Source organism: Stylophora pistillata, chromosome 9 (assembly GCF_964205215.1).
Source record: "Stylophora pistillata chromosome 9, jaStyPist1.2, whole genome shotgun sequence".
Lineage (NCBI taxonomy): Eukaryota > Metazoa > Cnidaria > Anthozoa > Scleractinia > Pocilloporidae > Stylophora > Stylophora pistillata.
Window position 1 is genome coordinate 12,995,159 of NC_142527.1, and position 122,542 is coordinate 13,117,700.

General features: G+C 38.8%; 5 protein-coding genes across 6 annotated transcripts; 2 read left to right on the plus strand and 3 right to left on the minus strand.

Moving 5' to 3' along the window:
* Positions 1 to 1,146: 1,146 nt before the first annotated feature.
* On the minus strand, positions 1,147 to 15,889 carry LOC111343707 (inosine-5'-monophosphate dehydrogenase 1b-like). Its single transcript, XM_022950893.2, has 15 exons — positions 15,656 to 15,889; positions 12,795 to 12,843; positions 12,376 to 12,451; positions 11,799 to 11,824; positions 11,103 to 11,289; positions 9,754 to 9,848; positions 8,848 to 8,935; positions 8,570 to 8,686; positions 8,080 to 8,206; positions 7,447 to 7,733; positions 6,758 to 6,844; positions 5,655 to 5,709; positions 4,539 to 4,682; positions 3,803 to 3,886; positions 1,147 to 2,913 (listed from the first exon to the last, which is right to left on the minus strand). Exons 1-15 carry the CDS (start codon positions 15,751 to 15,753, stop codon positions 2,892 to 2,894), a joined length of 1,542 nt encoding a protein of 513 aa, XP_022806628.2. The 5' UTR covers positions 15,754 to 15,889; the 3' UTR covers positions 1,147 to 2,891.
* Positions 15,890 to 19,781: 3,892 nt separating this feature from the next.
* Positions 19,782 to 104,516, minus strand: LOC111343922 (dynein axonemal heavy chain 3-like). Of its 2 annotated transcripts, none has more exons than XM_088732513.1 (97): positions 104,296 to 104,516; positions 101,867 to 101,947; positions 98,480 to 98,571; positions 97,731 to 97,819; positions 96,225 to 97,024; positions 95,263 to 95,367; positions 95,014 to 95,144; positions 93,849 to 94,044; positions 91,926 to 92,120; positions 91,009 to 91,262; positions 90,027 to 90,231; positions 89,046 to 89,249; positions 86,963 to 87,093; positions 86,031 to 86,226; positions 84,965 to 85,159; positions 84,496 to 84,684; positions 83,918 to 84,046; positions 83,206 to 83,307; positions 82,864 to 82,962; positions 82,565 to 82,600; positions 82,216 to 82,319; positions 81,110 to 81,200; positions 80,901 to 80,968; positions 80,149 to 80,377; positions 79,848 to 80,000; positions 77,889 to 78,030; positions 76,761 to 76,959; positions 76,540 to 76,648; positions 76,289 to 76,408; positions 75,641 to 75,811; positions 74,747 to 74,884; positions 73,587 to 73,730; positions 73,196 to 73,360; positions 72,496 to 72,630; positions 71,852 to 71,939; positions 71,303 to 71,433; positions 70,610 to 70,710; positions 70,030 to 70,144; positions 69,603 to 69,736; positions 69,164 to 69,394; positions 68,734 to 68,878; positions 67,581 to 67,738; positions 67,225 to 67,305; positions 66,557 to 66,706; positions 65,721 to 65,943; positions 65,275 to 65,388; positions 64,517 to 64,654; positions 60,762 to 60,856; positions 59,576 to 59,657; positions 54,179 to 54,317; positions 53,398 to 53,588; positions 52,321 to 52,416; positions 51,636 to 51,827; positions 50,186 to 50,319; positions 49,919 to 50,081; positions 49,357 to 49,479; positions 49,114 to 49,173; positions 48,683 to 48,841; positions 47,291 to 47,359; positions 46,693 to 46,893; positions 45,724 to 45,879; positions 45,283 to 45,378; positions 44,703 to 44,807; positions 44,090 to 44,223; positions 43,556 to 43,673; positions 43,361 to 43,414; positions 43,123 to 43,209; positions 42,503 to 42,553; positions 42,138 to 42,203; positions 41,070 to 41,288; positions 40,244 to 40,348; positions 39,502 to 39,606; positions 39,264 to 39,337; positions 38,226 to 38,312; positions 37,691 to 37,862; positions 37,150 to 37,275; positions 36,459 to 36,636; positions 35,734 to 35,810; positions 35,212 to 35,298; positions 34,639 to 34,729; positions 32,797 to 32,909; positions 31,888 to 32,025; positions 31,190 to 31,287; positions 30,790 to 30,892; positions 29,593 to 29,652; positions 28,991 to 29,083; positions 27,659 to 27,757; positions 26,857 to 26,918; positions 26,432 to 26,492; positions 25,370 to 25,429; positions 24,279 to 24,371; positions 24,103 to 24,175; positions 23,202 to 23,302; positions 22,697 to 22,759; positions 21,958 to 22,005; positions 21,198 to 21,258; positions 19,782 to 20,896 (listed from the first exon to the last, which is right to left on the minus strand). In XM_088732513.1, exons 1-97 carry the CDS (start codon positions 104,320 to 104,322, stop codon positions 20,751 to 20,753), a joined length of 12,597 nt encoding a protein of 4,198 aa, XP_088588639.1. In that variant the 5' UTR covers positions 104,323 to 104,516; the 3' UTR covers positions 19,782 to 20,750. The 2 variants fall into 2 exon arrangements, with proteins under 2 accessions (XP_088588639.1, XP_088588638.1); XM_088732512.1 differs by having other exon boundaries at positions 101,867 to 101,959.
* Positions 56,250 to 60,044, plus strand: LOC148723382 (uncharacterized). Its single transcript, XM_088732514.1, has 2 exons — positions 56,250 to 56,506; positions 57,931 to 60,044. The coding sequence occupies exons 1-2, from the start codon at positions 56,467 to 56,469 to the stop codon at positions 59,220 to 59,222; spliced, it is 1,332 nt and encodes a 443-aa protein (XP_088588640.1). The 5' UTR covers positions 56,250 to 56,466; the 3' UTR covers positions 59,223 to 60,044.
* A 3,508-nt stretch (positions 104,517 to 108,024) lies between the features above and the next one.
* Positions 108,025 to 116,129, minus strand: LOC111343464 (interferon-related developmental regulator 2). The gene is made up of 12 exons (XM_088733003.1): positions 115,871 to 116,129; positions 115,514 to 115,609; positions 115,308 to 115,398; positions 113,612 to 113,692; positions 113,132 to 113,175; positions 112,241 to 112,398; positions 111,365 to 111,415; positions 110,963 to 111,117; positions 109,985 to 110,225; positions 109,052 to 109,180; positions 108,494 to 108,577; positions 108,025 to 108,157 (listed from the first exon to the last, which is right to left on the minus strand). Exons 1-12 carry the CDS (start codon positions 115,935 to 115,937, stop codon positions 108,071 to 108,073), a joined length of 1,284 nt encoding a protein of 427 aa, XP_088589129.1. The 5' UTR covers positions 115,938 to 116,129; the 3' UTR covers positions 108,025 to 108,070.
* Positions 116,130 to 116,416: 287 nt separating this feature from the next.
* Positions 116,417 to 119,831, plus strand: LOC148723383 (protein kish-B-like). Its single transcript, XM_088733005.1, has 3 exons — positions 116,417 to 116,537; positions 118,869 to 119,000; positions 119,533 to 119,831. The coding sequence occupies exons 1-3, from the start codon at positions 116,531 to 116,533 to the stop codon at positions 119,613 to 119,615; spliced, it is 222 nt and encodes a 73-aa protein (XP_088589131.1). The 5' UTR covers positions 116,417 to 116,530; the 3' UTR covers positions 119,616 to 119,831.
* Positions 119,832 to 122,542: the final 2,711 nt, after the last annotated feature.

Here is a 122,542-nt window from a genome sequence, read left to right on the forward strand (position 1 = left end):
AAACATCTTGTTTTTGCTAATGAAGATCGAAAAAGCTTTGATGGAAATGCGAGAACGTAGAATAACGGGGGATGCATGCATGGAGACGACCCTCCTTAGGATTGGTAGCGAAGGTGGGCTCGGAGGTGTTCACGAGGCAATTGGGAGGGGAGGGGTTCTAAACGGTCTTGGTTTTAAACGAGCAGTGAGACTGAGAACATACCTACTTTATTTGTCACGTAGGTCGACAAAAGGGAGCTAAAAAGCTGATGTGGACCTTCAAACTAAAGTGTATCTAAAAAACTTAATAATAATAACAAACTTGTGAATTTATGGCAAGTAAGAAAAGATGTAATACCTAGCAAAATAATGTACGGTTAATTGACTGTAGTGTTAAAAATAAATAAATAAAAGTAGTAAAATAACATTCATATATGTAATTTACAATGTCTTTATTTATTCCCCGTAAGCCATTAAACGCGAGCTGTTGAATTTTCGTGGCAATATTTCCTAGATTCCTTAGAATAGAGATGGTGGTAGGCTAGAACCAACAGAATCTTTTTAAGGGTCAGTTGTAGAGCTGTTAACAGGCTCATGCTTGAAGAATACGCCAGAACTGATAATCTGGGAGAAAATTTTCCCGGAGACTGCTCGACCTTTGGCATCTTGTAACGACCACGCAGTTCCTTATCCACGTATTTCGAGAGGGGAGACCGCCTTATGAAACCTAATGCCGAAGTGCAATAACTATGAACAATTAATGGCAAACAATTATGAACAGAGATTGCCAACTCTTTTTGTTATCTGCGACCGCCGGAGGTTTGTTTTGGAAACAGGAGAGACCAGTGTTAAATTACTACCTCTACGGCATAGTACAATAACATCAAATTCAGATTAGAATCCTGATTGTCAGTAATCGGCCGCAGAATAACAAGCCCGAGGGGGTTCTCTTTTCGAGGCCAAAGGGACATCAAATGGAAAGAGGGAAGGAGGAAGCGCGCCCAAGAAATACCACATATAGTTACGTTAACGAAAGCCGTAGCTGTTCGTGAAGCGTGTTGTTTCACGCCATTTGATGGAGTACGGAGTGCTGTTGCTTGCAAAATGGCATTGTTAAAATAACCACCAAATGAGAGAGGAAATAAGCGCAAATTGCAACAATTGTACTTCATTTGATCAATTTTCGTAGTTTTATTAATCATTTGAACGAAAATAACACCTGTTGACCATCGCAAGGAACAAGACATGTGGAATAAGAATGTTAGACAAGACAAGAAAATATTCCTCTACAGTGATTAGCAACATCAGTATACATCATTAAGAATATAGTTTGGCTCGCAAGACGTTTAAGTAGCATATTAAGGTAATCAAGTACGATAAATAAAGGTTTCAAGTTAAAAACCTTTAACTATTTGATAAATTTGGCGGCGACAGTGATCTAACAGCTTCAATAATCCAAGAAATAAATTTATAACTATTCTTTATCAACAATCTACAAGTTACCTAACCAATAACAGAGCACGAGTAAATTCAATAATGTATCAGACAAGCTGAAAATATAACGACGAGACATTTCGAGCCAGTAAAGGATAATGTCTCTCTACCGCTAATGTTGCAAAGCCCTGGGAACTAGGCGGAGGGATAAGAGAGGGAGTGGGGGTCCAGCCAATCATTTCAGATTTTGCTTTTATGAAAAATAACTCTTGTTAGGGGACAGCATTCAATGGGTAGAGACACTCTCTCTCTCTCTCTCTCTCTCTCTCTCTCTCTCTCTCTCTCTCTCTCTCTCTCTCTCTCTCTCTCTCTCTCTCTCTCTCTCTCTCTCTCTCTCTCTCTCTCTCTCTCTCTCTCTCTCTCTCTCCTTTTCTTACTTGAGCAATGATGAGATTGGTGAAAAAGTATATTTTCATTCTATTGACTCTAATTGTAGTTATATCATACAAGTAGCAAACTGAGAGGGGTGACTGCATCAGCGACTATTGCAGTTAAAAAAAATTAATCTCTCAAGGACGAAAACAAGGATTGATAAAACACCAGCCAAGACCAGCTTGTAACCCTTCAATTCCCAAGATCTGATTGCTAATTCCTCCATTTTGCAGCTACACACTCCTTCATAACTTTATGAGAGTTTGGAGTTTTGAGTTTGAGATCATAATAACTTCTACCTGTTTGAGTGTTCACAATACCTGTTTGCTAAATAAAATAGGGATACATGTTAATCACTTCTGGCAGTTAGGGGTTAAAGAATCTGCTGCAGTGGTGCAATAAGATAGTTTATGGTATGGAAAACTACTTTTTCAAACCTAAAAAGCACCATAGCCTGTCCAATAAGAGCCGATATACATGTTTCAGTATTTACAATTCCAAGCCGTCTGTGTTTACTATCAGTGAACAAAATAGGTATCTACTTTACCAAATCCAGTCTTTCTGGTCCACTATTCCTTACCTGATACACCTAGTTTGATTTTCAAAATTTAGTTTAAACAGAAGACCTTAGCACAAGTCTCCAGGGAATAAACTAGAGACACTTTGTTGTCTTGTAGAATGTCATGTTGAATTTCAAAGAATGGAATAACACTATTCGTAAAAAATATAAATATGTCTGAGTCCTGATCACATTGGTTTGTTTACTTGTATAACTTTTGATTTCTTTGAAAATTGGGCAGTATTTTACTGAGCTTTTCAAAAGCCAAAAACAAAACAAAAGAGATGGGTACATCAATGTATCAAATATTGTAAATTAATTCTCTCAAAATAAACATCAGGCACATGATAACGAACTATGATCATTTACTTTAACATAATTAAATAATTTTCTTCTTTGTGCTATTTACATATCTCTAGTTGGCATTATTTAAGGATTGTTGTACAGGTAAATGATCTTTGTGTGTTTGGCTTTCAAGTCTTGTGGTTCAAAAGAGTCTCTTCTCAAACCTAAAAAGTGAACAGTATAAAAAGGTGTTGATCTGATATGATATGATCACTGGTAGACTAACAAAATTTGATTGAACAAGTAGGTTTAACCTTAATACCCTACCAGCCACTCACAGTTTAACACTTGAATCAAATATAAAGGTCATTAGAATAAAGGAAATGCTCCCCAATTCTAGTCCAGAAGCTCTGGCTTGTCAGAAAAATTCACATGTTATTACCATAGGAAAAGTAAAGATAACAATGTGGAGAAGAATGCGCCAATCAATTAGAGGCTTCAACGCAATTTTTTTATAATTTTTTAAAGACATTCAAATTTACCACCATTTTGGTCCACCATTCACACCAGTCTTCCTCGGTTTAAAGTGAGTCATGACATAGGTTCAGGAACACGTGATTTTGGGTTGTGACTTATCTGACTTCAAAACAAATGGGAATTTGCTCCAGAGTGGTCTCCATTTAGTTTAAAATGCCCGAAAAGTGCGTTGCAGCTCTTTGTGACAACACTGGTTTTAAACTTAAGGTCAAGTGAGGTTCCTGAACCTACGTCACAGACATCAGTCACATGGTCAGTTTGAGCATGTTACTCTTGTGATCAGCAGCAGGGGTCAACCCCAAGAAAATAGAATTTTGAATTTTGTAAAAATGCGTAAAAAAATTGCATTTTATCCAAATCGAAAAATTTTTTCACCGAAGTTCATTTGGTGAAATGTAGAATTTGATGAGCAAAAAACGTTTTCTGATATTATGGGCACTTTAAGATGAGCACTGAAAAGGACGTACGGCTGTTCCTCAGACAAAAAACCCGGTAGAGCTGAACCAACAAAGAGAAAAGTTTAGGAATTTTGCCAAAAAACAATAAAAAAAGACTGTTAATAATGTATATTCTTACGAATGAAGTCCATGAACTCCTCCTTCTATCTGGGCTGATGTTGATCTCTTTTCAAATTTGAGCTCACCAGAGTACATCATAGCTCTACACCATATGGGAAAGAATTTACAGACTGTAGAATAACCAAACTGAACTGGAGACAGCATCCAAAGGTGACACCACCTCAAAGAGGCTAAAAATAAACCTTCTGATAGGACAATAGTCTACTTGTATGTACCATTAATGTCTTCCATCTGCCTGATATCAGACAAGGTAGGTAGGTAAAGTCTGTTTATGAGACTAGTGGCCCATTAGGCCGGTGCTTAACTCCGGTTTCTGTAGCATGAAGCGACTAGGAGTATTTCTACTCCCCCCTGGATGAGATTCCAGTCCATCGCAGGGTTACCCCAGCATTAAATTGCTGGTACCCATTTATACACCTGGGTGAAGGGAGGCACTGTGAGAGTAAAGTGTCTTGCTTAAGAACACAACACAATGTCCCGGCCGAGGCTCAAACCCGGACCACTCAATCCAGAGTCGAATGCACCAACCATGAGGCCACTGCACCTCCACGATATCAGACAAGACAGAAAACATATCATGAAGTGACTTCAAACTCCAAATTCTCACTCAACTACTTAATATTTTGTTACTGTTTAATGCTTTCTTGCTCAGACAATTTGAAACAGAATTTGAACTGAATTCATATCATCATCTTTCTATTTGATCATAAAAACTTTTTTTATTTCTAACCCACCTGAGTTGAGTAAGACTCTTTGCTCCCAAGTCCTGACAGCTGTGTTGAATTCCAGTATAAAGGTATGGAGCAAATCTGTGAATAGATCCTTTGTCTGCTACAGAGCCAGACACTCCTTGAGCAACTTTCACCTTGTCACGCTCACTAAAAACAATTACCACATCAATATTAGATGATACTTAACAAGTATTGTTAATCTTTTCACAACTGGTATTCCTGAATTTTCTTATGGCTGTTGCATTAAATATGCACTAATGACCATCTAAGAGCATAGTTAACTGGATATCAGTAAAGATCATTGTACCTGTATTATGGCAAAATAGTAAATTACAAAAACTCCACAATTGGCAAACACCAGAAAGAACACCACCAAGGGCCAATAATCTTCACAAATAATTTAAGATCTTAAAGAAATGCCGGGGAAAGTTTGAGTGCTTATTTTATGATATCTCTCTTATTATGGAAAAGACAACAACCTTGAACACTCAGACAGACACCATTCCACCAAAAAATTTCACTTTTTTTTTTCTTTTCTTTGCTATCCACATTTTAACGAGGTTTCACACTTTTGTCCTCTAATGCAATCTTTACTAATTTGCATCTTATAATGGCGACATGTTGCTGCTGAAATGTCACATTTCAATAGCATAGCTTTTTATCCTTAAAGGCCCATAATCATGTCAAAAAGGAATGGCCCATATACATACTTAAAAGGGACAGAGCTAATGCCCACCTTGAAATAACAAGTTTAGTCAATAAGGAATTTATGACAAAGGAAATGGTTTATTCCAAAGAACTGCCAAACAAATTTACAAATCTTGCCATGGTACCCTGTGGTCTGACTGATTGAATAAAAAATGTGTTGTTGCCAAGAAGTTGCAAAGTATGTCAACAAGAGCACTCCATTTGACTGGCAGAATCAAAAGAGGCTATTATATATTATTTAGCCAATCAGAACCAAGCATTCGCCTTAACTTGCCCGCTCAATGCATCAGTCTTATGATATACAGAGTATATTATTAAAGCAGCCTATACATGCCTTGTATAAACTAGAGTTTCCTTCTGGCTCCTAAGTTGCTATGTTATCAAAAGGTCATATAACTACAGTAAAATTACCTGAAATATCTTTGTGCTCCACCCTGATTCTCCATGGCACTTAATGAACCCATTCCTGACAAAAAATACCAATAAAAGTATTCGTTAAGGTGGACTCTACATGTATATCTGCACTGCTCTGTAAAGTATTGGGTTCTTCTAGTTTGCAAAGAATACTAAGCCACAAAAAGAAATGACAAAAAGAGGGCTGATGATGATGATAGATAGTTTAGATAGTTAATTAGAATATCGAACATAGCAGTCCATAGATTGAATTGCGTTACAATTACTTAGAACTAGGAATAAATACAATTGAAATTATAATAAAACCACAAATGCGAAAACCTCTCTATATATGAATATGTACAAACTAGTCTAAAAAAAAATTTTATGTACACATACTTGGAATAAAAGTGTTCTTAAAATGATTTGTATGTGTACAGGGCATGGCATAAGCCCTGGACTGTCTTAGATTATATCTGTGTTCTCTCTTAGGAGGTAAGACAGGCACGAGTTTGTGATCCAGGCATGACGTGATAGACTCGAAAAGCTTGCTACACAGAGCCACGCGTCTCGCGTGCAAGGTTACTAAGTCGAACCTGGCCAAACATTCGAAATATGGCGCATAAGGACAAATGATGGAGAGCACTCTCTTTCGCACTCGTTCAATGCCGTCACTAAGATACTGTGGGAAATGATGGAAAACTGGCGCACAGTACTCAAAACAGATCTTATCACGGTGCAATAAAAATTTATAGGGCTGTGTTCTTCCAGTGCTTAGATCACAAGGTGAACTGACTTCTGTCTTCAAACAACTTTTACATGACTGTTTTCTTTCTTTGATTTATCTTTTAGAACTGAGCACAATAATCCAAATGTGTGCTTGAACTTTTGCCTGTTTTTATTCATACACTTGTTTTTGCCTTGTTTGTTTCAATTTTTTCACATTGTACTCCATAACATTGACAGCACAGAGGTTCAAGACATCAAGACAAAAATGTCTTTCTCGTTATTTAATTCATACCTTGTTGGTGCATTTTGTTCTTCAATTACAAGCAAGTCTGGAACACAACAATGACCTTAAGCTGTTTGTTCTGCACACTACAGATAACACTAACTCTTACCTCTGTACTTTTTAAGCCTAACACCATCAGCAAAGAAGTATTCTCCTGGAGCTTCTGTGGTTCCAGCTAATAATGATCCCATCATAACTGTAAATCAAATTCATTTGACAAAATATCTCACTGCAAATCTAGACAAACAGAACACCTTATTTTGAAATTCTACAGAGGGAGTGCAAATGCTAGGGTGAATACTACTCCATAATCTCACTAAGGTAAAATAAATTGTAATTGAAAAGTTCAACCAGACATTACTTGGCACTGACAGCACAGCAATTGTTTTTCAGAGTAGCAGACTGAGATCCATGTGGTGTTGTTGGTTTAACAATGTGTTATTGGCCACTTTCCCTTCACACAATGGCTCTATGATTAAGTGACTGCCTTTCCTAAATCTTCATAGGAACCTAATGCCCTAGCAGCTTCCTGCCATCTTCTACAAAGATTTGTATTATCTAGGAGGAGTCTTTTCTCTTTGACCAAAGTACAAGAGCCCGTCTTATGCTGTTTTTGTTTAATTTCAACGTTTGAGTCTAGAATGTCAACTTACTGGCACATTTAAGCCACTAAATCTAACACCTACAAAGATATACCTGCCCTATGAGATAGGATATTAGATTGAAAAAAGTCCTTGGCACAAAAGGTATTCAAAGGGGATATAACTGGAAAAAAAAAACTTTAAATGGTAATCCAACCTGTTGAAGCTCCCAAACTAAGAGCCTTTGAAATATGCCCCACATCTCGGATACCACCATCTGCAATCACAGGGACTCCAAACCGGCGGGCGTACTCTGCCACCTTAAACACTGCAGTGCCTTGTGGTCTACCAACTGCCATGACCTCCTGTGTAATACATATAGAGCCACTACCCATACCAACTCTCAGTCCATCCACTCCAGCATCAATCAGGTTCTTTGCTTGGGCTGCAGTCACAACATTACCACCAACTACTTGGAGATCTGCATACTTTTCCTTTATATATCTGATGAAGGTAAAATAAAAATATATTTGAAGATATTATACACTACAGTGTTCTTCCTTATCTTAGGCAACACAGGTAAAAGAAATTTTCAAAACTGGCAGAGCAATTCTCTCTACCTGTTGAGTCTTCAAGAACTCCATGGATTTCAGGTAGTAATAAGTTAATAGAGGTTGTAAATTTTATTGGCTACTGGCCTACTGAAAAGGACATCACTCCACTACATGAAGATCTGGTGTAAAATTTCCCAGAAAAGAAAGACTGAGGGCTGTTTTGCAAAACAGTGCAGACAGAATGTTTTTGTTTTAGTAAATCTATGAGCTAATTATGTAGTTGTGATTATCTTCACTTGATCATATTCAGCTGGAAGATGGAGTTTCCTTGAGAGGAATCAATAACAACCACATCCAGCCCACTCTGAACCAAGGCTTCTAGCCTCTCCTTGTCTTCATCTCGAGTACCAATAGCTGCACCAACTGTTTAGGAAAAAAGCATTAGATATCTCTTAAGTACTGACAAACAACATAGAGGCCACAGACCCCAAAAACAAGAATCTAAAACAAGATTAATCCTTGAACTCCCAAGATGTGATTGTAAGCTCTTCACTGTATCTGCTACACATTTCCTGGTAAATTTGCTACAAGAATTTGGTGTTTGGATCAAGATTCAGAACAACTTCTACCCGATAGTTTAGAGGATTCTCATTACCTGTTTGCTAGAAAATATATGGATATTTTAGGGAGAAGTTAAATGCTGATCACTTCTGGGAGTGAAAGGATCAAAGCCAACCTAGATGGCACCGAGTTTTTTCATGCATAAAAATGTAATACCTTTCATACCTAACAGCTGTTTGTTGGCATCTTTAGAAGCAAGAGGAAAATTCCGGTTCTTCTTGAGATCTGTCCTTGCAATCAATGAGATTAACTCTCCCTTTTCATTAATGATAGGAAGTTTTCCTGAAACACAAATGATGGACGTTTGTATCTTTATTTGTAGGAGACATATTAGAGTAATAAATCTGAAATAAAAAATTGTAAGAGAATGACTTACAAAATTTATTTAGAAAATCAGAGTACACAAATTGAAATGAAAATAATAAAATTTAAAAAAAAAAAACCTTTCTTGCTCCTTTGTAAGATGCTATTGGCTTCCTGAAGTGTCACACCATCCTTAGCAACGACCAGCTCCTCCAGATGAGTCATCACCTTCAAATTTATGAGAAAGAGAAATGAAATAACAAGTTAAGCTGAACTATTCGTGTACCAGTATTTTGACTGGGTCTTGCCGATGACCTATTGGAGGACAGATGATTAGATCACTTTAGTGACATTAGTGACTCACTCAGCTGCACCTTGTGTGCCACTTACCACATTTTGACATCTTCTGTGATGCATTACTAAACAGATGCACTGCAATATGGAACCATTTGTTAACCCTTTAACTCCCACAAGTGATTAACCTGTAACTTCTCCCTATAATATCCATACATGATCCAACAAACAGGTAATGAGAATACTCAAACTTATCAGGTACAAGTTGTTACCTTGATTGAACACCAAATTCTCAAAACCAATGTACAAGGAAATGTGTAGCAACTAGAGGGGAGAATTTATAATCAGTTCTTGGGAGTTCAAGGGTTCAACCAATCCTATTTGAGAACCTAAACATGGGTTTGAAATTATGTTCTACTCTGAGCAATAGTCCTGGTCCTGGTTGTTCAGAGGTTGTATGACATTATCCACTAGATTAATCTTTATCCAGTGGATAGTACAGTATGTTTTGTCATCACTTCTCCCTGGATAACAATTTCTTTGTTGAATAGTGCTATCTGCCCCTTAATCAAAATGTAATTAACAGTCAAGAAAAAAAACATGCACCAAGCAAGTGACCATTTGTAACTGAAATTGTAGCCAACAACACCTTTGACACAAGTCACCCAGTTATTGTTGCAGTTTCCACTGCTCTTTCTACTGCTGTTACTGATCTGATGCAAAGTTCTTCATGAACTTGACATTAGACTCACCTCCTTGATGGGTCTTGACATGTCAGGTTCATGAGCAAAATCAATGTCTCTGGAGGTAACAATGCCAACCAAAACTCCACCCATCTGACCATTTTCTACAATGAATGATAATGGAAATTCATTAATGCTCTGCTTACAGTAAATTTACAATGGAATTGCAAAGGATGTGTTCTTAAAGAAATGTAGTCAAAACATACTTCCAATTACAATAACACTTTATTGTGTAAATTCTTGTCTTAGATAAGAGAGATGTAACCCTTTTACTCCCAGCAGTGACAAAAACGAAGTTCTCATTACAACATTGATGTATTTTCCAGCAAAAGGGTAATGAGAAGGGAAAAAAAAAACAACAAAAAAACAGATGGGGAGGGGGAGGGGTTATTGTCTGATTTGAATCCAAACTCTCAACGCTAAGTTTATCAGAACTGCCCAGAAAGCAGTGAAGAGAATTTACATTCAGATCTTCAGTCAGAAGAAATTCCTTTGGAGTTCCTCCTATGAGTCAAAGGGAGTGATAGAAGAACATTGTGCCCCTAGAGGCTGAATGCAAGCAATTAATTCTATACATTTGACATTGCCAAATGAAGCAAAATACATGTCAATTACATGATTGTATTTAAATACACTGTAATTGTAGTTTCAGTTTCACAGTCAACCTCTTTGGTACTAGTAAAATTCTTAAAGTTCCTATTCACCCCCGGAGGCTTATATATATTTCCATTCTTTGCGCTATTGGGATTAATCTCAAAAAAAAAAAAAATTTTTTGGATTGATTAAATATACCCCGCTGCCTTAAAGTTCATCCTTTGGCCACGCCCTTTTGATTTGGCTGGGCGAAGTTAATACTGGTAACTAAACGTCCCTCATGACGTCACAGCCAGAACGTCTTTCGATCAATGTGACTACATTCACATTATTTTATGGAGGAATATGTCTTTAGACGAATCTGGTGTATTTGAGCAACCAGCGACCACGCAACGAGTCAGCAATTTCACATCATTTTAAAGCTATAGACACATGTTCTTATACAAGAAGTCAACATTCGTTCTTGCTGTGACATCACTGAATGTTGGAGAGGTGGTAGGTTTGAGACTCAGCCCAGTAATTCTCTCCCGGCCAAGTCAAAAGGGCATGACCAAAAGAATAACTGAGGCGGCAAAGAATCGAAATATATCTAAACCTCTGGGGGTGAATAGGGACTTTAAGTAGGTGGTGTTACATGTAGATACTGTAGTGGCTCTTCCCCGATAAAACACAAAATGCTGATGTCCTTCCTACAATTAACAAATTGTAAGTCACTTGTTGAAAACTATCTTTGGATGCTTCTACAAGACTAGGGACTAAATTACCTGTTATGGGTATCCCAGAAAAGCCATGTTTGGCCTTTGCTGCCAGGACATCACCAACACAGTTTTCAGGACTAAGAACTAATGGATCCAGGATAAAACCCTGCTCAAACTTCTTGACTTTCCTGACTTCATTTGCTTGAAACTCTGCCGAACAATTATGATGGATTATCCCAATTCCACCATTCAGCTGAAAAACAGAATGATATGGTTCCTTTCAAAGATACACTACTTCCTGATCAATCATGTGGATAATTAAACTTAAGATAATTACTTATATTAAGGATGAAGTTTTACTTTACAATGACCTTTATTTATAACCCAAAATGCAGCATAATTAGCTGTAATAAAACAAAAAAGCCCCTCCCCCCAAGAAAATGAAAAAAAGGAGTTTCCAAAGACCAGAAACAAGTTTGCAAGCAACAAGTTTCTTTCCAATGAGAGGAGGTAGAAGTATCTCATATGCAGAGAAGAAACCATATATGGTCCACTTTGAAACAAAATAAAATTTAAAAAAAAGTGATTACCATAAGGAGTCAGACAGGTAAAAGAAAAAGGTTCTGGTACCAATGTTGAGATGGGTGTTTGTTTGCAAAAAGAGAAAACTATGGAAGTCAATCCATTCATAATCCCACAACTGGTTTTCTAGGAAGTTCTCCTAAATTTATCTAAACCATTCACAACACACAACATACTCACGGCCATTGCTATTGCCATGGATGATTCTGAAGAAATATGCAAAATACAAAGTGATTATACAAAGATATGACAAACTATCCAACAACCTGCCAAAAAATAACTCTGCCAGGGAGTTTATGCCTTACACAGATAGGATGATTTGATAATTTATTAACTTTTTTTTAAAGAAAATACAGCTTTCTTTAAGTAATAACTCACACAATTTTAAAGATTTAAACCTTTTTTTTTTTTTTTTTCGGAAAATGGAAGTTTCAGTTATTAACTTAAATTTGGCTGAAAATAAGTTTTTAAAAGCAAAAGTAGCCCCCGCCAAGGTTTAGAGTAACCTCTATTGCTCAAACTCTTCAATTAATACCTCTGCTCAATAAAAAAGAAGAATCTTTGGGTAAAGTTTACTTTCAAGCCAACACTAAATAGCAAAGATGTCTGAACACAGTGTTAATTGAAACATTTAGCTCTTTCAGCTCAAAAAAAAAAGTATGTAGATGCATGCAATCTACACTTAAAATACAGGTTTTTGGTGACATGTGTTACCCTGCACAAGTGAGATATCAAATGAATAATTCACAAATCAAACCTGTGACAGTATCCATTGGAGAACTGACAAGTGGTGTCTTTAAAGTAATCTTTTTACTCAAAGCAGAAGTCAAGTCCTGCAAGATGAACCAGTACCAATGAGTTGTAAACGTTTGTTTGTTGGTATTTTTAAGCTGCTAAAAACTACAGTCACCCAAGTGAAACCTCATATTGTTAAATTGTTCACAACTCAAAACAGAGGCTTCTATTGCAGTTCTTACTTCACTTCATTGCATGATAAATGATACAAAAAGAGTAAAACCTTATTTTACCCCATAATACAGACTCAATTCTTCATTGTTACAACACTGGACTTCAAGACATCTTCAACCTTTTCACTTCATTAACTACTGATGAATGTTATAAACTGAATCAAAAATTATTGCACACAAAGCACAAGCAGCTACCAGTGCTTCTTACCACTTCATCAGCACAAAAGTCAATAAAGCCTGGAAGAATTATGAAGTCACTGATGAAAAAAGGAAAAAAAAATGGGGTTACACTTCATTATTACATTTTTTACAAATAAGAAACAAATTTAAAAGCTTTGGGCTACAGTATAGAAACATTTAACACATCAATGATAATAACCTTTTATGTTTGCCATTTGACAACCAAAAATCATGGAAGTGTCTTCAGAAATAAAATTTAAGTTGCCAGAAAAAAAAATATAAACATTAACAAAATGTTTAAATTAAAGAAATTTTTTCAACACATCTTAGGAGCTTTTGATGTCAAGATTACTTGCAGATAAAATCAGCTTACAGAAATACTTCTATTACCATCCAAAATAAAAACAAGTTCTTAACTCCTTGACTGCCAAAACCCCACTGAGAGGTCCTGTGTCAATGCAAATTGACTTATTTTTTATCGATTTTTTTTTTTTCAGAACTTTAATTAACTTGTTTCGAGTTTTACATCTCCATGCAATGCCAGGGATTTACACTTGACTGCTACTTTCAATAGAAATTTCAAGGTCTTCAAATATTATTATGTTCAAGTCTGAATAGTGACCCGTTGAAATAAAGTACGTTGAACGGCTGTCACGCAAGAGGTTATGTATTTGGTACATTCCTGGCCAAGTTGAAAGATTGGCTTTGACCTCTTGCGTGACAGCCATTCAACGTACTTTACTTCAACGGGTCACTATTCAGACTTGAACGTCACAAAATAACAAGAAATTAATATTTCCTAAGAGATAAAAGGAACATCTGCTAGAACACAAAAATTAAAAGCTGGATTGCATCATGTTGTAACGTACGAAGTTGCCAAAGTTGTATCATTTTTCATTGCTTTACGGGGAGGACAATGGCCATTTAGGCAGATTTTGAACTTTTCGCTTTTTCGGAGAAAAAAAGGCGCATAGCACTTTTTGATATAATTTTTGAAAAAGGTTCATTAAAAGGGTCCTTTAGAAAAAATAAAACGAATTACAAAATTTTGCAACTGTCAGCGGATTCTCGATATTACATAGTTAATTTACGGTCAGTAAACAGACTGGTCATCAGGCAAGAATAAATTTTCTTTGAGTGGGAATCGGGAGAATAAATTATAATGTTTAACTGGCTCTTACTCATGTTCCCCTCGGTTCGTCAGAAAAACAGAATAGAAATAGAGACATCACCAATTTCTATTCTGTTTCACCAATTTCTCTTCTGTTTCACCAATTTCTATTCTGTTTCACCAATTTCTATTCTGTTTCGCCAATTTCTATTCTGTTTCGCCAATTTCTATTCTGTTTCACCAATTTCTATTCTGAAAAGAATTTGATAAAAAGCAATAGCATACAGGTTTTTTAGAACAGAATTTGAAACAGGATATTGGTGGAGATAACCCCTCATAGTTGTTTGACAAGTTGGTTATGCAACAGTCTGGAGAATTCTTGTGTTGATCCGGGTTTCTTTGATAGGGTTTCCCTTGTGCCTTCTACTAGCAAACTTTTTAACAACCTGACCAGATGTGAAATGTTTTCGAACCTCATACTGTGATGAAATAAGGGCCCTTCTTCTTTTATTATAAATGGAGGTCCCGTCTCCTGCAGGGTTAGGGGTAGGAGACGTTAATTTCCCACACACGAGATTACTGTGTGATGGATGTCCTCCCCTGGGGTGGGATGGGTGGGAGGGTGGACTAGCACGAATGGTTCCTATGTTCCTTTCTAGTCCTTCCCCACTGCAAATAATGCAGTGAAAACGGACAAAATTAAATTAAATTAAAATTAAATTAAATTAAATTAATTATTATTATTATTACTTAAATAATATTTTGAATTGCCAATTAACAGGAACAAATCTGACTTCAGCTGGCGTGAAAATGAAAACCAGAAAATTTCATGTTGTTTTCCAAAAATATTTGTTAAGCCAAGACCGAGATTTTCAGAGACCTAACTTACTTACCGTAGTCATGGCAAAAAAAGCGTTTTTGACATGCTAAACAACTTTTCCCTATCGTTTTCCTATGACTCAGCAGTTATTACACCACCAGCACAGTATAATTAAATATTTGCTTCCAAATAAAAAATATTCATAAATTTTCTCTAAAATCACGAAATTCAAAAAAGAAACTTGAGCCCTTGACACCGGAACAATATGCGAATTTTTATCCAGAATACAAAAATCAGATTTTGCGGTGATTTATCACAATGCTCTTGGAAACGAATCTTGACTGAACAATCGACCGAAACATCGACCTCAAATAGCATGAAGGATAACTTCATAGTTACTACATTTGTAACCAGGAGAGCGATATTTATTACACTAAACGTCCCAAAGTAGGGTATCAAAACATCATTTAAATATTAGCAGTTTTATAAAAACTGATAATAAAAATATATGAAATTTAAAAGAGAGAGTTAAGTTTTCATGTATGCCATTGCCTTCGATGAGCAATCGGTTTCAAATCAAAAGATTTCCCCGGGGTGAAATTGTGAAAGGATTAAGAAAATTCTGATTACGAAGCCTCGGAAAATTTTCCACTGAAGAAAATGTAATTAAGTACAGTAGCACTATCTCTGCATGAAAAATTCAGACTATGCTGACACGAAGGCTAGGCGACATAAAATACGGTTTGATCACCCTTCCGCGTGGATGTTCCTACAATTTTGTTTTGAAAGCATGGCGTAGTAAAAATTCGTTGTCACGTAACGCTAACTGCAATACTTTCCTTTACATATTGCAAAAAAGTAGAGCAGCTGAAACCTTGCATATGGCACAATAACAAGAGAAGAAGAAAAGTTTTCCCCTACAAAATACGGAATAGAAAATTTGATTTATTTTACTTACTTGTAGGTTAAACCTTCGCCACTACTAAATAATTGCATGGCAGTCATTCCGTCTTGAGGCACATAACCTGTACCGCCAGCTATCAGATAATCAGCCATAACGTTGTTGAATCGCCCTTCAATAAAAATGAACAACGGGCCGTATGTCACCACATGAAATACTGACTTTTATGTCGCATTGATCAGAAGCAGTTGCCATTCAAAATGGCAGCGTTTGAAAAGCACGTGCGTCAAAATATCCCCAGGGGAGATGCCTGAGTAATTTACTTCTCTTGTCTCCAAAAGAGTAAGGAAAGAATTAGTTTTTATCACCGTGATAGACACAGTTTCCCCCACCAATTTTTGTAATACAAAACAGAACAGAAAACTTCTGATTTGGATGATGTTTCCTTTTGTTTCGCTGTAGTTGTCCTTTATTTTTTTGACAGGGAAGAGGGTAAGATTGAACAATATCCAGATGGATTTCTTACAAAAGATATTCCGTGATCATTTTTGAACGAGGGATCATGGAATTGTGCGAGAAATTGCCTGGGATAATACAAAGATTAGCACAAAAACTCGGCCCAGGCTTATTTAAAATATATATTGAAATCACCGACTTTCCATCTGCACTGCACAGAGAGACCAGGTTGTTGGTGGTGCCGGAGGTCTGCTTGCGATTTGCTGAAGGATTAAATTAGGCTTCACCTAACCCTAAGTAAATACTGATAGGGAAATGGCACCTGATTCAAAACCACAAAACCAACTCAATTAATCACATTGCAAAGGAAAGTCCTTATATGCGGGTCGGAATTAATCTCTGAAGTCAGAGGTTTAAAATTGCTTGAGAATGGCAGGAGTCGTGCAGGCCCGTCAATTACTTCAAATTTCAACTGGACCGACGGCGACAGCAACGAGGAGGTGGCAAAACAATAGATCTAATGGGCAGAACAACGGCTCAGCACGTGTGTTTCAAAACTTTGTACATTTCTTAGCCGTCCTTTGCAAAATAACAACGTGAAATCACCAAAATTTGCGTCGCCTGCGAACGGAAACCGCGACGGCAAATTATTTTAATTTCCATTTGAAACTCAACGCTGCTGGCTTTTATACGTTCGGCTAAGGTGTGGCGCCGCAAGAGACATGCAGCCATTCTCGAAATTCTAATTAAAAGTAGCATTTTTTAACCGACATCTTCCTTGGTGTTCTGACTGCTTAAGGTCCCTGTAGGTGGTTTCCACGTTACGTCATTGCCGCCATGTTGGTGGACGTAAATTAGGCATATCTCATTAGCTTTTTTTGTTCGTCCACCAGCATTTGTTCCTTTCACCATTGTTACCTGTGTCTCTAGAGATTGGTTGCAAACCACCTATTTGCTTGTTGGGACTTGCACCTCTCGCTAAGCATGTCGATGCTTTGATGCAGCAAAAATGTCTGCAAATTGGCTATTGGTTAGACCTTTAATGCTAGGACTATCCCTTCCTGTCATTTTAAAGGTTGACGTTTTTCGTCTGCTCCGCGGCTTTAGGCCTTCCATGTCAAGGAACGCGAAAGTTAAAAAAAATGTTTCTCAGTTTGACTGCCTGGAAAAATCTGCTGTTCTTTTGACATCTAGGTCACAATTGGCTGCTTTTAATGTGGTAGATAATCCGTTTTAGATTTTTCCGACGGAACAGGTCGAATGGTTTGCTATGATTTGTACAATTAAATAAGTTTTTAAGTAAACCAAAAAGTGTACGAGTGCTTTGACAGACAAATTCCATAGAAAGTAAGCCCAATTAAGTGACTGGCTGCAGCAAAATACATATACCTTTACATCGTACTTATCCGCGGTTCAAATATATAGGGTATGATACTCATAAATAATCACACTCGTTCATTTATCACTTCACATTTTGTTGAGTCGTTTAAATCGTACAAAAAAGAAAGTAAAATGACACGATCTACGACTGAATTTTCAGGTTGCTGTAGTCAGGGGAAGATACCGGAAAAAATGATTGTCGTTCAACCATTCTTGTCATGGCGCTTCAGTAACACGGAAGAGCTTACCAGGTTATGATTTATGGCCTTTTCAGTGGATTATAATGTAATTCTTTGACAATATATTGTTATGTTAATTTGTTACTCTTCCACTAAAGGTCTGACACTTGGTTCTGGTGGAGAAAGACCTCCTTATCAACATACAAAGAAGACCGATTTAGTCAGGTAAGCGTAATGATTTTATAATTGTAATAAAACAAGCGCGTGACATTGACCTACTTGATATTACTAGTAGCATAGAACAAAAATGCTGACGTCAGCAGTCACGTGACATTTCTTATTATCACCTTGTCATACGCTTCGCATCTTCTTACTTAGTTGTGAAGTCTCCATCAAGTTTTTATCGCAATAGTTTGTCCATTGGAAACGTCACCGAATGTCTATCTCACTCGTTTCGATGCTGAAATAAAGAACGCATGGCAAAAAAAGCTTTGTACTTTGAAAAGTATGCCACAATTCAATCCAACGAACTACCTGACACTGATGAGATCTTTCTCTACCAGAATCAAGTATTATTATACCTTCTCTGAGGCGATGGTTGAACGAAACTCAATTTTTTCGGTATATACTCTCTGGTTGCTGTGAAGTCAAAAGATTTGCTCGAGGCCGTTCAAACGTATTTACTGTCACTGTTCGTTCTTGAATTTACCCACTTTTATCCGTAAATTAAGATGTTCAGTAATTAAGGTGACTTGGCAGTTGTCGGTTTTAAAGTTTACCGGAATTTAAAAAAATGGAGAATGCAAAATGACATCGGTGTTTCTCTGCTCATTTTCAATGCGCGTGAACCGGATAATAATCGGTTGTTCTTTAAACTATTATAAATTTGAAAAGGAAACAGACACTAAGAGATTAGAAAGATAAAAAGGATAAAATCCAAAACCCATACCGGTGAACATACCGTTACTTTTACCGTTGTTGTATCCGTCAGCTCGGGTTGCTTAGTATGTTTCGGTTCATGCCAATGATTTCAATGACGGAAAACAGGTAAAGTCATTTGGTTAATTAGAACTAATTAGCTCGCTAATTCATGAAACTGATGTCTTAATACGATTGATCGCGAAAATGGGAAAATTGTTTTTGTCTTGAATGACCTTAAGGGTCCCAAGGGAAACAGAGAAGATGAGTGGACGCGACTGGACAGATACTCTTCCATACAAACAAAATGGGCAGATCCCCCGCCAATCAATTTTGTTTTCCTCTATGAAGAATTTTTGAGTGCCCGTGCGATTTAAGTAGTTGTGAATATTAAATGATCTAAGAGTTATTTCAGTAATTAATGAGACGTTTGTTTGATCCATGACGACAGACGGCAAGTTAAGACAAGAGAACAACATGATTGGCTAATTTTACCGCAATAACAACAGTCGATCGCCTCGACGTCTGTCTGTGCTTAATTAGATTATTCTTGACATCCTAACATTGGTAGTCTCCCCACTGTTCTCTTCATTTTCTATGGTACAGGCAAGGAGAATCTGTTAAACAATCGGGAACTTCATCTAAAAATTGATGATCATTTTCCTTATTCACGACATTTTTATCAAATACAGAGGTGGTACCGTAGGGGGGAAATTCGGAGCCATTCTCAGGTGTTAAAGGGTTAAAGGAAAAATTCTTCAGTTTATCCAGTGTAACTTTAATTTTCTTAGAAATGAGGAAAAGCTGTGATACTGGAGAAGGTTGGAGAAAGAATGGAATTAGTAACCAAATGCTGCTCAGAAAACAAGCTCAAACAGGAACCCAGGAAAGTCAATCACATTGTCTGTTGATGTGTTTTATTCTTTCCAGCCCACCACGTGACCTAAAAATAACTGCCGACGTCACTGCCGATGAGTGATGATCTTGTCATACGCAATATCGTCTAATTCCGTCTAATTGTGTTTACTGCACATGAGTGGCTTCGCCCACGCTTGTCCGTGAAACTGGAAAATCTCTTCCATCAGCTGTCAAATGGCGACTCTCGAAACCATTAATGGACAGTAATGTCCTGTCTGAAACATCGAAACACGTTCTAAAATGAAAAATCGTCGAAACTGTTTAGGAATGAAACTTGCTTGTCTCGGTTTAGATCAGCTGTATTATACATCAAACAATTACACCACACTTCATTTGAAATGATCTTCAATATTTTAATAAAACAGGAAGAACTACTACTGACGAACATTCTAAAACACTTGACTATAATTTATTCATATACTAATCACATATTGCGTTCATCATTAAATTAATTTTGAGTCATAGATATATACATGCCTCTATGTAATAAATTATTTTTGTGAAGAAAAATCGTAAAATAATTCGCTATGTTCATTGCTCTAAATGCTATTAACTATCATCTTTAGGCGATAAAAACTCTTCAAGTGATAAATAAGTTGTCTTATTTGCTGACTTAACATGCAATAAGGAAATTTCTGGAGGTTTCTGTATTCCAAACTTAGTCATACACTAAAATCGTTAGTAAAAATTCTCATTACCTTTCAAAACTGATATATACGCGAGTTTTTAAGGTAGAATAAGTTTTTAAAATGAATGGATAGATCGACAACGCCAAAAGGGGCAAACGAAGCCAAATTATACTCAATACCCCTCTGATTCTTAGATCAACGATGAAGAAAGATTAGAAAAAATTATTTTTCGTTGCAAATTCAAATAGTGCCATTTCGGTGTACGAAGAGCTGAAAACAGACGTAAACGTCAGGCACTGAAAATCTTTCTAAGAGGCGGGAAAATGCCCGGTCGAGCGTAACGGACGCAGATTAACCCGCGTCCCGCACGAACAAATTCAATTGGTAGGTATCACAATATAAATATCAAAAGCATGTGTGGATCAATAAGTTTTGTCATATACAAGGGCGAACCTGAGGGTGAAAGGGTGTGGAAGGGGTCCTAGGGTATTTATTAGGCCCCCTTTTTTTTTCAAGAAAAAGTAATGATTCTTATGAAACAGCTTTCTTAAGAGGTCTACTACAAAAGAAAACTTAAAAGTGGTTTGATCAGTCTTTCGCATGCCTAACCCATTGGTAATCTGTTCCACCAACTTCATAACACTCAAAGACCTTTTACTCGGACTTGTTCATCTAATCGTCCAACTGACAAAGCATGGCGACTCCTCGTACAACCCAGTGATTCTCTGCTCTCTTGGAAGGTAGGTTGATCGACAGGACGTAATTTGTCGAGTGACCGGTCGTGGAAAGTACACCTCGGCGAGCACTTGTTTTGTAAACTAAAATAACAAATAAACAGCGTATTAATAGCTTGTTGTGACAACTAGTGTGTGGTAAATATTTCAATCGAGTTTTCGGCGAATCCTGCAGCATGGCTTTACAAAGCTTCAGGAGCCCTGTTTTGATTCATAAACTGCAAAAACAGAGCAATCCCAGATCACCTTCGACACTAAAATGGAAACTGCTCTAACGGGTATCACTGAGCCGAATGCAATGTTAAACGTTGCTGGCACAATATCTATTAACTACATATTTTCCACGTAACTACTGTACTTGAGAATTATCGCAGCATGGATATACCTGGACATGAATACGTTCCTTCGTCTCGAAAATCTGCTGTTTCCCCCGGCTTGAGCCATATCTATTCTCTTGTCAAGGAAGCTTACTTTTGTTGTTGTTTGAATTTTTTGCACCTCTTTCTTGGAACTTTGAGTTTCAACTGTTAAAAGAGAGTACTTGTGCAGAAGTAGAGAATATTCGTGGTCAATTATTAGTATAAAAGTAAGAAATTTTGGTAAAAGAGCATCTACCATCCACACAAAGTACGCTTATTGGGACAACCAAATTCGAGTGGCATTTTTGTGAGGATACCATGGGTATGTGTTACCTCTATTGAAGGCGACCGGAATTTGAATTTGTAAGTAACCAATTGATAAACATCGGCCAAGATGGTCCAAGAGTACTCCTTCTTCTGTTTTACTGTTTCAACATTCGATCTCACCTTTCCTGACAAAGTTGACAGTAAACAAAGGAGATTGACACGAAGAAGTCTTTTTAAGGTAGAACAATTGATCACTTGAGCCAAGCGTCCCGAACTCAAATTGACTTCGTAAGTGGTACATCACAGCTCTGTCCCCTAGCATTTTGTTAGCTTCTATGACAGCGCACGAGGGGGGAGGGGGGGGGGGATCCAATGGTCTTGCCCACGATCACAAAAAATTAAAATGGCCAGCTCTCGAACCCGTACGTGTCGGCCCGCAACTCAGCGCGCTAACCGTTTGGCTAACACTTCTACCGCAAGTAATCCTGCGTATTTTACTAATTTTTTGTCGAAGGATACAATTGGAACAGTATCGTACAGTATCTTTGGTAGAGATTCTCCAACAACCTAGGTGAAACAAGTAGAGCTTCAGTCCAACAGCAACATTAAAGTCATCATTGTAAGAAAAACTCTGTTGCAATCTCAAGGGCGGCCCTCTTTAATATTACTGTTTCTATTTCTGCATTATTTTCCTAAGATGGTGTGGTATAGTATAAATACTCGTTGTTGACTAAGCGTGAGATCAAGATGGCTGGATATTGGCGACGTCCATCAAAACGAAAAAAAAAAATTAATAGTAACCACCATCTTGACCGAACATCGTTGGTCAATAAAGGATTTTTCATTCAGCCAAAGGATTTCGCCTTATTAAGAATCAAGAATGACTGGTTTATTTCGAAAGCCAGGGAAGAAAGCCAACTGTTTAGCAGTACAATTAAATCACGAGAGGTGTTTATTTCTTTGTTTAGACTGTCTTCTCCCATTTTTTAGTGACTCCACCGCCGACTTTGTCCAAAAATCACAAACTTTGTGATTCCACTCCCACTCCACATAATGTTTTTCTAGCACGGGATCTAGGAAGGTGATCCCGTGCAGGCAAGATGGGTCCATCTTAACCGCTCGGGTGGCCAATCAGAACTCAAGATTCGCTTTATGTTGCCCACGGGGCACTGCCAGCGATATAATAACAAACTCCTCGTACTGTCTATAAATGCCACACACACCAGGAGGGAATAGATAGCACACAAAAGAATCGAACCTTATTTACTCTGTCCCATCTGGCGCCCTCCATAAACAGGCCTTTAACATACACGCCATCTTCCTGTAAACAGACAAACACAAACAGTACGTCAAAAGTTGCGTTATTTTAGCAAACTAAGAATAATGCAACGCATTAAAGAAGAACATGAGCTGAATCAAAAAAGCAAAAAAATTCACTCAACAGGAGCAAAAATGAGTTTCGCTTAATTTAGGGACTAGTCATTATTTCTCGCCTGAAAAAAGGGGGGGGGGATTCTGGTCGAGTCACGATAAAATTGCCGGATCCCCCCATATGCTTATGTTTCTCCACCCCCATCCCCCCACCCACACATTGGCAGTCAATTTTCTGTTGTCCCCCTTTATAGTCTGTCGGCGACGACTGTTCCCTCTTCCGATCCCCCTGAAAACCATATAACCCGCCCCAAAATCCTTCGCAGTAATGACTAGTCTCTTAGAAAAAAGCTGTACTTCAGGACGTGAGGCAAACAAATCCATCAACTCACCGGTTTCTTCTTCATATCCTGTTCTTCATCCATCACTTCGAATTCAAAGCCCAGGTGATCAATGGGAATTTTATAACGTCGGGCAAAATTCTGCATTGCACCTGAAAATATCCAGACATTGATATCAAACATTTCAGCGTACTTCAAGTCAAACACTCTTCGTTTACTGTATCTGCTTTTAGTCAAGACAAAAATAAGGAATCTGCAAATGGTGGACAGCGATCAAAATGTTACAGGGGTGGGTGGGGTTACCATGTGACACTTGCAAGTCCTTTACACAACGGATAGTAAGATAGCAGTGTAATGAAGATCGTTATAAGTTACAATCAAAAGAAACTGGTGTGCGGAGCCATCCATACAAAATATTAAAGATTTTACTAACATCTTGATCAGTTTGCCTTTTAACATGATCATTGTTTAACCAAATACTTTAGAGTAATTGTAGTTTTCGCGTCACATCCTAGTCTGAGTAAATAGACCGATCATTACACTATGGCTTTCCAATCGCAACTCTCTTCACTCTGAATTAGCATTCATTTATTACAATTATTTGCGGTAAGAATGTTTTGTTGAAATTTGCAGGCGGTTAGCAGTCAGTTTAAGGATGGTGTGTATTTTACCCTACTCTTGATCATATGCTTAAAATATACAAATTCAGCGGAAAAAGGTTCCGTTGTTCGATTCTTGTCATAGAAGACAAGACGTGGCCGATAAGGAACATATTCCTTGGTTTGGTCATCGAAAGCTAGCCGATTAGTGACTCGTTAAATCTGACTTCGAGTCGCGTGTAGTCCGACTCAGTCCACCGACAAGCGTCCGTTACTTTTAAAGGAGTGCCTATTTCCTTGTTTTGATTTCAGCCGTCATTCACGGGTTTGTTCCAAATCCTACGCGCACTAACCTGTAAGGAAGGACTGGGTAAAGTAAAATCCAGAGATCCAAAACACATTTGGAGAACCTTCGTCAATCCAGTCCTGGATAAACAACAACACCAAACGTTAAAGTGTGATCCACAACTCCTCCCTAACGGTACGAAACACAACACAACAAACAGTAAAACAGCACTGAGAAACTTACTTTGAAAAACCTGAGGCGCGCAACGAGATCTGCTACATAACTACCTAACGGCTTCAGAGAAGGGTAAGACTTGGCCGCCCACATGTTGGGGACCTAGAAACAAGAAGGAATCAACGGTGCTATTAGCAAATAAAACATGGAAAACTGAAAGAATCCCTCTGCTTAACCCGATAAACGTCGTGTGCGACAGGACGGACGTTATTGCGTTCGTGGAGTACGATAAGTGGGGAAGAACCTCCAGTTAAAAATCGTCAATTTGTTCGAGGCCAATCCGAACACTCCCTGGTGTTTGTGCAAACTTTTCAAAACAAACCGATTAAAGAATTTCCGCATAAATTTGTTTACTTTTCCAGCAACCCATGATGCAATACTGCAACACGGTACCAACGGGAGAGTGTTTATGTACAATGGCAATCTCAGGGAGAGTGGGTTGGGGTGAAGAGGAGTCCCAAATTTCCCCTATACAAAGCTCTCCCTGAAATTTAACTTGCAAGTCACACATTTCTCCAGTTCTAATGCCCGCTCTAAGAATTCTTTCAACGATTATCCACTTTCGGTACGTTTGCAATATTTTCAAATACTTTTCCAGGTCTCGAAAACTAGTTAGCAAATGAATACGGCTATTTTACAAGAAATTACAATACTATAAAAACCATGCTGTTCTTACTTAGGTACAATGAAAGTTCGTTGTTTAACAGCCTTAATGTGGAACGAAAGTCAGGTGGAACCTAAAGGCGCTGTCGGAAGTGTTTCATAATCTTATGAATAAAGGCTGATAGTAGTTTGGCGCTGCGTCGGTGGGGGTAACGAAATAATTTGAATATATGAACAAAGTTGAAATGGTGAATTGGCCACCGTTACGGTTATAAAAGCTGACGTTTCGAGCGTTAGCCCTTCGTCGGAGCGAATAGAGGAATTGTGGGTTGTGTGTGCTTTTAAAGGCAGAAAATAGAGCTACGTGATTGGTGAGAACATGGCAACGAGAAAAACACGAATAAATTAGTGGAATGAAAAGCGTTCGTTGATACCTGTGGGATTTAGACTGCCGGTTTGAAAGATGAGCTTTTGTTCAAGAGTTTTAATAATCTTACCTTGCCCACCATCATACTCCCAAATACGTCCTCCAGCTCTGAAGACAACACCACAAGACCCTGAGAACAAAGGTCAGAATGAACCGCACTATTAAATTTTCAAAAAATATAAATGCGACGCAGCGGACATCAATACGAAGCCAACTGTGTTTTTCTAGCGGTTTCATTTCACAAAGGAGTGCAGTACTCTTCTACTTAGTACGTTGCCTTTAGACATCACTTGGGTTATCCTGTTATTGGTTGCAGTAGGAAAATATACTTTTTCATCCATTATTAAAGAGTCAAAATTTACTGATGAATTTTCAGGACATGAATAAATAGTGCTAGATGTTTCAAAGCCTTGGACAACTGTTCAATTTAAATGAGTTGCTTTACTCCGAGAAGCTTGTGTTACAGAAATAGAAATCAAGAAATAGTAGTATTATTTGACGAATATTTGTTCAAAACATTTCTTCACATAATCCATGAAATGTTTTCGCTTGTAGCGGATGGTATGAACGCTTCCCGTGACCCAATATACCCCATCTAAAATGGGGTATATGCGATGATGTTGCTCAAGTGACATTCCGGATTTTTAGTCCTCATATCTAATACATAATACAATATAATCTTCGTTTGAATTTCAATTCGAGACGGAAGAGGGTTTTACTGTAATTACTGAAGACACATATGTTCGTATAGTCGCACAAAAGAACGCTTAAAAGTAAACATCTTCCGCAGTAACAGTTTTTGACGCCAAGCTGTTGTCCCAACACTGCAAAAATATTTGAAAGACAATGAACACTAAAGCCTCATTTCGCTTGAAATTGGCTCGCATATTTGACCGTGGGTATTAGAAACTGTTTGCTTCCCACAGCAGATATTGGGACCCTATCCGAGCTTATTTTCTCCACTTAAGGGGGCTTTCCTTTATTTCAGCAATCTTTTAGAAATATTTTAGCTGATACGTGTGCCCTCGTGCAAAATAACGTGTTTGATATCATCACAAAGAATTCCTAAATTGGAGCAAGGCGAAAGAGTAGTTTCGGCTCACTTTGTTTCAGAAGCGAAGATGTTTCTCACCTTGATTGCTTTCTGAATGTTCCCAAGACTCGATCGAACAACATCCGTAAGACGATTAAACCTACGTGGAACCAAATGACAAGCGAGATGTTGAGAAATAATTTTACTGCCAATAACATGAAACCAGCATAGAGTGTTCCAGTAGAGCCACAGTGACAAATATCGCATCTCACTGCGCATTCAACCGCAAATGTTGCACATGCCACCCTGACTGTCCAATCAAACTCTAGTCACCTTGCTATCTGTTATTTGTTAAAAAATACTATCTATCACTCTAAGAAATAACTCAACATGCCTACTCTACGATTGATGTTGATTATACCGTGAAAGGAAGGTGCGACCTTTGGAAATCTATGTCGCGTTTAAGTTTAAAGTCATATTTGTCGGTTACTGTTTAACAAAATAGAACGATTTAGTGGTTTTACCTTATCAGTTCTTGAAGCAGTACGGTGTTCATGGATTCTTCGTACAGTACTGGATACTTTTTCTGAAGCACAAGAAGGTGTGAATCATAAGGCTTTCCAATGGATAAATTAAAGGAGGTACATTTCTGAAGAAACTGTGCTACTGCGTCAGGGGTGGAGGGGAGGGGGGGCGGTATTGCAAGATAATTTGGTTTTAGTATAGAAAATATACACACTCAGTGATCTTGGCAGTTCAAGCAATCTGATTGGTTCGCTATCTCGGGCTAATCAACAATGTACACCTCCGAGCGAGTGGATAATGTGAAAAACTAAATGGAGGGCGTAAACTCACGTTTCGCTAAAGTTTCAGAAGCAGAAATTGCCTTTGAATGGCTTCCTTTTAATTTTGTCGAGATCACTTCGTGTGTATATACTAAAACAATTATTCTTTTCAATCTCGGGGAATAGTGGCTCTCGGGAAATATCTAGCCACCGCTCGATTTCAAAGAATAATTGTTAATTATCGACTAAGTTGATTACGTAAGTTGGCCACGAGGTTCCATTTATTATAATGCAGACCAAGAAAACGAGATTACTACGATATTTAATGCCTGTCTGGGTTCAAATGGAAGAAAATTTTAATTCAAACAAACTTTGAAATTTAGCGGGCCGTAGAGTGAAAACCGGCCCGCTAAACTGATGGACCAATCAGAGCGCACAGACTAACTGAGAGGTCTTATAAAACAAATTCACTGACTATGAAGATCACATAGTATCTTCTTTTTGTTTGTTTTTTTGGTTCTATGGTGAATGAATCACTCACCTGAACCATTTCTGTGTCAAAAGGCGACGGAATCTTAGACAAGATGTCGGAAGCTAAATCCTCAATCACTTCTTGAGATGACTTCCCTCCACTGGAGGTCTGATAGCACATAAAATATTGACAGTGCGATCAGAAATGATTACGGAAGATGTCCTATAACATTAGGAGTGGAGATGCCCTATAACATTAGGAGTGGAGATGCCCTATAACATTAGGAGTGGAGATGCCCTATAACATTAGGAGTGGAGATGTCCTATAACATTAGGAGTGGAGATGTCCTATAACATTAGGAGTGAAGATGCCCTATAACATTAGGAGTGGAGATGCCCTATAACGTTAGGGGTCGATATCGTATTCATCAATACTTAAAAACTTTATTTTTCCATTTTATAATCCGTTCTAGGTCTAAGGTAAATCTGGTATCGAAAGTTAAAAGTTGCAACGTGCATCCACAAAATTTCCCAGGGGCGCCAAAAATGTGGCAATATTTTTTTAACGGTCCCCACTTTCTAGTGTGACAAGTTAAATTCTTGTACCGAAAGTTGAAAGTTGTAACGCGCACCCACAAAATTTTCCAGGAGCACCTAAATTGTGGCCGTATTTTTTTAACAGTCACTAATTTCTAGAGCGATAAGTTACTTTTTTGTTGTTAACAAGCGTGGTTACCTTTTTTGTTTCCGTTTTCGTTGTTTGACTCAAGCAATCACTCTCCTGCTGAAATCGATCAACTGTGCAGTTTACGGAACGATTGCTAGCCGGGCTGCAGCCAGATTTCAGGACAAGACGAGGCAAGTTTCGAGCGCCGAAGGCGCGAGCCGCTAGAGGGGTCTGGGGGCAAGCCCCCCAGAAGACTTTGAAATCTAGAGGTTTGGGATTGCTCCTTAAAGGATTTTCCGTGGCATTTTTCGTCAGAAAAGTCAATCTTTAAGAAAAAGATTAAAAAAGGCCAAAATTAAGACGAGGCAATTGCCTCGTCTTGCCTCATGCTAGCTACGGCCCTGATTGCTAGACGTGAAACAGCAGCACTCGCGGCGGAAATAGTTTAACCACTTTTTGAAAGAAATTGTTTCGCTCACACGGGATGCTGATGATCCCTTATGAGCACGAGTCCACTCTAATGCAGTGGTGGATGGATTATATTAAAAACACTTGATAGGATCACAGTGCAGGTTTGTTTCGCTCACACGGGATGCTTATCATCCCTTATGAGCACGAGTCCTCTCTGATAAAGTGGTGGATGGATTACATTAAAAACACTTGAAAGGATCACAGTGCAGGTTTTCAAAGGAATGACGTGAAGACGAGAACATTCGGGATCCCTTCATTTCTTACCTGTCTGGGTAGCGTGAGTAGAATTCCGTCAAAAAGCTGTTGAGTTTCACGTTGGTTCTTTGTTATGTCAGCATTCTCGTGTAGACCAAACACCTATCAAACATATTGCGTACTCGATGTTTAAATTTATCATATGACAGACTCCGCGAACGGGAAAGATGAAGCAAATCTTGTAATCTGATTAGCTGCCCTAGCAGGTGAGATCGTCTTGCGCTATCTCGCCAGCTCGTGAATCAATGATGCTTTGTTTTTGCAAAAGCCAAATTGATCTACGAGAAACTTTGGCTACATAATTAATAAAAATTATTTTATCGTAATAGTGAGTTTTCTCAAGCTGGTTGATTATAAGTGTCGACCGTTTTTTTTTTGCTTTTTTTTTGTTTTTTTTTTTTTGCGTTTTGATGTACCACGACTTTTTCAACAAAGCGAAATGAGTATATTGTCCATCTTCATGCCTTCATGCTTATCAGTATTTCGTATTCTCAAATGCTAGTAAAAACAGTTCCCAGTGCATTTCCTGTAATGCGCTGTCGAGATAATTTAGCCCGGCTTACATAACAACAGCTATCTATGAGCGGCTCATACAAACCAACAGTTGTTACCTCAGGATCTGGAGTGAGAGGCAGACTGCGGATGTAATCTAGGTAGCTATCATAAGGACCCTGTGATTGTAGAGTGACAAGATAAAAACAGCCTCAGTTTAGAACAGTTTTCAATCCAGCACTACTTTGGTTTTGCTCTATTCCGCTCTCACAACCAATCAGTAAAGGTAAAGTGTTCTCTCGAGCCAAGTGGCCCACCAGACGCCGGAGCTAATCCCTGACTATAGCATACAACAATTCAGAGTGCTGTTAATGCCCCTATATGGGATCCGAATCTATTGCAGAATATTCCCATCCCCCTCCCCCCACATTCCTTAGGGCCTCCCGAACAATTCGCCAGTATCTACTAATCATCATAAGTGGAGGAGTAGTGAAAGTGTCTGTCGCAAAAACACAAAACAATGACCAATCGAGGGCCCGAACCCGGAACTCTCACTCCAAAGCTGTTTAATTCAACATTGAGCACGAGTGTAGAATGAAGACAAATCTGGGGTAAGCACCATTTACACAAAAAGACGGTAATTCTGGATGGGAAATCAAATCGTTGGCACTGTTCCATTTGGTACGTTTAGAAAATTAAGGGCCACCTATTCTAATTAGAGTTTAGGGAGGTTTTGCTCAATCATAAACCTTCTCATTCCTCTGTAAAGCTAAGTTCAGTCATCATATTTTTGTCGATGAAATTTTCAACCGGATGATCCGTGTAATGGTGTGTACATGTGTACATTCAGTATATGTTCATTTGAATACCTCATCAGCAAAATGTACTTCACAGGCTAACTTCTGCTGTCTGGTTTAGTTCTGGTATAGTTTTTAACAACGGTGTATTATACAAAAAATGATGACGTTGTCCCGTATTTAGTTCTTATTAAACGAGTGGGAGGTCTGTATGGGAGAATCTTGACCGAGGTCGCTAGTACAGACCGAACGCAGTGGGGTCTGTACCAGCGACCTAGGTCAAGATTCTCCCATACAGACCGACCTAGCTCGGTTAAAAAGATGTTTATTATATGGCTGTGTCTTATATACCAATTTTTTATATTCTTTGTACCTTTTTTTTCTAGCGCGGTCTAGATGCCGGTCTAGATGGGAAAATCTAGACCGCTTTCAATATTGATTCCACCCAATTAAATTCGTGAATTCGGTAGTTCCCAGTCCTTGCGAGACACAGCCATATAATAAGGAATTGATACTGACCTCAGGGGGTGCGAAGTATGAACCGCTACTAGAAAACTTGTAGTTTTCATCTTCTGTGACCTCCCGGCAGTAGAAAATTGACAAGAGACTCAAGATAAGACGTCTGTGGAATTAAGAAGGTAATTTGGTTAAAAAGAGAGGAGGAGGTAGGGGGGAGGCCTATTCTAGAGTTCCCGTAGTTTCTGTTTTAGTGTTTAATTACATATCCTCCTCATATGGACAAAATTCTACTCTCTGCACGCGAAAAGCGTTTATGGGCCTGTTTCAAAGAAGTTTAGTTTCTTTGAACAGGCGTTCGTCCTTAAAAAAGAAAAAACATTTCAGAGCTCCGCTTCGAGGTCTGGCTAAAGATATAGATTACGGCGAAGGATCAGCACAGAGCCACTGAGTTCTATCATACCTGTCTCTCTCATCCGTTACACGTCCTCCATAATTACACTGTCCTGTGAGATAGGTCAGAGCGTCCAGAGGAACGTCCTCATAGTCATTCAAAAACATCTGTAAAACCAACCATAACACACTTTTAATCTTAGAGTTAAAGTCGCGCATAGAAGTCTTCTGTTGCGATATCCAGTTACTTTTTCTCTCCTCATTCTTGATTGGAGCGATGAAAAATGGGGACAATTCAACGATGCGTTTATATTTTGGAACAACAACGAAATGTGGGATAGCTAGGATCATACATGGTTGCTGAGACCTGTACACTCTTAAGAGTGGAGTATGTGAAGAAACTGGTTGAAGCCTCGAATCATTTTGAGAAGCGTAAGAATTTTAGTAACAACACCAAATTGATTGTTTTTCGGCCAGGAATGATCACAAAGCTCCGTAGGAGGCATATTCCACAGCGATGGCAGTAACAGCTTCAAGATATGCTGTCCATTGACCATACGAGAATGATGTTTGTAAGGTAACTTAGATGGATTATCGAGTACTCAGTGCTCCATTTCAAAACACAACAACTCTTTGAAGAAGTTGAACTCACAAAAAAGCTGAAATTTCACTAATTCCAAGTCAATCAAATAGTTTATTTACAGGAGTCAACGACTGTCCCTTAGAGATCGACAAGTTTACTCAGATGTCTTCAAGATAAATCCTTACCTGTTGTTGACGAACGCTAATTCTAAGGTCGGACTCGTTAAACTCGTACGGAATGTTCCAACCCAGAGGACCGAACTCGCGTCTCTCTTGAACCAGCGCGTGAAAAAAACATAAACTGAAAAGTAGTTTCTTCCAGACCTGAAAGATCGCGTCAACATAAAACATTTCGAAATGTGCAACTTGTTTTTGTTCCAGCCTGAGTGTCGAAAGTAATCTCAGAGTGCATTACTTTCGCTTTACTTCGCTCTGTGATTGGTCCGCAAAATTTGCACCACCCTCTCGACGAATTAGAAGCAAAAACTAAACCAATCACGACTTGGTTGCCCCCGTTTTCCCGCGCTTTAGACAATTTGGTGGGTTTCCTTTGAGTTCTCACTGGCTCTTTAAGGTAATTTTCTCTCCTCTGATTGGCTGTTGTGTTTACCTTGGTTCTGGTTTTACGACACTCAATTGAAAGCGCTCTGAGAGGCTTCGGCTCTTTAACGTACCATTATTTGTCTCCCAATAAGGAGTCACTATCAACGGCTGATCGCGGCGTTTCGACCGCTGTGTTGCACATTCTCATTAAGCTGGGAGGGTGAATTCTTTCGCGCCCGTATGTAGTTAAATGGTTCAGTGTTCCTTGAGCGTTAGACTCAGGCTTTACGAAAACTTACAGGAAAGCAATAGAAACGTTAGAAACAAGAATTGCTATTAACTCTCTATCCTAAGATATTCCCTACAACGTTCATTCGTTACGGAACCACGATGAAAAACAAACATCTCTTTTATAACTTAAGGCACTTATACTTTCAAGTTGAGCTCCCGGAGCACTCGGCCAACATGAGCAATTCATTAGATCCACCAATAAGGAACAATACCAAAGACAGTCAATCAATAATTTTAGTTCATCATTCCACTTCATGTTACCTTTGGTTTGTTGCAGCCATTGAAAAAGGCAGGGTCTGATATGGGATCGCTATGGTACGACCGCAATAAATTGGCCCGGAGCCCCATCGGCGGCTCATTGGTCATTTTCACTCCTGTGAATAGGTTTGAAGACAACGAGACAGTCATGAGTATTGAATTCCCTTCAGTATGAAAGCCAGAAGGGCGGAGAAGTAAGAGAAAAATCCTCAGTCAATGTGTTTAGCAAGAATGGAGTAAATCATGAGCCACAATCGAGGATGGAGACGGTGACGAGGTAAGCTTTATTCTTGTGCGTGCTAACCATCGAAAAAAAGTTTAGGTGATCTAAGGCAGTAAACTGCGCCATCCTCCATAAATATATAAATAAATAAACATATAAATAAATAAGCGCATTAAACAAGGACCTGCTTTTGGATTTGGATGAAATCGCAAGTTCACAGGATTTTCAAATGTCAACCTTCTTTATGACAAACAGATCGAAATAATTTTTGAAATATTTTGTACTGCTTTCCCCTAGATGAAGAGTGGAACGTTAATCATAGTAATCTTGGGAAAATAACTAGCTAAAAACTTTCAAATCATGGATAGTTAAACTCTTTCACCGTCTCTTTTGTACGAATTCACTTGAATATTTATGCCTTGCAGTAAATGGTTTGAACCCGGGGGTAACATGTGAAGGTGTAGTCTGATCGTCCGGGTGAGTGTAGTCCTGAGAAGGACTGTTGTCGGTGGTAGTGACTGACGTTTCGACAACCTGTGCGGAAGTCATCATCAGAGTCAAGTGAATGATTGTTGTCAGTAGAATGTTCTTATTCCAGTTCGTGTGAAATGATCGGTTGGTTTTGCCGTGATGTTATTGGCTGTAAGACTCAAGTGACGTAAGTCGGTCGTGATTGGTCTGTTTCGATCTGTCGGTAAAGTTAGGTCGTTCTTTTTCGGTCGTTTGTGATGTTTATGTCGTGAATGAGTCGTTTGTATGGAGCGGGTAGTTGTTGACTACCCGTAGTTGTTAACACCATCGACTTACCAACCACAACATTGACTAGGACTCTGCGCAATGCCTAACCTACAGCACTGACTATTTTCAACGACTGACTCTGGAAAGCTGGTTTACTAACTTAGAACAGACTCCCCTAAACAGATGTCAACAACTACCCGCTCCATACAAACGACTCATTCACGACATAAACATCACAAACGACCGAAAAAGAACGACCTAACTTTACCGACAGATCGAAACAAGACCAATCACGACCGACTCACGTCACTTGAGTCTTACAGCCAATAACATCACGGCAAAACCAACCGATCATTTCACACGAACTGGAATAAGAACATTCTACTGACAACAATCATTCACTTGACTCTGATGATGACTTCCGCACAGGTTGTCGAAACGTCAGTCACTACCACCGACAACAGTCCTTCTCAGGACTACACTCACCCAGACGATCAGACTACACCTTCACATATTTATGTCTGTTTTGATATTTTCTTCAACAAGACTCTTATTCTAAAGGCTGTGTTTGTCCATGTGTGTGAAACATGTGGTTGGCTTTAGTCGTACGTTTGGCGCAATCTCTGCTAAAATTAGCTCGAAATGATGGGTTGACAAGCGTTTTAACATGGCCTTTACTCGCACTAGTCTTCACACCAGATCATAGCTCCTGACTAAATCCAAAGCTGGAGAAGTTCATTCTTCCTTTCGAAATGGTGAATTTTCGTACATTCGACTAGACTTCAGGAAAATAAAGGCCAGGATAAAACCCAACTAAATATTTCAAATCCGTTATATAAGTAAACAAACAGAAGTCACTGAGAAAAAAGGAAACTACCTCTTACCATTTTGTAAAATGGACACGGGGAATCTTTCCGTGGGGTAACTTGTGAGCCAAAGTCTAAAATTCTTGTGCGTCTTTTCTGGGACAATAACCTAAACCAAATTTAGATGTGTTTATCAATCAATGCATGGGGGAGCTTTAACTAGTTCCACTGATTTTCTTATCGACATCTCGTAAAGGTGACATATTTAGCCCCGTATACGCCGTACACATTATTCATGACGCTCTACCGCTGCTCAACGAATTCCCTAATTCACAGGCCGTTGACTTGACTCTAAAGCCGCGAGGGGTGATCAGCACTAAATTTTTTTCATACAATTTTGAATACTCTGTCAAAAAGACGGTTAGTGCGAAGTCGGAAAACTCATAAACTAGGCGAAATCAATGCGACGTATTACAAAAAGTTCGCATTAGCCAGTTAATGCAACAAGAAACTGTGATTAACATCATGTTCAAGATGGTCAGCGCTCAGATTTCGTGGCTGTGGCAAGACAGTCCACGGATGACAACCAGCCGTTTATGACATTTTTGGAATTATCGCATTGACATTAAGTAAGTGTTGAAACTTACTCACCTCCTCACATATTTTCTCCAAAATGGGCATCCACGATGTTGCAAGATGGCAATTCTGTAATACAACCCAGTCCCCTACAGCGATAGCCTACAAAAAAAAATTGTTGAAGTTACATGTGTGAGATTTAAAATGTCTTGCTAACGAACACAGCACGGATACCCGGCCCGGAGTTGAACCCACACTATCGATCCAGCGCACAAGCCACGGGATCATTGCGTCTCCATTACGCCTTTGATAATTTGCTCGACAGTTGCCCTTCAAGTCAAATCATCGACAAAGCAGGTTTTTCCTAAACAACCCAACTGTCAATTTCCAGACAACAGAATCGGCCACAGAAAGACCTGGCAAATTTCGTCAACTCTACCAAACGGAAAACTTGCTTGTATAAATGTAGCTTTGCGCAAGTGTGTGCAAATATTATTGGCGATTGGTTCAGAGTGAAGGGTCATGATCTATCAAGAACACATGTCAACTCGCTACCTCGTTTTTTAGGTTCTAAGTATTTTAAAACAGTCGTCTTACTTCATTGATCATCTTTGAAGCAATGGGTCCTTGTCCCTGACCAAGTGAAATCGTCTGAAAATGAGACCTGGTCACACCTAATAAAAAATACAAAACAGTACTGGGGGAAATAGATAATGTACTTGATAGAAAACAAAGTATTGAAAGACCTGCGGTCTAAAACGAGTCACTTCCGAGCCTCAACAGGTTACAAGACAGGAGGTTAAGCAGGTTTTAAAATCATTTCAGGAAAACGTTTCAGAGTTTTTTCCGAATGAATATCCGTATGAATACTGAAAGAAACCAGCCATAACAGCTCAAATGCTCCTCCAAAGGATAACAATTCTGCCCCCGGAAGTCAAAATCCCTTAATTTTAGCTGTAGATCTTTATAGGCTGGAGACGCTCACTCGGAGTCGTAAGAACGCTTATAACCTTGTGAAAATCAAAAATCGACGTCGAAAGAGGAATCCTACGTTAGACGGAATAAGGTCAGAATCACAATGCCAGTTCTCAGGCCCTTCCAGTGCTTACGACACGACTCCAAAAGTCCAGTTCTACTGGATCATAAGCAACGCATTCATAAGCGACATCTGTATTCTGCCTTTGATTTTACCAGTTTAATTTTTTCACTTCATCGTATTGCTCTATGCGTCTTATTACGACTCTGACTCCGTCGTAGATGACAACCAGTTTTCCAGCAGGATAGTGGCTTATTCACTTGATGGTTTCTTCTACGAATCATACCTATATCCTCGGCAAACTTTACTAGGCTGGCCATGGGATCTGCTCCAGGTGACAACACAAAAATCAGGGGCACACAGCAGTCTGAGTCCTCATAACACTTGGACAGGTCAAAAGTGGGCGGCTCTATATAGGCTGGACTCATGTAGAAAGTTATGAAGTCACGCACGCCTAAGGTGACCTGTGAAAAAAAGAACTTGTGTGTGATCTGGAGGGCTGAACGGTGTAAATATACTGTTCACAGATACTGAGAATAGTGGCAAGAAAATCACCCAGCTGGCATTATACTACGTCTTATTGAATGAAAGATACAGGGCAATGTTAAACGTATCCAAAAGCAAATTCTGGTCAGTGGCGACCCTTGAAATACACTTTTCCAAGCTATGTGAGCTAGTGGACTCAAGCACAGATTTATGAGAGAAGCCTAGAATGTCTGACCACTTACAGATGATATGGGCAGAGAACCACGTTCTCCTCACTCATTTCAAGACCTGGGACTCAACCTCCCGCAGTGCTTTCTAGGGCCCTCCCAATGGAGTTAATAAAGTGGTAGTGCGCTCCTTTGTGAGCAGTTATCTTTTTCATCCTTTTTTAACAAGTTCCTCACTCAGTAAAACGCCTTCACTTTCACTCAGTCTGGGTAGTTATCAAAAACATCAAAAAAGACGAAAATAAACTATTTTGCAAACCTCACCTTGTCCGGCCTCAAACATCTCAAGATAATCAAATGCTGCAGTTTGTTGAGTTCATCTTCCCAAGGCTCGGGGAGCGGTTCAGTTTGTGGACTGGCAGAGTCATAAAATACTTTCCATTCCGAAATCTGAGGGATCAAATTAACAAAGTTGGTTACTTTAAAATTTCCTATCGCCATGAACGTGAAGCAACGCTAGTACTGACGAAGAAAATGGAGACGCGTTGTTTACTTCTCTTTGTTTGAACAAAATTTGATTTTTTTCCAAATTTTCTCAGCAGCTCTTAAAACATTAATAAACAGTTTTGTCAGTTCAGATACTCCAAAGATTTTCGCTAATTGGATCAACTGGTCTGGGTTCCAAATTCACAATTATTTTCTTTACGCTAGCATATTTCTCTTCCTCCTCCTTAAAAAAGAAAACCTTCTCAAAAGACCCAATCACGTGTGTCCTGAGAACAACAAAAATGGGTGATCACAAAGTTCTTTGTGGTTATAATGCTAGTAACATATAAAACAATCAAGTACAGCTTTGGAAACTTACTCTTGCTGTGAAGTGTTTCAAAATTCCTTGGAATGAAGGTAGCGCTGAACATCGAACCATTTCTGCCCAGGACTTGTCGGTTAACCAGTCCGAGGCGGGGTTCGGGAATTTGTTTTCCAGGGCCACTCCACCCGTCAATAAAAATCGCCATTCCTGCTCATCAATTTTACCGCTGAAAAATACAACAGAGAAATAAATTCACCACCTTTACACAAAAACGTCCATACAATGATCCAAATAGCAAAGGGACAGTCACGAACTAGCAACTTTTGTCCCATTTGGTGTATCTAATCCTCCAGCTTTGGCTAAGTTATAAATAATGTCGCTTATCGCTAATCACCGATGCTTTTGAAGACTTTTGAAGTTTTTTCGTGATATTTCACTCCATTTTTCACCTTTTTGAACTAGTGAAAGAGTGAAATGTTCTAAACCTTTTACAAATATGTTGTGTAAGATCTAAAATAATAACGAACATAATTATTAAACGATTTGTAACCCACTCGTCCAAAAAACTCGTAGAAAAAAAAAGTCATACCTTCCTTTCAGAATACCAATGCACAACAAAAACGAGAACAACAGCTTGTCCTTCTCAAACAATGATCGGCACACGTTTCTGTAGATACTGTGAAAAAACGCAAGCAACATAAAATAGTTAGCGGTATGAACTGAGAAAAAAAAATTGCAATTAAGCGCTCTTCAATTGAGTTTCCAAAACCAAACCCAAAGCAATCACAACAGACAATCAGAGCAAGGAAAATATCACAAGGGGGGTATGAGAACTCGAAGCAAAAGCAAGCAAACTACCCGAAGCACGGTCGCAATTGATTTTAGTTTCGAATCTCATTTGTTGACTAAGTAGCGCGAGTTTTCTGGACCAATCACATAGCGAAAAAAGGACAAAACCAAAGCAATCCCAGATTACTTTTGACAATCCATTGAAAATCGCTCTGATATCTTAGAACGATAACCTTTGATATTGTCAGCCTGAATAACACTTTGCTCATGAAATGCAGAAATATTCTCTAGAAACAATGTAATTGCATCTCCGCCATTGAAATTATATATTTGTTACAGTTTTAACACTGAGCGAGTTTTCAGCTTCAAAAGACCCTCCTTCGATAGTGAAATTAACCTTCAGAAGAGGCAGCAACTGGTTACGTGAGTCGCCATTTTGAATCTAGCTCAGCTACCTGGCCACGTAGCTGTGAAGTAAAAGAGTGTCGCTACCCATTTGCTCATCTCTTGTCAAGTGTTTTAAAATTGGGAGCCGTAAAAAACCATTAAAACTTAAATTATGCGTTTTTTACGATGACCGTACGGCAGCCAGTTGAACTCTGTGACGTCATGCGTGTGCTACCAGATTACTGAGTTGTTTTTCAAAATGGCAGAGTCCGAAATTTAAATATCAGCTCATGTAACGAAAATATTGAAAGTTCTGTAACACTTTAAAATCTCACATGACGGTTAAAAAAACTTTTGACCATTAGTTGTTGATGGTGTGTAAAAAAATTTTACGGTTTCTCCAATATTCTTCTTTAAATAGGCCGTCGTCCGTGCAATTCTGGAAACTTACCTGTAAGTAAAATGATCATTGAGGTTCAAAATCCTTCTGCTAAGGTCTGAGGACGGTTCACTATTTAGGATCGACTGCAAAAGACAGAACTTGTCAATCAACGTTCAACATGAAACCGTTTAGCCCTCGAAGGACGTCATAAAATAACAGATGTTTCTGATCCATCACAGTCCTTACGTAAAGTATAAGAGTTCGAACCGAATCTGGGTTTAAAAACAGAAACAAACAGAGTACTTACCTGCAGGTAAAGATTAATAAACCATGTTAATGAGTATTGGTACATAGGCTCAATGTTGGCCAGGTCAGATATAGTAAAGAACAAGATACTGGAGTGTTTAGCCACCTGATAAAAAGTAATATTTAAGCGATATCAGACCAACAGAGCAATGTGATAAGTCACGGTAAGGCATGATTCTTGCATTTGACTTTTAAAACTGTCTCTAAAACTGGAATGGTTTCTAAGCGTCCGTGCTTAAATCAGCAATGTCTGCTAATAAATGCCAATGCGAAAAGGTAGTCAGCAATTGCTTGAAAAACTGGATTATCGCGGGAAAAAACTGAACGATACAAATAACGATGAGCTACCAACTTGAGTCTCCGAATGACTAAGGTCATTCTGTGCATTGGAGCAGTTTTCAACTGAGGATCGAAAAACCAAAACCAAAGTAATCAAAACAAACGTTTACATTATCATTAGCCAATGAGAACTCAAAGGGAAAACGAGTACACAGCTTGAAGCGCGGGAAAACGAGTACACAGCTTGAAGCGCGGGAAAACGTGAGTGACCGAATCACGATTGTTTTTAGTGCTGCATCTGATTTGCATTCTGAAAGGATTACGCAGGTTTTCTAGACCAATCACGGTCAAAACAAAGTTAAGTATAACCAAAACAATCCCTGGTTAATTTCAACACTCAATTGAAAATTGCTCTGCAACAAAAGAAATGCACTGCGAGATACGATGTTAGGCTTCGTACTTACTGGTTTGTAACCTCCACGAGTTCTATCAATTTCTTCTTCAGTTTTAGAGGCGATTTCTTGTTTGACTGAGATTTCCTCTGACAGCTTTTTGCTGGATGATAACACCTAATTAAGAGTGAGAATGGAAGAGGGGTTATGCCAGTTGGAAACAATCAAAGTTAGCCTTGCTGACCTGTGTCGTGCGAGCCTCCGGTTTCGGCAATCTATCCACAGCTTTTTCTTTTTTCATACCCTGACAAATTTTCTTATTTCTAAATATCCATTTTTAACTGTGAATGACTATATTTATGGATTATTAATGTTAAACAAAATTGTTGTTGTTGTTGTTAAAAGAGAAACAAAGGTGCTACCGTTTAGGGTGGCAGCTCCCGAAAGCGCGCGATATATTTTTTCTTTTTTTCAGTCATTCATGGCGAAACAAGGGTACATATTGAAGAATGTGAACTGTCAGGTCCAAACTTGAAGTTAAAAACTCCACAAAGATACAAGTCGAGCTTCATGACCATCACAATTAATTAAATACTATAGACCATGCCGAGAAACTCTGATGCACATTTTCCTCAACTTGTGCAATGAGTTAAAATAACTACATACGGAAAACGTTGAATACTGAACTGGAACATCTCACTTTGATGGCGAGAGTTCGGTAATTGGTGGATATTTCAGCGTGATTCAATGGTAACCCAGCAACAGCCTATCAAAATCATCACATTACGTCAGCATTATTTGCACGAAGATTCACCGTTCCTTCGATGGCTAGATTTTAACCAATTGAGCACAGCGGTGTTTACTTGTAGCATTAGAAAACCACAACAGGAATATGCACCTCGATCGCCGTTTCGTCCTCCAAAATGTTTCCTTCACTGGTAGACAGCACCTCTAAAATCTTATCCTCAATCTCCTTCAATTGCTTCTTGTTCTTAGCGCTCTCTATGATCAACTCATTCTTTTTCTCTTCCAACTCGGGTTTTTCCTTCGCTGCCACTATTCCCAGTAATTGATCCTCCAGACCAAGAGGCGTAATCATGAAGTTCAATAGAGTCACCTATGGAGTAAACGAAAATAAAAACTATAAAACCCGACAGAAATCAAGGTAGATCCGAGAACAGTTTTCTCAAGGAACAGTCGCGCCGTGCCAGCATACAAGCTTCACGCTTACGCATGTACTTTGTTTCTAGTTTAAAAAATAGTCCACTGTGATTGGTCGACGAAGTTCGCTTTGGAAATTGCCGAGAATCTCGAGAGTCAGTCACTGTCAATCAAACGGTTGTGGGTGCAAAAAAACCCATAGCCTAAGGTGCTACAACATCAACCAAAAGTGTTTCATATAGGTGGGTCATAGTTTTTATAAGGGATTTTGTGCGCTGAGAGAGACGTTTTTTGTGAATCGTTGTCTCTGTTGAACAAAACGCTACCTGAATTTATAGGACATGTGGTTTTAAAAGTGGCACTCGACTTACAATCAGACGAAGTTTTCTAATTCCTTAGTTTGTAGAAATCACGATTAGCGAGTATTTCGCAGTTTGGTAACGTATCAAACAAGTGCACACCTTCATCACTCTGCAAACAGATTCTGTGAGTCACTGACTAACACTTGAATAAAGGCTGATAGTTTCTAAAGAAATTTTTTGGGGCTGCGTCGGTGGGAGTAATGAAATAATTTGAATATATCAACAAAGTTGAAATGGTAAATTGGCCACCGTTACGATTATAAAAGCTGACGTTTCGAGCGTTAGCCCTTCGTCGGAGCGAATAGAGGAATTGTGGGTTGTTTGTGCTTTTAAGGGCAGAAAATGGAGCTACGTTATTGGTGGGAACATGGCAACGAGAGAAAAACTGACTAACACTGTCTCGTTCCGAAACACGTCTACAAGTTTGATCTTTCGCAGCTTACCTTGACGGAGACCTCAGGAAGATAGTGTGGGTTCCTTAACTTTGTAGTGATGTAGAATCTGAAATCCTGTCCACAGAACAAGAGACAAGAACACTTTGCGTCTTAGGGGAGGGTTAAAAGGGTCGTTTGAAATGGAACGCACCTCATGCAAAGAGAGATTCATACATGGTAGCATTTAAGCAAAAACCTCGTCAGGCTGGAGTCTACTTCTAACTTATCTGTGTAACAACCAAACGATACACGACATGAACCTCAGGGCAAACGTGTCAGTATTCTTTGGGTATCCCTGATGCGGAACGTGAAACCTCTTCCCCAGAGAGCAAACCTCCAATTTAACCAATAATTAAGAAGTAAGTTGAACTTACCCTACTAAATTCAACCACATGATCACCCATGCGCAAGTACTCGACTCCACCCTACATGAAAACAACCATGGTTTACTTGTTAATTATCGTAAAGCACTCTGGATTCCAGATAGAGAGGTAGGGATTCGAGTCATGAATAAGACACTTTACTCTTACACTGCCTCTCTTAACTCAGGGCTATAAATGAAAGGGTGCCTCCCCAGGACCCCTGACGAAATGCTGAACTGGAGGGGATGGGGGGTGGGGGGGTTAAACTGCAATCAAACAGCATCCCAACCAGGAAGAGTAACTACCTGCCCTACAAAATTTCACACATAAAATGAACAGCATTTCGAATATGACCAACTACAGTATCGATGGACATGATATACCGCGTCAAAACTCTTTACACCTTAACATCAGTATGTATATTATCCATACTGTTCACTTAACATTTCCTAAGTTGCTGACAATCGTTTACAACTATCAAGAGAATCTTTAGTTGACGATCATTTCCTTTATTCTCGTGACTTTTATGTGTAATTCGGGGGGGGGGGGGATATTATAAGGAGAAATAAGAAGCTAATCACTCTTGAGGGTCAAAATGTTAAAAACCCAGTCCTTTTCGGCGAATAACCGACCTGTTTGAACGTCTGTTTCAACAGAATAGGCTCCAGTAAGGGATCCAGCTCCTCCCCGACGTTCTCTAAGAGAACTGGCGTTCCAAACTATCACAAAAGAGAAAACAGATAAAACTTTACAACAAATTTCAACTGACTTTCGGATGTAATCCAGTATGTCCTTGTTTTCCCCTCACTTTACTGTTATGAAAACGATCCTAACCCAATGCTCACTGATTCAGGAAAAAACAACGTTTACCTGAATGGAGTTTTCCAAAGTCCTCACGTAATTCTGGTCTGACAATTTTATCACCTAGAACAAAACGTTCAAAGAATATCATAATCATTTTTCATGCAGATCAGTCTTGTGGAAGTTAAGCTAATGTCCGCTCAAAACCGAGTGTCAGCTCAATAATAGGGGCTCGCCTACTGTCCTAAACTAAAAAGTCTTAACCTGTAAGTTGTTTGGTTTCTCCATATTCTTGATCCACTTGTTTGCCTGACCTTGAGGGTCGATCATCAATGGCCAGCGGTGAGAGTTCGTCACAATAATAGCGTTATCCAGTGAGAAACTGAAAAAGCAGCAGTAAAGTAAAACTCATGCGCAAACATTCATAACGTCCAGAAATAGCCTCCTATGATATTGACAAGGAGAATTTAGTTAAAAATCGAGAGCTTTGCAATTTTTACGATCATTTCCTGGAGCCTACTGTTTGATTCAGCTGTGATACCTGCTGATAACTTAGATGCTGATCACCCCCAGGGGTTAAAGGGTTAAAAACATTATATACTCTCCTTAGTAGCCCCCATCTAATTCCCGTATGTGAACGATGTTTAACTTTTCCTAACAATTTCAACGCATTATCCAGCAATCAGGAGAGTAGGCAAACATACCAGCTGGACCACGGTGTCGTTGTGATATAACATCAATTCTCTCAAGTTTTTCACAAGGAAAAGCATTGAACAACTTGAAGGGAGAATTACTTACTTGTCAACTGGCAGTCCAGCGATATGCCAAGCGCGTGTTGATAGAGGATCTCCCAGAGTCGCAGACAACGAAAAGTTGTCTGACACAGGAACGCTCTGCTGTCGGCACAAACCCCACCACTCCTTGATACATTCCTAAAACAAGCCATGATATTGGTTAAAGGGGGTAAGTTTCTAAAGAAACTGTGGTGCTACGTTGGAAGGGGGCACTACAAAATAATTTGTTTTACCAATTTAGTTAATAATTTTAATTGACCACTAAAGCTAGCGTTTCGAGCGTTCGCCTTTCGTCAAAGGAATGTTGATATTGGTTACAATAACCATTCACGAACTTAACTTTAAAGCTCTAAACATTTCCATAAGGGAGGGCTCAATGTGAATTTGAAGTTCTAGACGGAGAAATCATGTTTCAATGCAAGTATCTGAGAACCAGCGCACTTACCCCTCCCCTGACCCAACATAGTCACAGTAATAACAAGTTATGGTTAACTCTGGTTTAAGGGAGGGGTAGGTGCTCAGTTGCTAAGATACCGACATTGATCCCAACTTTCAAAGAGGTAAGCTTATAGGAGGAGGGGAGGGGGGGGTACGTTTTATTAAAATCTAAGGTTTACCTGTCGAAATTCCACAGTGAATGGGCCGAGATAAGCCACAATACCCGCGGACAACAGGACGTCGCCAACGATGTTGTTGTACGTTTCACCCAGCTCATGAGCAACCTGAAAAAAAAAAAAAACATCGTCTTAAAAGGTCAAGTATGATACAGAAACCATTACCTTAAACATTGCGATCAGAACGTATAACGAAAATTTACAACTTCCCGGGTTTTGCTAAAATTCGACTAAAGGACGTCGCCATTTTGAATTTCGCTTTGCAACGAGGCTACCTCTCTGCGGCGACATTAGAGAGAGACATTAGATCACAACATGGCTCTCGAATAAAATCAAATTGGACAAGAGAGCGAGCTAAATAATTTTTGATATGATAAATTTAAATAATAGATCGAATTTCAGCAAAATTTTGAAAAAGATTCGATTCAGTTTTACTTGGAGTGCATCCCCGACAATTTTCTCACAGCCAAGTCACTTATTGTTCAGATTAACAGAGAAAGTCGTATGTCATCTTCTTAAAATCGCCATTTTAATCAAACTGAATTAATTTCGACTCGAAACCACCCATCGCACTACAACTGACCTGAGTCCATCGCGTCCTTTCTCCGCCCAGTCCACTAATAAGTTTTTCGGCTCGCAGAAGCTTCTGGGAACACAATGCAATGTTTCGTTCCAGTTCCTGAGGAGATAAAAAAGGTTTAATTACGTTTTTACTATTTTCTCATGAGGCAAAGATACCTGTAGCCTCACTCTTCAGTGTGAAAGATGATGTTCTCAGTCGTTGACACAAGTAACCTCGGAAAAAAATCAGTTGAGGCACTCCGCAAAGAAGTTGAACCAACAAGCTTCAAATAACTCAACCACAAACGCAAAGAAATGCCTCTCATATTTCCATAGTGATAACATTTTCAATTCCCCGCACCTGTGTCCTTAACACTGTTGGTACTATGAAGAGAAATTTACTGCTAGATGCTAAATCTTCAGATTTCACGTCCAATTTTTAATTTAATTCGCTCCATCTTACCTGTTTCTTGTTCACTTTTGATCGGTAGTCATCGTTCAAGTTCTGTAATTTATCCATGACTTCTTTCAACTCGCCTCGTTTCTCATTTAAGTGAGACATCTGCTGAGCCAGGAGGGATTCCGCTTCCTTCAGACGTTTACGTTTGGGTGCAACAAGCTTGATCCACAAAAAAAAAACAAGTTAATTTATTGCCTTGATGAGCAGACTGCGAGCAGTCCCTGCTTTCGGCAAAGTCCCTCGCGCGAGTAAAAAAAAAAATAGTGAAATAAAAATTGATGATAGCACGCCGAACAGAACTCTGGGAGTAAGACGCACGAAAAATAGGCCTCACCCCGAGAGTTGCGCGCGGCGCGTGAACATAATTTTTTTTTTTTTTCACCAATTTATTTGAACATGCGCGACGAACTTCGCCGAAAAGGTAGGAATGCTCGTAGTCTACTTGACGAAGATTTGGCAATTTTCAAAGCTTCATACCATTCAAGATTTGAATTTTTTAGACGTTACGTTGACGAAAAAAAGTCGAATTGCATTCGCTGCATAGATGACATGCGCAGAGGATGAAAGTACAAACTGAAAATTTTTGATGAATACAAAACGCAAAAATTTGTTGCGCATGGGCGACCAAGACAAAAGTCAGAATTTAGAGTTTTGGGCCTTGCCAGGTCTTCTTTAACCCTTTACACTCCAGCATCACTATGTATATTCTCCATACTGTTCTCTATACATTTCTTAAGGTGCTGACAAGGAGAATTTGCATAACAATCAAGAGCTTCTCTAATGAGTGATCATTTCCTTTATTCTCGTGACCTCAATATGTGATTCAGCGATGATATTGTAAGGAGAAATAAGATGTTTATCAATCTTCGGGGTCAAAGGATTAAGAGAACAGTAGGTCAGATATAAGTGCATTACAAACTCACTCCTTACGAAAAATTAGACGTGAGATAAAATAAACGTGCTACTTGTTACCTTGGCAACTCTGTCGTACACCTCAATAGCCCGCACCCAGGAGCAGAGTCCTTCACAGGCGGACGACACGTTTTTGATGAGCGATGGGTGGAAGTCTGGATTGGTTACGTATTTATCTCGAATCTTACGGATTGTGGCGGCGGGAATGTTCTCTTTATCAAATAGCTTGAGACTCTCCAGGAATTTTAAGTCACCAAGAACCTGTGGATGAGTAAAGCAAGAAAAAGTGAGAGCAGTTTCGGGAGACACGCTAACTGCTAAAATGGAATGAGTTAGCAACAAGACACGTGGGTTTGGGACGCGGTATTTTGAACGTGGGTGAGGATGGGGGTACTGGGGCTGAATACGCGCAGAGGGAGTGATTAGCAAATTCACTGAAACTTGATGAAGTGAAATGTGGCAAAATGTTGTCCAAAAGAGGGAGAAGGGACGGGAGGGGAGGAGAGGAGGTAGAGCAACTAAAATCACATCCTCTACCCCAGCCCCCTCGCCCAATCGTCCACTTTAACTCCAAATTAAACACGGTCAGCCGGATAAACGCTAACTCGTGCTTATAAGACACCTGCACTGCAGGCTGATTGTAAAACGCCCATCAAACCTTTTTGGAAGCTGCCCAATAGTCATCCACCTGTTTGCCGTCCACCATCTTCTTCTCCGCCTTTACTCCCTATAAAAAAGTTGACGGACGGGTAATCAGGAATACCAACTTAACAACGAGACAAACCGTTATATCTACCTCAAAAGTACGAAGAAAGACTGCCTCGGCAAATCCTAAGCCCAGTTATCAACTAATTGCCATACATAAGTAACCTTCCAATTGACGACATCTACCGATGGAATTTTAATTATACTACCTCAAAATATTCTATCAAAGCTAAAAGGGTATCAAAAGGAATCTTAAAGCCACGAGATTTTGACGCCTGTTTCAAACCTGTGATCTACAACGCAGCTACATAAACAGACAACAAATTTGTACTTTGGTGAGTGTTATCCTTTCTGGGACAAAACTCTGTGTGATTTAAATTTCTGCTACTTTGACTAGCTTCCATGATCGCGTATTCTACGGTTTAATAGACTAGTCTGCCTCTACATCATCTTTAAGTTAAGTGCTTTGCACTATCTGCAACTCGAACTAAATAAATAACTCATTGTTAACTCAATATGCCTCTTACAAAAACCTGCTTCACTACCTAATCTTCCTGAATCTTCCACACGCCTTCGTGGCACTGCATATCCTGGAGAATCTATTATAAATCGAAATGGTTTTAAATGTAACGAAACTTTAAACAACCAGTAAGGGTTTTTTTAAAATCGAATGTCTCATTGTTTGAAAGCTTCCGTGACAATTAAAAAAATTAAAAGTCTCTGACTGCCAAAGGTGGTTGACTTAAAACCTACTACAATTTCGATTTAATTTTCAAGACATGGGTAATGAGAAAAGAAAAACATATCCGCTCAGTGGTGTTAATTTGATAAAATATCAACTTTTCTCGGCCACTCAACAATGAAATATCAACAGGCTGAAAGGAGAATATCAAATTACGTGTTGGGAGTAAAACAGTTCAGCAACGACAATATAACAGCAAACTTCAATCACTGATAGAGCGCTTCTCGATTGAGTGTCGTAAAACTAAAATCAAAGTAATCACAACGACCATTCAGAAGAAAGTGCGATATCTTTAAGAGCCAGTGAGAACTCCAAGGAAAAACAACAAAACTTTCCAAAGTGCGGAAAAACGCGGGCGACCAAGTCGTGCTTGGTTTAAGCTCTGCATCTGATTGATTGAGACAGTGGCACGAGTTTTTTTGGACCAATCACAAAGCGAAATCAAGCAAACCCAATGTAATCCCGGACTACTTTCGACACTCAATTAAAAAACTGCTCTTACATTGTTTTTCAAAAAAATTTGGCTGGTTAACGTATTCTAATGAGGTTACGAACTTATAGCTTTGAATCTTTAACTTTCTCCGGATTTAATGGCTCACTTACTTTCAATATACACACAGCCTCCATCACCATTCGCACACCAGCAGGTGGGTTTGTCATGGCTTTGACCAAAGAAATATCTTGCTGTTTAAGGGTGTCCAGTGCGGATACAGCGGCATTTAATGCTGGCATGGCAACCGCCAACTGATCCTCGCACTCATCCTAAATTGTACATACGCAACTTTAAGCAAATATCCCTTTCAAAAATTGTAACTTGATCACTGCAGTCTGCCCAAAGTGTTGTAAAGCGCATTGGAGTATATTTATATGAAGAATGCGCATAGTAAATGAATCATTATTCTTATCATTAGCGTCAGTTTACTGAGAATTGGATGAAATACTCTCAATGTTACTCTATCGTGACAAAAATTACGAAATTTCTGTTGTAGTTGCAACTGCTTCCTTCACTATTTAGCGAGTGTCTTGTGAAGTACCTTAATAGCTTGGGCGTCCTGTGCTGCTGCATCAGCCGTGGCCTCATCAGCCTGTACCACCTGTTGTAAAAAGAACTCAGCTCAGTTTTCAATAACAGCACGATCATTCACAAATCATTACATAACGTCTTGTTTAGAACACAGTTATGTAACTGGCAAAATCTATTGTAGTTTGACACTATTTATCATCGAAAGCTCGAGTTGCTCCTTTTCCTCTACTGTTCAGAAATAATCGATTTTCACCTGTTTCTTATCCTCCACTTCTAAAGTCTCGTCAGCAATGATTTTGATCAACTGTTCTGTCTCTTTACTGGTTTCAATCAACTCTGGCTGTAGTTCCTTTAGCTCTTGCTGCATAATTGACACCTGCCAATTTGAAAAAGACAGCCAATACAGCCAAAGAAGGAAAAAAAAATGACACAGAGACACAAAATCATGCGCCCCAAAGTCACATGCTCAAACTCAACTATGACAGGTTAGACAGTGTGACATGTTGACACATGATAAGATTGTAATCAATACGCATGTATGAAATAAAATGATAAAAAAATAATCATTTGTTTCTTTAGCCAAATAACGCCGTAGGACCCGCGTTTTTCCGCCCGCCGGAAGATTTGAGACAAGTCGGGGAGGAGTTTGCTGGAGGTCCAGCACTAATTATCAGAGCTAGACCCCATGCAGTTCTCTAGCCGCTCGCCTGGCTCCAGGCCTTATACTATCCCGCGGGCGAAGAAATACTCGTGCCGAGGCGCTATAACAAGGACGTGCTCGCAATCTATTGTTTCTACCAATGGTATACTTTCACCTGCGATGAAGCGAAGTCTAGTTTCTCCAGACCTTTGAGATATCTTGTTTTCAGAGTCAGTATCTGGAATCGCTTTTTCCCGAGAAGTGACTTGAACGTCTTGATCAATTCCAGATATGAAGTTGGAGTAACGTAATTTCGCCGAAGAAGAACAGCATAAAACCTAAGAAAAAAAAGAAAAGAAACTAGTGATGTCAGACATGGTTGTTGTCTTTTATTGTTCCTTGATGTGGCTAACTAATCAAGGTGATGATAATCATGACTTACCTGTCCGATATTCCTCGCACACTCTGATGAAAGTGTTTGCACATGGAAACACATTCTCCTCTAATCTCACGAGACATTTCAACTTCGTCTAAGAACTTGTTCGCTACCATTTCGAGAGCGTCTTCGGGCCAAGCCTGAGGGACAAAAATCACAGCATTACAAACCACATTTCAACAAAGTACATCATGTATTTACCTTTCTCTAAAGCGTGGTTTTCATATGTCGGGAAAATCCCCGACGATCGGCAGTTTCACTGTTTCTCGACTGTGCTTAATTTTTTCCGATATATCGGGAGATCAACAGAAAACTATCCCAGATACTTCTGCATTCCACTTTTATTTGTGACTCGGTGTACAGTACTGTAGCTAAGCAACTAGAGAACTGGTAGCAAGGTAACATGGACAGCTTTGTTTTAACCTTGAGAAGAGGAACTCAGAACGAAATGTGATCTCGGTTTCCCATTGGTTCCGCTAACCGGCAATTTTGGAATATTTTCTAGAAGAACAATAAGGTACGCGTAATTGAAGTGAATCAAACGATGAGCACAAAAAATAAGAATTACCGTTACCCAACAGGTGTACAAAGTAAAGTCGAATTAGGTAAAATGATCGTAAACGGGGCAATTCCAGCACAAGGCTATTTTTTCCTTGAAAAATCAATCAGGCTTTCCAAGATACGTTTGGAAAGTTCCCGTCATAGTAATTTTACACAAATAACAATTAATCACCTCCTACATCTACATCGTAGATGTAGATGTCTACATTGTAGATGCAGATGTAGATTATACTGTATATACGTATTTAATTTATATATACATATATGTATATATATATATATATATATATATATAATAACAAGTTAAAAGGCTTCGAGCCAACAGTGACGCCGCGCCAGAAGGATCCAAAAGGATTCACAGTCCAAACCTCGATAAATGGTAGGAGAAGTAGTGTGGCACACGATGGCGGACAACTTCGAGCGAAGGAAGACATATACTCAATAAAAAGTCTAAAAAGTTTAATAAAAAACGTTTCGGTCCGAGACCTTCATCAGTTCTGACCGAAACGTTTTTTATTAAACTTTTTAGACTTTTTATTGAGTATATGTCTTCCTTCGCTCGAAGTTGTCCGTCCTCGTGTGTCACACTACTTCTCCTACCATTTATCGAGGTTTGGACTGTGAATCCTTTTGGATCCTTCTGGCGCGGCGTCACTGTTGGGTCGATGCCTTATAACTTGTTACATATATAAATATATATACATATATACATATATATATATATATATATACATATATATATATACATATATATATATATACATATATACATATATATATATACATACATACATACGTATATATGAAGAGTTAACGCCCTTACTCCAAGAGTGCTCTCATCCACTGGATCCAGAATATTTCAGTAGATTAAATATTTCACTGCTGGACGTTTTACCTGAAACCAGTCGATAGTGCAGCAGTTGATCAGTGAGGGGAACATTCTGAGTCTGTTTCTAAACGCGTCTCCAATGGGACTCATACATAGAACCACGTGCAAGTTACGGCGAACCCGCTCGATAAAGAAGTTATACATGGCCAGAGGACTGGAATCCACCTTAAGGTTTCTTTCTTGAACAATGTTTTGCATCTGAATAGAGAATAAAAAAACACAAGTCGCTAGTCTGCATAGCAGGCGCTTGGCGAAAACGTAAGTGCTAGGTGTGTGGAAGAGAGCAAACACTAATGACCTTTGCCTGGGTGTATTCTCGCGTGTATATGCCGGTATCGCGCCTGTAGCAATGAAGATGGACTTATGTTCTGTATAGTATCCCTGTAACTTACTCTGTGCGGCTCAAACCTCTCCCCCCGCTTCTCTCTCTCTGCTCCTTCCCCAGCATCTCAGCATATCAACCCATCTTTAAAAATTTCCAGGGAGGCTCGTCCAAAAGGACCTTAACCCATTAACCCCAAGTAGAGATTAACATTTAATTTCTCTTTACAATATCACTCTTAAATAAAACTTAAAAGTTTAGGAGAATGAAGGAAATGGTCGCCGACTAAAGAGGTTCTTTATAATACAGGTCCTTTATAATACAGTGCAGAAAACCAAACATGCAAACATCACAAGTGTCATGAGTTACCTGTTCTGTGATTTCAGCTTTTTCGTCAGACTCATAGATGTTGGGTACATCACCCGTGTTTAAGATCATATTGATATCCTCCAGGAATGCCTCATCCTATCGAGTCAAAGAAAACAGACTCATTAAAGGTTAAGTCAGTCTGTAGCTGGATAGACATTATCAGTATATCTATTCGTAGGTATAGGAATTATCTTATTGAAATGTGATCAGATTCATTTACAGAAACATGGGATAAATGAGGTTACAAACATTTTTCTTGCTCTCGACCTAAAGCTCCATAGCTCAGTTAAAAATGGCGCCCAACTAGTATCTATGATGGACGGATCTACTTCGTATCGAAGCCTGAATTTTTCCGGGCTTTTTCATAAGCAGTTTCTTTAATTGCAGTTCACCGCCGCAAGGATCATTTCCTTTCTTCCATAATTATCATACGTAGGTATGAATGCGATTAACTTTATTTGATTATGAGCAATAACTTGTCTTCGAAAATAAAAACGACTAAAAATGAGGTATTCTCTTCAATTTATTTATTTCCTTTTCTTTGATCATCAACTGTTAGCTTCTGTGCAACTGATATGTCATGACTGTGGTACTATTCCTACGAGGCCTGGTGTTTGATTCGTCGCTCGTTATCCCCCAATGCCTTTTGGTGAGTTCCATACTGTCAAGATGAATTCTAAATTAAACTTGGACTGGGACTATTTCACTCATTGGATGGCGCTCATTTTAGTTGAAGTGGGAGATGTGGTGTCCTAATAGTTAGAGCGCTGGACTCCGGGCAAGTCACTTTACAAGGCAAGTTCTTGGGCAAGTCACTTCACTCCCACATTGCCTCTCTCCACCCAAGAATGTGAATGAGTACTGCCGAATTGCCAGGGGAGCCTGATAAAATACTGGTGGGTAACTTTAGGATGGTCTAGCATCCCATACAGGGGGGAGCAGTGGTACTCCTTGTCGCTTCATGGTATGGAAACCGTGTTAAGCACTAGCTGCATCTGCATGAGCCACTTGACTCCAATACACACTTCACCTTTTCTTTAACCTTACATTATAACTTGGCAGTACTCAAAAACTGACCTTGAGCTGGTGATCACCGAACAGGAACACTGTAGAAGCTCCATCGAAGCCAGCCTTCCTCAGCATCTTTTTCAAATCTTCTCTCCAGTCCGTGAATGTGTATGTCTTGGTGATTTCGATTTGAAAGAGTTCATAATCTGACATGAAGGCGGCTAGTTTGGTAACACTAGCACGACCAGAACCACCAATACCTAGGGGTATATTTACAAAAATAAATATATTCTGTTCGCAAAAGTTGAACTCATCATCTTGAAAAAAAGACTTCCCCTAAATAACTATGTTTAATAACAAAAATTTTTGGGAAAAAAACGTTGAACACTTTGCGCCCATTTGCAAACACACTCTCAGCAGAGTGAGTACACTGGACCACCTTATGTAAAAATCGTTTGCTCATAAGCCATGAACAAGAGCTAAGCAATCATAACCAAAAAGTTGTATAATGAAACAAAAATTTAATTTAAAACAATAAACAATTTTCCGTCAGAAGAAAACTGCGAAAAAACTTCTGATGCAGACGCCAGAAACCCACACATTAAGAAAGGTCGTGATTTTCTTGTACAGCTTTCTGTCAATAATTCTTGGGAAAACTGTCGTCACTCTTAAGGGCCTCTCTCTATCCATGGAACCTAATGGCGAGTAGAATGTCATGAAAAATTGTCGAACTGCTTTGATGTAACCTGCCATGGACTTGTAAAACATACGGGAGGTAAGTGAGGGGGGAGGGGGGCGGAGAAGTCTTAGTCTTACTCTTAGTCACTTCAAGAAATAGAAACCAGCTTACCTACTAACAGCGCATGTCCATTGGGCTGGCGGAGGACTCGACAAATTCTGGACACGTGTTCGATGGCAAATCTGAACATCACCAGGTCCATGGGTGCTTTGCTTGACACGTTGTAATCTTCGAGAAATCCATCCATTATCTTCAAAAAGGAAACAAACACGAAAAGTTACTCTAATGGTCTGCATAGCAACTCTTACTGTGGGCACTGATAAGCATGCGCAGATACCTGCGTACATCCAACAGATCAACCTTGATTAGAAGATTCGCTCAAATGATAAATGAATTCAGTGAGGTTGCCAGAGTAAAAAGGACTCTTCCTTGTCTACTGTGCGAGTTCCTTCCAAAAACTGGACAGTACAGGTACACTATAATATTTTTGTTACTGATGGAAATGATTCCAGCTTTATTCACTAATATATACAAGAATAACGGTTTCAAATCCACAAAAAAATGTGTATTAAATTTCATTCAACGCTGAACTTCATACTCTGAACAACAGTACCTTAATGGGTGACACAATTTAGTATCTAATGCAATTTCCTTTCCCTTTTTTCGACAAAGCCGCGTATAGCTCACTTGCCTGTTAGCCAGAAAATCTCCCTAAGTTTGGGATGACGCAATAAAAATGTAAGGGGTGTTTCTGCAAGATGGAGGGCATGATAGAAAAAATCGACATCAGCCGACCTTTTGACTCACTTACACACGTTATGGTGTCATAACGTGTGTAAGTTATGACACCAAACCGAACCGAAAATTTACATGTTCGCCAAACCGAACCGAAAATTTACATGTTTCGCGCCGAACAAAGCTTCGAAATAATCTTCGGTAAGGTCTGATCACAAACAGTGTAAGGGACTGCTAGAGGATTCGGAAAGGTTTTTTTTCTAGGAGGGCATTAACAACTGTTCTTCGGTACAGAACTTTGAGCCATTTACGTATAATTTGTTGTGTTGACGGTAGAGTGCAGCTTTATTAAACTAGCAAAATCGAACCTATTTCGTGATCAAGAGAAACTAAAGCTTGCACAACAAAAGACGGGTATTAAAACTTGTCGATCAGATACGAGGCAAAGTGTGTAACGCCTGTATGCAAATAAAATAGTGGTTTTTTAGTTAAACAATGAATATTTAATAATCATCTTCCAAGACTTTTTATTCATTTACAAACAGTACGGTGTCGTAAAACGAAACTTCACAAAATTCGAAAAAATGTACCGAAATTTAAATGGTTCAAGTCGAACAAAGTACATAAACTTCAGTGATATAATAAGTGATAATTCACATTTTATCCATGTTCTTTCAGGGACTGTTTTAAAATTTTATAGTTCCAGTTTACACCCGAATATCTGTCTAATCAAACAACAATTAATAACCATGTCTTCTTGTGTACGGAAACCATTCAAAATTCTATTCATCAACAAGCAGTTACCATGGTAACAATGGCAAGGCCTCAGTTTGACATTTTCCCGTAAAGACTTATCTCTTGATTGAGTAGTTACTACACGCGGATATTGTGCGAGTAGCATAATACGTTCGCCACGATCAAAAATACAATTCATAGGCAGGTCACCGATCTTTCACATGAAATCTGATTGAATAATCTTACACCGGCAATTTTAATAGCATGTACTGGTACAAATTAAGCGTCTTATTCCGGCTTAGGCGTTTACGGTAGCTGCAAACAAGGGTTTTTGAGAGTAAAACTTGAGGGAAAATAAAAGCGCTCGATGGGTAGTAAGTTTCGAGCGTGTCGAACAGTTAAAAATATTGCTTTCAAAACAAATTGAGCAATTTTCGATCAGTGAACTCAAAAGGTCCTCAAATCACTAATCTCAAAATCGTAATTTACCTAACGGCTTCGTGCACCCTTATTTTTGCCTTCCGATCAATTTGCTTTCAGTTTTCGTACCTTAAGTGGGATAATTTCGATTCAAAACAAAGCAACAAAAACATAGGTCAACGTGTTTGTTTAACACCAAAAGATCATTGCACCTGTTAGCCTCGTCTATTGATTGAGTAAAAGACAAATATCCGCCACGTTCTTGGAAAGCACGTGCGCTAATTGGCAAGGAGTTAGGGAAGACGTTCTGCGCAGTACAAGATGTGCAGCGCACCACTGAATAACCACTTTCAAATTTGTATCAGCAGAATGACATTTTCAAGATGGGAGAGGATGCCTAGCATGTTGATCCAAACATCATCATTTCATGCAAAACGAAATGCGCAAAATTAGTGTTATTGTTACAAATGTCAAATCAGCACTAAAAACTGCCTCTAAAATGCAAGACCATGACTGCCTGCGATCAACTAGGGAAACTCCACCGATATGGTAAGTACTAATGCTTATATGCCCATATTCAATTCGTGGTCGTCCTGGTACTGTTTTCAAAGTTGACAGTTACAATTTATCTCCGAATATTTCAGCTGGGATGTTAAAGAGTTAGACTTGGGTCTATTTTGCCAACAAATGTCATTCCCTTGTAAGATTCGCTGTTTAGAATCATTCTAAAGTTAGGATTTTTTACAATTTTTCAGACAAAGATGTTCAATAATTCGAAAAGAAGTGGGTAAAAAGTAAGAAATTCAGCATAAGCCTGCGTAAAGCATTTGACGAAAAAGCGCGATGCTCTCAGCTAGAAATTCTCCGTTTCCCTGACAACATGTGTATTGTCGGTTAACTTCTCTGGTAAGTAGATCGAAAACTACCTTCAGTTTGGGGCTAGAATACGTAAATGCGCCCTAAAGGAACTGATATTACAGGATCATTTAGATAACTAAACATATCTTGCTTTATTTCAATTTCTCACGCGATATTTTACAATAGAGCACAATGCCAGCAAAAAATGTTATTGAAAGGAACTTCCGGTAACAAGTCATGTTTCGTCTAAGCCAAAGGTAATCTTCCTTTACTTTTCTACGATTGACTTGGTTAAAATCCCACACGAATAGACGCAAAACAAAGACATCGTGCTTTTAATGCACGAGTACCTATATCTTATTATTGTCGGCAGGTAGTGCAGTGAAGCATTTCAAAGATTGGAATAACCCTTGGCCCTGAAAGTAAACTCGCTAATTAACTGTATTAATATTAAGATGGTCCACATCCGACAGGCAAATACTGAGCGAGAACTGGCTCGAGTACAGAAGATCGAGGCTAATGGCCAAACTCTACAAGAAAACTATTCTGAAAAAACCATCTCCTCTTCTCTGAACTGCTTTATTTCGTAGGAACTTATCAAAAGAAAACAAAAAGAACCGAGCAGAATAAGTCAAAACCCACGCAAAAAATGTTTGCTTATTTCTATTTACATTACGCGGAAAAAATTACCAGCAAGCGTTGCTCGCATCTGACAATATTGAATATGGGCCATTATGAGATGGCTAGGCAGTGTTTAAGTAAAACCGAGTGTTCTGATTGGTTCTTACTAGGTCCGGATTTTGCCATACGGACTGTTTCAACGGAAACGGTAATGAGCCGTGTATTATTGTTCACGAAAGCCAGAAAATTGAACACGACATCAGGCCAATATTCCCCAATGCGGCCCTCACGCTAGGTTAATAAGAAGTTATTAGCACAAAATCCTATGAAGACGGGTAGAACCAGTTCAATCTCTGGTGGAACCATGGCACCTGTTACTAGCATTCTAAACCCGGCCGGCATCAGTTAAATAGATTAACATAAAACAACGGGAAAGCCGGGTAGATTAATGACAGACATTCTACCACAACAGAATTCGTGTTTCTTATTTGCAGTGGCTGCATTTCAGCTGAGAAATCATCCATTCAATCTTATAAACTGGAGAGTTTGCAAAGCGCTGTTCTTTATTTTGCTCATTGTTATTGTACTCCAAACGATTTCACCTCGACGATTTGAGTTTACTGCCTCGTTAGTCAAAAGACCAAACACGTACAACCATAAAAGGTGTGTTGATATTACAAGACAAATGAGAAATGGAAGATGGCAGAAACGTTCGGATCTACAGCCCGCAGATGAGCTTCACAGACGAGAGCAGGACACCAGGATCAGAAAACTTAGAGGGTTGCCAGCAAATTTACACAGAGAGGATAAGAAGTGTGGAAAGACTTTTCCACTGAAAGCACCTGAATTCGGCCTCCCAATTCCTTCTCTGTGTGACCCTGGAGGCACGCATCCGTGTTGTAATCATAATCTTGCGAAGTGTGGACCAGCAAAAGAAGATTGTCAATGCAAATCATGCACGGATTTTAGAAGTATAGTGTCTGCGGAGCTACACGAGTTCATTCCTTCTTCTGGCTGCAAGTTTCAAAACTTCACCAGTGCTCAAACATGTCAGTTGTTATCCGAAAGAGTCTCCAGTTTGCTGCTAATTGGTGATTCGCTAGTGAGGCATTTACATAATGCACTGCTGATTTTATTCACAAACGACAAGGTATTTGGAAGTCTTGCAAAAGACATCGACGAACACCTCAGAGATTTGTGTTCAGGCGACATGCAATTCGTAGACTCTGGTAAAACGGGGTGTCACGGAAAAACGGCCCTCAACGCTTCCCAACTTCCTGAAGCGAAAATTTGCCAAGGGCAATTTACCTTCGAGTATTCTTTACATCAATTTTACAGCATGGGATATGCCAACTTGGCACTGCAAAAGGTTCGGGAAAAACTTAACGAAACAAACTCAGTTATCGCTATTGGAGTAGGACTCCATATGGATCTGGATGCTGATACAGTGTTTAACGGCTACCTTAAACCAATCCTTCAACTTAAGGAACAAGCAGCAAGCAAATGGCCGCTTATTGTCTGGCTCACAACGCACGCACATGGCAGCCTTAAACCAATTCCGTATATTAAATCCCAAGGTAATGATAAAATCATTCGTTACAACCAAGATATGAGGCGGCTTCTAGAACCTTTTGATGTTCAAGTGTTTGACACATTTAATCTAACTCTTGGGGTGCATAGCTATGACGGAACACATTACGGTTTTGGAGTAAACATGATGAAAGCACAATTATTTATGAATTTTGTGGACGAAACCTTTCCACACAAAAAGCGTTTGCGCACTTGACGTATTTTTTCCAGGAGGAGTCAAAGAAGCGTTCGAGCACCAAAGAATACTATCAGCAAGATATAGCAAGTTCCTAAGCAGTGGTTGGTCGAGAACTGCGGGTTCAGCCTTGTGTCTGATATCACAAGCCAGCACCAGGTGCTATTGCGTCAAGCCGATCACATGCTGATCACACCCATGCGCATTCACAAACAAGCCAGGGACACAACTAACAGCTCATATTGCGTTTTTCATCATATAATATAACTCTATATTAATGGAGGAAACATTAATTACGTAGTTTTTTCTTTTGAGAATCTGGCTTAAATGTTCGCATATTTTCAAACCATTCCCAATTCCCCTCGAGTTCTTACCGCACTAAGTCCTTCTGTATCTTGTATTTCATCATACAGACGGGGATTTGCTTTACGGTCCATATAATCACCGAAGAACAAACTGCAGATGAAAAATAAAGGTCAAGTTTACATTAAGTATATTTAAAAACATTTCAGCGTCCTCCTCTATCTAGAAACCCCACGGCAGACATCTGCCAAAGTAGAATCAAACCACTGTCGTTCTGCCTCCTAGGGCGTCAACAATTAACAATCAAACCTCTCAGAGTGGCTAGCATCTAATTTCTCCTCACAAAATCACCCCCAATCAAACATTGAGGTCAAGAGAATAAAGGAAATGATCACCAATTAAAGAAGCTCTTGACTATCAAACAAATTCTCTTTGTCAGCACCGTAAGAAATGTATAGAGAACAGTACGGAGAATATGCATAATGATGTTAGAGTGTGCTTGGCCCTCTAACCATGTTAATAAAGTCGACAGTTGAATCAGTTATTCCAGTTGACTTCTTTGAGGAACATTTTGGGAACTCCGTCTGCAAGTTGGTTCAAACTAATGGTCCGTACGATTCAACACAAGACTGAGCTGATCGCTTATTGCCTAAAAATTGAGGAATATTGTCGGTTGCCCGATGGAAACAATGTCGAATGAGCAAACACGTCGGTTAGGGTTGCCAAACAAAGATTTTGAAAAATGGCAGTCTACAAAGCAACACCCAAAGGAGAAAACAGTTGAAATTCTAGGTCATGGCATGTTCTATACAACAAAGTGGTTAAATATCAGGCATGCGCACGGGGATCAATTATAGCCGGCCGAACATCAATTCCTGCGCACAATTTCAAAGAAAAATTAAAGAGACAACCGCAGTCTCCCAAAAGAAACGATGAAAATTGAAAGTTTTTATCTTTAAAACTAAAAAGTAAAACGTGAGACTTTGCGAACGCAAAGCTTATTCAAGCATGGTATCCTTTTGATTTACCATTCTGTTTTGAACCTTATCAAAAAAGTTACACGCTTTTAAAACATCGTGACTTACTGGCTTGTGTGTTTTTCTGTGACTCGTGTGAAACAATTGGTTCTGACAGCCTGAAAGCACACCACCTTTACATCACAAAGTTCACATACGCGCAGACGTATGACCGCTGTGTTGTTCTATAACGAGATGTGCACGAACAAGAACGAAAACCAGACGAGTTATGAAGTCTTACCTCCTGAGACTGTCATCAGTAACAACACCGCCTCTGCCAGCCAAATGTTCCAACACGTTGTTCATCTTCTCCTTGAACTCTGAAGCCATTACATTCTAAAATCAAAGAAAACTGTGAATAAGTCGTGGATACATTGCGCTTGAATGAGTTTTGAAGATGATTAAATTCCTATGGGTAACTCCTGGTTACAGTTGAAACTACTTGGAATTACTTTGAACTGCTGGGACGATGTTGAGTGAATGGTCAGAATTCACATTGTAGGTATCGGTCAGTACAAAATACAGACTGCAAACCGGGTACGAAATTCAGACTTGGTACAAAATGCAGACTGCAGACTGGAAATTTTGAAAACTGTTTTTTCGTCTGATAAATGATAACGTATGTCATCTTACAAATTACCGAGTGTCACGCAATGGCCTTTTAGAAATCACTTTCATGATCATTTGCACTATTTCGGAATATTCCTTGCCCGTTTCCTCGCACATTTTGTTTTTAACAAAGCGGCCACTAAATTCGGTTTTTAAAAAAGCGGCCACAATCGTTCTCAAATAGAATTTCAAGCCTTCGTACAGGGTTCGACATCTCCGCTAGCCCGGTAGCCCGAGGCTAGTAAAAATTTGGTCGGGCTAGTAAAAAACCACGTTTAATAGCCCGCTGGCTAGTAGAAAAATTGAAAGAAATTATATATCATTAGTTTACTTGAAGCTCACAGTTGACTAAAAAAATCAAGAAAGTTTAAATTGTAATGATAATAACAATAAAGAAATACATCGGCGGAGCTAAACACTCGGCGGAGCTAAACTGTAAGTGGCAGTGACAAAGAATGTAAATATTTTCCTATTGGTATGTTAGAACGTGGGCCGCTAGGGTGTTAATTGAGTCTGTTGTATGGCGTATTTAAACACGAAGGCGCGCTATATAAGGAAGTCTTCCCTGGGAAGGCCTAGGCTCATTTGTCACTCACCATTGACGTGTGCAGGTCAAATTCAAATGCTGGTAGACGAACAAAAGGAGCTAATGAGATATCTATTGTTTACTTCCACCAGCATGGTGGCATGAGGTAACGTGCGAACTACCTACTTCGATCTCAAATTTACCGCCACAAATAAAGACAGTTTCCACTGGAGAAAGGAAATACAAATCTCAAAAACTCTTGTATTGTGATGAAGACATAAAACAATTTTGAGGAATGCGCCCGCTGTTCATTGCTTTGGAGTAGCTGTAGCTCAAGCTGACTTGACTCTAAGAGTTCTACATCACACGACGGTTGATTGACAAATGGTCCAGTGGGACCTAAGGCTCCTTTTATAGCGCACCTTCGTGTACATTCGTACACCTTTTCGTGTACATTCGTACACCTTCGTGTACATTCGTACCTTCGTGCACCTTCGTTGACATTTGTAATGTATTCATCTCATCTCTGGAACTTTTCTAGTTTTATGTTAAATTTTATCTTGCATGTAATTAAGCTGTTTTACCTCTAACCCCCAGAGGTCGGTGCGCCTGCAATTGGATGGGGAAGTGACGTTCCCATTTTTCCCACTGGGTTTTTTGGGTTTTCGTATCAGGCGGCGGCACACTAAACGTTTTAGCCCGAGAGGTGATGACTAGTTATTTACTGCAGTAAATGGCTTAGTTATCTACTACTCTGTTTAACTTTGTCGGACGGCATTAAATACTCGGGCTCCTAGTTCCAGCTGCACACCCACTCTTGTGTATGAGTCGTGAATTTAAATAGGAAGGCATAAATCTTTCATCTTCTGGCGTCTTTTCTTGTCTTGCGTGTCGATCGTAAACATCGGTAGATCCCAGACTCTCTGCTTAATGGTCAATGTCTTCCCCAGTCTTCTCCCTACCAATGTTGCGATGCTTTGCACATCGCCACGCCATTCTTTATCATTTTGAAAGACTTTGCCAATAAGTTTAGAGGAAGGTTTGCGTGTTTGGGGTTGAAGTAGACCTCGAGGGAAATTGATCCGGGCTACCAAGTTGTGTTTCGGGCTAGTAAATTTTAGAAATCACCAGCCCGGTGGCTAGTAATGTAGGTGGCCAAGTGTTGAACCCTGTTCGTGTAGTCTTCTCGTTTCGCGCGCGAGATGTCAGTATTCAAAAAAAAAGACAGCTTTTGTGTGTGGTGCGAACTCTTCACCTTTTAAACCGATATGTGTATATTTTCATTTTGTTGACAAAAATGTGGACTTAGACCAAAACTGTTCCTTCGAATTGATATATTTTTAACGTTCTGGGGTGTACACACAATGACTTTCACAAATTAATGTTTACGTAGTCACCACACAGATGAGAGGTAGAACTATCAGAAAAGTAATTAACTGGCCAGTCACGAAAACAGCACTTGGCTTTCCCCTATAAAAATTCGCCGGTTACTCATTTTAGCGATATATAACGATATAAATACTGAGAAGAATGAAGGCTTGAAATTGTATTTAAAAACGATTGTGGCCTGGACGCTTTGTTAAAAACAAAATGTACCCGGGAACGGCGAGGTATATTCCACAAAGAATGCAAATGATCGAGGAAAAGCGATTGCATTGAGCGTCTTCGCTCATAGTTACACCTTTAGTCTTTCAAAGAGCTTTGACTCGGTTACACATGTGCTAACTGCGACAAGTATTGTAATTAAAATCGAAACTCCTTCGAAGAAAGATCGAGTTAAATTTTAACATCGCGGAAAAGCGATTGCATTAAGCGTGTTCACTCATAGTTGCACCTTTAGTCTTTCAGAAAGCTTCGACTCGGTTACACATGTGATAACTGCGACGAGTATTGTAATTAAGATCAAAACTCCTTCGAAGAAAGGTCGAGTTAAATTTTAACGTCCCAGTGATTGAGGCGTTCCCGTATAATTTCGGAAGGTCGCGATCAATAGTCCTTTTTACAGTCGTGGGCTTGGTGGCCAGGCCTTTGAACAGGAGTGAGGCTAAGGGTGACCTTGTTATGATAGGGATGTTGCTGTTTTTCAAATGCAAATTTCTTTGTTATCATGCTAACTAGCTACAGGTCTCTATCACAACAGGGTCACCCTTAGCCTCACTCCTGTTCAAAGGCTTGGCCACCAAGCCCTCAACTGTAAAAAGGACTATTGGTCTGCCGTCAACATATCGATTTGTTTACATCTGAGTGAGTGACACATTTGCATATTCAACCCCATTCTAATAGTCGTTTCTAGGCTTCGCATACCCACGACTACAAACCACTACAACATTTGAAGGAAATTTAGAAATAAAAAGGGATAACAGAGTGTACGTAGTCCAGCTAAATTCATAGTTACAGAAAATTATTTTGCTAAAAATTTTCTTCTACAATTTGTAAGATTCAGTAAATCAATTTCTATTCCGTTCGATTGAAAAGTTCGAGGCATCCACCCATGGCAATAAATGACGCATTCCAAAGCCTTGGAAGTTTGGATTACATTCTTCAATTACAAACTGAATCTCAGCATGACGCAATATAAGATTAAGTCACCTGGCTTAGTCAACTCTCTGATGTAAAATATAACAACCCTTCAAGCAGGCTCTCATTATTACTCCTGCGAGACGAGTCTTTCTTAGCCCGTGAAAAAATCTGATTCCTTGAGTAAAGCGAGCTGGCGAGATGTCTGCTGGGAGCCTGGCACCAAGTGCAAACCTCCCAAACTCGTCACAAATCTTTCCGCGGGCGGGGGCGTCCTGCAGTGCTTATGACCGACTATAACCAACTTGTTAGACACGACATTGACAAAAATAACGTTTCCATACCTTAACTATCTCAAAGAAGCACTGCCGGTCCTCAGAGTCAACCAATCTATCGTAAAACACGCGGTAGACTTCATGAACCCACAATCTGATCAGCTTGCTTGGATGAGTGGCACAAACTCCGGGAAATAGAAGGATCCCCTTTAATGAGACATTTGCAAATACGGCAAAGTCAAAAAACTAACTGATGATTTGTCGTACAATAGTGGACCTACATTTCTATAGCGAAATGCGAGGAGGGAAAGGGAAACAGACAGGGAATCAACAAAGTGTTGATATGATTATTAAGTAAGACTTTTATGGAATATTCGTCTGTTTGAAGAATCAAAAAAGTAAACAGGCCTTCACAGAATATTCTTTAGTTTGAAGATTCAACAAGGTGTTGATGAGCTGTAAGTAAAACATTGAGTGGCGAAAACCCAAAACCAAAGTTATCATAGCGGGCCAATGAGAAGAAAGGAAAATACATTTGAAAGCCAATGAGAACTCAAAGTAAAAACAACCAATCAACCTAAAGCGCGAGAAAACGCTGACGACTAAATCGCGATTGGTCTTAGTTTTGCATCTGACTGGTTGAAAAAGTAGCGTGAGTTTTCTGAATCAATCGCAACACGAGATAAAGGAACACCAAAGCAATCCGGATCGACACTCCACTGAAAATTGTTCTACATGGCCTACACAAATCCCTCGCTTCTTTGAAGTCGTATGAGTATAAGGTGAGGATGAAGGCAGAAAAAAATTTACCACCAAAATTATTTTACCTGTACGACCCTTGCAAAATCTCTGAGATTGAACACATAGTGGGACTTAGATGGCGTGGGAAGGAAGCTGGTAATAGCCTGAGTGTACACCTCGGTAATGGCGCTGATTATAATCTAATAAAGCAAATAAAATACAAATATTATGAACATAGCTGTAAACGACGGCAATTGACACATTATTATCACTGAGTCGATTTGTTTGCCCCCGTATCACCACTTATATTTGTTCGAGACCAGTAAGAGTTTGCCACATTTTTTTTAAAGAAAGGTGAAGAGAGCAACAGACAGAGAGAACAATCAGTGGTGCGAACGAACAAATCAAATCATGCAATGTCGAACGGTGACTTAGCGCACAGTGAATGATCTTAGCGTTGAAATGAACAGTTCGAATGGAGACCTTATTAGAAAGGTACTGATCACTTGACTTCTACGCAATTAGACTATACCTTAGAGAACCTCCTTATCTGCATTTCAAAGCCACTGTTGTTAAAATGCCAATCCGTGATGACAGAAAAGATATTTCTCATGGTTTCTGTGCTGAACGAGTCAATGGAGATGATGTTGAAATGCCTCAGGAAACGCGGAGTAATTTCATTCCTGCCCCCACCCGGAGGACCCATAGCAGACACTAGCAACTGGTCCACGAGCGTTAGTACTGACGTGTCCTTCCTGTCAATAATAGAATGTAGAGAACGATATCAAATGCTTTAGTTTTGTTTTTATTATTATTTTTTTTTTTACAGGAAAGACCGCCCAAGCGTTTACTGACTTGATTTAATGCGGAGTGCTTCTGCTGATCCCCTTGTAAAGTTTCCAAATGATTGTAGCGCAACCGTAACTACTGCTCAGCTGTCTTCATTTCTTGTTCTCTTTTTATCATGATTGATTACTCAGCCTCGTTTAGAGACCAGCCATTATTGATCCCCTGGAGGGGTGGGGAGGTGGATGATTTTGAGGGGATCAGAAAAATTTCAAAGGGAACGGAGGGGGTATCAGTCTGCACCAACAAAGTATACAGAGGGGACTATGAAAAGTGGACTGCCAATTAATTGCCAATAAGGAGGGGAATCATAATAATATTGCAGAGCCTTATGGAGGGGATCAGATCAATCCCCCCTTTGATATTTCGTGCTAAAAGATAATTTCCATCGCCCCCCATGGCACCATGCACAAGCGCAAGCCCAGCTTAACGCTACAGCCTGAAAGAAGAGACTTCACAAGCTCTTTTGGTATATGATCCAAACTTTTTCGTTTCAAATTCTGGGAATCCGTCATAATTTACCTGTCAAACCAGTATCCATGATCAATCCACTGTCGCAAAACTTCGATGGGTGGCTGGGCACCATACTTCTCCTTAGCTGGCATATTTAGATCATCTACAAACACCACAACCTTCTTACCAATGGCTGGGCCATACACACCTCGCTTTCGTCTGAAAAATGGAATTGGCCAACGATTATTTAACCTTTGCTAGAGACGGAGAAATCGCCACCATATGATAGCCCCCCGAGCAAGCCCTCATTCTCCGGCCCTCATTATTAGCGGTGCAAGACGCGCGGTTCTCAGCCCGCGGGAAGACTTAGGACGAGTCGGGAGAGGTTTGCCGGGAGTCTGGTCTCCCGCCGGCTCGCGTTGCTAAGGGCCTCAAACTTTCATGCAGGCGAAGAAACACTCCCTAAAAGTGAACGCCCACTACAAGGCTACATTCCCACCAGAGGGCTTAGCAAGCCAGGAGCCACCTATTTTAAGTAACTCGGGACCCACTCATTCCAAGTACTGTTTTAAGTAAGACTCTCTGCCACGGTTTTTTTTTCTTTTCTTACAAATCTTCCAAGCCTTCGCTGATCCATAAAGTCAACGAAGATGTTGGGTCATCCAATGATGTCGCCATATTATCCAACCCGCTCATGAAGAACAAAATGCAACAGTTAATCATCAGTTAATTGTTACCTATCTAATTTTGAAAGGATCATGTCTTGGGTTTGGTTGGAAGTTGTTTGGGCGGAAAAGTTCATGAAGTTAGCGATGTACCTGAAAAAAGAAAAAAATTTTCAAACTCAAACTTGTAGCCTTTGGACTCGCAGTGCAAATGCAATTGTGAAAAAGAAATTTCTAATCTGAATCCTCTACGTACGGGAAGCTCTGAGGAGGGGCTAATCTCAGAAATATAGTTTTCAAAGTTGGCGGTAGAGGCTATTCATAATACCACTATAAATAGACATCGATAACGTTCGGCGCTGGTTGCCGCACGGATTATACATTGCCTTTCCTCGTAAACTCTTAACGACCAAACTGATTGTACTCACTTGTCGGGAGGCATGCGCAGAATGTAGTCGTTTGTTATGGCTGATTTTCCAGTTCCTGTCGGGCCAACCAATAGCAAAGGCTTCTCGTGATCAAGGAATAACTCCAGGAAATAACGCTGACGAACTGTCTCTGTGGTGGGTATGATCAACTCATTCGGCTACAAGAACAACATTTGACAAAGAGACAAAGAAAAATACTTCACCAGTACCGTACTTTCTTTCAGAATTGAGTAATAACAGAAACCTATGGCATAAATAAACACAAGCTGGATAAGTTTATGTAATAATATCATTTTAATAAGTCATTTCTTAGAGATCGATTTCGAGATAAAAATTAGCGATAAAATAGCACGACGTTTCGACCTCTCCAAGGTCACTTTCAAGTGAGTAAAAGTTTTCTAAATTAGCATAAAAATGTTGAAAAAGTTGAAATATGTGAAAATGTGGCGAACGCTAAAATGTGATGAAATATGTAAGAAAGTGCTAAAAATATCTATGAGGTAAAAACAATGGAACAATAATAACAAGAACTACTTACATATTCGATCACATTTTAGCGTTCGCCACATTTTTACCCGTTTCAACTTTTTCTACATTTTTATGCTAATTTAAAAAACTTTTACTCACTTGAAAATAACCTCGAAGAGGTCGAAACGTGCTTTTTTATCGCTAATTTTTATCTCGAAAATAACAACATTAACTGCAATTTCACATAATCTGATAGAAAAGATACGCTACTTGAGTCAGAATAGAGTAATTTTCAAATGAGAATCTAAAATAATCCATGATTGCTGTGGTTTTGCTTTACTTCGTTGCCCAACTGGTCCAGGAAACTCGCACCACTTTCCTAACCAATTAGATTGAAAACTAAAGGAACCAATCACAACTTGGCCACTTGCCCTTTCCCGCGCTTCAGGCAGTTTGCATGTTTTTACTTTGCGTTCTCATTGTTTCGTCGTAAACTTTTTCTTTGTTTTGATTGGGTGATAGAGACTCTATGTCCCACGGGAATGAACGACTCCAACGTGTCGGGTCGGATGTCTTCATATCACTTCGACTTTCACTGGTGACCACTCATTTGACTGGCTCAAAAGAAATCTAGGTTATCTGAGGGATGATCTATATTTACGACTATATCTCACACTTAGCTCACCTTGGCGTTTGGAGCAATTTCCTCGATGAACACATTCTTCTCCCACGGATGCCACGTACCAAAGGTTGACTTATCGAAAAAGAAGTCATAAATAACTCCTTTTCCAGGAAACTGGTAATTCTTGGGCAGCTTTAAATCTTTGGGTCTAAAGTGAAAAAAGATGTAAACGCCTGCACTAGCATCCGCTAGATTGTTAAAAGATTGATTCTTAGTTCTCTTAATGTTTTGGTTGCCATTTTCTCTCAACAACGTTCGCATCACTTTCCAATAATTGTTCGCGGAATGGGGTAGTAGTATACATCGTCATATGTCCTTATCGAGAACGTAAGCGTTTGTCTGAAAGTAAGCTGCTAAACGCATAGAATATGACCAGTTCCTCTCCCTGCAATAAAAGTTCATTTATCTCAACACAAGAGAAACGAATTTAAACCTTTGGTGTTGTTTGTTGGTTCCCGCTGCTAAGACTTTAAAGAAATCACTGAACTTCAGCCTGGAGTCAGTGTCTAAATTTCCGCCGATTGACCAACACAAAGCAAACAGAAAGAGGGACTGGAGCCATTGCAAAATCTCCGCCTCAGTCTTGGCCGGTTTCTCGTCCATAACTCCCTCAAACTCCTCCTCATCCATGACGGTCTTTTTCTTTTCCTCTTCGGGTGGCTCTCTATTTGCAAAAATATAAATGGGATAAGTCTGTGATCAACCAAGAACATCTGGGAAGAACATGTAAAACCCCGACGAAGCCTGAGTTTATTTCTCAGGACACACTTTCTGTAACTGTTTGGTTTCAGTTTATCTGCCTAGATACGTTCGACGCAAAAAAAAAAATACCTTGCCCTTACTCTTAGCCAAGAGCCAGTTGGCCATTTTACCTCAACTCATCCAACAGAATGGAGTATATGCTTAACATGGACTTCACCATATGCATTGGTGACGTGCGCACCAGTTCACGGCATTGTCTTATGACGAAATCCACGCACGGGGCAATCAACCAATCAAACATCATCTGGATGGAAACAAAACATGATAAGAAACCATAGATACTATTTTAATCTTGCATGGTCCCTTTATTGCTTAAACCAGCTCCATAACCACTTTTTCGGTTAAGGGTTCAAAGGATTTCACAAAGTATGACGACACCTATGGTTTCTTAAACCAGTTTAACCAGTTTCTTAAACTGGTTCAAGCTGGTTTGAAAAACCATAGATGTTGTCACGCTTTGTGAAATCCCTCAAACCCTTAGGCAAAAATAAGGATGATTAAATTCTTGCTGCTTCGTTGCAAAAATCTAACCCTGACCTGTATCGAGTTCTTGCTAGCAAGGCTGAGGTTTGCAGGATATTCCTTCTCCATCCACGAAGCGACAAGTGGCTCCCAGCCAAGCTGACCCGGCTCCATGTAAATCATACCACATCTGAAGCAAGCAAAGAATTCTCTAAGTGGCGGATAGAAATGATGATAACAATAATGATGGAAATTTAGCGCTAGACATGAGCTGTCTCTTCTTGACCACTGCTTTCATGTTTAGGCGAAATTTGGAATGTAGTTTTTTGTGGAGGGAGGAGAAGCGAAGGAATGAGAGAAAAACTGCCGGAGCAAGGAGGAGAACCAACAACAAACTCAACCCACATGTGACGTCAGGTCCGTGAATCGAACCCGGCCCACAGCGGTGAGAACTGAGCATTCTCGCCACTAGGCTATCCCCGCAATTACTCCGAGGATTCACCGAAGATAAACCCCTCCCCTATACAGTCGGAACCTTCCAAAAAGGACCCGAGCATGACCAAAAGCAAAGAAAGAAATAAAACAGACACGTTTTCTGTAAGTGAAAGGGAAGTAATAAAGTCAGCTTGTGATGAAAAAAAAAATGGTGTCTCACCTGCTTACTGTTGCTGGTGAAGCCTGCTCCAGGTCTTGAGGTTCAAATATCATGTTCTGTAGAGAGCTCATTTGAATTATCTCCCCACTCATCAAGCACAACTGCAAAAATATGACAGATATCAATTTGTTTCTGATGATGTCGGCCTTAAAATGGCGAGGTGGTATTTAACCTGGTCGTTTCGTACCGACGGACGTTTCGTACTCAGTCGACTTGTACCCAAATTCAGACGATTCGTGTCCAGTTTGGTACTGGTCGGCGAGGTTATCTAATGAACCTCCTATATAGCGTGGCTTGCCAACGAGTCCCTCGTAGCTAAGTTACTAAAGTATCTAATTATATACTCGAAAAAATCTATCGTTCCCGCGGATTTGTCAATGACGAACGCGTCAGTAGCTAATAGAGTACAACACACAGTTTCTGATATGCATCCACTCAAAATTAAGGTTGTTTAGGATAATTAAAACATGCTAAATCTGCCTCCTGCCATTTGGTATCCTAAAAAAAACACTGTATTTATTTACAATGTTTGTTTCCAACTTGTTCGTGATGGCCCTGAGAAACCCCATTTGGGTAGTGGTCAATTGTATACATACAAATACCAACAGTTCATCTCCTCAATTGCCATCTTTCGAACTTACCACCTTCCTGTCAGCAACAGAATCAATAGGATCTTTGTCGATATAAAAGTACCTTTTTGTTGTCGTCAAGCACTGTATTCATGTTCTCAATCCACACTGCATCAACTGGCCCATCAAAGATGATCCATTTACGCTCCTCGCTGACTGAACTTGCGTGTTCACGGAAAGTATTGGCAAGTACCCCTGGAAATGAATTAAGTATGTAAACCATAGAAATGTAAATATATGAGTATAACCTTGGCGCAAAAATTGTTATCATATAGGGAGGGCCATTAGTGTGGAACTCCTTGCCACCCGAATGCGGAGTCTTGGCAACTTTTAAACACAACTTGAGGAGTGACCTTCTAAAGAGTTTTCTGAGTAGAGATGAACCCTTTTTGAGAGTTTTCAGTAACAGTTGACAGCTTATTTATGATAGTTTCTACACATGTAATAAAGAGTCAATTATTTTTCACTTATTAATCTTTTTAATCGTTTTTGTAATTAGGCCGGAAGATCCCCATTGGCGAGTCTTAATAAAGATATTGCATTTAAGGTAATAATCACAAGTAATCTTTCCTTGAAACAACGAGGAAATCAATTCATGAAATAAAGCAGTTACCGTCTGACCATTCGTGTGACACGGGATCAAATCTTCCATACAACTGGCCCATGGTGACAGCCTTGGGGTTAATGATCCTGTACTGAACCTATAAGAGATCATGGTTTTCTGTTATCTTCATTTCAATACTTTCACTGACTTTGTCAATACACCGTATTTGTCAGCAATGAGTTAACTGGTAAACCGGAAACGAAAAACGAGGTGACACGTAACGTGGTCATCACGCGGAACATCACGCGGTTTTCTCGTATTTTTTACTGTACATTTCTTCCTCTTTGTCTCTGTAATTTGGTCTCTCTTAATTAATATTTGTAACATAAACCATAATTCGTCCATTCATCAAAACCATCAAGTACAGAGACAGAGCGAGGCATTGTCAAAGTTGATTACTTTGGTCGAGGACAAAACAATATGATTAGTTGATACAGTACCAAATTGTCCAAATTAACATCGAAAGAATTGTTTGGGAGGCAGAAAGGAGAATTATTAATAAGAACTTCAGAGGGAAAGGGTTTAAAACAGACCTCCACTGAACGGAATCAGGGAAATGTGGTAACTAAATGAAAACACGTACTAATCGATATTGCAAGGATATCCAAAGACTTGCAGAGGGAAAAAAAACCGAGGTCAGTGACCTGACATACCCCAACTTCATCTGAGTCTTCATCTTTACCAAGCTCAGTCAGGGCTGCAGCCAGAACCTTCCACGCTGACGTCTTTCCGCCGATGGGATCCCCCACGATCATAAAGCCGTGACGGACCAACATCATCTCGTACACCTTACAAAGGAAATATATACTCCAAAAATCATTTTGAGAAAAATAACATAACACTCCTAAAGAGAAGCTTTCAAGCCAGTTTCCGGATAAGAATGGGTAGGAGCTTAAAATCTTACGGTTCCTCTGGCCTCTAGGCTCCAATAAAGATCAAACTCTGTTCCAAAAGATTGCCTGTTAATCATTTGATTTTGGTGATTTCTTTTCATTGTAATACCTACTTTTGCGAGTGGTAGAAGATTTGTTGTTAATAACCTATGGGCTCAATTTATTTCCAACCATTCCCCTTAAGACGGCTAAAAGATTCGAACAACAAGAACCAACCATCTTAGAGCTCTCTTTCTTCCTGCTTTGCTTCAACCACTAACGCCTAACTTAGAAAAGAAAACTATTTACTCATTTCAAGGTTAAATCTCAATCATACAGCAAAGAAAACTCATGATTGATGCCAATCAAGAGTCGTCGATGGCTTGGTAGGGCTTCGAATAATTAAATTTGTTTTTAACTTTCTCATTCTCAAGGGAAAAATTTTTCATTTTCTTTTTAATCCCGTAAATTGTAAACACACCTGTACAACTTTTTCAACAAACCATGGTACCGCCTGTAGTCCCATCTTCACGCTGTTCCGTCTGAGTGCCTCTTCCAGGACACCGTGGTCAGGAGATGGCAGAGTGATGCCTGGGAACAAGTCTGACACAATGCCTTCAAACAAAGGCAAGTCTTGTGATAAAAACTGAAAGGAAAATAAGACAAAAGAAGAGATCTTAAAGACAAAAGAAGAGATCTTTTCTTCATAACCATTCTCAATTAGGACGAAAATAAAATAACAGGCGTGTGGCAGTTCCCAATTCTTGCCGCCACTTTTACTTTGAGGATTTTAATTTTTTACTCCAAAGGTCTTGAATCACCGTAAGTTTATTTCAAAACTACTCAAAATTTCGTCTTATGTTTTAACAAACCTTTGGCAAGTTGACGTCCATGATGGACCTTAGCAACAAAATATCCTCATCTTGTTCAGAATACTTCAGTTTTAAATTTCCTGCGGCAGTGAGAACAGACTTGACCGCTCGCATACCATAATCATAATGATGCTGAGAGGAAAGCTGCCAGAGAAAAATATACGATGGTATGAAAAGTCGATGACAGAAATAATTATGACATCCTTTTCTCTCTTTACTGAGTGATGCAATTTTACTGGTATTCAACAAAGAACTAGTACTACAGGTGAAGGCTGTGGAGTAGTGGTTCGCGCAGTAAAATCCTTCAGGCAAGACACTTTACGCTTACAGTGCCTCTCTCCTCTCGGGAAAAGGCCAACTGCAGGGAAACGTGACAAAATGCGGAGGAGAGGAGGTGTTATCCCTGCGATGGACTGACATCCCCCCCAGGTAGGAGTAGTAATATTCCAAGCCGCTACATTCCATAGAAACAAGCGCCGGAAGTGGGAGCCCTCTGCCTCAAATTACATGACTGAAACATTGAGCTTAAGTAGTTACGCCTTTGGTTCACTCAAAATCACATTGCTTGACTAGAGAAAAACATCACATACACTTAATTCCACTTTACTCACAAACGAAACGATTTAAGACAAGTCACAAACCGTTGATGTTGGCTTCAACGAAACATTCGTCGCACTTTGTATAACATAATAGTAGTTTACTTTATAATTTGAATATATCAACAAAGTTGAAATGGTAAATTGGCCACCGTTACGATTATAAAAGCTGACGTTTCGAGCGTTAGCCCTTCGTCGGAGTAGTTTACTTTAGTTTATTAGCTTCGCCGACAGGCAGGGACTCCGCAACAGCTTACGCCATTTACCGCGCGCCCAGTAAACAGGCGAGACCACATCAGAGTACTCTCGAGGGTGGGTTTTTTAACGTCCCCTGCCTAACCAAATTAACTAATTAATAGATGCAGGAGACGGGACGTACGGTTTATTCGTCCCTATCCGAGAAGACTAGAATGTCTGTCCATTTCTTGATATTATATCAAGGTAGCACATTCTCCTCGGTTATTTTATAACCTTGAGTGTTGGTCCAGCCGGGGCTCGAACCCTCGACCTTCCACACACCAGTCCGGCGCTCTAACCAATTGAGCTAAGAAGTACTGTTGTTACCTGCTCGGAACAGAGCCTATACACAGCCACAATCTTTGCCGACAGACTCCTGGCATTAACAAAGCCCATGGAATATAAACTGATCTCACTAATCAGGGCATAATCAGGAACCATCATGGCGACTGTGCGGAAAAGAACCTGCAAAAATAACCACTAACGATATTACATGCGCAGGTCACTTTACATGAACCTCTTCTGATACTTAATTAAATTAGTGAAAAACAAAATAAACTAACAAAATAAACATACCAAATCTCTTATCGACTACTTGTCATTTTCCGAAATGTTTTTCACTCCAGTCATACCTTATGTCGCGGAATTATGCGATAGGTAGTGATTTCTGGAAGTCATTCAGTGCCAAGCCAAGCCGCACATTCGCAGCACTTTTCTTTACTTAATCTATTATTGTAAGTGAGGTGGCTCTCCCATAAGCCTGGTGGCTTCTTGGGTCTCCTCACCTTCTAACTGTTATCGCTGTAATTAACTATTTTTTAATTGTTAAACTAAGGCAAATAAAGATGATGATGATAATCTGTGTCAGGTGACACTTAATCGTGTGACTTGAGTGACTAGTATCTAATTTCTCCTTACAACATCCCCTCTGAAGTACATCGTGGTCACGAGAATAAACGCAATGATGGCCAACTAAAGAATACTTGACGTTCTTGATCGATAAACAAATTCTCCTTGTTAGTCCGAGGAAGAACAGTATGGAATAACATGCATACTGATCTTTATGTGTGCACGGTTAATAGGCACTGTTTTAGTTATTGCAAACTTCCAAAACCCTACAGTTTGAATAAAAAGAACAAAAACACAAACAACACAGCGCTTGCGCCAAACTCTCTTTAATTCCAATAATTCTTCAAATTATCGAATCATCTCTTCATTTACCTTCAGATTATCAGGGAGCTCTGCACGGCCAGCGTAACCAGGGTTCATAGTTATGAAGATGGTACATGACGGATCCAGAGAAATTTCTGTTCCCTCAAACACAAACTTGTCGACTTGTTCCATGACGGCCCTTTGTATTGTCAAAATCTGTTGTGCTACAACCGACAACACCTGCACAAAATCATCAAGAGCAGAACTTCAATTGTTTTTGTTTTCAAACCACAACTTGACTGTACTGACATTTGCGTGAGTTCTAGTCAAACTGTCTAAATTGTAAACGAAACCAAAGGAAATTAAAGGTTTTCAAATCACCTATCTGGCTTAATAACATAATGACCATAGTGCGCATTGTCTGATTGGTCAAATCAGTTTCCATGCGGATGCTTTATCAGGTTATACAGCCCGCACGTAACTAGTTATGCCTTAAAACAATAGAACGCGCTCTACAGCGTGATAAAGCCTCTTGGGAAGTTGAGAGAACACTTGGAAAGTTTATAAATCATGAGCCGAAGGCGTGTTCCTCGTGTTCTTCCGACATTCTACGTTGTAAAGACCGGAAAAATGCGTTCTGTTGCTTAATTAGTAACGTAATTCTAAAGGTTTGCAGTTATAGAACACAGTTTGATCCTAACTTTAAGACTGACTCACTTCCAGCTCTATCCTGTTAAACTCGTCGAAACAGGCCCAGGCCCCTGCCTGTGCGAGACCTTTGAAGAACTTTCCCATGGCTTTGTAGTCCAGTCCATCTGAGCAGTTGAAAACAACGCACTAGAAGTAGTTCAACAGAAAAAAATGAGTGAGTAACTTTATAATCTTGAATTACAAGCCTAGAAAAATAACAAAAAAACAGTAAATTCCATAAAACGCAGAAAGATTTAAATCTGCAACTTTATCAATACCTGCTTAGCAACAGCTTTCGCCAAATCTTTACATGTCTCCGTCTTCCCCGTACCAGCAGGTCCCTCAGGGGCCCCTCCCAGGTTCAACAGGAGAGCACCCATCAAAGTCCTATAAATTGGAGGAAAATCTAAATTCAGTTATCGTAATCGGAATCGGCCGATCCAAACCACAAAGTATTTCATACCCTAGACTCAGGCGATTTAACGCTAACCGCACTTACCTGTAACATCTGTCTGTTAAAGGAGTAATGACCAGTCTTCCACTGTTGCCAAGGTATTCGTAACCATATTTGACCGCTGTGGTAATCATCCTTACAATAACAGCCTTTGTTTCCCAGTAGTAACGCAACTGACTAATCCACTGAAAGTCGTTAGGGTTTGTCACGCCTTCCTTCTTCAGCTTAGCTACCACGTCACGCGCTGACGAAAAGAAGCAACATGTAAAACATAATCGACAAAGGTGCTGATGGGCAGAACGCTTTCTGATTGGGTGTCGTTAAACCAAAACTACAGCAGTCACATCGGCTAGTCAGGACTTAAGGAAGAGACCAATGAGAGTCAAAGAAAATAAATTAAATCAGCGTCAAACTACTGTAGAAAAAAGGCTGATAGTTTCTAAAGAAACTGTTTGGGGCTGCGTCGGTGGGGGTAACGAAATAATTTGAACAAATAATTTCAACAAAGTTGAAAGGGTAAATTGGCCACCGTTACGATTATAGAAGCTGACGTTTCGAGGGTTAGCCCTTCGTCGGAGCCCTTCGTCCTATTCGCTCCGACGAAGGGCTAACGCTCGAAACGTCAGCTTTTATAATCGTAACGGTGGCCAATTTACCATTTCAACTTTGTTGATATTTTCAAATTATACTGTAGATAAAGACAAGAAACCATGTCACGATTACTCTAGTTTTCATTTGTTTGAATGAAGAAGGTGGTACAAGTTTTCTGGGCAAATCGCAGGGCGAAGTTAGCAACGTTTTGCTGTTATTAGTTACTTTCTCGTTATTAATCGAGCAGACCCAGTAAACTATCATTCCCAACCTTTATTTGGTGGATTTGTAGCATCGATTTTGAACGTTTGATTCATAAAACCACTCCATGATCTTTGGCTAAATAGTCCGGGAAAACTATTGTGGTGTAAATCAAATCGGCAGTGTGTTTCCTTCTCGTTTTACCTTCGCTTTCGGTAGATCATACCACAAACGACATGACAAAGAAAATACGTTGGTGAAACAGCCAATCAACCGACAAATCTGCATCTATCACTTTTAACTTCAAGGAGTGTTTGTGTACACTTCACAGTCCTTGTTCAAAAATATAAAGTTTTCAGCACAGTCCTAAACTTAACTAACCATGCACATCAATCACAATGAGAGCTCCTAGAGTGATCCGGGACATGGTGGACAACTTTCCTCGCACAAGTCCGACGATATCTTCTATCTGTTGAGTGCTTTGTTTGTAATAATCTTCTAAGCCATCTTTCTGTATCATCGCCTGTAAAACCAATATATCACGGCTAAAGCACTCCCTACGAGTCTTTTTTTCCTTTCTTCACTACGAAATCTACTAATAATAAATCCACTGGCCTTAGGCAAACGATAAAAAGTTACCTAATCTTGGTTTCAGAGAAGATTAGGGATCATTCATTATTTATAGCCTTTGGGAGTCGGGGGATTTTGTAAGAGATCAGATGGTTTTCAAAGGAAACGGAGGGGAGAGGGGTAAACTGTACCAAAATCTCACATCCCCCGCGATAAATAATGACCTATCCTACTGCCTAACAGCGAACTTGTCTATGTATGCCGACGACCATCAAATTTACCACGCAGGAGCAGACCAGGCAGCTGTGACATCCCAGTTAAAGGACAGTGCCAACTTAGCAACAACGTGGTACAATTCTAACTTATTGGCGGGAAACCTCAAAAAGTACCAAGTTTTGAACTTGGGCTCCACTCAAAATGACAGCAATATTTGCGTGAATGATGTTGTGATTGAAACTAAAGATAATATCATACTTCTAGGAGTAGTGTTGGATTCTAAGCTAAATTTCTCTGAGCATGTAATCTCTATTTGTAAAAAAGCCAGCCAGAGAATTGGTGTTTTAATGAGACTACGTAATTTAATTCCTATGAAATCTAAGTTAATATTATTCAAAAGCGCGATATTACCATTCCTCACGTACTGTCACCTAGTGTGGCATTTTTGTAAAGCGAGTGACACTCGAAAGCTTGAAAGACTACAAGAAAGAGGACTTAGAGCGGTTTTCAAGGATAATAATTCTAGTTATGAACAACTATTAGAGAAGGCAGATCTGCCAACACTACTAAATAGTCGCTTACAGGATCTGTGCATACTTATGTATAAAGTAAGGCATAAACTGTGCCCTGCATATATAAGTAACATCTTTAAAAAACCAAATAGTAATTACAATCTGCGGCAAGCAGATTTCTCTATACCTAGGTATGAGACAGTCACCTATGGCAAGCACTCTATTAGATATTTAGGGCCTAAGCTATGGACAAAACTACCCAAGAGTATCAGGGACGTCACAACCCTAACGTCGTTTAAAAGCAAGATACGCCAACTCAATATAAGTGAACTTTTAGATGATGGCTGCGCAGGCTGTAGCCTTTGTTCATTTTGACTTCTGTGTGTTTTTACTATAAATCTCTTAATAAGTTAACTATAGATATTTTATCTACTACTGTATTTAGTTTGTATATTCTCCCCTAATTGGTGTCCCCAAATTAGTAGGGGATTTGTTCCCTGGCTAGACGGTTTTTGACACTTTAATAAAGTTTCTACTACTACTACTACTACCACATGATCAGTCCGTTGAAGGCTACCAATAAAAAAAACGGGAGATCGATCAATAAAATGTTGAGTACAACAGTCACGGTGAGACACAGTTCTCTTGGGGCACTTACTTACTTACTGATTCTCATTCAATTAAAAACTCAATCAACAATAAAATGATACTCAAAGTTTAAAACCACTATTTCTGATTGGAAAATTTCTCCCTTCCAGCTGGTATATAATTAAGAGAATTTACTGTTACATCTAGATAACACCGTCTGCCCGTACATTTGTCGATTTTCGTTATATTACCTGATTGCTGGATGTTAAACTGAAATTGTGAGAAGTAGTGTCTGTCACTTCTGCAAGTTAGGGTGTTCAGAGAGTTGGTAAAGCGGGAGCATGCCAAATATGCGCTGAACGCTGCTTTTCCTATTTATCTTCTTCTTTTCCTTCTTTAATCACACAAAGGGGTTCCTTAGTGGTTAACAGTACGTCAACCTTTGATATCCTACCTGAGTGACTTCCTTAGTCCAGTAAATGATGCTGGAGGCAAGCACCACCTGTCCTGGCCAAGACAATACCCACTCTGTCCTTGGGTTCTGTGGATAGGCGGTAACCGCTTCAGACATTACCTCTTGCAGGCTCAGTTTCATCGTTTGTTCGATCTATACATACACAACATCGGTGAATGATTTTAGTTCAACACTGGCATCCAACCTACGTTTATTTGTTTATATATCTATCTTTTCAAGGATAAATTACATTGAAACTCGGAAAATGTACGCAGTCTTAGATTGACAAAGTATTCCATACCTGTAACAACCATTTCTCGACAAGACCACGAGCATGCGCAGGCACCACCTTCTTGGAGAACTTCACAGTCTCTCCTTCAGCTGATATCATAGCACTGATCTCTTTCCTCTCATTAAATTCCAACTTTGCAATACCTTCAAAACACTTCTTTAGATGTGGCTGAACACGCAGAGGATCTTTCGTCTCGGATAGAATTTCCAGTAACTCGTCATTTGAAAGGAAGAAAAATCTGCAAAATAAATATCAAAGTTTAAATCACTTACACTCCAGCCAGGCGCGGTGGCTTGGTGATTAGCGCGCTGAACACTGGGTAACTCTGTACGTTCTTTTTCAAGACACTTCACTCTTAATGCTTCTTTCAGCGCAGGAGCACAAATGGGTACCAAAGAACTAAAAAAGGATGTTACTCTAGAAGCACTAATAATCCTGATTGATTCGTGCTTTCAAAGATGGAGATATTATTAAAGCAAAAATCAGCCGCCCAGAAAGCAACACAATTTTACTTGTGTCGAACTACTTGAACAAGGTAGCAAACACATTTACATATCCCGTTCATGGCTGAAATTTTGTAATTCATAGAGAAGAAAGAGGAATCGAAAACGTATGCTGCCGCCAAACACCTCATGTCAGCGTAAAATGTAAGAAAATTCATTTGAAGCAAGCAATCGGAGATCTGTTCCCAAACTCACGATGGGCGAAAAAGATGTAAACGGATGCATAAGTCAAAATTCGATTATGGCAGTAAACAGCACCTTGGAAAAAACAAGCGTTTCTTCTCCAAATACTCGTTCAATCCTTTCTGTATGTCTTCAAGAAGGCTCTGCATAAACAAGTGAGAAGAACACAGACCTCTGAGAAAAAGAAAATTTTAAAAGGACTATATAACACACATTTCTACATCTTCTACCAACCAGCACCTATATTACTAAAATCTTTAGGAACGGAAGGACGCAGTTGTTACCTCTGAGAGCTGAAGTTTGTCCAACATTTGGGGCTGTCGTGTTACTACTAAGGCTCGAGGATCTTTGACTGATTCAGTCATTATCTTCCTCCTGGGTAATTAAAAACGTCAGTACGGCTCGTAAAATTGGCATAAAGCATACCTGTTGCTAGGGAAATGCTGTGGCCTAAAGTTATGTACGCTGGACTCTGCATGGATTCCGTTGGGTCAACCTGTGTGTCCTTGAGCAAAATACTTTACTCTCACAGTGCCTCTCTCCAACCATGAGTGTAAATGGGTACTGGTGAACTGTCAGGGAAGCATGATGAAATGCTGGGGGGGGGGGGGAGGGGAAGGGGGTAACCTTGCGATTAAATAGCATCCCATACAAGGCGGAGACATGATACCCCAAGTCGCTTCGTGCTAACGAAGCCAGGATAAGCTTAGGCTGGATGGGCCACCTGGCTCGAGTAGAGACTTTATACTCATTGTTGGGAATTCGAAATCATGTATGCGCGAGGAGAACGTGAGGCCAAATGAAAATTATATATTTCATCATGTAAGAACTTAGGCGAAAGCGAAAGTGAAAGCATGGCTGTCTGGTGCCTCCCTGAGTAGCAACATGGATGTGTAAGGTTAAACAAGGAATGCTGGAAGAATATTGCGCATGGAAACGCTCAAGCAAACCTACAACTGAGTTTTCATATTTTCTCTCGGTTTTCAAAGTATATTAGAAGCCACCACTAAGATTAGTACATATATGGAAAAAGACATTATGTAGAGGGGGATCTCCAAATTCAACCCTTAAGAGTGTCTAACATCTCATTTCTCCTTACAGTATCAACCCAGAATCAAACAATAAGGTCACGAGAATAAAGGAAATGATCACCAACTAAAGAAGTTCTTGATTATGAAACACATTCTCCTTGTTAGCGCATTAGAATACATATAAAGAACAGTATGGAGAATATGCATATTGAAGTTAGGAACTAAAGGGTGAATGTTAGTATCCCCTGAAAGGGAGGGCGGAAGTAAAAGAGATGTCAGAGAAATACTATTTTCTACCTCTATGCAGCATTCCCAGAACTGGTGAAATTTCGATTTAATAGTGTACACCTGAAACCCACCAGTATTTGTCAACCGTGCGAAATTTTTCTCCTTCCTCTGGCATCTGAGCTTGAATGTCCTCAGAACAAAATATGGGCTCTAAATAAAGCCATGAAGCTTGCACCTGCGACACAAATGACAACTTTAAATCCAGGATGAAGACAAGTCATGCACATCCAGTGTTAACCTACGTCAATTTTGTACTCTATACTCGCTTTCTCGTATCACAACATTCCAATTTTCAAAACCTTTTTAATAGAACAGTAGTGTGCGCCATGAAATCAGAAGTAGACACATGATCCTCTGAGAAACTTTTTGCAAACAAACATTACCTACACCACTACCTAAAAGATAGAATGCAAAACAAACCTTCAGCCACGACTCCACAATATCTTGCATTAGATTCTAAAAAAAAAAAGGCAGCTCAGGCATGGCTGACTACAAACGCATGGCTACATAACGCAGGTATCCGAAAAAGCAGTTAATTGATAAATTATGCTTGACAATACGAGTCTGTTTGTCTAGACCCCCCCCCTCCCACCACTCAAGTTAGAATCCATCTAGATACCAACCAACCCTCTGTCTAACAGATATCACACACTCACCATAAAAGAGTATTAACCCAAAAATTGATAAGAAACAATAAAAAAACAAAACGGGTCACTAACCAGTTTGGTTTCCCATTCTTTTAATTCTGCTTCAAAAGGAACAACGAACGGAGAGCCCTTCATTGTCAATGTTTTCACTATGTGGTCATCAAGTAAGACCTAAAAACAAAAAAAAGCAAAATTCTGTTTCAACCAAATACGCAGGATCTCTTCTATCTTGTTTCTTTATATCGTGCAGTTCCAATGTAAAATTACAAATCCGTCCGGTGTGTTTGTGCAGCTGACATAAATAAGGTGTTAACCGTGCAGTATTTTTAAAATTCAGTTACATATCATATTACCATTGTTTTCCAGCGCCTTCAACGCTTTCACAACATTTGACCACAAATTCTAATCACTGACCTGCAGATCATCCACAGCTGACAAGATACTGATTCCTGTGTCTTTGTATTGAACAAACACAAACTCGATGTCTTTCCATTCTTCTTTCATTCTGCTCAGTGCCTGTTAGGGGAATATGCAGTTAGCATAAAACTAACTGGTTCAAAAGCATGGTTTTTACTCCTTCGAAAGAGGTTTTCAGGGATAGGCTCGTAATCATTGGGATGATGGAGAATGTACATCTATGGAAACTAAAACATTAAAACTGAAACATTTTTTTTTTTGTTTTCCTTCAATTTGGCCAGTAAGCAGGGGAGGGGGTCAGGGTTTATATCCAAGAGGAGGAATATATGTGGAAATTTCAGATGTTTTGTTATCTTTGTTTCAGGACCTATGTTTTGATGCCGAATCGTATGAATCGTATTATGTTACGTTGCAATACAAGTTATAATTCTTATCGTTATGAATGTTGAAATTTAGGGAAGTTGTTTCAGAAGTGTGCAAAGCAACTGAATTACAAAACAACAGATCAACTTTATGAACCAAGAGTAGAAATATCCATTGTGAGTAAACAATACTCAATGCTATATTGAGGCACAAAGACTGCATCGAGACTTATCAAAACTTGTACCAAATTGACTGTCAGTACACAATACTTGATGTTATATGAAAGACCAAACAATCCAATTTCTCCAGACTACACTAACTGGTCGTAAATGTAGATTACACACACCTTCTCCAAAGAGAATTCTTTTGCTGCTCTTCCACTGATCTCAGTCAGTTCTTCTACAAACTTGTCAAGACCGAGGACTAACATCTCATTTAGAGTAGTGTCTTCTTTCGGAGCAATATTAAAGCCAATCTGATTTGAAAAGCATAAATGTAAATGTAAGTTTCCCTCGCGGTTATTCAGCAGAAAGAAAAGGTATACAGAATCCGAGGGATATTCTCATGTGATATTCCCTTGTAAGAATTTTCAAACCTTAAGTCCGACACGATGAAAGGTTTTCGTTTAAATTTTCGCGGTTGTCTCCGCAGAGATTAGTTAACCTTGATTTTCGATGAAGCCGTAAAATAATCAGTAAAAATCAAAATCTACGCAGCAAAAGTTTTCCAAAGTAAGTAGCTGTATTGGCAAACGTTTCGTCATAGGCACGAAAAGAAATATTTGAAGGATGGTGAACACAGTTTGCCTCATAGTTCCCTCAAGCTTCACTTTTGCAAAGCCCTTTGCTACTCTGAATAGATAACGAGCGCGGACAAATATTCGAGCTCCTGGGGTGAAGAATGGAAGCTTTAAATGTATTGTACCTTTACACTCATTGCTTCCCAATGTCTCTCCTTAATTCCAGGTGTACACAATGCGTTGATCAAAGGCATGTTAACCTTAAAGTTTTCTAGTCGCGCTTTTACTGTAGAGGCCACTCTAAGAGGACCACGAAACTCTGGGTGCGCAAACTCTTTCGTCAGCTTGTAACTTGTTCTCCAAAGCTCAGAAACCTGTGAAGAATTTACGATAAAACGTTAATAAATGTACAACGTGAATGTAGTAAAGTACATGCTTCAAATCTTGAAATGATAACCACGTCAAGCGGGTTAAAAAATTTTCCGAACGTTGTGTGATTTTACCGACTTCCGCAAATGTGTCATGTTTTCTCGACCATTGGCGGGAAAGAGGTTACAAGCTTGACAAACTTCAAAAATCTCCAAAATCAGAACAAAAATTAATCTGCAGCGTTTAAAATGGTTAACTGTACACTGTTAACTGTAAATTCTACACCTGTTCCTCAATCTCTTCTGCATTCAGTGTTAAGATCGGCCCAGCCAGCCACATTTCTTGCTTGTCCTGGAATGTCACCAGTGCACGCCATAACTTGTCAAAGGGCTCTTTGGCGTCAATTATCTCCTGAATCTGAGGAAATCCACTGTACACCTCACAACCGAGTAAATCCTCCTCCTTGTTAATTTTCTTTCTCTGGAGCGACGAAGAAAACATAAACAGTCCTTGACTGACTATCAGTTCACGTCTAAGCGGTGACTAACCTCTTGCTTATGCAATTCAGTAGGTTTACAACTTAAATGCAAATATTACGACAATCAAAGAGCGATCGATCAATGATGCACTGTGCTTCTATAAATGGCCCAAGTGTTGACCTCTTAAGGATGTTTAGCTTATCCAGAAGTCACTCAAGAGTCTCAATAGGGGCATAGACGAGGTTCTCAATGAAGTTATATCATGCGCAAAGTATTAGCGCTTGAGTATGAACGACTCGTAAAATTCCCGTTCTAAGCAATTGAACAGTAACTTTTTACGGCAGAAGTAAACTTTCTCGTCAAAATGACTTCAGCACAACACATTCATCCTTCCCAAAAGACCACCAGTGACTCATTTTGGTGTCATTTTGAAATAATTGTATCAAAAAGGGTGTTATCCTTCGGTCGCTTACAATTACTGCACAAATGTTATCTAAAGGTAAGTTTGTGCGATACATTTAACAAGAAATGTACGATTTTTTTAATTCTCTTATACCATAGGTTGAGAGACAATTCTTACACTAAGCGTTGGCCGATTTGTACAGAATTGACGTTGTTTATGCATTCAAGATTTGTTGTTTACCTTCGTAAAAATACTAGCAACGCCCCGAAAATAACCAAGGTAACCAAGCAACTCGTAAAAATTTAACCAACCACCATACGACAAAAATTACGTTGCCTTTTTCACTCTCATTAAAAACTCATTTAAAGAAATCTAACTCAAAAATCTGGTTGACGCAGCTAGCAAGAGCACACTAAACGCAATCTTGCAATAATGGATTGCCATTTTAGTTTGTTTGAAACTCCTATACCTCGTCGAGAAACTCTTGTACTTTATCTTTAAGTTCCTCCAACTGAACCACGTAAGTCTTCGCCTCAGATATCCTATCTTTAGAGTGGAACTCTTTCACACTTTGAAGAGTCTCGTTCAACTGCACCTCAAACCTCGCCAGCCAATCAAACAGTTTGTTCATGGCTGTGTCGTGTTCCCTTGTAACACGATTTTCACTGAGGAGTACGAAATCAAAATCAGACACATTACATAGTACTATAATATAAGGTGCCTTCTAAAGCAACCTTTCCACAAATAACATTTTAACTCCCAGATGTGATTAACACGTAACTTCTCCCTGTTATATCCCTACATTATCCAGAAAACAGATAATGAGAATCTTTCAACGTAGTAAGTCAAAGTTGTTATCTTGACCGAACAACAAATTCTCTTAACTAATTTACAAGAGAATGCGTAGCAGCGAGAAGGGAGAATTAACAACAGATTCTTCGGAGTTAAAGGGGTTAGGGTTAGAATACAAGTAGAGAAATTATAGTTCAATGAATAGTAGTGCCTAACAAGTATTCGAAAGGCATAGGTTTAGATCTCGTTGAAGCCGGTAAGAATTTTTTCAGGCTTCCTCTCGGCGATTTCCTTAATTGCAGCTCCCCTGCGAAGATCTTTTCTATACTTGAGAAACTTTTCCGTAGACCATATCATAGAACATTCCACAACGAGATCTGGAGCTCTGCGTTTCGAATTTTCACTAAAAGTTTTCTATATCAGACGCTGGAGACAAATTCACCCTACAATTTTCTCTATTGTTTTCTTTTTCTCTCTCTTATTTGAGAAAAAGAACCCCCCCATCATCAGAAAGTCAATTTCCATGGTGAAATACATCAAAAATTCTGGAATTCAAATTCACTGGTTTGCGCTGACCATTTATGGTAGAATTTAAGTTAACCACTATACCTCATTTTTATAATGGGAAAAATCCGTTCAGGCCATGTGAATGTGGTTTCATTGAGAGCCAAATGATCATCAGCAAGGAACGTGTGATCCATCAAAAACAGAACTAGATCTGCTGCTTCCTCAAGTTCCACCTTGTGCGGACAAATAACAGCAGAGCCATACACTCAGCGAACAACAGTAAGATCAAACTCATCTCTACATTCAGTACATTCCCCCTAAACTGAAGTCTGCGAAAACTTGATCGTAGATGGGTGATGGGGAGGAGAGAGGAGGAAAAGGGAGGGGGCAAGGGTGGGGGGAAGCAGTGGCGGATCCAGGAGGAGGGTCCAGGGGGTCCGGACCCCCTAACAAACCTACGTTTACAACTTTGAAATTGAAATTCTTACATCGACAGGATCGTATAGCACTTTTTAACTAGCAGATCTATTCAATGAATCCAAGTAAACGGTAAGCGACCAAGGAATTATAACGTGTAACCGCGACTGGTGGGAGGGGGTGTGTGGGGAGTGTGTGGGGGGAGAAGTAATTTGCCTCAAAAGAGTCCAACAGTACTTTCTGAACCGAAGTTTGGACCCCCCAATCAAAAATTATTGGATCCGCTCCTGGGAAGGGAGGGAAAGGGAGGGGGGAAGGGAAGGAAAGGGAGGGAGGAAGGGAGGGAAAGGGAGGGGGAAGGAAGGGAAAGGGAGGGGGAAGGGAGGGAAAGGGAGGGGGAAGGGAGGGAAAGGGAGGGGGAAGGAAGGGAAAGGAAGGGGGAAGGGAGGGAAAGGGAGGGAAAGGGAGGGGAAGGGAGAAAGGGAAGAGAGGGGGGAAGGGAAGGAAAGGAAGGGGTGAGGGGAGGTTGGAGGATCTATCAGAAACCGCAGCCAACCCACAAGGCAATTTTTTACGCCGAACCAGGAACATTTTATCACATCAGTGAAAATTGTGAGCGAACTCTATCTTCCCTTGATATGGTCATACAAGGTGTCAATCATTGTAACACACGCCTTTGGATCAAAGATTTTGCGGTTCACACCGCCATATTCGGAGGGTTCAGACTAAATCGGAAACGTTTTTAGTAATAATCGGAAGTCGTCGGATTTTTAAGGGATATTCAGAAGATATGGAGACGAGAATCACACCCATTTGACTTGAAGTGTCCATAAACCCAAATATTTTTTTGCTCAAATAAATCTTTTTTATAATTTTGAGCAAAATGGCGCAAAAATTTTTGTTTTTGGTTGAAAGCCGAATTTTCTATAAATTTTTAAAATGGCGGAAAATCGACATTCCGTTAGAAAACCCATTACCGAGCAGCGGAACCTGCCAAAAGGGAATGGATCGAGTGTAATTCGTGACGTAAAACCCGGACTGTGAGCTTCGCGTGTTGTGGCTTCGGTCAGAGCTGAAGCCATGCCTGAGAGATGCGTCGTTTTCGGCTGTAATAATTTTCGAAGCAAAGAGAAAGAGATACTTCTTCATCCCATATCGCGGCCGGCAACTTACCAGCCTCGGACTTTTTCTGTACCATTTAGGCGCTTTTGGAGCGCCTTCTCTAGGGTCTCTTCCTCCTTTCTGTCTCGTTCATACAACTCTATCCATTCCTCGTCTGCTAGCGGATCGTCGCCATATGCCTCGTGCCTACCTTCCTCATCGCTGGCCGTAGAACTCGAGTTTAGTGAACCATCAACTTCCAAGTCGTAATCTTTCATTTCTGAGACTTCAGAATCTGAACTAGAGGTCGGAATGAAGTCGTACGAAGCAATTTCTTGATTAACATGTGCGCAGAAAACAAATGTCAACCGAATAAAAATGGTTTTCAACGGCGCACAAAGAAAACTACGCGTCTCCAGCTCGCGTCTTCTCTGTTGTCCGGGTTTTACGTCACTAGTCCCAGTCTCCCTTTTACTCGGTCGTGGGCAGAAAAAACCAGACTTAAAAAATTCATAAGAAATTCCAGATTTGACCAAAAACAAAACCCTTGCGCCATTTTCCTCAGAATTATAAAAACATTTATCTTAGCAAAAAAATTTGGGGGTTTATGGGTACTTTAAGAACAGTTGGCAGGTGTAACACAGTGAAACCAGTTTGCCAATCCTACCTTCAAATGAACTAAAGGTCCACTCCTTAGATTGTCAATATATTTCTCCAAATCCACAAGTTCATCAGTGGTCTTTGACGATGACGTTATACGATTAACAATGTAATCATACTGATGACAAATGGACCGATTGAAATCAAAACTCTTCCTGACTAGCTTTGACGTCATCATCCTTACCAGATCATTGGCACGCAACACAAGGAACTATCAACAAAAGTAATAAAAGATGCTAAATCAGTTCTAAAGAGCACGTGATAGTTAGTGGTTGTAGGGTGCAGTTCCAAACGTGGAGGGTGATTGAATGATCAAACCAAGAGCTACAGCTGTAATAAAGCTCTTTAGCTTGCATGTTTTCAAGCAGAGAAATTATTCTCCCGGGTGGACTGCACTATAAGCAATTGCAGAACTGCAGGCTTCAACGGCATTTGAACCCGTATCTGCCCAATACTACCTGGTTTTATCTTTCCCGCAAAGGAATCTGCTTCCAACTACGAGGATCATATAGTTACTCGATTTTCATTCACAAGTCAAATGAAATTTCTTTCGTCAATGTTTTGTCTTCCCATTGAAGGTCTCAAGGGAATTTCCCCTCTGTCTTTTGTAAATCATGATTACATATGCTTTTACAGTAAGAGGAAATTAAAAAGAAACGGTTCTCTATACAAGCTAAATAGGTCTGTTAAGCAACAACCAAACTTAATAACCTCTGAAACTCTCCGCCAAACCTCTAAATCTCTGTCAATGTCACTGATGACAGCTGTTGCTGCTAACTAGTTTTTGTTGCTTCAATAGACTTTTCAGTTAGCTCAGACACTTACTTAACTGTCATATCACGCGACATCAAACTTGTAAGGGAATTAGAATTACAAACAGAACAGTAGAAAAGAGGCCTCGCTACAGGGAAGGGGGGGTGGAGCACAAACACTTACCCATTGCCTTTGGAGATTACAAGTAAAAATTTACTTTATAACCCACTGTTACCTCTTTGATTTTGGTGCAGTCCAACACGAATAATTCCATGGGAATAAACAGATCCATAGAAGAAGCCAAATTTGTAAGGTCGTAAACCTTTTGTAACTCCTTGCCATACTCCACCAGGTGACGGTCAGTGGATGTGAATCTCATAGTTTTCACATCAGACTCTCTTGTTAGTAAGTAATGCAGTGGTTCATAAACTGATCGGAATCTTAAAATGAAGAAAAACACCGCAATATTCACTTTGCAGTAGATTTCTCCTATCACCGACTCTTTAGTTCATCCTCTTCTTTTCAAAAAAAAAGCCGAGTTTGTAGATAGTCAGTGTAGTACTTACTACAGCAACTTAGTAAGCGTCCTTGACTACGAATTGGTCGTAGTTTGCCATATTTTTATTGTGATGTGTGGAGTGAAACTGCAACAGTATCATAGCCCGTAGAACAAGCAGAACTATTTTTTCCGTATTTAGCAGAAACGACTGTGGGCGAACAGACGAAGAGCTGAAAAAAATTACGCGCAAGATTCGCCTTAAGTTCTAATGACGCTTTCCTCTGCTCGCCTTAAAAGACGCAAAAAAGTAAGGAGACTACTGACCAAATCAGCTTCGAGCAATTCTTATGATGTTAGTAGAGAGAATTTATTATTGGATCAATAATCAACAATTTATATTTATCAAGATTTACGCGGATTACAAATAACGACCTCGAAAAATCCGAGCCTTTTCATTTGACATGCAAAATTTCCTTTACGGTTCAGGAAACCACAAAGTATTAGTTTAGTGGTATGGAAAAACCAAAAATTTGGGAAGAAGAACCCACAGGGACACGAATGGTCAAAGATGGAGAATATTCATTTCGGATTGCAAATGAAGAACTTCAGCAATCGACGTTACATTTTTCAAGAAGAACCAACCGCAAAACAGATCGGTCATAAGAAATGTAAAGGAACGTGATGATCATGCACACAACTTTCCAAAGTTGCGACTTACTTGAGCGGCCCCGCGCTGTTTTTCTCCACCACATCAGCCACTCTTGCCTTGGCCTCCACAACTCTTTCTTCATCAAACTGTACACTACTGATATAACGCTTTTTTAGTCCTTCGTCTTCGTAGAAAAGCTGGTGCTCAACACGCTCGAGGGTTTGCACACTTTTCACCATGTGCTCAATGACTTCATGTAGGATTTCGGTCACATCTGAGAAACTCGGCTCATAAGCAACCGTGACCTCCTCTACTTCAGGTACCTTCAAATACAAAATAGGAATATTTAAAAAAAAATGGGTTCTAGAAAAGTGTGTTTATTGGTCATCGCTGTTTCAAAGTTGAATACACGATTGAGCAGTTTTCAACTGAGTGTCGAAAGTAATCCGGAACTGCATTGGTTTTGCGTCACTTCGCTCTGTGATTGGTCCAGAAAACTCGCGCCACTCTCTCGACCAATCAGATGCAAACCTGAACCCACTCACGACTTAGTCACTCGCGTTTTCGCGCGCTGTGTCCAATATGTCCGATTTGAGACTATGCACTGGTAGACTGTTGGTCGAAACAGCTACATACACCACAAATAATCACTGTACTGGGCGCGATTCTGATGAAACCATTGGTCAAAAGACCATAGTAACTAGACATCTTTTCAATCCAATTGAATGTCGTGTCAAAACCAGTGGATACCCCTCCCAAATTTTCATAAAGGAAAGGCCGAAGTCCCCCTCCCCCCCCCCCCTTCACCCTATCTACCAACCTCCGGTCCACCCTTATGCAAAGGTGACGCTATACTGTGGCAAAACAAGACATAAGAAAGAGGATTCTAACATAATAAGCACATGCAAGTACAGTTTAGATATGAATACTCCCAAAAATACTAAAGAAATATTACAACATTAACAGAGAAAATACAGACTTCTTACCACTGTAAGTACAATTGGTTGTGGTAGTATGGGAAGACTTCTTTCAAACGGCTCCGTGAAATCGTTTCCAAGTTTGTACATCTCTACGAACTGTACCAGGTCGTTAATAGAAGAATACACAGCACTGCGAAGATTGTGTGACATGAGAGATGCAATTGATGAGAAGAAATGATCCATCTTCTCCACTCTGGAAATCTAAAAATTTATTAAAAGATAATTTGATTGTTTGAAAGTTAACTTTGGTCTCATAAAATAAAGTTCCTGAGATAGGTAATAACAGGGCTTTTTAAAGGATTAATGAGCAGTTTGATGTGAAAATTGCATAAGCATAGCTTGACTGTTCTCCACTTGTCACCTCACTTTCAGCTCATTTCTTGTAAATGACAATTTTTTTTGTCCACAATATCACTGAACCTTAAGGCATTACAAGGAACAGCAAGAGTGAACTACACCACAGACTAGTGAGGAAAATATCAACAGAATGTTAATCTGCGTCCAAAGACAGCCTGTTCGTATATGCAATTTGTTACATTTACTGGCCAATTAAACAAGCACATGTGCACATGTTCGGGTACTTTCCCGTTGTCTCTCACTTCAGCAGACTAGTTTTACACTACTAGTAGTTTCAATGTGAAATTGGGTGCTGGCGTCAGCGGGATAATTTCAAAACACTCACACGCCAGTTCATTTGCTACCGTGACAGAACAAAAGACTGTTCCAAGTTCACCCAAATCTCCAAATTTTAATACAGTTGCTGTGCCATTAGATTTTGGCATACCATCACCGTTACTAGCATGTGGGTTAAAAGTATAAAATGAACCATTTGATTGACTTAAAATAGTCAAAGTGACATTTCTAAAAATGACAATTGCCTGCTTGTAAGTTGTGAAAGTATTAATCAATGCTGAAGGAAAGGAAGGCAAGGATAAAGGGTGTCATTCGCATTGATCAACCTTTTTAAGCGATCCACATTTTGAATCTATGATTGCAAGCTTTTCTTTCGCCTCAAAGAGCAAATGTAATTCAATGGTCGAATTATTTAGGTGCATTTTACGTGATGTCATCACAAACACCCCAATTACAAAAAACGAAATCGACTGCGCATGTCTCTAATCATGTACCCCATTCATACCAAAGCCTAACCATGCTTTAAAGCTGTTTTGCTAAACATGATTTAACACAACAGCTCCATAGAAGCTGCTCAAATCAATATTTGGTTGACTTCAAATGTGGCACATTGAAAATACAAATTAGCAATTGCTTGAATCTTGTGCAAAATTTAGTTTTTTAGTTCTCTGTTTCTGATTTTTATTCAGTTAAACCTGGTTTAACAAAACAAGTTTTCTGGTGTGAATGGGGTATTAACATCCGACAAATTTGGGCATTTTCTCGCTATTGTAAAGAATAGGCTGCTGCCTCGCAAGAGCTCGCCAGCAATTATTGACTCTTCTTCAATAAATTAGACTAGAGGGCCACAAGTTTATTAGTTACTTCAACTATTCCGTGCCACCCTCTCTAAATAAAGTTTATTATTATAGGCTTGCAAGAGGATTGACTCGGCATTATTGAGACACACAGAACCATTTTCCATTGAGTGTAAAAGTAATCCGAGAGTGCATGGGTTTTGTTTTACCTCGCTCTGTGATTGGTCCAGAAAACTCGCGCCACTCTGTCAACCACTCAGATGCAAAACTAAAACCCACCACGACTTGGTCGTCCGCGTTTTCGCGCACTTTAGGAAGTAAAGTTGTTTTTACTTCGAGCTCTGATTGGTTATTAAAGGAATTTCCTTTCTTCTGATTGGCTGTTATGTTGTTGGTATTACTTTGGTTTTGGTTTTGGTTTTACGACACTCATTTGAAAATCGCTCTCTACAGACATTCAAGGAAAAATAGTTCTTGATAACATAGGGTCACTTTGTACCTCATCTTCTGGCATCCATTCTTCAATGTCCTCTCTTCTGTCACTGATGATCTTTACACAAGATGGTATCCATCCATCCAACAAACGTTCTACTCCTTTCTGAGTTGCTTTGCGAGCATTTTTCCGGAGCTCAGTTATTGTCAGAGGGAGGGATTCCTTTAGACTCTGAATGTCAATTAACCTTAATTCTGAATAACTGCAATGAAAACAAAGTTACCTGTAGATAAATGCTCACTGCTTCTACTACTTGCTGCTCTTCCAAACTAATCCATGCAGCTAGTAATCTTCTACGTGAGCTGCGTATTTGTGGTTGCATATCACGGTGGGGTACTGTAATGATACCTGGCTAAAAGTATCAATATTTGGCGTATTGCAAGCCAATAAACTGATAACATGATTTTTTTTTTTTTTTTTTTTTGCACAATACCTGTCAACCTTTTTCAAGTTAAAGGCAAGGCAATTTTGGGTGACAACCCAAACGTATTGTAAGAAACCTTAAGATTTCCAAACACATCTGAAAATTTCAGAGATGACCTAAAGAGTTCTAACACAGCCTCCTCTTCAAAGTCTTTTAGGACTAAGTTTAGGGTGACTGCAACCGTTTTATAGAGGAGACCACTAAATGGAGGTGAAAATTACAGTGATTAAGGGGAAAAAAATTCCAGACTTTGACAACCAACCACTTCATGCATGGTGAATGCTCAATATGGTACCACAATACAGATTCCATTGTATGATACTTTATTTATGTTAGTTTCCAGGATGACCCACTGGTAGCCACAATGACCAAAAAAACTTCTAACAGTTAATTGGCAGAAATCTCCTCATGCAGTTATTATGGGAAATTTTTCTGGGAAGCACCTGATCAATGTCAGTAGCTGAGCAACTGCACAGCCACCCCTCCCCTAACCCAACATTGACCCTAAGTTGTAATCAGTGGACTGTTGTTGGATTATGGGAGGGATGGGTGCACAGTTGCTCAGAAGCACCATTGTTATGGCACCTTTTAATTATGGAGAAAACCTTAAAAAGTATCTTGTTACATGTTTCTTTGAAGAAAATATTTTACAAATTAACTACACTAAAGTAGCAGAGATGTTTTATAAAAGAAAAAATACTGTGGCACCTGTTCTCCTTACATTCAACTTAAAAGCATTCAACTTACTGTGATTCCCAAAGGAATAGCAATTCTCTCAGAACGACATGGGTTACAAAAAGATTATTCTCAAGGTATTCCCGTGAGGTGATAACTGAAACATGCCAAGGAAAACTGTCTCTTCCAGCTGGATATATGACCTAAAAGATAGAGACAAGAAAAAGTTTGTCTATTTGTTTGTCTTATAACTACACCACAATAGGTACACTATATATGACTAAAAAATGTTATGACAAGATTGTGTAAGATTGGTCTTACTGGTTGCGGCATATGAAGTCCAAGTCTCCTTTGTTCTTTTGAATCCAAAAGCACATAATCCAGGATACTCTGCTTGACACTTCTTGTATATTCTGTCTCCATTTCCTGGAAAAGTTTTTATAAGTAGTTACATAAAATATGGCTGTCTCTGTCAGAAAGTTACCATCATACTGCAGCATCATCACTGACAAAAAGCAACAGATTTTCCTGATCTCCAAAGTCAGATCAGCAGCGACAATCATCTTTATAAAAAAGTTGCAGCACTCACCTGTTTTTACAAATATTGGACAAATTACACTGATCCCCTGCTCATACAACTCCCCACCCTCTACTCCCAAAACATCTGGGTATTTTTTACCTCCAAGATTTGCTTTGCTATACAACAACATTAAAAGGGGGAATGCGGTGAGGGGGTTAAAGAGGAAAATGATTAGTCAGGATGGTGGTCTCATCAGTTAAGTGTCTTAAGTACTTTTGTCATTTATTTTAAGTGCATTGAGTGTCTATTACGCTACAATAGATGATTGAGGAACTCTTTTTTTCTCCTACAATAATTGGCCACACCCTCCACCCACTCAATGAGACTGGAAGATCAATAAATTTCATACAAGTTCAGTAAGGAAGATACTGGGTTATGGAGCATTTTAATCTATCCTCTGCATGTGTGACCATCTTTCTTAAGCATAGATGAACTTCTAATTTGATCATTCAGGATTGAAAAGTCGAGGTACATGAAAGATCAGAAAATTATGTGGAATGATATGGAGATCAAATCCAAACTGTAGAAAAATTTTACTACAAGCACTCCACACTGCATGATCATGAGAAATGACAACTTGAGGGCCCTACTGAAAACTGCCTTGGTATATAGCTTTCCCAAAAAAATATCATTACAGAAATTATTATACCTTATGCTTGCATGTGCATAAGGCTAAAAAAATTAAAAGAATTATGACAAATACCTTGTCAAGTTCATCAAGCGTTTCTTTAAAATCCTGTTTCAAGGATTTTGGAAGAAAATCATGGGTCTTCCTCTTCCATTCCCTGGATAATGGTGCTACCATGCTGGTATGAATTGCCTTCTCCACAAGACTGTTGTATCTCTCACGCTCTGATTCAAGTGGTGAGACAGAACGTGATAGACCAAAAGTAGGTGTGGTTGATGGAGGGAAACAGATATTTAAAACAGACAGTGTCTCATCATCATGCTCTCTGAATGAATACATAGAAGAGACATTTTGTGAAGTTGTTAGGGTGCAGCTTTCTACAAAATCTTGGAGCACTGAGTCTGTATGACCATTTGAGGTCATTTCATAGGTTTCATTTCGGCTTGGTTCACTCATCCTGCTTTGCCCTCCCCATGCAAGTTTTGTCTTTTTGAAGTCTGGAGACTCGGATATGGATTTGTCATCATTATGCATATAAGGACTAGAGGAATGGCTATTTGACTTCAGAAACTCTTCTACAGACTGAGGTCTTTTAACTCTTGGAGGCTTCGAGCTTGAAAGAGGACTTGCATCAACACCAATTTGTCTCTCTCCTTCAGAAGTTTCCTGTTCATTCTGAGGATATGATTTAGTGGGTGATCCCATGTGAGGTGGACTTGTGTGCCCCTTGTTAAGCCCTGCCCGTGATGCCCCTTTTCCCACATAGTATCCAGAAGCAGGTGATGAAGATGTTCCTCCATGAAGAGGTTGCAGTTTTCCTTCAATCACATTTCTAAGTGAATTATGCTGTTTCCTCAAATTTGTCCTCTTTGAAACTATGATTGAAAGGGATACATGTGATTACCTGAGTAAAATAGATTGAAAAGATAAGGGAGGATAATTTATTTAACCTCAAATACACAGGGAGTAGTCTCTTAATCTAACCACCCCAAAGCTCATGATAGAAGTGTTTGACAAGCTAAAAAGCAAAGGATGACACAATTAAACCAGAAGCTGAAAAATAAAATAAATATAAAAAAGATTGCAGACTTCATATATCCAAGTGTATAATTACTTGGTCAAGTCTGAAGGTAATTGAATAGTCCTTTTTACAGGTGTGGGCTTGGTGGCCAAGCCTTTGAACAGGAGTGAGGCTTAGGGTGACCTTGTTATGATAGAGATGTCGCTGCTTTTCAAATGCAAATTACTTTGTTATCATGCTAACTAGATACAGGTCTCTATCACAACAGGGTCACCCTTAGCCTCACTCCTGTTCAAAGGCTTGGCCACCAAGCCCACAACTGTAAAAGGGACTATCAACTTTGGTTTGTGGCAAACACAGTTCAAGACTACAAACACAAATGAGAAGTCCATACATTCTCAATGGGTCACATGTCATTAGTACTGTCTCGTAGATATTGAAAAACTTAAACCAATGAATTATTTTGTTATCGGCTTAACCCTCTTCAAACAAACACCTTTTGTCTGAAAATAAGAGCCTTTGTTGAATTGATGCAATCAGTTAGATGTCCCTCCACTAACCTGAGCCAGATGACTTGCCTTGTCTCTTATAGATCAGCTTTGTTGTCAAAGTCTGAGCAGATGGTGTGTAGTTATTGGCAACTGCATCACTACAAAAATTTAGAAGCAAAACCAGTAAAAAATGTTTAATATGAAAATATTTCATAACATAATTATAATTAAAGAGACTCAATTGATATGACATTTTGTTTTTTTGTAATATCACATCTGTGCACTGTCAAAGCTTTAATTACACCCATGACCAAATACTATATAGGGCAACAAATAACAGTGTGAGCTGTTTGATTGCACCTAAGTTTTAAAAGCAAGTAAATATTATGTAATATCTCTTGAGGTTGTGTGACCTGTAATTTGAGCTAACTAAATTATGGTCCCACCTACATCCATCCTATATCCTTTCCCACCTTCAAAACTGAGCATATCCTGGTCTCACCTTCCCATCTTCATCCTATAATTTTCCCACTTTTAAAATTTCTCATATCCTACATCCCGCCTCTTTTTTCAGCCTCCTCCCCCATCCTGCCAAGGCTATTTTGGAACTCTCCAAATTGTCAGGGAAGTCTGATGAAACACTGGGAGGGGGGGGGGGTGGTCTTGCAACGGACTAGTATAATCAAGCTCCGGATGGATGAGCCACTTGGCTTGATTACATACTTTGCTGGTTTTTGTTAATATGAGTTATTGAATGCTAAAATGAACATCTAACAAACATTATAATCATTTTACAGTACGTAGCAGCATACACTCACCTAGTATGTCGGTAATGACCTTTTTCTTTGGTAGGTGATGCTTTAGTATATGCTCCATACTCCACAATTTTTGGTCTTTCACTATAGGCAGGCTGCAGAGAGGATTATATTAAACTCCTCACCAACAGCCATCCCACTACATTTCTAGCTAACTATGATTTTGGGCAAAACACAAGCTTGTGAAAACATGTTATGTAAGGTGTCTTTAATAGATTGTCTAATCAAACAACAACAAACATATGAAACATATGTATGAACTGCGGTTATGAAACGTATATGTGCATGATCCTTCGCAGTAAAGCACTATTTGAGCAATAGTGAAAATCAGACCTGAAAAAAATTTTCAGGCCTGTACGGGATTCGAACCACTGACCTCTGCGATACTAGTGCAGCATGCTACCAATTGAGCTAACAAGCCAACTGGGAGCAGGCCATCAAATTAATTCGACATAAACCCATAGATGGTAAATCAAACAACAACAAACATATGAAACATATGTATGAACTGCGGTTATGAAACGTATATGTGCACGATCCTTCGCAGTAAAGCACTATTTGAACAATAGTGAAAATCAGACCTGAAAAAAATTTCAGGCCTGTACGGGGGCAGGCCTGTCACTATTGCTCAAATAGTGCTTTACTGCGAAGGATCGTGCACATATACGTTTCATAACCGCAGTTCATACATATGTTTCATATGTTTGTTGTTGTTTGATTTATCATCTACGGGTTTATGTCGAATTAATTTGATGGCCTGCTCCCAGTTGGCTTGTTAGCTCAATTGGTAGAGCGCTGCACTAGTATTGCAGAGGTCAGTGGTTCGAATCTCATACAGGCCTGAAATTTTTTTCAGGTCTGATTTTCACTATTGCTCAAATAGTGCTTTACTGCGAAGGATCGTGCACATATACATAAGATTGTCTAATGCCCACTAGTGATTTTGATGTGCCAGAAGAAGAACTGCTCAAACACACACAAACTACCCAAAACCTTGTGAAATTAAAAGTTGGTTAAAATTTATAAATTTATTTAACCAACAGTTGGTTTGACATTGAACCAAACCACACAGTTACTAAAACAAGGAATGACCTACAATGATCCACAATGACCGACAATGGCCTACAATGAGCTACAATGACCCACAATGAGGTCAACAATGAGGTCAACTCGCTTTCCTAATCAATTTACTATCATTAGGTTTAAATCTGATAATGGAAGAAACACTTTACAGTAGAGAGGCCCTGTAATCTGGAATTTTTTAAATAGACTAGTTTAAGTGCCTGAAAATTTTAATTCCTGTGAGCAGATATTAAAGAAACACACCAGGGACATTGCGGAGTATTCTTTTAGCAAGGAAGCGACCTTGATCACCACAAAAAAAGATGATTTTATATACTTTTAAGCATTGTATTTTCTGGTATTATATTATTATTTCAATTAGGCTCTTGTAAATCTCAGTTTTTTTGCATGTATATATATTGTTTTTCTCCCTGTACATAGCTTTTATTCTTTTCTTAATATCTTTTGTGTTTGTCAAATTTTGATTGTGTATAGTAGGTCCACATCAGCCCTTCGGCTGCCAAACAATCCCAACCTACCCATCAACTAAAGTTTACCTTACCTTACCTTACCTACAATGAGCTACAATGAGTTACCATGGGAACAAGGAATGACCTAAAATGATCCACTGTGATTTACAATGACCTACAATGAGTTACAATGGCCTACAATGAGCTATTTATGAGTGTTACAAAAAATTGTGGCATGACTTGCCTGACTTTCTAGCCCCATGATGGTGTGATGACCTTGTTTGTTTTGCTGTCTAAAAATATCAATGAGTTAAAGGTGTAGACAGGCCAAATACGTCTCGAAAGTCGAAAGTCTTAGGCACTCTGAACAACAAACATGTCTAGTTACAACGATAAGGCTGAGATCGGACATCAGCATTATAGTCTCATAGTCTCACAGCGCTGTGATACATGACCTTAATAATGGATCAATGAGTAAAAAGTGTTGAGAGGCCAAATATGACTCATAGCCTCATGGTAGTGTGAAATTATGGAAGGCTTGCTATATAAGACCCTCAAAGACATCTTAAGCCAAAGATTTTTCGCATTTTTTTTTATCATTATCGTCATTATACATGTCTCATTATAATAAACCATAAATTTATCTCCAAGCTAGAAATTCTGTTATCATTTGGCCTGTTATTCAGTAGACAAAAAGCAAACACGTTAATGCACACATGTCTCCTGTTTTTTTTTTTTTTTTTTGCCCTTTTTCTAAAATCTTACAGGGATCTTACAGTAGCTCATTGTAGCTCATTGTAGTTCATTGTAGGTCATTGCAGATCATTGTAGCCCATTGTAGATCATTGTAGCTCATTGTAGATCATTGTATGTCATTGTAAGTCATTCCTTGTTTTAGTAACTACGAACGAAACCAGACAGATATAATTATTCTAGTCTGTCTATGAAATAAATAGTCAATTTTAGAGTCGTGTGCTTGTTTGCCAAGCCTTTGAACAGGAGTGAGGCTAAGGGTGACCTTGTTACAATACAGATGTTGCTGCTTTTCAAATGTAAATTACTTAATAGTTTGTTATCATGCTAAGTAGATACTGGTCTCTATCACAACAAGGTCACCTTAAGCCTCACTCCAAATCAAAGTCTTGGCAACTAAGTACACAACTGTGAAATGGCCTATTAATTATCATACATTACTGCATTCCATATATGAGAAAGCATACTGTTGGTGTTACTTTTCAGTCCCCCAAGTTTTATGATATCCCCTGGGTATCAATCCAAAGCCACACCATTTCAGTCTTTCAACACTAACTTGGACTGACTGATACACGCAGCTTCAATCATCTCGCACTATTTCAAGTGAGTCATGTGTAGCTTCAAGCCCAGCTACACCTTGTCAAGTCTTCCACAATTTACAGATAATCTCAGTCAGTATTCCATTTTTCTTCATGTTCACACTAAATTCAAGTTACTACCAGTTCCCGGGAACTCCCACACTACACCCTGAATAAAATCTTGAGTTTTATCCATCCAACAAATGTCAAAGGACTTGATAGAGGAATAGTATTATCTTTAAGTGTTCCAAGGATATCTACATCCATCACTCATTATAGTCATCCAAGAAAAAAATTTTATCAAACTTAAACAAAGTAAAATAAAAACATTAAGTACACTTTTACATGAGCTTATATTACACTTTTAACTTAATATTGAGATTGGTCATACTGAAAAATATTAAGTTTCATGAAAAAACTTTTGAATCAGTTTCATGAGCACAAATATCCCACCAAAAAAAATGATCATCTGCAGATACAGACTGAGTCAATTAAGAGGCTAAAGGATCTCAATACAGCTTGTTTACCTGAGGTGCACTCAAGGGCGGAAGGTGACCAAAGATGTCCCGATGCTTGATGTTGAAAAGAGTATCTGAGAGGTCCTTTGACTGAAAAGAAAACTATGACTGAATTAAGCCCAAGACATATACATAAGACATATCATTTGTTTTCCAAACTAAAAGCTTAATACTTAAATCATGTACTGTGACAACACAGTTGTTAAATTGTAGCGCTAGCATGTTTCATATACCCATGCTGCACACTGATGTGTATACTCATTGAGGCAAAGGTGTAGCTACTCAGTGATCTTCAAAGTTCAAGAAATATGATGACTGTAGTATAACTATCCTAATTACTCATTTAAGATCAGGAACACATACTCCATATTAACTACTGGTAATAGCATCAAAACTTTCATATTTTATGCATCATGTTTGGATTAATAAGACAATGTAAGATTAATCAAAAAAATAATTTTATGCATCTTGCATGACCTAACAAAAACAAAATAATTAAATACTCCACCAAGCTTCAAAGTATTTGTGTTTAATTTCCACTCAACACTTTATGTTTGCATGCACACATCCTGTAGTTTAGTTGTTTTCTATAAAATTAAACCAAATTTTTCTCTGGTAACTTTAAAATTTAATTCAACTTAGTAAACATTTCATATTTTAATACAACTAAAAAACAAAATTGTCATACAACTACATGTATTACTTTGACAAACAATATCTTTCCCTTGATAAATTTAGTTAGTTCCATTGAAAAAAAAATTGAAAGAAAAATTATTAGATATTCGAAATTTGTAGCATAATTAATTTATATAAAACAACCAAACTTGAGAAAATATATGTATGGTTAATTCAGAGACTGGAAAATATAGCTTGATGGTTTCTTTTTTTTTTTTTCTTGGAGGGGGGGGGGGGGAGGATTTAACCCTTTGACCCCTAAAAGTGACTAGCATTAAATTTTTCCTTACAATATCACCCCTGAATCACACATTAGGATCACAAGAATAAAAGAAATGATCACAGCTGGAGAAGCTCTTGATTTTTAAACAAATTCTCCTTATCAGCAGCTTAGGAATTGTATAGAGAACAGTAAGGAGAATAAGCATACTGATGTTGTCTCAGGGTGTGGAGGGTTAAACTTTTTAAGCTGGTGCCGAGCACACCACCTATTTGCTGATGCAAAAGACTGGGCCAAAAAACTGGTCTGCACAGGAGACCTGGAAAATTACAATATTTTACTGTCCCCTCATTCAGTTATTGCTTTATAAAATAGTGACAAAAATTTGTTTTTCATGATTTTTTTTTTCAGGAATTACTCTCTAAGAGCTCAAAGAAGCAAACTACCAGATAAGTATGAGCTCACTTGCATCTATAGAATATTTCACAATTAAACAGTATTACAAATGAGGAGACTGTTATTTTCCAGAACTAGTTTATCAGTTTCATGTTCACCTCTAAGCCAAAGAAAAAGATGAAAAAAGAAATAGGCCCAAGTAGTTCCATAGGTGGGTAATGCTATGCACTGGATAAATTTCAATCTGGTGGATAGCATAGTGTTTTTTGTGTGACATATGTGCTGGATAATGTTTATCTGTTGGATAGTGTTAATCGCCCTTTTAACAACTAGGCCCTGAAAGACAAATTATGATTGGTCCAGCATAACAATTATGTCGTTATCTTTCCTAATCCCTACATAAGCCCTGTCTCAGCCTCCTTAAAAAAAATCGACAATAACAGAGAAAAGGAATAAATGCAAATTTATCATAAATCCAAAAATTACCCACAATTTTATTTTTATAAAAGGAAGTTTTCAGGTAATAATATTGTAACATGTACAATTAAAGACAAAAAAAAAATTACCAAGAGAAAACGCCAAGGCATGATCGATGATGTACTTACCATGTGTTTTCATCATTCAAAGTCGTATTCATTTTAACAGATCACTGACAGTGTACTTCATCATCAGGCGCTAATTCTTAACACTTCTTACGTTAAAATGACAAGTTATCATCGTTGCCGAACAGGCTGGAAATTACAGTTAATGTAGGAGCTTTAATTGAATGTTTATATTTTGTGGCTGCCAAATGAACCACTACTGGTTCTGACTCGCCGATCACACTCTCACCTTCCTTCTGAACAAATTTTGTAATCAAACAAACCGGTGTCCCTCTTCTCTTTTCAGTAAAAATATTGTATCCAAAAAGTGCTTTCAAGTTAGTTACAAGACAACCCCACTATATCATTTTCGATTGTTTTTATTAACAATTCGATCTCTTAGGTGTATTGTTGTGGCGCAACTCCGTTAGCTGTAATGAGCTTCCGTTTCCATGAATCAAAGAGATCCCCGAAGTTTTTCCGTAGAATTACCTTTACAAAAATGGACAGTAGAAAAATACGTTCCACAATACCAGAGAAAATGTAACGTCAAATTCGATTCTTACCTCACTACGCTCGCGGGATGCCGCCATTTTTCGTTTGGTAAAAGGGTCAGGTCAATCGGATTTTCGTCGGTCTTGACGGTAAAACATGTTTTCGATATGAAACTAGCATTCCCTTCGCCTTTCATTCCATATTTTAAGTTAATGCGACTACCGATTCAGCCGCAGCCATTCTCAGTTATGTTTGCCCAAGAACTTAGATGGATCTAGGGCATATACCCGTCGCCAAGGAGAAATTAAATTGAGCTATGCATAATTTATGATTGACATTTCAAGTCAGATGTGTTTTGATTAGTGCCGTTTGCAGCCTTTTCATCGAAAACTTTTTGTCATCGTGAAATGTCTTTTATCCTTTTAAATTAGATCCCGATTTTAAATTGAACCTTGAACAAAAGGTGCAACGACAGATAAGTTCAGAGTTGATCCCTGTAATTAGAACAACTATCCCAAATGTCACGCTTTGTTAAGTTAATTTCACTTTTTGTTCCTTTTCCTTTGTCAAATTTTGAAGAAAGTCGAGAGGAACCAGTTTATTCCCTTGTCTTAACAATAATGACTCTTCTCATGCATATAACTGCTCGCTTTCAATATCGCATGGGAATTATCACTTGCAAAATGAAAATTTACTTGTCATATTTGACATTATAATCGGGAAGGACTTGAATATTTACTTATTAAACATAGTGGGTGTCACGAAGGCACATCACATTCGGGGAAAGTCAAAAGTCTAAGTTTCTATTCTCTCTTTTGTTCGTCGCTAAAACAAAATGAGCTACAAAACGAACTATTTCTCCCGAGGTCAAAGAGTAATAGCCTTGACGTTCAAAAATTTCTCTTTCTTCCTTTCTACTAAAGGAGTTGGGAACAACATCGAGAGAATCAGATTGGTTAGTGCAGGAGCTCAAGTCGGTACTGCTGCAAATGCTATGAATTAAAAGTGAAGAAGCCAGAGCAATGTTCTGTTCTGTTCCTTTATTCAAGACTATTTCTGACAGCTTCTTCGCACAGTTTTTTACTTAAAGTTGAAGAATCAGCTATTTTGTGGACATCACAGTTTCTCTGTCGACAGAAACCCGCCTACCCGGCGTTCATCACGGGGCAAAATGTCCAAAGGTACTTGGCTAGATTTAATTTTTTTCCTCAATCCCTTTTCTCCCCGTCCCTGTCTTTCCTTAAATACTAAACATTAACATGCTCATGCATGCTACCTTTTGCCAACTGTTCTACACGATTCGAAAAGAGCTAGAGGCAGGGAGGTAGTATTGACATGGGTGCCCTGAGGAAAGTCTCGAATACACCCCTGACAGATGACATAATTTCGTCGAGTGGGCGTGACCCGAAATCTTTTATTGCCTTTACAAATTCTCAAAGGATACAGTTTTAAATTATTTATTCCTTTCTCTTTTTGTTTTTGTTTTTAACAAATTAAATACTTGCATGAAAAAAATGCGTGAGACTAGCGATAGCACCGTGTTGAACACCCGTAGTCGGGTCATTGCGGCATGGGATCAATGCCAGTACCTAAGTACCCCCCCCCCTCCTCCTCCAATGAATAGCTGGGAAATTTCCAGTGGTGGACGAGTATTCCCTCAAGGAGTAGCAAATATATTTGCAGCATCTTTATGGTTGTAAAACCGTGTAACTTGCATCAAAAGGCACCCAGTGAGCCTTTAACACTTGACCCTTATTAAAGCATTTGGTTCAATATTTACAATATACCACCACGTAAAATAGAAATTTCCTTCTAAGTAATTTGAAACATTTGCAGTGCATGGCATACCTAGACCAGCTAGTTTATGTGATATTACGCATTCAAAAACTAAATTGTTACCTTTATGGGCTGTTGCAGAAAGGAATAGTGACTAACCTACTCACAATTTCCCATATATTCTGCATCAGCATTATTATAAACTACATTATTTCCCTAATCAAAGGGGTAAAACTTCTGAGTTTGAGGAAAAAGTACGACCTAGTACATGCCCCGGCAGCCAAAAAAACAATTATCCAAGCATTCTTTAAAGGCTAAATACGTAAACATGTAATTTATGGCCTCTCTTGGTTACAACAACTACATTCTTAACTTGTGTTTACGTAATGTTAACCTTTGTCTCACAAAGCAGTCACTGCCACAACATTATGACACAGATGATAATACTTAATTATCATTGTACTACATCCTATGAAAAAAGCCACAATCCTTTCAAGGAAGTTTGCCACAGAAACCATAACATATTCACCTTTGCCACTAAATGCATGCATCAAAATTTAACACTTATCACATTTTGAGATTCCTGAGAGTCAATTCAAATGTGCTAATAAATTAAACTTTGGGATACCACCATTTACAAAACAATTGATTTATCTACAGATCACACTCACAAAATCCTAACACAAAGAGTTCTAATACAGCTGTAGCTCCCTATATTGCAATCAATCATCATTAAGTCCAGAAGGCTATTTTGTGTAGCTCCTAATTGTTCAACTGATCAACAAAAGACAGAAAAAGAAACCAACGAGGCCATAAACAATAATGTTCTTGAGTAACAATAAAAATGGCATCAACCATTCCTAAATTTTCAATACAAATGTAGACAATTTTGAAAGGTTGAGTAACCTTTTTGAATCTTAAAATGCCATCAGTGATTTAGTTAAAAGCATTCTCTTAAATGGCAGAGATTTAAATCATATAGTTGGGCAACCTTCTCCTTTACTCCCACTCACCTTAGGAGTAACTAGGATCTAATTTCTTCTTACAATTCACCCCAGAATCATGCATCAAGGTCACAAGAAAATGGAAATGAATAACCAACTAAAGAAGCTTTCAACTGTCAAACAACTTCTCCTTCTCAGTACCTTTAGGAGATTGAGATCAGTATGGAAATTTCATGATTATTAATATAAATTAATAAATTGCTGTTCTTCAGTTATGTCATACTTTTCAGACAATATCTTGATTTGTCATTAAATATTAAAAAAATTGCTTTTAGAATTTCGCATGCATTACAGCTTTGAAAGGATATGTAAAATATATTATCAATAACATATTCAATCTAAGTCTCATCTGTTAGCTCACTTGGCTCCAACACAGTAACATAAATGACCCAGAGAGTAGGGAAACCTACACAAACCATTCAATCTAAGTCTAATCTGTTAGCTGACTTGGCTCCAACACAGTAACATAAATGACCCAGAGAGAAGGGAAACCTACACAAACCATTCAATCTAAGTCTAATCTGTTAGCTCACTTGGCTCCAACACAGTAACATAAATGACCCAGAGAGAAGGGAAACCTACACAAACCATTTGCCCATCAGTTGAGGAGTGTTTTTCTTTAACCATTTCTTCACTACATAGTCTCACAATAAAGTGTATGGCCTATTAAGTTTTCATATTAAGTCAGCCAGGTCAATAAACACATTTTTGGCAACACCTGCAGCCAATAATTAAAAACAATCTCCATATCAACAACTCCTCTACATATCAAACTTGTATCTACAACTACTACAGATACGAGGGCTTGTACTATCCCATGCAATATATATGTTGTGACTATAGTTTCAAAATCTTGTGACCTAGTAAATGAATTGAATGTACCACTGCCACATGTGAAGTTAGGAATCATTTCAAGGAAAAATTGAAATCTCTCCAGGGCTACAACACCACTGCTTGTTCTGCAAACTCATCATGAACAACAATGAGCTAAGTACATTATAATAACTTTGGTGTGTTAGGTTATTAACTAGCATTAATTAAAGTGTAAGTTAAGACTGCCATATGACTAGTACATCATGGATACATTCCTCTTATCCCTGTTCTTTCCACGAACCAAAGTTCTTGCCTTGGAGACAGCATTATTGTAAAGTTGCTGCAGTGGAAAAAAAAAAGGATTCATCAGTTTTGAACTCAGATCAGTGACCTGAGAATCACCAAAGGACAGTTTGAAGCAGTTTTACTTTTACATTATAAACTATGGTGACAGAATATGGTTATAGTAATATCCATAGTTCTTTACACCCCATTTTCTTCATGTTATTTGCATTCTGCAACTTAGACACTCATTTCTGGATGTCAATGGAGGGAATTAGAAAAAAGGAGGCAGGGCACACTGTCAATTCATCTGTCAAAGATGTACATTACACAGCTACTTTACTTGTTTAATTCAAGTTTCTGAAAAAATGCACTTAATGCATCTCACACTTACTCTTTCATAACGTGAGCATTTATGAACTTCTGAGGATTTCACTTGCGGTCCCAGGTCAAATATGTCTCGAAGTAAATCATTCTCCTTGAAAAAGAGATTGTTAATTCAGATTAGTCAATTGTAATTTCAAAGGCAAATATATACTCTTCAGAGCTAGAGAAACATCAAGTTACAAAATGAAGATTATTCCAGTCCTCTTTCATACTGAACACTGAACATGCGAGATAGGCCTTTTTGTATAGTATTCTTGTCTCCCATAGTTTTAGTCCCACTACAAAGACAATATTGGGCCAAAAGCCACAATAACTGGAATTGCCAATTTTGAAAATAAATAACAGCCGAATCAAGGGAGAAGTTGGACAAAACTTTTAATCCTACAAGCATTGAAATGCTCAGACTGCAACTTTAGATTCAGCATCAGAAAACAGATAGTATATCCATGAGGGTTAGCATGAATGATAACACAGAAAATGGTTGAAAAAACATACATGTAGAAGTAAATACTAGCTTTTTAAATGATGTATAGAGCTTAGGAAATAAAATTCTGCATGTTATTACCTGTAAGTGAATGGTCACTCCAGTTCCCAGGATTTCCTTCATAGCAGAGTATTGTCTTCTTCGAACCCAGGAGTGTAATGCAACGCTTTCTGTTCCAAACTTCACCACCTCATCTGGTGAAACACCATCCTAATACAGAATAATGATTATTGAAAATTGAAATGTTTTTGCGCTCTGACTGCTGAGCCCACAGGAGGCTGCTAAGTTACCAACAACAGGGCTTATTAAAGAGCTTAGACTTCCTTATTTAACCCATTACCCCCTAAGAGTGACCAGCATCTAATTTCTCCTTACAATATCACCCCTGAATTAAGCACTAAGGTCATGAGAATAATGAAAATGATCAACAACTACAGAAACTCTTGATTGATAAGCACATTCTCCTTGTCAGTATCTTAGGAAATGTATGTGAATAGTATGCAGAATATGCATGCTGATGTTAAAGAGTAAAGGGTTAAGAGTGAAAGTAATTCACATCTTTCTTCTGAATTTTTGCCAAGCCTAAATGAATATGAATTCCTCTCAACTAACAACATACAATATCTGGATGGGAATGTAACACAGGCTCTTGACTAAAACTATAGCTTAAAACGATACTTAAATAAAAGCATTTACACATAGTACTATCCTGTCCTTATCATTCTGGCCTTTCTTTTTATCTCACATTTTTTTACCAAGAGGATTGCTTATCATAAATTTTTTCAACTGATCCCAAGAGAAATACTCTGTTTGACATGCAGGTTACAGCTCTGTATTCTCATTGGCCATTAATGCTAAGCAAAGACCGCCCTTGATGATACATCTTTCTTTAGAAGTACAAAACCTCTAAAAAGCTCCCATTTATGAGGGAAAAAATGCATGAAGTTTTTCAGTAAATCAGCTAGATTTAACAAGTGTTAAAAGAAAACAAAGAATGATCAAAGATCTAAGTACCTCAACAGTTCTTAAAATGTCTCTAAAGCTTGATCGCTGTTGTCTGAGATCCTTCTTTGCTTTATGCTTGTTTCCATCTGTAGCAAGATCCCTCAACAAGTCACACAAGCCATTATTGTCTCCAACAAAGTCTTCATTGATGTCACGTCCCATCTCATACATAAGAGCAAGGATCTCTCCAGCAGCAATGCGCACACTGAGGTCACTTGTCTCTAGCAGAAATTTCATCCTTCTTAAATGTCTGATGACAAAAAGTAATGGGTTGAAAAACCCTAAGTTAATAAACACAACCATGCGATGTTCTGTAGGTCCTCAACACACACATCTTTAACACATCAACACTGAATCAAACATTTCAGTCATGAGAACAAAGGAAATGACTGCAAACTATAGAAGCTCTTAATCATAAATCAAATTCTCCTTGTCAGCACCTAAGGAAATGTTTAGTGAACAGTATGAATATAAATGCTGATTTGAGAGTAATTTTGCTCAGCTCAAAAGCTCTGGGTATATGTATTTACATTTGGCAGAACTACACTGTAAGTGGCATTGACAAAGAAAGAAAATATTTTCCTATTGGTATGTTAGCAGGTGAGCTGCTATGGCATTAATCGAGTCTTTTGTTTTAAAGCATATTGAAGGTTTGACATTTGTAATGTATTCATCTCAGCTCTCAAACTTTTCTAGTTTTACATTAAATTTTATCTTGCATGTACATTTACTTAAGCTGTTTTACCTCTAACCCCCAGAGGTTGGTGCACCTGCATTTGGATGCGGAATACCTTCCCATTTTTCCCATTGGGTTTTTTGGGTTTTCCTATCAGGCAGCAGCACAAAAACATTTTACCCTGAGAGGTGATGACTAGTTGTTTACTTTTCTGTATAACTTTGTTGGACGGCATGAAATACTCGGGCCCCTACTTCAAGCTGCACACCCACTCTTGTGTACGAGTCAAGAATTTTAAATAGGAACCTTACTTGTTAATGAGGGTGTAAGCTTCTGGAGGAGGTGTCACAGAAAGAAGGAGAGCCCAAGCTAATAAAATGCCGGAGTAAAGTCCCACTTCATCTGCTTTAACAGTCTTCTTGTTGTCAAATATCGCTTCCAGGGTACCAAGACATTCAAAGAGCTCCTAAATTAGGAGGAATATGGTTATTAAGTTGTGATACCTTTACAAGACAACCATTATAATTCTACTTGCAAAAAAACAAATAACATCTTAAAGCACTTTTGACACTTAGAAAGGTTAACATCCATACTGTATTCCAACTACCTTTGACAGTAATTTAATTTTTTTTAAATACAATTGGCACTATTGAGCAAATAGTCAGAAGTTACAATAGTTATCACATTTAGAGTATGCTAAATTGAATACATACATCAGCATCCTCATTGGCAATGAAACAGCAGACAGAAAGAGCTGTTGCACACTACAAGAGAAAAAAAAATGGGATATTCTAAAGACTGTTAATCAAGGAAAAGTTATCCAGTCTTAACTCTTAATCGGCACTCAACAGTCTGTCATAAGGAATGATGAGTCCAAGCACAAACCACATCAAAGTCAAACACAATAGGAAACCCTAGGATTGTTGTTCACTCATAATATTTACCAGGCCATGGAATTGTCAAATTAGCTAGGCCTCGCTTGAAGTCCTAAAGTTTGATTTCAATAATGTCATCAATAACTAAGTAGCAAAAGATACTGATGTTAACGATATAGTAAATATCTTACTCTTGTTGTCTTAATAAATAATTGTACGAATATTAAACTTGTCTTTTTTGCCATGAAAAACTTTTTTTTCTGATAAATTAGGTTAAAAACAAGGGTGCACATTATACATGGGGCGCGCATTATACACGGGTAAATACGGTACAGTGTTTGAAAGCAAAAATCGTACTTTGGTAATATATAACTCAATGTGTATGATGCACGATCCTCACAGTAGAGAGCGCTATTTATGCAATAGTGAAAATCAGACCTGAAAAAAAAAATCAGGCCTGTACGGGATTCGAACCACTGACCACTGGTCAGTGGTTCAAATCCCGTACAGGCCTGATTTTTTTTTTCAGGTCTGATTTTCGCTATTGCATAAATAGCGCTCTCTACTGCGAGGATCGTGCATCATATGTATCTAATACCGCAGTTCAAAATATATGAACTTCATATATTTCATTGTATCCCATATAACTCAATGCTTAAATAACCATGAACCAAAGCATAGCTTAAAAGTAAGATAAAAGTGAGCCAGTCTTACACTAGATCTGGCAACTGGCATTGCTGTTTTATCCTGGATAACAGTGATTAGATGTGGCTTGAGAGTTTTGAACACAAATTGACTTTCTGCTCCTACACCCAACTGAACACATAAGAGGGCTGCTATGGATGATGCCAGAACTCGATCTTCTGTGGTACCTGCAACAATTTCATTTTGATACATATATCTTATTAACCAAGCGCGAGGGCCGTACTGGGAGAATATTGGCCTGAGGTTTTGAGAATATTGGCCTGAGGTTTTGAAAGTTCGGAAAAAAGACCAAGGGCCGATATTCTTCCCGTATGGTCCCGAGCAAGCTTGGTTAATGAGAGATTTATTATACGACTGAAGTTCAAAGGGACACAAGTGCGGTATCATTAGGGACCATTCGGGACAGTGCCTGGTCCAATACTGAGAGAATATTGACCGGCAATAGAGCATTTCGATTGGTTGATTTTAGTTATTGGCCCTCTGACTGCCCGAGTCATGTAATAATACATCATACTTTATCAAAAAGTAACTCACAAATATTGTAACCCTCAACACCCTAACATCACTATCCATATTCTCAATGCCATTCTTTATACATTTCCTTTGGTACCAACAAGGAGAATTTGTTTGACAATCAGAGCTTCTTAGGTTGGTCATCATTTCCTTCATTCTCGTGATCTTAATTAAGGAGATGCTGGCTAAGAATTAAAAGGGTCTGACTGAATGTAGGAACTCAAGATGCTGTTTTTTGCATTGAGAGTATGACAATCAATCATTACTTTAGAAAATAAAACAAACTTAAAAAGTTTTTCTTCCTTGTCTACCTAATAATTAGAATTGTGTTTTATAGGAGATACAAGAAACACTCATTCCTGACATTTATAGCTATTTAAAATATACCTCTTTTCACACATTTCTCAATACAATCCAGAATAGTTATTTTCCTAACGAAAAAAAAATGGAAAACATATTTAAAATTTGCATCATGATAGCATGGATAAAAGAGAAACCCTAATTTATATCCCAACCACTGGTGAAGTCTATAGAAGACATGCTGTTTGATTTTCACTATGTCCCAATTATCTTTTAGTATTTTATTTCACCAATAATATCATGACAATTTAACGACATGCAGAACTTATACTCTTAAAGGAAAAAGGCACCATAAGAGGAAAGAGTTGAGGTGATGATGTCCCAAATGGAATATACAATCATGACTAACAGTTTACAAGAAACTTCCCTCACAAGCTCTCTAGTGAGGGAACAAGCTGGACTGTTGAGTTTTTTTTCAATTAAAAAGGCACGACAAATATGCTGAAATGGAATAATTAAAATAAAAAAAGGAATAACGACAAAATTATCTCAGAAAAGGAAAAACACCTGTCTGAGATAAATTCACCAATGATCCTTGACTTCAAAGCCTTCTGAACAGCAATCAGAGCACACTGCCTTCCCTTGGAACTGCAGACAAAAATAAAACAGGATTTCATATTCCATTCCTAACTAGACAAATTTCAAAAGGGTTTTTTTCCATTTTCGAGAGTCATCACACAATCAGTTTTTTACCTTCTTATGCTGATTTTTATGACTGTTAAACTGAAATTAAACTGTCAATAATCTATTGTCATCGCACATGTCCCTTGACATAGACAAGCTTCCATCAAAACAAAGTTCTGTGTAGGCATGATAGTTCTTTCTTTGTCTTGCATTCCCTCTACATCAATGAGTCTATGTTGAAGTTTTTGGCTCCATTTAGAAGGTCTTGGGTACCCAAGACAACTCTCCCCCTCAATAAAACTTTATTGAGCATTTATAAAGAGTTCTAACAGCTGTCCCCTTACTGGGGTATCTCTTATTAGGCAGGTTATTCACTGAAAAAACATTTATGTATCTTGTCTCAGACAGGTAAGAAGAGAAAGCTGTCTTGCATTACAGGGTTACTCTGCTAGCCGAGGTGAGACAAACTGTCCTCCTAACAAGTTTACCATTCCTGTAAAACAGTTGGTTAAATTTTTTTAAAGATATGAGCAAAGAGTTAGCTCCCCCAGGGCTCCTTGAGGGGAGGGTTATCTCAGGGGCACAAGACCATTTAAATGGGCCCTTTGAAAAAGATTGCATGCTACAATAATCAACAGACCTGGTAGTCTGTATACCAAAATACATTTCTTTTAGTAAGACTATTTAGACATGCTTTGCTCTTAGCCCCACAGTCACACATCTAATTCAATCCTATGACTACGTCTCAAAAACTAAAATAGCAGCTTCGTTTAAAAACATCCCTGCTCAGTTAGCCGAGCACAATTGAAAATTTTCCACGGGTCGTATCATAAATCAGCTAGACAATTGTCTATTTAACCGGAACTTGTGTGATAGACTACCCCCTTGTAGTATTTAACCCCCACCCCTTTTACAAGTACAAGCTATTGCTATATTTGAAAATGATGAAAGTTTTTACTTCAGGTTGCTACACAAAATATTACTCGTTCTATAAGCTTCGGTTTGAACAATGAAGGATGAAGCTTGTTACGTAAGCACAACAACGGCTCTCAAATGTTGGATGGTGTTGCAATATGAAAACATCAGGGTGGAAAGGAAATCCATAAGCTTAGCGGGAATTATCGAAACTGACCAATAAATTCAGAACAACTCTGGTTGTTGGAGCGGGAATTATTAGATCGTTCATTTGTATTTCTAACAAGATTACATCAAAAGCAAAAATAGACCTGAAATAATAAACAGAGTTCTATTTCTACAATTTTTGGTTAACCAAATAAAGTTAACTATCGAGAGAAAGAACGAAAACTTGCTTCTAGGCTTTAACAGAAAGCGAAAAAGTTTTTTTCAATGATCACTGTGCCACAAGTTTCGGTTCGAAACAGACGCTTTCTCCCGAACGAATTCCCATGTTCCTCATCGCTGCAAAGCAATATAAAACTATTTTATCCACATAGACAGCGAAAAAGCGCGTACAACCTCATTCAAATATTCAGTTAACTTGAGCCGTGCATAAGGGCAACAAATCGAAGCGTAAACAATCATGTGAAAATTAAAAACAATGACGCCTTAAACAAAGTACCTTTTCTGAGTTGCACCATCAATATTTTCAGCAAGGGTATGCTCGAAATCGTCTTCAATGTCCTCTTCAACTCCTTCGTCGAAACAATCAGCTACAAAAAATCCACCATTAGATTAAACAATGCTGAAGTAAATAAGTACATCATAACCACTTCCCAGAAGCCGTAGAAGCACTAGCTTCTCACGTGTTGTTGAAAACAGTCAAACCTTCGTCTCCGCTGCGAGTGTCTTGTGTTGAGGTATGACTCGCCACACTTTGGTTTTCAAAATCTTCTTCATCACTGTCTTCGCCTCCTCTTCTTCCTACAGAGCAAGTAGACAAGTAAAATCTCACATTACAAAGGGACGAGGTTAATCAAATCGATCGGAAACAAGGCGAATGAATGAATGAAGAACGGCGCGTAACTACTGTTGATTTCCTCGACACGGCGTAAAAAAAAAATAAAGATCGCAGTAAAAAAGGGGTTGCTTAGACCAGATTCGATCTAGAATTTGAACAAACAATTTTGATTGTCCTATATTATTAACAATAGAATTAAAAGGGCTACACTCTCAAAAGCACACCTCTCTTTCTGGGTTGCTGTCCGCGTTTTCCGCGACTCCCTTTGCCCTTCGAGTCTCCTTTGGGCATATTGCTTTCAGGAATCAAACGTTGAAATTTCTTCCTCGTGTGTTATTTTACCACAAAATATGTTTTCTTTCGTATACTTCTTCTTTTTCTGGCGATAAAACTATAGCTAGACGTGTTTTTAGGCTGAAGCCTTCGAAAATTCATCGGGAGAAGAATTTGTACACCTTAACCCAACAAGTGGGAAGAAGAAATAGCCGGCGATGACGTAAAGATCTCCGTACAAAACGTGATCGAGGTCAAGTCCCTTACGTTGTCTTAAGGGAGGGGATAGAAAGTAGTTTGTTTTACAGCAAATTTTAAGGAACTTGGAGACCAAAAACTGCCTCGTTGCACCAAAGATAAAACAAAACGTTTTCTTTAAATTATTTTCGACAACCTTGAGTAGGACTAACATTTTTTAGAAGAAAGTTAAAATCAAGTTGCAATTGTCACCTATTGTATGTGAGTGGAAAAACTCCCCACTCATCACTTTCCTAGTCCCAGTATCGCGCGGTTTGTGGACTTGTTCAAGGGAAGACGGAAGGATTCCGAGTTACATGGCAAGCGAAATAATCGAATACAGCCTTCATATGGGACGATAATGTTGACTTAAAATGAATGGTAAGGTATTTGATTAATTCATACTACACTTAAGCTAAAATTACTTGTCCAAAATCCGAGTTTGTGTTGACCTGATTTGATAGATGATATGTACGGACGTGGCAACTTGAAATATGGAAATTCACTCGAAGTCCTTTAAACCTTGAGTAAACTCTCGACCAAAACATAGTGAACGTTTTTTTAATTTTATCTCTCATGTAGCTATGATAAATCTACCTTTGTAGGGTTTATTTTATTCACACACATTATAGCGCTCGTCGATATAAACTCATCAAATTAAATGTTTGGCATGTCGTGTTTACCAATTGTCTTCAAGAGCTATTTGGGTCTTTCGATTATTTTTTTGCTACTTATTCGTTAAAAGTAAATATAGGCACATTTTTTTGTAACCAGAGGATAGTTCAGTAAAGTTTTGGAACAGCATCACCTTTTGGATCATCTGCAAAGAAGGGGAAATGACGCCTTCGCATCTTTAAATTAATGAATTTTAGTAGTGAGGGGTTTTAGGGAGCTGCAGTAAGCAAAATCTGTATGAAATAAGACCTCCTCAATTTCCTCTCGTAGCTTTGTATTTGTGTACCCGATAGAACCAGAAAATTGGCAGATTGGAGTGAGTTTCAACAGTGCACAACTCTGAACCAGATTGCACATTGAAGTAAAAGTGTCATTTCAGTACAAAATCTCTTCTAGTATCAGGTAAACAAAGACCAGCCACTTGATATGATGTGAAGTAAGCTTTCAGAGTCAAGTTTTTTAATGAGTGGGTAATGAATGGGTAACACTACCCAACTGATAGATTGATATCCAGCAGATAACTGTAAGCCAAATATCCTGTGCTCTACACTAGATAGAGATTTATCCAGAGTATAGCATTTTCCACTCTTTAAACAACCAAGGCCTGATGGACTGCTAGTAGTAAAGCATGACTTGTGTAAGTTTCATCAATCCAAGATGGACTCACTGCAGTGGACTTGGCAAGAGAAGAAACATCTGTTTGTATATGTGGAACAACATCACTTAGTCATTCGTGTATGTAACTTGCACTCGTCTTTCTATGCAATGTTGAGATTTAAACAGAATTCAGTTCAGTTTAAGTGATTTCAACCTTTTTTTTTTTTTATTTCCTTGGAACAATGAAAATAATTATTCAAATTAAACAAGAGTGAAATCATTTGACCTAAATTCATTTTGAACTACAGATTAAAAAACATTCACATAGTTAACCTTCATATTTACTACCAGTTGTACATTGTCACCGATTATTGTGTTTTGTGTCTTTTCGAGTTTCTTTAATATAGAGATTTCAGAATTCCTGTGGCCCAAACAACGAAGATATTTACTCACACACTGCAAATTATACAATCAAAGTTATTATCCCTTATAATGCTCAGTAGTTCTTTTTACCATATATATATATATATATCTTATTAACCAAGCACAAGGGCCATACTGGGAGAATATCAGCCCGAGGTCTTGACAGTACGGACCGAGCTGCGCTCGTTCCGTACAAAAAAGACCAAGGGCCGATATTCTTCCAGTACGGTCCCGAGCAAGCTTGGTTAATAAGAGATTTCTTACTCGACTGAAGTTCAAAGGGACACAAGTGCGGCATCATTCGGGACCATTCGGGACAGCGCCTGGTCCAATACTGAGAGAATATTGACCGGCAATAGAGCATTTTGATTGGTTGATTTTAGTTATTGGCTCTCTGACTTCCCGAGTCGTGTAATAAAGTATAGGTATTGACAGTATAGTGTTCCTACCAGGATGATGCACTTGATAATGATGCAAGTCCTTATGGCGTAATGGCAAACAATGGGGACCTGGTTATTTTGATCACTTAAAAATTATTATGAAATTCTTGGTCCAGATTCAAAGAGCTTTGACAAAAAGTTTACTTTATTAAACAAGATAAATTCAAGATGGAGAGAAAATGAAAAAAAAAAAGTTTTGAAGGGGGTCCAAATCTGCAATAGGGGTCTCTAGCCACAAGCACATTGTTTGTATCCTTAAAATTTTATCCTGTATGATTTTGAGATATTTCCTGTAACTATTCCAAATGTTTGCCTCTTGAAATGCAAAAGAGGGCTAGCTTCTTGGAAAAGGTAGTTCAGGATATTTTCTCAACTTTATTATGGATCTCATCCCTGTTTCTAGGATTGGTGACCAGGAACCTTTTGTCCAATTAAAACGGACATTTTTTTTCCAGTAGATAAATAGTATACTAGTCTGTAACAAGTAAACATAATAAATTTACACTCTAGGGTAGGGAGGTTGTTCCATAAGAAAAACATTAATTCTTTCTCTTGTTTATGTTTTCTTTTTCTTCAGTGTACTCTTTTGATGGTGTTTTGGTGTTAGCACTGTTGATCATTTGTACTTGTGCATATATAACAAAAGTCCCCAGGCTGAAGTCATTCTTTCTCTCTGAAAAGAAGGGATTCTTTGGTGTATTTTATAAAGGTAAAACATGAAGTTTTTAATTCCATGTACAGTATACAACCAAAGACACATCACAGAAGGTTTCTTAATTGCTTTGTCAATTTTTTTTTTAGTTCTCTCTAGCTTGTGGTTGCCTCTAACGTAACATTTGTTTATCTTGAATACCTATCATTTCCTGTAGCAATTGTGCTTGAAAAATAGTGTGATCACCTTGTGATGAAGTCTAACCCTGTCCAATCTGTCATACATATGCAACATTTTGATCACCCTCTACTTTCCACTTATGTTTCCTTCTATTGTTCTTATCCGTATTGCATTTTGTTTTTTCATGCTTACTAGCTTTATTTATTTTTTTTTTTGGACAGTAGCTTTACAGAGTACAGTTACAAAGCACAATTAGGTTCAATCCAAAACTCACCCCTTTATGTTCACAACAAAAAAGAGTTACAAGCAGTTCCTGTAGTGAAAGTATAGTAATGGTTACATTTTTGTTGGTTTACTGAAGGGAAAGTAAGTTTGTTTGAATTAAATGTTTTTGTTCATTTCTCTCTAGCTGCGGTTTTAGGAATTCGTTTACATTGGGCTGTGGCACTATCCTGTGTTTTAATGGCACTATACATTCTTATCCTGAAATAATGGAACTTAACAGTGTAGTTTGGGTTTTAATATCCATACCAAGGACTACTAGGGAAGACATTCTTAAACATGGGTGTGGTTTCCATGGTAACATTTTGCTAAGCAGATGATACTTTCAAGGATCCTATTTTGAGGAGTAGTGACAATGCTTGGTACTGTGATTAGGTCCATGCCTACAAATGTGACATTAATTATATTACTGTTAGTATTCTTCAACTAGTACTTATGCTTGATGTAATATAAACCTATGAACAATTTCATTAATTTATTTTTTAAGGGGGAAGGGTGGTATTTGCTTGTTGAAACTGTATCACATTCATGCACTTACAAAGGAAATTAGATTTTGCCTTCCATTAAATTACGGTCATTTCAATTATCAATATGTGGCCAACTGTAAGATTTGATTCATAGTATATCATGGTTCGTACAATCTAGAAAAGGTCTTGAATTTTAACGGTTGTCTTGAAAAGTCCTTGAATTTGGTTAAGTCCTTGAAAAGTACTTGATTTCTTTAGTAGGTCTTGAAAAGTCCTTGAAATTTAGCAACTTCTGTGCGCCTTATCGCTTTTCGGATAAGTTAAACGATTTTGCTACGGAAAATTTGTCCACTAGTAATTTCCAAAAAGCGAAAATGGTCAGTATAAAACGTTAGTGGTACATGAAGCAAAGTTGGATCTGTGCCTCGATTTCATGCACAAGGCCTCTGATGTGGGGTAGTCCGCCATATGCCTTTGTTTTAAGGGGCAACATAAACATGTCATGGTTTGGCTATGTTTTGGTCGATGAATTTTTCATTTCCCTTTGTTTTCAGTTTAATTGAGTGATGGGCAAATGTGTATTCAATCGTAAATGGTCAAGTGATGCAAAGTTGAGTGTTTTGGTTATGAAAAGGGGTCAAAGAGTTTAGATTTATGAATAAAACTTAGTCCTTGAAAACCATTTTTTGTCCTTGAAAAGTCCTTGAAAATTCCTTGAATTTTTTTTGTCTGAAGTTGTACGGACCATGGTATATGGAAGATGCTCTTTATATTTCTTCATGATAACAACACTTTTGGTTTTACCATTACAATGTAATAAACTGTAGAACAGTTTTTTTTTCTCAGCCCTTTCCAACCTGACTCAAACTCATAGAAATTACTGGACAAAGTAAGAATTTACCATCTAACAGAATATGTCATTCATAAACCTCATCCTATTATGTGTTTTATTTCTCCACAAATGAACCTAGTTTCCTTATTGACTTTCAAATCCATTTATCAGGCTCTGTGTGTTGAAAGCAATTTTGGATTGAGTGTTAAAAGTAATCCTGAATTTCTTTGGTTTTACTTTATTTCATAATATGATTGGTCCAGAAAACCTGTGCATTTTTCTCAACCAATCAGATTTCAAACTAAAACCAATCACAACCTGGTCACTCCTGTTTTTCTGTGCTTCAGGCAGTTGGTATGTTTTTACTTTGAGTTTCCATTGGCTCCTCAAGATATTTCCTTGCCTTGATTTATTGTTGTGATTGCTTTAGGTTTGGTTTTAATAACTTAATTGAAGTCCACTTGAATACATATCGTTTATTGTTTGAATTACCATTTTGTGTGCGCTTGGAAAAGCTTTAGTATGTGACACATTTGACAGATTTCAAGAGAAATTTGTATATTTGTGAATCTTTAGCTGATTCTTTCCTTCCTATTAATTTCCAGAAGAGGTTTTACATATGACTCATTTCGGATAAGGGGTCGTTCATTTTCAAGCCTGAGCTAATAACATCTGTAAACTTTTTGGGTAATAGCAAATTCACATAAAGCTAAAAGAACAGTTACATGATGTTAATAAACAACTTGAGACCAAGAATTTCTCAAACTTTTTGTAAATATGTCTTTGAGTGTTGGGCTATATTTGCCTAATAAGATGCCCTTAAGTAGCTCCTTGTGGAATTACAGCAGCAGAATTGATGGTGAAGTTTTCAAGGATACAGAGTTAACTTTCGCACTTATCATAATTATTTTAAGGAAATAGATGCCATTCAACCTGTGGATTAAAATCAATGATCTTCACAGCTGAGCTCCAATTCAAGCAATTGCAGAAAAGAAGCCTGAAAAAATTTAGGTTTGGATAGGATCGAATACATGCCTCCCAGATGCTAGCTGGGCACTGCTATCAACTGTCTTGAAGCGTGAATTTTTTTCAGGGTTCTTTTTTGCAATTGCTTAAAAATTGCAAGTCACCTGGGGATCACTGCTTTACTTGAGTTTCGAATCTCTGGTTGACTTCTGAATTTCTCATTCTGAGAAAGGTTTGAGGATGAAAATGTGGACGTTCAAGATTTCAAAACAATACACTACTGACAGACTAAACTTTTCTTTTTTTGGTTCTTTTTTTTTTTCTGTTCTCACTCTCCTTCCTTTGTCTCCCTGTCCTTCATTTTTATGTCCTCCACACTAACTACTCTGTGTCTCTGTCTTTCTTCCTTTCTGGTCTCCTATTTGTACAATTTTTCATTCCCCCAAGGAACGTGAAAAGCACCATGCCTTTTTTGTCATGACCACTGATTACTCCGGCATCATCGTGCAACTCAGTTTTCAGTGGAAACCATTTGCGTTTCCAGGAATTCCCTTTTCTTACCTTTCGCTTCAAAGGACGTGGAGAAGTGAGACCCTAGAAACATGCATTATTGACCAAGCGTGATATCAAGATGTGAGGATATTGCCCGAATTCCTTTTTTGGTGAAAGCGCAAAAAAAAAAGAGAGAAAGAAAAAGAACGGAGAATCGAGAATGACTTGCTTATCATTTCGAATGCTGGATAAGAAAGCCCAACTGTGATGGTGCATGCTCGTTTGCAATTAACCCTAAATCCATAAGAGTGACCAGCATCCTTACAATATCACCCCTTTATTACACGACTCGGGCAGTCAGAGGGCCAATTACTAAAATC

Bases quoted from the DNA above. Each gene is read 5' to 3' on its own strand.
- LOC111343707 (XM_022950893.2), bottom strand. From the start codon at position 15,753: ATGGCTGATTATCTGATAGCTGGCGGTACAGGTTATGTGCCTCAAGAC. The intron at 11,825-12,375 runs GTTTGATTTGTG...ATATTTCTTCAG, and splicing joins TCCAATGGATACTGTCACAG to AATCATCCATGGCAATAGCA. The intron at 2,914-3,802 runs GTAAGAATATAC...TTCACTTTTTAG, and splicing joins GGAGTTCATGGACTTCATTC to GTTTGAGAAGAGACTCTTTT.
- LOC148723382 (XM_088732514.1), top strand. From the start codon at position 56,467: ATGACTGCCTGCGATCAACTAGGGAAACTCCACCGATATG. The intron at 56,507-57,930 runs GTAAGTACTAAT...TCTTATTTGCAG, and splicing joins AGGGAAACTCCACCGATATG to TGGCTGCATTTCAGCTGAGA.
- LOC111343922 (XM_088732512.1), bottom strand. From the start codon at position 104,322: ATGGCGGCATCCCGCGAGCGTAGTGAG. The intron at 74,885-75,640 runs GTAAATGAAGAG...TTATTTTTGCAG, and splicing joins AGCTCCCTGATAATCTGAAG to GTTCTTTTCCGCACAGTCGC. The intron at 44,224-44,702 runs GTAAACCTTAGA...GGCTTGTTTTAG, and splicing joins TCACTGTGGAATTTCGACAG to GAATGTATCAAGGAGTGGTG.
- LOC111343464 (XM_088733003.1), bottom strand. From the start codon at position 115,937: ATGCCCAAAGGAGACTCGAAGGGCAAAGGGAGTCGCGGAAAACGCGGA. The intron at 113,693-115,307 runs GTACTTTGTTTA...TTTTGTCTGCAG, and splicing joins GATGGTGCAACTCAGAAAAG to TTCCAAGGGAAGGCAGTGTG. The intron at 111,416-112,240 runs GTAAGACTGGCT...TTTCTCTTGTAG, and splicing joins TGCCAGTTGCCAGATCTAGT to TGTGCAACAGCTCTTTCTGT.
- LOC148723383 (XM_088733005.1), top strand. The intron at 119,001-119,532 runs GTAAAACATGAA...ATTTCTCTCTAG, and splicing joins CTTTGGTGTATTTTATAAAG to CTGCGGTTTTAGGAATTCGT.